This window comes from Melanostigma gelatinosum (genome assembly GCF_949748355.1).
Source record: "Melanostigma gelatinosum genome assembly, chromosome: 8".
NCBI classification, from domain to species: domain Eukaryota; kingdom Metazoa; phylum Chordata; class Actinopteri; order Perciformes; family Zoarcidae; genus Melanostigma; species Melanostigma gelatinosum.
In genome coordinates, this window is record NC_136641.1 from 19,157,131 (window position 1) to 19,294,630 (window position 137,500).

Here is a 137,500-nt window from a genome sequence, read left to right on the forward strand (position 1 = left end):
TCAACTGTGAATATCAACAATAATCAGGATTACTCTCGGGATTCCTTTGCTAGGGTAATGATTCATGTCTTGATATTTGTATACATTCCATTCCATGTTTTATTCTCAATACATTCTCTGAGCTCAGATTCCCATTTATTACAGATTATCAGTTTGCTACTAATTTACGATGAATCATTCCAATCGGCCTCAAAAATATATATTGTTCAATGGTTGGTGTGGAGTAATTTTTTGAAGAAGAAAGAGAGAGAGAATTAAGACAGCAGCGAAACTAAAGAAGATTGTGTACAGGCTTTATTTATGAGCATCCCATCATAACACATGGACTCGATCGATATCAAAGCCACTTACAGCTGGAGGGACAAAAACAGACTCTGAAGCGTGAACCACTCACAGTAAGTGGAGAAACATCTACAACAGCGTACATGAATGACATTTTACATTCCAGCATTTGATGGCAGTGATAGATGAGTTCAGTAAGTTCTGGATATACTTGTGGTATTTACACCGTTAATGATTTGTCAGTTTGAACATGTATGCTTTTTTTTTTGTCTGTATAGCACTATTTCATCATTATCATTTTTATAAAAAAGGAAAGAAAACACATTAGAAATAAAAATAAATAAATCAGAACAAACAAATAACACAAAGAAGGTAATAAAGATAACAAACAACTTTAACCGGATATATTATACCAGTATGGCTTATTTGAAGCAGCAAGCATGCATTTTTTTTTCATACATTCTATTGCACTTACAAATTTAGGTTTGCTAAAGTATACTATTTTACACATGAAGTGTAATAATATTGCATTGTGTGTATTCTCTGACACAACCTGTAACCACAGTCCTAATAAGACTGGACACTGTGCGTTGATGAATTAAACTCCCTGATCAAAAAGCAGTAAGTGTGATATAAACCCTTCATGAGATCAGAGGTTCGGGGCTGCTTCACTATGAATGAGTTAGACATTCAGCAGGTGAGTGAACCCATCCCTTGAATACTTGAATTCTGACCTGTCCTGTTTAACTGAAATCTACCCTGTGCATCTGAGTCTTGTGCATCTGAGTGTTCGTGTGTGTGTGTGTGTGTACGTGTGTGTGCACCCCCCCCCTAACCAAATGGCATATGAATGACAACAATTTGTAGGTCATTTAGCATGCAATAAGAACACATTTCTTACTTTTTGCATGTCATTTGTACGGCATGTAGTCTGTACTGACTGCAATGAAAGCGTATCCGCGTAACTATGATATGCTGTCAAAAAGGGATGTAGTATACAATGCGAGAGCCGAGGGACTGCTTATGGTGGGCAGATTGGTCAAACAAACACAGGACTTCACGGTAGCGACGTGGTGTTAAGTGACACGCAAAAACTAGCATATAAATGACACGGCAAAAATGCATACTAATGACACGTGGATATGTCTTTCTGTTTATACGCCTTCCCATGTGATTGGGTTGGTGTGTGTGGTTGTCGGGAAGCTTCATAGGCACTCTTTCCAGAAAAAACAAAAAGTCCCTCTGCCTGTGTGGACCTCTTGGACCGTTTGGGTCCGTCAGAGGATCAACCACGTCTCAGTCACAGTACCGGGGGACCTGCTGACACAAAACAGCTGCATGCTGAGTCAGCACAGCAATACTGACCTGCAGAGGGCAGAAACACACTCATGGTGAGACACATAGACACACACACATACACAGCACATTAACAGTCAAACAGTATATTGTCACACAGCATGTAATCAAGGGCCCTGTACCCACACAGGGAGTTATTGTGGCTGAAGTTGGGAATTATGTGAAGTCACCAAACTCCATGTACTTAAAGAAAGAATAAGCATATTGACATTTCACAGTAGGAAAAGCACAGGTTTAAATAATACAATCGATATTGGCCGAATCCCATTAAGCTGCTTCAGGTTCAGGGTCCGGGTATCGCTCATGCTAGTTCACTGTCACACTGCCATGGAGCCCTCCTTAATGTCACCTGTGCTTCTCCTACTATGACACAGTCAAAATGCCTGCCTATCATAAAGATGTAATATAATGATTGCTATGTACAATGTATTTGCAAAATATTGCATGTTATAATGCATTTGTACAATGTATGGAAATCGGTTTAATTGATGCATCCTATGATATAATTCCATAGTTCCACGATACTTTGCAACAATTTTGTTAAATGTATGTGTAGCAACACTTTATATTAATGTATGTGGTCATTTATATGTAAATGTGTTACTTGAACCTACCAAGTAAAATGCTTGTTTCCATGTAAACTTCATGCAGCATTCACATGACCGAGCAAACTCCCGTCCGTAGAGTCTTGCCGTTACGATTTTTACCATACCTGAAAAAAGAAGAGAGATTTTCATCATGTGGCAGTCCTGCTGTGATATCAGAAATAAAAAAATGCATGACATAGGATGAAACTGCTACACACCCGTTGAGGGTGGCGGGCTCTGAGTGGTAGACGTTCTTGCCCTGGTCAGCCATGGTGGGAGTGTGGTGTGAGCCGGCGTGACTCTGAGTGGCCTTCAGTGTGTGATAATGGCTCTTTATTTCAACGGGGCTTGTGGGCAGCGACATGTGAACTGTCTCTTTTACGTTCCCATGGATCTCTGTTTTTGGGTCAAATTTGTCTGGATCGAGGCGTCTGTGGTTTTTCTTTGGGGCGGACACGTCGATCACCTTGATGTCTGGGATACTGGCCTTCCTCAGGGCCACGTCTGAGTGGGCCAGCTGCAGCTTCTTCATGTGGTTGATGGCTACTGCTGCGTTATAAGCTTGCTGCAAAGTGAACATGTTCAAAAAGAGATCTGAGAGCCATATAGACATAGCTTCACTTTAGAACACTTTTAGAACAACACAGATTGTTTATAGATTTATGTTTTAAAGTAATTTTACTGCTGAACAATCAAGTGCACTTTGGTTCCTCTGACAGTGAAAGCCCCACATCGGCCTTGATTACTGAACAACATTGTATCAAACTGTCCTTAATCAGGAAGGATTTAGGTAGGCACCTGATTAAGCTACTATAAACTACAGCTCCTAAATGAGCTTACCACATCGAAGCCAAGAAATCGGCAAGGACTAACCTTCCACTTGGACTTGGCAAAGTTCTTCTGGATCTGAACGCTGACGGAATAGTAAATATCCTGACTCCGGGCCGTCTTTCCGATAATCCTGGAGAACAGATGACGCAACGGAACGCTTGAATATATTTCAAGGTAGGCGTTAATCCTAAACACATCTGTGGGGATACACTCCTGTATGTCACACATACTTCATTAACTTGTTGTGTCACTAAAATGTTATAAATCTAAGGATTATAATACATTTTCGTTTGCTGTCCCTAGATATAACTGCTATTTGGGATTAGTGCTGCATAGTAAAACAGCAAAAACTCACAATGAAATTTGTTAGATTTATACAACTTTCAAGAAAAAAAAGAAGCTTTTTCAACAGTGTTCAGTTACAAAGTGCTGGAAAAGGGCTAAAGTCTTTTGCATTCATTGATTTGCTCCTTGTTTTGTAATTCTTTATGTATTGTTCATATAATGGAAACATGTTTAGATTAAGTTTAAGAATCTAAGTGATTACATTTTTTTTAAATGTATGAACAAAGAAATTAAGAAGCCATATTTAAATTTACATTAAACTTATTGTTGGAGTCATGGCTATTTGATTTTTGACATAGAATTTGTCCCGTAGACCGAACCAGCAGAAGCCGTTGTGTTGCATGTGGATGATGTTGCAGTTTGTAACATGACCCCCAGGTGTCAGACAAATACCAGCGAGAAACCACAGGGGCCCAGCACAACATACTGTACTGTACTGTAAATTCATTGTAGCCTTCAGTTCATTGATTCATTTGTAAATTCAAAAACAAAAAATCAATCAGATTTTATTTTGATGGTAAACCATCGACATGTTCACGTTATTTATACAACACATTATACAATGTTATGCACATTTTTATAAAATGATTTTATGATGACGATCCATCCAGCCATTATCTTTAACCGCTATCTGGAACCGGTCGCAGGGGGGCTGGAGCTGATCCCAGCTGACATTGGGTGAAGGCAGGGTTCCCCCTGGACAGGTCGCCAGACCATCGCAGGGCTAGCACACAGAGACAGAATCAGGAATCTTGTATTGGCGAAATGTTGGTGTTATTAATGGGGTTTTTTGGACAGGTTTTGGCGACTGACTATCATGCCGGGTATCCGGAGTTCACATTCAGTTAATGTTGGCCTCGCCTTGCCTTAATTGTGTCCACCATCCTTCCCTAACTGCAGCTGGTACAGGTGGAGGAAGTGGCATGAAGAGATTTCTATTGTTGATGTCACTGAAGGGAAGACGCATTGTGGTAGTAAACTGTGTGTAGTTTATGTAGCATAAAAAGGAAAATAATAGTTGAACATTACAAAATGTCATAGAAAATACTCAAGTCTTAGGCAGAGCAATGGCATTGAGTGTGATGGAGGAAAAGTTAAAAAGACAACTACCAATCATTGCATGACTCCACTGTTGGAGACAGTTTCCAATAATCTAATGTCATATTTCATACAATGAGGTGCAAGAGAAAAATGTGAGAGACAAACATCAACTGTTGTAGTTCCCTGTTCCATGAAGGCGTGTTTTATGATACTTCCACCATTTGGCAACTTGCTTCCTGAAAGCAAACCTAGCAGACCTCTCTGTTAAGTATATTTTTGTTATATTTCTCGGAAATGCACTATATCACAATTATTTGAAAGTGTGTGACCCCTCAGAGTGATCTCTGGAGCTGTAGGGGGATGCAGACCGTCAGGCTGAATTGAGTTGGGAACCAATGCAACAGACTACCAGCTCTTTAGCATGTTGGACACACCAGCATGACACTGTCTCGTAAAATTAAGTTCCCATCCAATAACACTGGTCTGCAGAAGACTGCTGTGGGAGGAGGCCTGTTGAAAACTGCGACCGTAATATGAGAGAAAAACATGTCCCTCGCAATGTAATTGAAATTGCAGTTTAATGATATTGGAGTGTCATTTTGTAGGAAAAAGGAATGTTTCAAAACTGGTTATTTCGAGTGAAATACAATATTAGTTTCCTCTTTCGTTGTAAATTGGATTAATTTGCTCTATCATCACGAAAGTCAAAGGTCACATTGTGCCTGAGTACACTGTGTTGGCCTTCATAGTGGTTTAAATGATCAGATCCCCTTCCAGGTAGCAGGTGCTTGTGATTCTATACAGGCAGTATGACATGCTCCAGTTTCAATGATATCAAAACACTTTGTGCTTTTAAAGCACCTATAATTCTGTAACGCTAGTTATTAGCTTCAATAGATATTAGAGATAGATAGATATTTAATATTCCATTTAACAAAACGCTGAAGATGTCTTCATAAGTGACAGATGTCTCCAATTATACTTTGATTTTTACAAATTATTCATTTTTCAGCTGTATGCTGCAGTTTTTGGGCGAATTTCTACCACAAACATTTAAGTAACAACCTATACTTCCTTCTATTGGTTGCTCCTCTCCTCTCATGGCTTTTGAATGTTGTATAACAGTGTTACGGAAAGATTCAATGTTTTTTTCCCCCTTTGAGTCAAACATCTGCGCACACACTCAAATATCTCTCCTCACAAATGATCACTCACATAAACACGCTGTAAATATCAGTAACCAGCTCTTATACACACGTTTGCATGAACATATAAGGTTCAGATTGTTTGGAAACAAACAGAAGGGCTGTCATAGGTGCAATGACTTTTTCGGTGGCTTATTGATCAACATTTGAACTCTTGCTCAGCAGTGACGAAATGCGGAAAAAGTCAAGAACGACCTCTCCCTCAGTAGTCAGCTTTGGAGTGAAGACTTTCCACAAATGTTGATGATGAAATCACAATAACTACACCGTCAACAATGTTCCTCTTTGAGCAACTCAGTTTGGATTTTGGGCATTTATGCTTGCAACAGCTACCGACCAGCCAACCCTGTCTCATAAAAATTACGTTCTCCCGAAAATAAAATGCATTCTCAATTACGTTTGACCATAAACGTATTTTCTCCCTGATTATGTTTGTGTTTGACGTGTTACAAAATACGTTTCAAATCAACATTTTGACACGAACCTTTTTTCCCCTCTCCACCACCGCCTCTCCTCCCTATTATGCGGTCAGAATACTACCGCAACACGCCGCCTGTCTCCGGCAGAAATGCGCTGATCCACGCACGGGGGGACGTGGTTATGGTTCGGGTAAGAGTAAGGACAGGGTTAGGGTTAGTAAATAAAGGCAGGGCAGATCACAGAAAAATAATAAAGAGTAGAGTATGGCACAGATATGTTGATTAGAAAGGTGTTTGTAATACGTCAAACACAAACGTAATCAGGGATAAAATATGTTTCAGGGAGAAAATACGTTTACGGTTAAACGTAATTGAGAATGCATTTTAGTTTCGGGGGAACGTAATTTTTAGGAGATAGGGCTCGACCAGCACACCGACGGTACTGCTGTCGGACCACAGGGTCATCATCATTGGCAGATTAACGTGGGGAGCATTCAGTGAATCAATTTGTAATTTGATTTGGACCCATCCAATCACGTGCATAGCGTTGTTAATGTCCCGTCATGTTGTGATGAAGTCGGCGATGTGCGCTGCATTCGTAGAACGGTTACGTCACAGTGCTGCTACAAATTCTGGAACACATGAAAGAATTCCGTGACGTCACGAACCGTGACGTCACTAAGCAATGTGCTTGAACGTTCCATGAACCAGGAGTAATCCTAATATAACAGTCAGTCAGTCAGTAAATCAGTCAGTCAGTTCTCAGAGCTCAAGATCATCGACCACAATACATTAAGAAATCAACAAGAAATCAACAATTATGAATATAAGGAAGAAATTATTCATCGAGATCATCTTGAATAAGCTGGTTTCGCGGGCATTCAGGAAATCCAAAGTGAACTTGAGCACCATAGAACCCGAGCTCACCAACATCATTCAGCGTCTATTTGAAAAGACGTGGGCCGAAGTCGAGGGCATCAACTTTGATGTCGCACCAAAAACCTTGAATGACCTCGACAAGACCATCTTCAACAAACTCTGCAAGGAGATGGGCAATGCAACAATGGTGCTGCTCTCTTTGAGATGTGGGGACACGGCACTTGACAACTCCATCGCCTCCGCCATCAAAAAACACTTGATGCCACCAACAAATAAGCGCTGCAGCATCGGCACGTTCTTCTCGTCCGTGCGCCGAGCCATCGTTACCTTCTGGAGACGAGAAAGAGCTACGTGTGTCTGGTTCGGTCTCAATGTAGCTCTCGCACTAGCCCTGTTTCTCATAGCGTTAGCGTTACCTTAATCATTCAAGTATTGTTCTTCAAATCTTTATTGTTGGAGGAGGATCGGGTGATCCGTTCCCCCCCAAACATGTAAATATAAAAAATATAAAAATATAAAATTCCATGTCGGATGAACGGCTTAGCTAATGGTGGCTGAGTATGACTATGATGTCATGTTGGCCCAAATTAATGACCTTCAACAGCAGCTAATGGTGGCTGAGCATGACTATGATGTCATGTTGGCCCAAATTAATGACCTTCAACAGCAGCTAATGGTGGCTGAGCATGACTATGATGTCATGTTGGCCCAAATGAAAGACCTTCAACAGCAGCTAATGGTGACTGAGCATGACTATGATGTCATGTTGGCCCAAATGAATGACCTTCAACAGCAGCAAATGGTGACTGAGCATGACTATGATGTCATGTTGGCCCAAATGAATGACCTTCAACAGCAGCTAATGGTGACTGAGCATGACTATGATGTCATGTTGGCCCAAATGAATGACCTTGAACAGCAGCAAATGGTGACTGAGCATGACTATGATGTCATGTTGGCCCAAATGAATGACCTTCAACAGCAGCTAATGGTGGCTGAGCATGACTATGATGTCATGTTGGCCCAAATGAATGACCTTCAACAGCAGCTAATGGTGACTGAGCATGACTATGATGTCATGTTGGCCCAAATGAATGACCTTGAACAGCAACTAATGGTGGCTGAGCATGACTATGATGTCATGTTGGCCCAAATGAATGACCTTGAACAGCAGCTAATGGTGATTCTGGGGCCCCAATGTCATGTATTGATCACCAATGGGTTCTAACACATATGCCTCACGACATTCGACCTCTGCATGAATTGTGGCCAGGAATGAGATTTGCGGGACTTGACGGCAAGGATATGAACATGATTGGATGGGTCCAAATCAAATTAGAAATTGATTCATTGAATGTTCCCCACGTTAATCTGCCAATGATTGTACAAGTTAATCGTGGAATGGCTCTCCTTGCAACTGACGTGTTGCAATGCATTCGTGAGCTGAAGCACAGAGAGTCTGAGAAAGACGGCTGCATCGACAGGTTCTTCGCGGCTGTGGGTCAAACCATCACCAACTTCCGCAGGCGAGGAGCGAAAGTCTGTGTCATGTAGCTGTCTGTCTGTCTCTCTCTCTCCCTCTCTCTCTCCCTGTCTCTCTCTCTCCCTCTCGGGTTTTCTCCGGGTACTCCGGTTTCTCCCACATTAATCATTCAAGTATTGTTCTTCAAATCTTTGTTGTTGGAGGAGGATCGGGTGATCCGTTCCCCCCAAACACATTTTAACATCAACAAATAAAAAGATTTAATTGAATGTGCTCATCTCACTTATCATTTTTCTTTGAGAGCTGGAATTACTATAAGTTCAGATGATTCATTTGTATAAAGTGCAATAAAGACTTTTGTTGTTCTATTGTAAAAGTTAAATTATTCACATAAGCTATAAAGCATCACTGTTTCTCTTCTGTATCTTCTTCTATATTCTATATCTATGTGAAAAGCTATTTTTTGCCCTTGTTTTTGGCTGAATCGAATATATTTACCACATATATACGTTTTTTGTATGTGTTGTCCACAATAAATCCATCAATAAAGTATCAATGGAGGTTTTCCCATTCACTCCTCTCCAATTGGTGTCCTTGGTGAGGGTGTTTGTGATGAGGTGCTTCATGAGACGCCAAACTATCTTTCACATCACTTCCACCAATCAGGCTGAGGTGGTTTAACTAAAGTATGAAAAAATAATGTATACATGTGCCTCTTGTCAGAAAGAATACACTCTCACTCAAACCTAATAAAAAAAACGATTGGAAATCAGTCTTGGGGAGCTTTCCGGTCGAAAGCTCTGAAGACAACACTCTTGGTAATGGCTGAGTTTGAAGAGCCGATGTGTCATCTAATCTACTGAAGAAGTAAGGCCTGGTAATAGGTTTAGGGGTTAGTTTAGTTAGTGATACCAGGTCAGGTGACATAATCAGCTAAAAGGAGCTATTTTTCCAATGTATTTTTGTTTTCATTTCTCTTAAATTAGCACAAAATAACCAAACCCAGAGTTGCCGGATAGAACAGAAAAAAAAGAAATAATAAACATTTCATTTTCACCTTGTTTCATATGCCCAAGAGGACATTATTTATGATAACTGGGTGCCAACTTTTTTTTTTTTTAATTCTTCATCATTTCAGTCTGTATTGTTATTTTTTTCATGTCACACATTTCTTTTAATTTCAAGCCAATGTGCAGTTTACTGTACATTTACTTGTAAGCAAAAAATGAATGTCAACTGTGAATATCAACAATAATCAGGATTACTCTCGGGATTCCTTTGCTAGGGTAATGATTCATGTCTTGATATTTGTATACATTCCATTCCATGTTTTATTCTCAATACATTCTCTGAGCTCAGATTCCCATTTATTACAGATTATCAGTTTGCTACTAATTTACGATGAATCATTCCAATCGGCCTCAAAAATATATATTGTTCAATGGTTGGTGTGGAGTAATTTTTTGAAGAAGAAAGAGAGAGAGAATTAAGACAGCAGCGAAACTAAAGAAGATTGTGTACAGGCTTTATTTATGAGCATCCCATCATAACACATGGACTCGATCGATATCAAAGCCACTTACAGCTGGAGGGACAAAAACAGACTCTGAAGCGTGAACCACTCACAGTAAGTGAAGAAACATCTACAACAGCGTACATGAATGACATTTTACATTCCAGCATTTGATGGCAGTGATGGATGAGTTCAGTAAGTTCTGGATATACTTGTGGTATTTACACCGTTAATGATTTGTCAGTTTGAACATGTATGCTTTTTTTTTTGTCTGTATAGCACTATTTCATCATTATCATTTTTATAAAAAAGGAAAGAAAACACATTAGAAATAAAAATAAATAAATCAGAACAAACAAATAACACAAAGAAGGTAATAAAGATAACAAACAACTTTAACCGGATATATTATACCAGTATGGCTTATTTGAAGCAGCAAGCATGCATTTTTTTTTCATACATTCTATTGCACTTACAAATTTAGGTTTGCTAAAGTATACTATTTTACACATGAAGTGTAATAATATTGCATTGTGTGTATTCTCTGACACAACCTGTAACCACAGTCCTAATAAGACTGGACACTGTGCGTTGATGAATTAAACTCCCTGATCAAAAAGCAGTAAGTGTGATATAAAGCCTTCATGAGATCAGAGGTTCGGGGCTGCTTCACTATGAATGAGTTAGACATTCAGCAGGTGAGTGAACCCATCCCTTGAATACTTGAATTCTGACCTGTCCTGTTTAACTGAAATCTACCCTGTGCATCTGAGTCTTGTGCATCTGAGTGTTCGTGTGTGTGTGTGTGTGTGTGTACGTGTGTGTGCACCCCCCCTAACCAAATGGCATATGAATGACAACAATTTGTAGGTCATTTAGCATGCAATAAGAACACATTTCTTACTTTTTGCATGTCATTTGTACGGCATGTAGTCTGTACTGACTGCAATGAAAGCGTATCCGCGTAACTATGATATGCTGTCAAAAAGGGATGTAGTATACAATGCGAGAGCCGAGGGACTGCTTATGGTGGGCAGATTGGTCAAACAAACACAGGACTTCACGGTAGCGACGTGGTGTTAAGTGACACGCAAAAACTAGCATATAAATGACACGCCAAAAATGCATACTAATGACACGTGGATATGTCTTTCTGTTTATACGCCTTCCCATGTGATTGGGTTGGTGTGTGTGGTTGTCGGGAAGCTTCATAGGCACTCTTTCCAGAAAAAACAAAAAGTCCCTCTGCCTGTGTGGACCTCTTGGACCGTTTGGGTCCGTGAGAGGATCAACCACGTCTCAGTCACAGTACCGGGGGACCTGCTGACACAAAACAGCTGCATGCTGAGTCAGCACAGCAATACTGACCTGCAGAGGGCAGAAACACACTCATGGTGAGACACATAGACACACACACATACACAGCACATTAACAGTCAAACAGTATATTGTCACACAGCATGTAATCAAGGGCCCTGTACACCCACACAGGGAGTTATTGTGGCTGAAGTTGGGAATTATGTGAAGTCACCAAACTCCATGTACTTAAAGAAGGAATAAGCATATTGACATTTCACAGTAGGAAAAGCACAGGTTTAAATAATACAATCGATATTGGCCGAATTCCATTAAGCTGCTTCAGGGTCCGGGTATCGCTCATGCTAGTTCACTGTCACACTGCCATGGAGCCCTCCTTAATGTCACCTGTGCTTCTCCTACTATGACACAGTCAAAATGCCTGCCTGTCATAAAGATGTAATATAATGATTGCTATGTACAATGTATTTGCAAAATATTGCATGTTATAATGCATTTGTACAATGTATGGAAATCGGTTTAATTGATGCATCCTATGATATAATTCCATAGTTCCACGATACTTTGCAACAATTTTGTTAAATGTATGTGTAGCAACACTTTATATTAATGTATGTGGTCATTTATATGTAAATGTGTTACTTGAACCTACCAAGTAAAATGCTTGTTTCCATGTAAACTTCATGCAGCATTCACATGACCGAGCAAACTCCCGTCCGTAGAGTCTTGCCGTTACGATTTTTACCATACCTGAAAAAAGAAGAGAGATTTTCATCATGTGGCAGTCCTGCTGTGATATCAGAAATAAAAAAATGCATGACATAGGATGAAACTGCTACACACCCGTTGAGGGTGGCGGGCTCTGAGTGGTAGACGTTCTTGCCCTGGTCAGCCATGGTGGGAGTGTGGTGTGAGCCGGCGTGACTCTGAGTGGCCTTCAGTGTGTGATAATGGCTCTTTATTTCAACGGGGCTTGTGGGCAGCGACATGTGAACTGTCTCTTTTACGTTCCCATGGATCTCTGTTTTTGGGTCAAATTTGTCTGGATCGAGGCGTCTGTGGTTTTTCTTTGGGGCGGACACGTCGATCACCTTGATGTCTGGGATACTGGCCTTCCTCAGGGCCACGTCTGAGTGGGCCAGCTGCAGCTTCTTCATGTGGTTGATGGCTACTGCTGCGTTATAAGCTTGCTGCAAAGTGAACATGTTCAAAAAGAGATCTGAGAGCCATATAGACATAGCTTCACTTTAGAACACTTTTAGAACAACACAGATTGTTTATAGATTTATGTTTTAAATTAATTTTACTGCTGAACAATCAAGTGCACTTTGGTTCCTCTGACAGTGAAAGCCCCACATCGGCCATCATCGGCCTTGATTACTGAACAACATTGTATCAAACTGTCCTTAATCAGGAAGGATTTAGGTAGGCACCTGATTAAGCTACTATAAACTACAGCTCCTAAATGAGCTTACCACATCGAAGCCAAGAAATCGGCAAGGACTAACCTTCCACTTGGACTTGGCAAAGTTCTTCTGGATCTGAACGCTGACGGAATAGTAAATATCCTGACTCCGGGCCGTCTTTCCGATAATCCTGGAGAACAGATGACGCAACGGAACGCTTGAATATATTTCAAGGTAGGCGTTAATCCTAAACCCATCTGTGGGGATACACTCCTGTATGTCACACATACTTCATTAACTTGTTGTGTCACTAAAATGTTATAAATCTAAGGATTATAATACATTTTCGTTTGCTGTCCCTAGATATAACTGCTATTTGGGATTAGTGCTGCACAGTAAAACAGCAAAAACTCACAATGAAATTTGTTAGATTTATACAACTTTCAAGAAAAAAAAGAAAAATGTTACTTGTTATTCTAACTATGGTGCAGTAGCCAATAGACATTTTACAGTGAAGAGAAAAACACAACTCTGCTCAAGAAATTCAACTATTTTGCAGTTTACATTGTTTAAAAGCATACAATTTAACACTGTATGCTTTTAATTGAATGCATCATAACCAATATTTGTATCAAAATCCTTCCAGGCTTTACACTCACCAGGGATGTCGGAGCGCGAGGTCAGTGGAGTAGCGCATGCTTGGATTCTTCTGCATCATGTTACGGATGAAATCTTTAGCTGCAGATCAAAAGGTGACACACACACACACACACATTAGGGCTGGGGCTGTACGGTGGAATAAAGCTGCTACAGCAGGCCGTGTACATTATGTCTCCATGAAATTACCAGATTCAGATATGTCATCCCAGAAAGGCGAGTCAAACTCATACTGCGCCTTCATGATCTTGGAGAACAGCCTTGTCTCACTTTCTTCATAGAAAGGCGGATATCCACAGAGTCTGAAACATAAGCATTTATTATTGCTGGAAAAAGGGGAGCACTGAAGAAATGTTCCACACGTGTATATTTGCCAATGTGTGCAGTGAAACAGTATGCATAGTAGATGCTCACTAGGTGGTGCTATGGCTCAATCACTGCATCATTATAATGTGTTTAGGTATCTGTGTCATGCTTAACACACACATAACCAGCAGTGGCTTTTAATCTGAAAATCCACTTGAGACCAGGAGCTGATTTACAATCTTGGGAGGCAATTTTTTTTTGCTTTCCTCTCTCGGTGTACTCATGTGTGCACACATTCAGCATGACTTTTATACTTACAAGATGTAGGTGATAACGCCAATAGACCAACAGTCCACTGCCTTGCTGTAGGGCTTCTGTGCCAAAACTTCAGGAGCTGAAAGAGTGGAACAAACGTCAAAGCGAGGCCTTTAATAATTAGGCCTGTATGCAGAGAAACACAGCTGTAAATATTACATATCGTAATGCTGTCGTGCTGTCTTAATGTGACACCCCTGTGTGTTATACATTTCTCCGACCTATTTACCCCCCCACACTCAGTTAGTGTCCATACAGTACATCATACATTAACAAGACATGCCTTCTTACCTACGTATCCTGGGGTGCCACAGGCTGTCGACATGATGTCATTGTTTACCATCTTGGAAAGTCCAAAATCACTGATCATGATTTTGGAGTTCTCCTCCTGGCTGTAGTACAGGAGGTTCTCTGGCTGCAGAGGGACAAAACAAACAGGAGAGCTGTTCACGCATTGATGTCCTCAGTGAAGAACTTCTTAATGTGTTACTTCGCCTGTGGTCGGACAAATTCTCGAGTATCATTTTCTATAAAAGGACCACTGCTGCAACTGGAGCTGTACCACTTGCAGTCTTGCATTTTGGGAAAAACGCTTATTGGCTTTCTTGCCGAAAGTCAGATGAGCTGAACAATACCACTCTCGTCGTCTGTACGGTAAACATAAAGCAACAGAGAAATAAATAATCCAGCACATAACCCTGTAAAATGATTAATTTAAAGGTGATAGCTAATAGTTGTTTGCTGCTATATCAAAGCTCTGCTGCAGGGATAACATATTTTTGTAGGCCAACCCTGGAAGTTAGCAAGGGGTTCCCTCGCCGAGAAGCAAATGTGTTTATTACATTGGATTATTGCAAACAAACGTTTTTGATACTTACATGTTTTGTTCAACAAGATAATCTCCACAAATGAACACCACTTTTATGATTTTTGAAGGGTGAATAAATAGGCAGAAGTAAAAAAAAAAATTTAAAAAGGCTCACGTTAGGCTATTAACAAACTACACTACAGTCGCATGAGCGCCATTATAATGCTAACTTGCTAATGCTAACTTATAGGACTCTTTCCTGCAGCACTCTATAGACTTATTGTTGAGAGAAACTTCAAGCATGAAAGTAGTTATCATTCTGAAGAATTAAAAGTGTTTTAATAGTAGCGGTGTAAAGGATGTAAATGTAAAAGCATTCAACCATTTAATATAAGGTCCTATAACGTGGCTTTATCCCAAAAAGTGCACTTGCGTAAAAACGCTTGTACTCATGCTTCAGCCAAAGCAAACGTATGACTTTTTATATTATCGGAATCACACCTTGAGGTCACGGTGCACTATGCCGTTTTCGTGCAGATAGCTAACGGCCTGCAGCACCTGCTGGATCACGCTGCTGGCATCCTTCTCCGAGTACACCCCCCGGTCCAGTATACGGTCAAAGAGCTCCCCGCCTGAAACGCTGGCAAGTAGACAACACAAACGTCAACATGCGATCTTAAGTCACAGTTTATTTAGGTTACCTGCTCATTTGAATAATCATGTCAAATTGTACAAACTCACAGCTGCATGACGAGATAGTAATGGGTCTGACTTTCATATAAATCCTCCATCCCCACAACATTGTCGTGTTTGATTCTGTTTCGGAAAACAACATTATGGCATTGCTGTCATAATCCCACAACAGAGCAGACATATTTGCAACAGAAACAACCATCCACTGACTACTTAGAGAATATGAAATGAAAGTCAAAGGCTCATAAACACGCTGATTACCTCCTCAGCACAGTGATCTCATTCTCCAGATTGGGGTCTGTTTTTTGTTTCTTTTTCACGCATTTCATGGCAAACAACTTTCCCGTCGTCTTCTCCTTCACCATGTACACCTCTGAGAACGCCCCCCTGTTCAAACAAACACATTGAAAATGAGTTATCAATGGTGCAGTTGTTGATTGCTTTGAAACATCACAGAAAGAAACAGCAAGTATCCCCCAGTTGGAGGAAAGGAGTCTTCCCTCTTATTAGAATGGGGACCTGAACACCACAGAGTATTGGCCTCTTGGTGGGTCTACTTTCTATTTTCCCCAGCGAATCAGGGATATTTAGCTTGCTTCCGTTTTTCTATTTTGTCGATGGGTCAAATGTGACTTCATTTATAGAGATACTCTATTTGCAGGGCTGGTAATAATAACCTACATGAAAGGCGTAGGTCCCATTTGTCTGTATGTGTAAATGCTAATAGTTTGACATATTGTGAAACACGAATTGCTCACAGTGAGAGGAACATTTTCATTTCATTCTCACATATCTGTTCAATATGAAGCTGGAGCGAGGAGACGTTAGCTTAGCATTAAAAACTGGGGAAACAGCTAGCATCTGTACAAAAACCCAAAGTGTAAAAAATGAAAATAGAGCGGGACTATTTCCACCGTAACAAAGTTAGGAGCTACTGAGGTGCGAGTGATTTTGTTACCTTCGAACAGAACAGAAGATGTAATCCCCTCTTAAAGTGTTAAAAATGTCTCCTGTTTTGTTTCCAGCATTTCATCGTGTTTTTTCCCCTTTGCATAGTTGCATCACACAGAGATGACTCAGAATTTCTTGGAGTGCATCAGAATTAAAATAAACACAAGGCAGAAATAGCAATATCAAGGGGTTCAATTAAGGTCTACTGAAGATCTCTGTGGCTTAACTATTCACATGGCAGAGGCTTATTATGGTGCTCTGTGCTGCGTTGTCTGGGAATAGTTGTTCTACCAGGTGGATTAGGTGCTTTATCCCCTGACGTAACAGAAACAGTTGCTGGCAGAGAGCTCTGGACTCGAAGGTCCGAAACTGAGCATGTGCGGCAGGGATCCTTGGGAACAACCAGCTGCCACAGTACAGTACAGAATGGATCACAGACAGACGTCAAGGGCTGTGGACAGACAGGTCTCAAGACAGCCCTGCCCTCTGCCTGTAAGGTGATGATGCTGACCCTGAGGCCATATCCACACTAGGCCGTGTCTCGTTGGATGCAGAGTTCTCAAATAGAACCGATCTCCGTCCACGCGGGTGTTTTCAGCATTATTGGAGCATCCACACGGCAGCCTTCAAGGCGGAGAGCACGTGACCATTAACGTACACTGGGCATGCGCGTGATGGTGTAAACAGGAAGTGGATTGCTTGCTTAGTTAAAAAAAATATGACAGAGTAATAAAGTAGTCTTTAATAATGAAAGGTTGTATTTGATACTTAAGATCTTCCTTATAAACTCAAACAGACAGTTCGTGGAAAGTTTTAGAAGTTTTATTTTTCAGACGTAGTTACAGCGCTGCGGCTCTGGCTCTCTCTATATCTCTCTCTCTCACATCAACTTTACTTTAAAATCAACACTTACACGGAAACGTTTACTCGATTATGGTCCATAAATGTGGTCAACACACGTCAATCACTCGCTTCTTCTGTGTTGTTGTCTGTTGTTGCCGTGGGGGCTGATGAATGTAGCGTTCATGAGATACGGCATCAGGGGATAAGCTGGGTCACCCAGCAGAGAAACAGGGACATCATCTTCGCCCTCCATCAATTCTTTAGGGCATTTGCGCAATCTTTTAGGACACATCATGCAACAGGTCCAACTCGCTAGCTTCTAAGCTAATTTTAACATTACCGCCAATGGGGAAATGCTAACCGCGATTAGCATTAGCGAATATAATATATCTTCGTACATATTTTCATGAAGAAATACTTGCAGACTAAGGTCTCTCAAGGCTACCAAACGGAAAAAGTAAAACCAATCAGCGTCGATCACTCGTCCCTCACTCGTTTCCTCTGTGTTGTCTGTTTGTAGCTGTAGCTCTGAATAGCATTTATTGCTAACTGTAGCTTCAGACAGCCGCTCCGTGGGGGCTGATCGCCGATGGTCAAGCAGCTCGCTCATCGCTCGAAGAACAGCTCGCCTTCTCCGCATGTAGGCATTAGCAGCATTGTAAAATTACGAATTTAACTCCACAATAGCTGCTACTACAGACAACAAAGCAAGCAAGGCTTATGTTATCCATGTCCCGGCTGTTTTGTTTTCTTCCGGGTACGGGTCACGTGATAGTGAGTGTGACGAATCAGGGACAGAGACGTCATGGCTGGTCATAACCAATCCAGTAGCGAGCACGGGTGTGGGCTAATTTTTTTCTAACAGACATCCGTATCCGACGTCTACACTGAACCAAAACCCCGGGGTTCTCAAATACCTCCAACCTCGGCGGAGTTTTCAGGTTCCTCCGTTAAGGCTGCTCCAAAACTCCGGCGTGGTGTGGCTGCGCAGTGTAAACGTAGGAAAAGTGGACAAGTGTGGATATAGCATGAAGGATGAAGGAATGTACTATAATGAGGACCGACACATGCGCCTGCTGGAGGAGCTGAGTATTAATTGAACAGCACAATGTGAAATTATAACAGTTTCCAGTTTCATTTCCCATTGTTCCAAGAAGTGTATCTCACATTTAGAAGGCCAGTGTTGCCCCCCCCCCCCCCCCCACACACACACACACACACACTTATACAAACTGCAGAATGGTGGAGACTCAGGGAGACAGACAACAAGCTGCCCCCACAGCATCATCACAGCACTTCACATCCCCGTTGCTCATTCTGTTCCTCAGATCTCCGTGAAGATTATTGCTACTCTCAAGAGAAATCGTGAATCAAGGCCTGCACACGAAAGCCAGACAGCATCCTTTTTTATAAAAAGACAAAAGGGGCAATCAGAAATCACTGGCGAGCTAACTCGAGTGTGTATATTTGGGAGCTTAAAAGTCAAAAATTGTAGATGAGAATGAAATTGCTCTGTGCTTTTTGAGAGTTGCATTTACCCCTGAAGAGACTGTGTGCTGATTGCCTGGAAACCATTAGGATGTTGTTTACACTATGTATGACGACAGAGGCCCAATGGGAAAAGGTTGTATTTGGTGATATCCTGTCCCTTCTGGATTCTCTTCCTTTTTTTTTTTTGTGATGGAAAAAAAACAAATGAGAATGGGCATAACAGCTCAGAGGGTTCAGTCTGTTGACACCTTCAACAGGAATGAAAGCAGTCCAGCAAAATCATTCAGTGGCTCAGGCAGGAGCGGTAATCCTTCACCGTGCTTTGGAGTCTCTCTTTTGGTTCCTTGTCTTTAATCTAATTGCAAACTGAAGCATCATGTTTGCCTTGAAATTGATTTTGAATACTTAAGATGAGGTGAAATAAACGTATTACAAACAGATCTAAACTTCGTTGCCCACTTTTCCATAACACTCCCAGAGTTGTTTTTCAAAGTGTTTGGGGAAATAAAAGTAATTGCCGCAGACCAATCGGGCCACGTATTATATCATGCGCTGTACTCAGGAGGGCCTCGCCTCCTACACTGTCCAATCACCGCTGAAAGCCTTCCAGCGGCCTCCTCGGCCCTCAGCACAGATATCTGCTCTGTTTTTCCAAAACACGCCGGCAGCATTCACATCTGCACCTTTATTTGCTGTGGGCCTCTGATCTACTGTTTTACAGCCACTTGCTGAATACCTCAGAGAACCTGCAGATCATCAGCGTTGACTTCACAGGAATTAGGTCAGCACAAGAAACTGTTCGCTGAGTGTGTGCAGAGTATACAGTAACATGCAGCAAAACGTCATCTTCATTGTTGTTATTAAAAATAGCTACATGTGAACTGATAAACATCTTTTAGGGCTGCAACTAATGCTTGATTTCAGTATTGATTAATCAGTTCATTATTTTCTTGATTAATCGATTGTTTTGCCGATAACATGTAAGAAAAGAATGAAAAACCCACTTTCAGTTTAGCAGACGCAGAGAACCAGCAAAGCCTTTAAAAATGACCTAAATGGTTCTCAAGTTATCAAAAATGATTATTTTTCTGAAATCTTCTAATCACCTAAGTGTTGTAACTCTACTTGTTTTCTAACCTTTGTGAGAAAGTGAAAATTCAACGTGATTCTCGAGAAAACGATATAAAGTAAAACAAATATTTGTTATTTTTGTGAATTAACTGCGAGGCCGACTCAAAGCCAGACTGATTAACCCTTTGCAACAGATAAAGCGTGATGTTGTCTAAGACCTCAGTGAAGTAGGCCTCCCCATGTCAATCCAATCAAACCAGTAATCTGTCCTCCAACTGAAACAGCATGTGCAGAGTGTACTATCACGCCATGTGCAAGTCAAGACACAAGTTGTACTGTAGTGCCTTAATATCACTAAACTAAACACCCAGCACTCATAAATATTCCCAGAGGTTCTAAGAAATACAGGAAGACATTCTACATACAACTGAACAGGAAATTAAAGCTCAGTAAATATTAAGATTTCTTGAATAAACCAATACTTAAATAAACAGTGGTATCTTACATTGAGCAGAATGTACTTACGATCCCAACTCCTCCATGAAGTCAAAAACCTCCTGGATGTTTTCGGTGACTTTCTTCCAGATGTGTTGCGCCTCTTGACGACCCATTTCTGCAGAAGCTTCAACAGGGATTTCTTTCAGAATTAAGGAGGAAGAGAAGCATAAGATGTCAACACTGAAGTTCCACAATGCTCCCGTTTTTTTCTTTCCGTGAGTAAATTCAATAACCCTGGTTTATTTTCCAGAGCCCCTCCTGATCGTAATCATGAACAGAAAGTCCTTTGGGATTATTGAAGAGTCATGATATAGCGCTGCTCAGACTGTCTGCAGGAGGACGAGCAGAGGAGACAGACATGTGCCGGTGTCTGACTGACAAAAGGTTATAGAGCAACTAATCCGTGCGGTATCTAGCACACAGGAAGGTATGAACGGAGCAGTGCCTGGCCCACACTGTACCAGGGTCAGATGATACTGTATGATGCTGAAGTGTATGAATAAATAATCTATCAGAGATATCAAACAAGGAAGAAAATTGAGGATTTGAGGACAAAAATGTGTACTTCAGATTCAAATAATTATCAAAAGCTATTGGTAAAGTTTAAAAAACAAAAGGCAATAACACAACTCTGATCATCACAGTATTCATACAATATTCACCTCTTATGTTGAGCAAAATACTTGTGTTTGTGTAGATAATGAACATTTCTTAGGATTAGAAAGAGTGACTTATCAAATGAAACTGAAGGGACCGAGAAGGATTAGGAACACTATAAATGAGCAGGTTACCCAGATTGGTTTCCTGCCCTCTTTTCTTATATAAGGGATGAGCAACTCTTGATCTGGAGACCTGACCTTGTTACAGGTATAAATACCGGCGGGTAGCTTCAAACAACTTAACTTACGTGCAGAATAAATGTCTTTAACTACAGCCAGTGGAGGAAGTATTCCAATCCTTTACTGAAGTAAAAGTACTAATATCACACTGTCAAAATACTGCAGACTAGAGGGCGTTCCTTCATAAGCAGCTGTTTCCTGTTCTTTGTAACTGTCCTTTAGTCCTGCTCAAACTCTCTAATTGCAGCCTGTAATCGGTAAAAGTCCTGCAGTGAACATGTGGACGATGTATAATTAAATTATATGTAATTGAGATCATGTGCTTAAAGTAAAAGTACCCGTTTGTGCCCTAAGACAATTGAAATAACCATAAGAATCTATGCGCAACAGATGAGGGGAAACAAATCTGATATCTAAATCTTTGAATCAATCCATCTTTCATTTTTCTTTTGTCCTGGTGCATATGTGCATGGACTCCAATATTGCAGTACAATTAATTCAAGACATACCATTTGCATACTAAGAATTTCAGTGTTGTTTATTGACACACACACTGCTGAGCTCTGGGGGTCTACTGTTTTCACGCACACAACAAAAGCGTGCAGGGCCGAGATCCTTCTTGTGGCACTGGCACCTCTGCGTTACTCGGCGTCAGTCTGTGTCACTCGGCGTCAGTCTGTGTCACTCGGCGTCACTCGGCGTCAGTCTGTGTCACTCGGCGTCAGTCTGTGTCACTCGGCGTCAGTCTGTGTCACTCCGCGTCAGTCTGTGTCACTTGGCGTCAGTCTGTGTCACTCCGCGTCAGTCTGTGTCACTCCGCGTCAGTCTGTGTCACTCCGCGTCAGTCTGTGTCACTCGGCGTCAGTCTGCGTCACTCCGCGTCAGTCTGCGTCACTCCGCGTCAGTCTGTGGCACTCGGCGTCAGTCTGTGTCACTCGGCGTCAGTCTGCGTCACTCAGCGTCAGTCTGTGGCACTCGGCGTCAGTCTGTGTCACTCGGCGTCACTCAGTGGCAGTCTGTGGCAGTTCAGCGGAAAGATTCAGCTGTGGCAGGCGAGCATAGTTCGGCAATCGTCAAGAAGCTGCGGAGCTGAGGGGGCGGAGCCACATTTCCTGAGACATTTCCTGAGAACACCCGTTGTTGTTACGACAGATCAGCTTCCATAAATCAGTTTTATGATTTTAGTTGAGTCACCGGAGCCCCCTGTTCTCTGTATGCATCCTTAGAGTAAGTACGTTGTACTTTTTTGTTTCTCATTCATTTTATTGAAGTATGATTTTGCTGGTTTTGCAACAAAATGGAACATAATACACTCTTTCCAAATTATTACTTTTATAGTCATTTACAACAATCGGCTAAAATAATGAAAATAAATCATCCGTTTTATTATCATTTAAAAGTATATATATATATAAAAAATTTAAATTTAAATTAAAACCCATAAAATGTCCAATCCAAAAATACATGTTTGAAAATATCTTCACTCTTCCTCTGCTTATATGTATATGTATGTCAGTAGGTGACACAAGCTGCCAGAGAGTGACGCAGGGTGACACAAGCTGCCAGAGAGTGACGCAGGGTGACACAAGCTGCCAGAGAGTGACGCAGGGTGACACAAGCTGCCAGAGAGTGACGCAGGGTGACGCAGAGTGCCAGATACGGATGTATTTAATGCAGGTTATTTCATCTGATATTTGATGTTGATGGTTAATTTGCAACCAAGTTGTATACATCATGTATTTACTTGTTATTTGTATGTAATAGAAAAGTGAGCATGTGTAGTTCATGAAGCAATAAATAATGACAATTGAAAAATATAGAGCGATGTTTGGTTCATTCTTTTCAAACACTAAGCCTAATTTACCTAAGTCATTGATTTAATTGTGCTTTTACCCTACACTAAAGCACCCTTCAATGACTGGACAATAACAAAGCAAATAGATGTAGTGACCGACAGCGGATGGTGCTATGCAGCCCTTCTTTTCTACTCTCATGCTACCAAGTTGGCTGCAGCATCGCGCGGAACGATCACTCTGCGGCAAAAACAGAGAGCGATCAGATATTCAGAGCAAGCTTGCAGCACGCAGTTCTGAGCAACAGTATCATACAAGCACGTTTGGACTCATGATGCTGAATGTGAATGCAAAAAAAAAGCCAAACTACCCAAAATTACGCACAGAATACAAATTAGGCAGCACTGGCCCTTCTTCTGGGCTGAAAAACAAGAGTAGTTTCAGTCACCAGATCCAAGTGACTCCTTTCATAAAGAAGAGACTTACCTAGAGACTGCGCGCTTTTGGAGCTCTGCTGGGACTCTCCTGTCAAATGCTCGCAGTGGTCTGGACCGCTTACTTTGTCTGGGACTGTACAAGTACCTGTTGTCAAGTCAGAGATTACATCCATGGAGAGAGCCGAGGGGAGGGGCTGCTGGCAGTGTTACAGGTGCACATTGAGATTGCAGGTCAGGCTGTTGCTGCTGCTGCTGCTGCAGTCATCTTTCCACGCAGCAACAAGTTTACACAGATTCATTCGAAACAGCAACATGTGCACGCGCATGCGCGGCTACGCACACACATCAGTTTGGCGGGGCCTCTCCACACTGATGGTGGACTCACATTTTGAAATGCGTGGCCAGTAGTGCTGATTGTTTTAACACCAGGTTCCACGGTCTTATAAGGTGTATAAATGTGTTTGAAGTTACTTAAATTTGAATGCAGGACTTTTACTTGTATTTTTTTTTTTGTACATAGTTGTAGCGATACTTTTACTGAAGAAGCTGAGTACTTCTTCAGTGTCGTGTCTATACAGATTGATGAAACACTAAACACCAGGCCTGAGTTGTGTAACTCAACTTCAACCAGTTTACAAGGGAAAGGATCAGTTTGAACTTTTTAACCCCCTGCTGGTGGGATTAACCAGTGCCTCAGTTCGTGGGGACCAGAGGTTGGCCGGTTCAGGTCCCACACCTCTGGTCCCACACGGACCAAGTATGGAGTGTGGACTGGTATCTTGACAGGAGCCAGTTCAGATTCTGGTCATTTCAGGCCTATGTCTGTGAAATAACAAGGAGTGACAAAACGTAATTTCCAGAGGAAATAAAGTAATTATGTCATTAAAGTGACGTAAAACAAAGCTGTCCGAAAAACAAAACAATTAACATTGCCGCAGGCTCTTAAAGATCCATTGCGACTAACTGAATGGTCAATGGGATTACACTAACGGGATCAGGAAAGTGCTCAATGCTTTAAATAACTTGATCGGTTACTTAAGTGTTCTCACGTGAGGGAGAGTCATAGAAGACATTTAAACTCATCACATCTATAGACCTTCAGAAGTCATTCAACAAAATGAGTTGTTTTTAGTTAGTTATTGAGTGTAACATTAAATAATTGAATTAGTGCAACAAAAAAAAACGTTCACTGCTCACATAACCTGAGATTAAAGTGAAGTTGATTCCTTTGTACAACAATCAATGTTGTATAAAGGAATCAATTACTGTACATACACCATCTCTGATAAGCTCCTGTTGCTGTCTTATTAAGTTTACCGGTCATGTAGAGGGAGAAGAGTACACCCCAGAGGTTAGAAGTCAGAATATAAACTTATACTTATATAAACTGTACTTATATAAAGGGCCAAGGTTATGGCAATACGTACTAACAGAAACCAAACACCCGAGAGAACTGGACATCAGTTAAACCACTGAAGACCTCAGTGTTTCATCAAAACACGAAAACGAAAATATAAAAGTGCATGATCTTTATTGGATATACTGTGAAGAGCCGTCCAGGGCGGCACAAAATGGCAGCAGAACAATGAATGTATAAGGCTCCTTTTCACTAACAATGAAACTGGTCTTTGACTCGATTTTTGGCTTTTCTGCCAGAACATAAAGAGGAACACCTGCAAAAGATAAAACATAGCATTTGTAAATAGATGAACCAGTCCGTTACGTCTTTTTCCCCCATTCACAACCAAATCCCCCGTGTTCATATCATACACCACCACTGTCGAAGGCCATCGGTGAAAAGCCCAACCTCGACCCCTGAGATGAACTATCCCACGTGCCATCGGTAAAAGAACACGGTGAACAGCAGGGAGTGCTAAAAAAACATGAATGAAAAGTAAAGTGGATAACAAAAATGTTATAAATACCAATGGAATGGAATTTATTAATTGTAATATTTACGCTTATTTTTCTGCACCATCATATTTCTAGAGTTTATTCAGTGTACAAATATTAAACATAGAATTATGTGTATATTGTGTACAGTAGCATGTATTCATGAAAATATTTCTGAAAAACACCATCCACCCTGTGCTTCCCACTTAAATCCATCTCTACGGCTGTAATTCTATGCTGCCTAGTCTTGGTTTTGCACTTGAGTCCCATGTTTCCGACACCAAAAACAAGGCCAAGGCTGCGTACTGATCATCTGCTGTGTTGCTCAATAGTGCAGCAGACATTACGGGTCCCTTTTCATATGTGGTCTGTTGCTGTGCCCACACTATCAGGCAGGGCTTTGCTGCGGAGTTATTGGACGCAAAGCCTTAGATTCCCAGGTTTATGTCTCCCTCTAGGGGGCGGATTGAAACAGATTCACTCAGCTTCTGGCCCAGACGCCTCAGCTCTTTCTCCTAGTTGTATAAAGAGGGACCACTTACCCTCAACAATTCGGCATCATCTTTGGCTTTGCAGTTTTTGAAGTTATATCTGAAAGCAGTAAGTCTCACATACAGTAGATGTGAGGGCATCTACTGCACAGCACACACGGGTTCATGCCGAGTATGTGTGCGTGCGTGAAAGCCTTACGCCCAGTGAACCTGAGCTCCTGCCGTCGAGTGCCGCTTGGCCTCCTTGATGGAGAAGGCCTCTTGCTCCTCGCTTATCTCCTTCATCCTCTTCTCATCCAGAAACAACACCAAGGAGTCCCTCATGTCCACCACGTCGATCATCTGTTGAAGGACCCGGTCTTCTTCTGCCTGCTGCTCTGCTGTCTTGTCTGCCAGACAACACATGTGCACACTTTAAGGAGGCAACAATCAATATCTTTATAACAACAATGACCCGATGGCAATGTGAAAATAATGCGACAGGGGTTGCTCGTTCAGATAATTATGGCTTAAATCTGCAGCTCCCTTCAGCGTTAGAGTTTTATAGTGAGTTCAGTTCAGTGTTCAGCGCTCCGAACTTCAGCTTAACTGATTCACTTCACCCTCACCCTACAAAGCTCTAAAACAACGCCGTACACTACCACGCAGTTAGAGAGCTGTTGAACAAGGAGGAGCATCCAGCAGCTGAAGAGACAGATACTAGTCTCAGGAGTTGGTAGAGACCAAAAACAGAGCTAGAGGGAAGTGAATATGAGACTTTCATTCATCAGGTGGACAGAAACACTACTCCAAATGAACGATATTGTTGTGTAAACAAGCAGCTGTTTGCTCATAAGTATGGATGAAATGATTGCTGTTTTTTCGGACTGGCATTTCAAAGTTCAGCCAAAGCTAATAAGTACGATTTACTACAAAATACACGGATTGGGTGAACAGGGCCACGTTGTCATTAGAAAAGGAAAAACATGCAATGATTGTCTCAATAGCCTTGGCTTAACACACCTGCTACTTGGCTTGCTCTCTTCTAACTGCTTTAAAATCAATAGGACTATTCAAGAAGCACACCAAAGTGCACACCAAAGTACACACCATCCAGTTCCATGTATTTCCTGAGCTCCGAATCCAACATGCTCTGCTTGTCTTCGAGTTCCAGCTGTCGAGACCTGAGAGAAACACAAACATCCTGCTGTAGCTGCAGGTCATCACACGGCCACGTGACAAACGGAGTCTGACTGTAAACCAGACGGGTGACCACCAAGAGGAGAACAAACAGTAACCACCGTGTTTTGATGTGGACACGCCCTGCTCTTATGTGGTTAATGTGTCACTTCTACTTTGCACAAAAGCAGTGTTGTATTCTCAGCGTGACGACTCGGGCTTATTAAGAGTTTTTAAAATTTATTTGCAAGGTGTACACTCACGCCACCATGAGGTCAGACTCCTCAGACACCAACGCGTTCTTCTCGTGGACGAGTTGGATCCAATGCTCAATCATCTGCGGAGAGCCGCTGCTGCCTAGAGGTGGAGAAATACAGTGTCTGGGTATCTGCGTTTGATGTTCGTTTGGAAAGTTGGAAAGAAAAAGAGGAAGACGGGTTTTTATGGAAATTCTAAATATAGTGATGTGCTGCGTGTGACACAACAGCCACATGAGTGAGCGCATCTACAGGGTTCTTGAGGCTGGTCCAATGCGAATTCAGCGGACTTGTAAAAATTAAAAGGTAAACATTTTAACCCCATCAATATACATGTATTTAGTATTTTAGTACTGTATTTATAGTGCTCATAATATTATTTTTTTAAATGGAAACACCTGGTGTTTATTTATAATTAACTAAAAGCATAGTTACCATTTGCAGAGCAGACACTCTCTAGTTTACTTATTTATTTATTCATGCATTTATGTATTTATAAAATCAACAGCAGCTCACTTGTGCTTTCGCTCCACTTCCTATTACCAGAAGAAGAGATAGGACTTAATATAATTTACAAGTCAGCATCTTATTCCAGCATAAAACAACCACTTTTGGTTGCATGGAAATCATTTTAAACTGTAAATCGGGGTCATTTTTTCATAACAAAATATGAAAAATGGGAGCCTGCTGTTGACGCGTGGGTCTTACCAGCCTCTCCACGCAGGGTTCTCTCCAGCACTACACCTTTATCTTCCAAGTCCTTGAAGGTCACCTCGATCTCCTCCAGTCTCCTCTGGATGGACTGCGAAGCAGAGACAAGAAACCGTAAGAAAGGTGCTTGAGCAAATATTGACACATTATTCCTTCATGATGGTATTTATTGATGCCACTTTTCTGCAATAGCCATTCAATATACATACATTCTATAGTAATTTATCTGAAAAGTAATTTCCATTGTTAGCGGCGGAGTCCGCCATTCCCACGCTGGGTTCAAATTGCCGACCGAAGCGCGAGAGATTCACAATGTATGTAATGTATGTTCACAATGTATTGTGAAGAAGCCACTGGAAACATATCAGTCACACCAAAAGTGAATCAAAAAGATGTATTCAAAACAATCATGGGCATTGTCAGGTTGTTTAGGTTTCCCTCTTCTTCTTCCTTTTTTAAAATCTTTTACAGTGGATCCGTTTTAAATAATGACGGGAGTTTTGGGACGAGAGTGAGCAGGAACACTAAGCTTTTAGATGAAGAGTTGCGCAGTGTGCAGCATGAAATCAGACCGTAGTTGCTCATGGCGTGATGTAAAAATAGACTATTGACTGACTTCTTTATTACATCAACTTGTATATCTGACAAAGTAGCTACTGCACAGGGAGTGTTTGCTGCCCCCAGGACAGTGAGGCCTATAGCATTAAACCACACTTGCTGTTACCACAAGTAACCACGGGTGTCACCAAATCAGCCAGGAATGAAATCTCAAGGATAACAACTCTAACATACAAAACAATATCCAAAAACAAAATTGATACACTTAACCTCACAGCACAAATGTATGAATTGTATATTCATATACAAGTGAATTGCTTCAGTGAGTGAAGTTGGAGAATAAAACATGGATGAGCTGTGAGTATTGGAACGCTGTGAGAGACACTGACCTGGGCATTGCGCAATCGCTGTAATTCGCTCATCTTGGCCCGCCGCTCTAGTGTCCTCGTCTTCATCAACTCCATTTTCTCAGCCTCAACCGGGTCTGACGGCACAGTCTGAAACTAAATTCAAAGTGTCAGTACTGTAGGTCTACTGCTGTTTAAATGTAGCAGGCTCACTACCATATGAATATGAAAATATCAGCTCCATCCCTCCCCTTACTTTCTCATCAAATAAGTCAACATCATCGTGCTCAAACATCTCATCGTCGTCATCATCATCATCATCTCCATCATCATCTCCATCGGCGCCCTCTTCTGAGGTGCTGTGAGCGTGTCTGAATGTTGTTTCTGTGGTACAAATGGAAGAAAGATGTTGTGAGAAGTGTTACACAGCAAAAGTATTTCCTCCTGCAACCAGCAATCTTTTTCTTCACCAAGGATCAAAGAGAACGAGTCCTTACTTACCCACTCTCCCTGGACGATTAATGTGGACACTGAGCCGGGTGTCTCTGCTGATTCTCGGAGAAGAGAGATTCCAGGGGGAGAACTTGGATCGTACCCTGGTCTGCATCTCTTTCCTCCTGAAGCAGCGCCGATTCCTCTTCTCCCGGATGTGATTTGCGGCGCTCCCACTCCAGTAGCCCTCCTCCTCTTGCCCATCGAGGCCCTGTGGTTTAGGGGGGCTTGGAACTCCTGCAGTTGCAGAGGAAGAGGAGCAGGAGGAGGATCCACCGGGGGTCTCTGAGTCAGAGTCCACGCTGAGGCTCTGGAGGTTCACTAGTTGGCCTTTCTCCTCATCGGTCAGCTTGAGCTTTCGGAGTGACTGCTTCGGACGGGAGTCTGGGGCTGCCTTAGAGATCTCTTTTGTCGGGGTTGGAGATGAACGGTTTTCTGGTGTCGAGGGGTTAACAATGTGGACTGTGCGAGGTTTTGCTATTGGAGGAGAGGGCTGATGGCTGGGTGTGGTCTGATGAGAGAGGCGGGGCTTTGGCACAGGATAGGACACGGCCTCCTCCTTAGATGGAGGATGTATGGGAGTTTCTGATGTATGTGGTTGTTGGGAGTCCTCTTTGGATTCAAGTACCCGGTGGTCCTGTCCTTCAGGTTTATGTGACTGTGAGTGAGCAGAGGGACCGCAGTCCAGAGTATGCCCATACTCCTCATCTGATGGAGACGGTGTATAATCATCACTGGAAAGCCTGTTCTCCTCATTTGTTCCTTCGTGTACCTGAATACAAAAATGTTATTGTAAAAAAAAGACAAAGAAAGAGCACAAATTCCTGTTTAATATGTTTTGTTCCTCAGACTACAGTTGCTTAGACACAAACATCCTCATTAGTTGGGCGTAACTGTGAAGGAGTAGGCACCATGAGGATGATATATCGTGCAACAGAAGATTGTGGATCACGAGCATTACGAACAGAGGGATCCGGCATGGAGTCCCGAGCAGCAAGCTACACAACGGTTTACATCTGCTCTGTTCAGTGACCCACCTTAGACGATGTTTCCGGCCCGTCTTCCAGCTCTTCAGAGTGCAGCTCACAGTAAAATCTCCCTGAGGGGTCATCACAGACAAAAGCAATAAAAAGGAGTTGAAAAGTCGGAGACAAGTGAATGTTGACGTGCTAACGAGAAAATGCCTGCTGTTTTTCGTAATGATTAATGTCCTTTCAGTCTAAATGGAAACCCCTTTTTAAAAAAAAGGGTCTTGGTACAAATTATTAATTTCATGAATGAATAAGTGATACTCCACTTATCAATTAACATAGCTGTTTAAAGCACAAATACAAGTGCGTTACACTGAGCAACAAAACATTAACTGCTTAAACCGAGGATGGAGAAAACTAAAGAGGCTGCTAAATAACATAACACAGATATTACACCAAACATGTACAGCTACTTGGGGAAACCTTGAGAATCACAACAATATTTTGAATGGATGCTTGTGTCCAAAGAGCTCCTGTGAACATATGACACTTTATCTTTTTATTCATTTGACAAACCTGTAGGCTGGTCAAAGGTGTATCCTCCCAGTCTGAGAGTGATGCCGCACCGATGGCAGGTGAAGCAGCTCCGATGGAAGAACTGGCCCTCAGCGCTGATGCGCTCCAGCACGTAGACCCTCCGAGCACAGAAGTAACACTCCTCACTGTTCGTCATGGACAGAACAGCACCAGGTTCAGGATCGGGAGCGGGATCGGGTGTGGGACTGAGCGCAGGGCACACGGGAGGCGACACCGTCTGAGGGGAAAAGGCAGAGTTAAATTCAGTGACGCCACACTGGCAAAAAAAATAAAAGAATTGTTACAGAAAGCTACACAACGCACACTGTCCTCATCGCCCATCCTCGTCTCTCTACTCCTTTTCTGAGATGCCAGCTTTTCCTGTAGAGGAAATAAGAAAAACTATTTTACTGATTATGTGGAGAACATTCAAACCATTACAATGACTTGACTAGCAAACCACTTTCCTTGTTATAGCATCTAACAATTCGTCCCTAAATAACGGATGCGAGTCACGGACAGCAACAGAACACAGACTGAAGGCCCAGACGTGAACTCCAGCCAACCAGCCAGCGTGTTTGAAAAATATCTTTATCAAACATTTCTCGGCGCTGTGTAAACAGTGAGCACAGTGTCACAGCGGGCGTACCTTGCGTCTTTGCAGAGAGTTGTGCTTCAGCTTGTTCAGGAAAAAGACAGCAGACTGTGTCTTGGCGAGAGACTGAGGCTTGGACGACGGCAGGAAGGCTGCAGGGTCTGCAGCCGAGAGATATTGAAAGAAAGAAAAAGAGGGGGACACACACCAAATTCAGTTACTATAGCACTAGGCTGCACACCAAAAGACACCTGAGCCTTAGTGTTGGCCTACTTGCAGCGCTGCATACAGCAGCTCAAAATATTCTGAGAGTGCCTTCTTTAATATCTCCACGGTACATCTTTTTATGCTGATACTGTCAGAAATATAAATAACCCATCCAACTTGTCTTGTCTGTAGCGCCACAGCAGCCGAATTTAACTTGTCAATCCACATAAAAACTCCTCAGCTCCTGTCCTGACCACCACTCCCATCCTTTCAGCATTCAGATAAGGTTACCGGAGAGTGACAGCTCCCTCCTGCCTGCACATCAGGCGGCGGATCCCAAGCAGAGCAGCATCACACAGACACAGAGAGCGTTTATCACACCCACTTCAGCTCATTTCAGTGCCTCCAAACGCTGGGCTCAAAAATGTACGCTTGCACAAAACTCCCCATGCTGCAAAGACTGTAAAAACAATAATACCTCTGCTACAAAGAGCCAGGAGAAAATCCTCCTTCAGTGCAGGAATAGTAGATCCTGTTCAAGAGAAGCTAGTCCCATCAGACCTGATAAACCAGGTCCACACGGTGCCTGTTTGCTCTGTCTGCTGCTGCTGTTGCTCGGCTGGCTTAGTGCAGGAGAACAGCGCTGCCACTAAGCACAGCACTGGCCATTTAAGCCAAATGAATTCTGGGTAGCAGGCTCTTAAAGAGACAGCAGTGATTTGATCACTTCTCAACCCATCTTAGTGGGAAGGCACATGACCCTTTTAAGATGCTAATGCTTTGCAGTGTCTGTGCAACCAATATTAATGCAGCGGTCACCAAAAGCTAGCTTCAGAAATACATCATGATCTATATATAGCATTTAAAACATATATATACATACATACATACATATTAAAAGGTGGTAAATTGCTAAAGTGTTTTTTTACCCTTAAACTTTACCTTTTGCTGGAACAGTGAAGGCATTTTGGACCTGTGTGAGGTAGAGGACCATGGACAACTTGTCTATCTGATCACTTTTGGCTAAGTCACTGGCAGACATGACAGGCGGGATGCCCAGCTCCTTCTCTAAGATACCGAAGGCCAGTTGGTGGTTGTGAACAGCACTGGACTCACCCAGGGAGGACATGTCACTGTGTAGGAATTAGAAAAACTGGGATTACTCTACATTATTAATGATAGACAGTCTTTTCCCAGCAAAGATGACAATCACATGTCATGTGTTAAATGCAAATACTTCATGCAAACATCGGTCAATGAGCTTTGTCAAAGTAACTCAATCAAAACCAATACATACAGCATCCTGCTGTTCAATGAATACCAAGCTAATGCCAGGGGAGCAACTCACATGAGCTTAGGTCTGAAGTGGTGGATCAGCGCACACAGAGCCAGCCCGGACCTCCAGGATTGGGTAAAATCATTTATATTCACATGCTCATAACCCGCAGTGTGCTTCTGACACCATCTCAACAACTCTTCAAAGCCATTGACGGAATCTGCAGTGACAAACAAAGACAAATCATCAAGACAATGCTCTACAACCACAGTCAGGTGGGTTCAGAGTCATAAAAACATCCCTCTCTGGTGTGTAAAGATGGTGTGAGTGAATTGTTTGTTTTACGAGGCATCATTGTTGACCTCAAAGTGCTTCCTGCTTTACTTAACACAGCTGAATATAGCCGTCGTACAGGCCTCGAGTGCCGGCATGATGAAGAGCAGCTGACCTTGACGCACTGGAGACAACCGGCTCTTCTGATTCTTGATCGATGGATTGAATTTATCAACATCATATAGGTGCTGCACCTAAATACAGTGACAGGTTGATCAATCAACATTCAGCAATTAACTCTTAAGCAGTTCATCAAACTGAATTTGTAAAGCACATCAAATATACTCTTTAATCCAACCAATACTTGTTATTTACTGTGACCAATTCAAGACCTAACAATTATACTTTGTGAGAATCAAAACCACTGTGTAGCCACAGAAATGATGACTATTAGCAGTTTTACTTCAATGACAACACGTATATAAAACTCTTAATACAGAGGAAAAACAGCTATGGAGCAGTTACTCAAGCAAATACTTATTTCCATAGTATTAGGACAGAAAGCAAAGTCTATTTGTTAACATTGCTCTGCTTTTACTCAACAGAGATTTGAATCAAGGCAGCAGATTACTGCTGCCTTACATTCATTTTTTCCTCTAATTTATTTTCAAAAATGACATGTCGGGGAGCTTTATTCATTTATTTTTCATGACACAACTGTCATTGCATCCTGTCACTGCTTTGTAAAAAGTAAAGAGTTTGAGTGGACACCCATGAAGACACTAATAATAATTTCCCTGAAACGGTTTGGCTATTAGCGCCGATCTTTGTGAATTGGACTGTTTTTGCAATGAGGCATATTTGCATAGAAAAGGGGCAGATTTTGTGCTAAATGTGTGAGTATCACCCGAGTTAAACACATGCAAGTAGCACAGGAGCACAGAGACACTACTTGCTTGGCAGCACAGTTAGTTCATTTCACTCTTTGCAGGTGCTTTGAGAATTATGTTTCTTTTTGTCATAATTGTGCCGGTTTAGCGGCCGCAAAAGCCAGGCCAACCTTTTGTGAATTTGCTCCCGAGTGTAGTCTGTAATCTGTTGCCTTGATTCAAATCTCTGTTGAGTAAATAAAGGATAACAGTCCTGACCTGGTTGGTCTGGATGGATGAGAGGTTGGCTCTTGTGTACCGCGTTTTGGGGTCAATGCTGTAACCAGCGTAGTTTTTGCTGGTGTTTTCTGGTGTGGTCTGGGACAGCACCTGGTAGATACTTTCACTGTGAAGAAACAAAAACAGAGTCATTTAAAGCCAAGCACATATACATATATACATACACATATATATATACATATATACACACACATATATACACACACACACATTATATACATATATATACATATATATATATACACACACACACACACACACATTATATATATATATATACACACACACACACACACATTATATACATATATACACACACACACACACACACACACATACATACACACGGGTGAGTTTAGAGATCACCGTGCACATTTTTGACTTCACACTAGATGAACAGAAACAGAAGTCTTCAAAAATAACTTCAACATGTAAAAAATGTTAGGAATGGTCTGGGATTAGCATGTACACCCTTATATTCTGAACTAGATGAAAAATGAACCATCGTTTATGTGGTTGAATACAACCAGTGAGTTTCTGAACACTTTATTGTGTATTCTCGTCAGGTTTACCACGGCAGATTCTTAGTTAGGAGTTAACATGACTTCTGTCAAACACCATTTTCAAAATGTTTAAATCCTCTTTAGTTTCCCTAAAACTAAATATCGTACTAACCGTAAAACCTCTGGTTTATACTGTGTGTGTCTGAGAAACAGAAAGTAACACTTTGTTAAATTTGCAAACACAAATATAGCGAGTAAGAAACAGGAAGTAGCTGCATCATGCGATTGTCTGTATAGCTTGCTGCTTTGTAGTTTTAAGAAACCGGCTCACCGCTCAGCCAGGACCTTGAAATGTGGGACCCCCATGCCCCAGCTCCTCACCATCCACGCTGTGTCAAAAGAAGCTAGAAACCCACGGGCAATACCTGTGCCCAGAGGCCAGAAAGGCTGCAGAGAACAGAGCAGAACTTATTGGAACATAATCTTACAGTCGACAGCATGTCATGTATTAAAACTTATGGGACAAAAAAACAAACAGCTGCCCGGCTTTTCATGCAAACTCTACAGAATAGCTTAACTTCCGAATAATCATTGTCTTCATGTAAACAACAATAAGAGTTCATGGCTACGCTAGCTGCTTTGTCAGGATGTAGTCGGACACACTGGTTTTTTAAGCTAAACATCAGAAAGCAAACATGTTCACAATGAAAATGCTAACATGCTGATGTTTCACAAATATAAGGTTTCCCATGTTTACCATCTTAGTTTAGCATGCTAACATATGCTAATTAGGACAGCAAGTACTGCTGAAGCTGATGGGAATGTCAACAGTTTTGCAGATATCAATCTGTAAGATGAATCAGAATGTAGGATAGGCATGTATAAGCATTATGCTTCTGCCGATGCCTTTTCTGTCATATTGTATACTAAAATGTATGTAAGCTATATTTATTGTATTGTTTGTGATGGCTGAATAAAAAATAAAAACAATCCTTGACCTTTGAGCGCCAGTCAAAGTTTGTCCCAAATTTCATGGCAATCTTTTCACCCAGAACCACGAATGTGAATCTCACGGTGGCGCAAGAAAAGTCGGTGGATCACCAAACTCATTTCATCATCCGACAACCATGGATGTTTTTGTACGATATTTTCTGCCGAGCTGTCTAGTAAATGTCGAGATATTTCAGGGATTCATCTTCTGGGGACCATGAATGCATGCATGATTGCCAGCCCATTCATGGTTACTGAAATATTTCAGTCTAGATCAAAGTGCCTGACTGATCAACTGACATCACCCTCCCTTGAGGCACGCCGCTAGCGTGGCTAAAAATGTGAAGTCGGGTCAATTTTGCACCACATCTCTAAACATGTTGCCCCCCTACCTCCACCAGGCAATCTCCAACAAGACCCATCAACAATTTCTTCCCCCTCCTCTCCCGGACCAGCGAGGCATTCTCAGCACGCTGCATGCAGGTGAAGTCGAACATGGCCACGTCTGGCTGGCCGGCATGGTTCTTAGCAAACTGGAGGTCAGGCAGTTTGCCACCGGTGGAGAAGTAAGCGGCATCATGGGCGTAGCGGCACAGAGCCTCATGATCCATGTTCGCAGGAGCCAGCAGCTCCTCTGCTTCGCTGTAGTCCTGTAGAGACAGAGTGAGTGGTGCAATCTGATGAGTCACGGCATCTTGTTATGATTCTGAGTGACACTTCTTATATTTGGTTTACAGCTATGGGCCAGGATGCAGAGAGAGCGAGAGAGAGGAGATGATTGGCAGTTGATCTCTTCACACTGGAGCAGCTGCATGGCTGGTCCATCCATCTGGTTTGTTTAATTTTCCTCACTGGCCAGAGACGCAGCTCGTGCCAATAAGAATCACACTTTTTCTTGGTAATGGTAATGGCAATGTTGTTCTCACCTGTTTAATGACCCCCTTCTTCAGCAAGCTCTTCTTCTTGGCAGTCATGACAAAGTAGTGGGTGTCGTCTTTGTAGTAGACGATATTCTCCAAATCAATACCTGGAATGGAAAATGGCGAGGGAGCATGGTGGTCATAAAAAAAGAGAGCGAGACCAGCGCGGGAGAGTGGGAGAATCAGGAGGGCTGACTTCAAGAACATTTGGTATTTGAGAGGGATATGTTTCTACATGATTAGCTTGCTTATGGTGTTCTACTCGTTTCCCTGGTCAGAGTGAATTTATCATACAACTGGGTGCTATTAAGGCTATGAAGCCTCACATAATTCCTGTAAGGTTTGTTCAAAATCAAGGTGCAGAGTTAGTCAGTAAGCAAGGGCGGATTTCATCAGGGATAACGCTGTCACAGGAAATTAACCGAAGATTGGAACACAGATTAAAAGCCTCGCTGCCCTTTTCACACTCCACGTTGAACCCGACCAGACAGTGTGAACATTCATTTCATGCCTTGAGGGTTTCGTTCAGCGAGCCACAACAGCAGAGCAGTGTAATGAAAATAGGAGCGCTGATATTCTTATTAGAAATGTTATGGCTCAGTGATTCCTCTCATAATTCCTGTTCTCACTCAAGTGCAAGCCCGTGGTATAAAATAAGTTCATCTGAAGCAACTGATTTCCTCTTTTCGTGCTTCAATTGTACAGTTCACTGAAACGGAGCATGCGGTTGCCTCACTGCAAATAAAAGACGTCCGCTTCTCTTCCACGCAGCTGAACGTGACTGTAGATGTCATATGGATTCCTACCAGTCTCAGTGAGCAGCTCTTGGAAGAACTTCTGGTTGTAGATGCGCGCCACACCGCTGATCTCTGCTACATGGGCCTCTGCAGCCGTGTGTCTGTTGATGAAGTTGGTTGTGATGCCGATAGCCAGCTTGCCTCTCAGCTCCTTATGCTTAAAACCTGAGAGAGAAGAAAAGAGGAAACTGGGCTGATGAAAGCTCACTTATTGAACATAGCTGCCGGAGGAAGTTCTGTGACTGTGTGTAACCACCGGGCCTCGCAGAATTTCTAACTGCGGCTGTGTGTGCCCCCCAATTGCAACTGTGGGAACGAAAGTGATTCAAGGGTACGTGTATGTTTGTCTCACCATCAGGAACAAACCTGCCTCCTCCAGCAGAGATGAAGACGTCAAACTGGAAGGTAGCAGCAGGATGAGACCCCGGCTGCAGCTTGGCCATCCAGCCTGTAAGAAACACATCAAACTTTGATAATAACTTTGCTGCTTTGCATACTGATGGTTCAACTGTGTACTGAGAAAAAAAAACTAGCAGGCAGAGTGACTGCTGGTTGGCAAATGTAAGTACCGTACCGTTTTCTCCCGAGGGCTCAATCAAGCCCTGAAACTCCACTCCGGTGTGCACCTCCACCCCGAGGAGAAGACACACTTTCAATAGAATCAACTGCAGCTGACGGATGCCTGAAAACACACATGTGTATGTCATCGGAAAGGTTTGTGTGAGATATTCAAGACACAGAATACACAGTCAGTCGTGCAAACAGAAAGATATTGGGAGATAGGGCTGTGATAAATAATTGTTTCTAATAAAAACAGAGAAAAATGGCCGTCATGATTTCCCGGAGTCAAATGTGATGTCTTCAATTTGCTTTGTTTTGTCAGAGAACAGAGAAAAGCTGCACACCTCCCATTTGAGAAGCCTACATTTTGGTTGATAGTTGACCTAAATTATTGAAAATTTAAATTAAAACAAAATCTTATGATGATCCCTGGGAGCATTGCAAAACAACACCAGACCCACAGTGCAGGCCAGCCCATTAATTTGTCACTCACTGATGTGATCCAGCGACCCGGTGCAGAATTTGCCGTAGAACTTCTTGGCTCCGAGGCAGCGGAGGTCATAAATGGTGTAGGGCCACAGGTGGAGAACATTGTTCCTGGAGAAGCACTCTCTCTTCTCCAACACCACCACCTGAGCCCCCAGCAGGGACAGTTCGATGGCCGTTCTCAGCCCACATGGCCCAGCACCCAACACAAGACACTGAGAGAGCGAGAGAGAGCGAGAGAGAGCGAGAGAGAGAGAGAAAAGGCCAGCATGGGTGATATGATGCCAAACAAAGGATAAGGAAATGAGGTCATAAAAAGTCCTGCAGGGCAATCTGGGTGCAAAGTTACAAATGAAACCACATCATGGTTCAGATTTCCTTATTGTCCTGTTGCTGTTTTTTTAAACCTCAAGCCCTCGACATTGTGTGTTTCACAGTAAAACAAATGATGTAGTACCCTCCATGAGCCAATGAGTAGAATTTTTGAAATAGCTTGAAAGGACCATTGATAAGGTTGGTTTAAATCCGATCAGCAGCAAGTCCCCAAATAATCAGCATGATAAACAGATGAATGGAAAGGCTTGATGCGTTGTCCCTTCCCAATAGATTATTATAATGATATAGTAACAGATTACGGTTTGAATCATTTCAGTTCAGATAAAACTACAACACATACTATCTATAGTTGTGAATGCTGGCATGTTGTACCGATATTTTTATGAAACATTTTTGATCTGATAATTATCTGATATTACAGGTTTTCAGTGTTTTCCCCAGAATTCAGAAAAATCTCAAAAGCAGCATTTAGATTATGGAATGACAAAAAGTCCACATCTGGTGAGTGGTGGGTTTTACATTGTCATAATAAGAAATGAATAATGCATTCATACAACTGAACAATAAAACAAAACTAAAAAGTAACGAAACTGAACCAGAGTACATAAAAAGAATTATCAATATAAAATATTCTTCGACTAAAAAAGCCAGCCACATCCTTTTAAAATACAGGAAGACGAAGAGTGTCTAGTTGCCACTACCTTGTTTTTGGTGCAGGCTTTTCCTTGCTTGTAATCCGGGTGAGATGCCCTTTTGTCCAGCTTCTTCCACAGTTCTTTGGCCTTCCAGTAGTTCAGTCTCTCCTTTAATTTGATGTAGAAGCTCCTGAAATCCTTGGGATCGATGTCCAGTTGCCGGCAGAGTGCAGCAAAGTGTTGCTTCACATCCTTACAACTCTGGGCTTGGACGAAGAGGTCAAATGTAGCATGCGAAGGGTCGGCAGGGTCCTGGCTCGCCATAGTGGAGGATGACGGCCTCTGGGTTTGTTGGTTACCGGTAACTGTGAAAGAGGAGGTTAAATTAGAAACATTTAGAACTTCCTGCCTGCAGATAACTGGGTCGAGGGGATAGGATTACTGTAAATTATCAAAAGGGTTACAAAGTCCTTGATGCCTTTGTTGTTAACATTTATAGTCTTCTACCTCTTCTGTGCGGTGGGAAGTCTCCTCCTCATGGCCTGCTAAAATAATCCAGATGTTTAAATGCGTTTGGACTTCCTCGTCACCTAAGACACTGAGTCATGACTAACTTCCTCAATGTGTTTTCTGCGGCTCGCTGCATCTTTCCTTTTTTTACGACTGCTCTGCACTGAACAGCCCGCCCACAGCTGATGTGTTACTCTCACACACTGCCTCAGGAGGTGTGCCTGTCTTTAGTTTCAGGACGCAGGAGTCAAATGGAAACACACGGCTAAAACACATAGCGAGCAGCTGGAACTTTGGGATGGAATAACTGTTGAGTATCACCTCAACCAAAGAAGAAAAACTAGATGTGACACAAGTTAAAATGAGATATTAATAAGAATGTCTTGCTGTTGATAAGCATCGCACTATGGCAAGTACACGCAGTTCAGCGTAATGAAACACCATGTATTATTTTACACAAAACTAACAATAGATTCATCTGCCGACCATCTTCTCCATCAACTGGATTGATGGTTTGGTCTATAAAAACATCAGAAAACAGTGACCACATTTATTTGCAGCCCCAGCTGACTTCCTCAAATGTCTTGCTTTGTCCGACTAACAGTCCAAAGCCCAAAATAAATTAAATTGACTACAATGCAAGACAAGGAAAGGCAGCGAATTCTCTCATTTGAGAACCTGGAACAAACAGTGGATTACTAGAATAACTGCAGATTAATTTCCTGTCGAATTGACTCATCGTTGCAGCTCTAAACACAGGTGTAGAATAAAAAGCAGTTGTTTCTTCATTACAATTATTAAGTCAGAGCATGATCATTTTGAAAACTGCTAATGTTGATGTCAACATTAGCAACATTTGTAATTACTTTGGACATTTCTTATTATCAGAAACATTTGGTATAAAATAGAAGCTCACAATCTATCAATCAATATTTACTTAAGGGGGGTTATTTATAGAAACGACTGGCTCCACGACAGTCTTTTACATAAATATCATACTGCAACAATAAAAGCACTGTTTAAAAAGCACCGCTCCCACAGGACACATCTACCACATCGCAATGCTTTTTCTGGCAGCGACATGACATGCAGACACATGCCCACAGTGCAGTATGTGTGTACTTCACACATACTGCAGACGTTTCCTGGAAGTAAAACTCACGCATCACTTCCTGACGATAAACTGGCAGAAACTCCCCTCTGCTACTTACTCTGCAGCAGCCGGGCCTTCTCCACCTGAGACGCCGAGTCTATAATTACAGGCACGGACCACTGCAACATGTGTGTGCACAACTGTGCTTGAGTGTGAACCTGATGGAGACTGCATTAAGACAGCCATTCTTCCCTCACATTTCTTAACTGCTGTAGCTACTCACTTGGAACGGACATCTTGGTGACACAGCTTTTGAACAAACATGACGAGCTTAAACTCTTCTCGGTCTTCCTGTTTATTTGCATTACTGCCTTTCACTCTGTTGTATATGGTTCAAATTACTCAAACAAGTTACCACCTACAATAAAGCCCTCCATGGAGACCCAAATTATACTGACCTAACACAAAGGCGTCAACATGAACGTACAGCTGAGGTGAACATTATCCAGCTTTGATGCAAATCAGAATGTCTCATGATAAGCATCCAAAGGCATTCAAATATTTGATTTTTGAAGGATAATCATATTCTAAAATCAATAAACTTCCCATCTTCCGTTTCCATATATACTAAGTGCAATGTGGACACAACAAGAGCAAGTAAATAAGCTCCCAGGCAAGCACAGTGTTCAGTTACCTTCGGTCTGAAATGATTAATCTAGGTTGCATCGGTTAAAGTCTAACGGGCTACAAATGGAGGCAACGTTCTGCCGGAGCAAAAAAAAAAAAACATTTACCAAGAATGAAACGGCCTGTGAAGACAAGACAACCTGTCAAAACTAAAAATAACTCAGATGATCATCTTTTATGTAATTCTCAAGGAGGCTGCTGTATTTATACTCTGTTCTGATGCTTAGAACAGGAAATACAGCACACGCATAAAAGCATAAACTACTTCTCCTGTGGTTAGAATGACCTTTTGTGAGGCTCCTAAATATAGTTTGCAGAGAGTCATGCTGAATGAAGTGTCTTCTGTGGCAAAGATAAACACGTACACACACACACACACACACACACACAGTCATCATCATCTGACTTGAGTTAAGCAATTCTAGGCAAGAGACGAGTTTTAGCAGGAATTCTGTGGACAACATGAGGCAGAAGCAAACAGGATTTAAAAGGTGAATTTTCCTCGGCGCCATTGGATTGGATTGACCCACCTTGTTACATGTGTAAACTCTGCTCAGTGTGTCTGGCAGCGCAGCGTGAATCAGGATGTTGGATCAAACACTGGTCTCCAGCCTGGCAGGTTTTTTTGGAGAGGGGACACAGAGCGAGAGAGAGAGAGAAAAAAAACTAAAAAAACAGAAGGGGGAATGAGAGGGATGGAGAAAGGAGATGAAAAAAAAAATACACATATTTAATTTACTGCATTAATCTGGCTCCAACAGACATCCACGAGCTGTAGTGAGACATTCAAACATAGCCTTTGTAACCTCACACAATGATAGGAAGCTAATAAATGAACAGGAAGGTGTGGCACTGAATGAACAGGTTGTATTAGCAGCCAAATGTAAAATAATGCCACGAGAGCTGACGTCGAGGCAGCAAATATGATTTAAACATCCTGTATTTGACAGTGGAAGTGAACTATATACACACTGATACATTCTATGAATGCCACCAGAAAGTACCAGCACATCATCGGACTACAAAAACACACCGATACACGTTCAACCAAATAACTTATGAAATAACACGCAAAAATATCTCCGTGAACAACGACAACAAAGGAACGCCACACAGAATATTTTCTTACAAGTCAAATATGAGCAGTGTCGGATCACACAACGCGTCCAGAAGTTACATTAGCAGAGTTAGAAGCCGTGCTGGCACCGGGTGCCGGTTAAACTGTACCCGCTCTGTCGTTTCCATGTTTGTTTTTTTTAGCTTTTTTCTATTTTGGTTACAGGTATATATGAGTGCGCGCTGGCTCACCTGCGCCTCGCGCTCATACTGCACGAGTGCAGCCTCTTCCGGGACTTTCGGCGTAAACGCTACAGACACAGCAGCACGTGACGACCGGGAGGGTAGGCTTTTAAGGTGATATGGTTATCCCGAGGGCATCATAAATGACTCAGTGATACAATGGAATAATACAGCGTCTTCAAATCTGATAACAATAATGACAATGATAATGTGCTTTTGTATTTTTTGTACACCAGTGGTGGAGAGTAACTTACCTTACATTTACTGTACAAGTTGTACGAGACAACACCCTAATGTTGTATTGACATTGGCTTTACTTTCAGACCCACTGCCTTATGTGTAAAAGATTACATGCGTGTTTAATAAAACAAACAATATGCAAGGAAACTCTGACAAAACACGAGTCGTTACTGGTATTCTGTGTGATTTTCTCTCATCTGTTGAATAAATATAAATAGAAGTAAAGATTTTAAATAAGTGTAAAAGAAGAAGCTGTTGTTTTAAGTTGTTAAAGAGGACACACAGTTTCCAGGATTAGGAATAAACAGTTTTGAGCTACATACCGCATTAAAATGCTGTTTATATGTTATTGCACCAGTAATAATAATCAAATGTAATATATGACAGGGGCCTGCATAGTGAGTACTTCTACTTTTGATATATTAAATAATTATTCTCCCGGCACTGCATTACATACAATGCCTCATGATTTACAAGTACATACAATACAATACAGTTGATAAACAAAAACATAATTTAAAAATTCATATTTACTCGTGGATTTAATCTGGTTGTCCGACTGTGTTTGTTTATAAACATCCACTATAACATATAGTATTCCTACTTGGATCTATGCTCTGCTAATTGCAAGGTCTCCTTTCACAAATTATCATAAAATGATTGTGGATTTAGTTCATGTTCATTCATATTCATGCCGCTGCATGCGGGCAATATCTGTTAGAAATGCACACCCACACTGAGGCAACTGACAAATAAAAGTAAAAAGCCAAAAAGCAGGTCTATTACTGGTATATGACTTTTGATCACAGACTTATTGACTCACTTCACTTGATACTAGAGACCGAATTCATTCAGTTCATAAACACGATAGGATACAGTTGGCAATTTACAAATTTTATTCAAACATACTTCCAAATTTGAACAATATTCAGTAGGATTTAACAAAGAGCTATTTATCAGAAAATTCCCATTGGATACAGTAGAAAAGAGTATATGTAGAAATATCACAGATTTAAAAAATATCTGCATAGCCAGAGAGAAGACCCACAGAACCCAACAGGAAATAACCTTGGCTTGTAAGCAAGGCTGCATACAAATAACATGATCACTTTCGTGCACTTTTGCTCATAAGCATTGAGTGAGGCAGGCCAGGAATATAAGGGAACGATGCCAGAGCACCCGACTACACCCATGCAGGTCAATGCATTCATTGTGACATATGTCCACGGGACATAGTACGCTTCCCAGATATCACACTGCTTCAATTCATGACAGCCAAATCATTTTCTGTGTGGAGTTATTTAATCACAATGAGTAGCGCTTTATGAACAAGCTGGAGCTGTCGATCAAACCATTGAGCGATTGTGGGCGCACAGAGAATGGCAGCACACGCACACACACACACACACACACACACACACACACACACACACACACACACACACACACACACACACACACACACACACACACACACACACACACACACACACACACACACACTCAATGTTGGTCAGGTGTACCCAGAAAAAAACCAAAAATGTTTAACAAGAATGACATTTGATTACCTGCTCATTTACCAGCCTCTGAAGCAGCACCAAAATGATTTAAAGATTATCACGGTGGGAACATTTGTGGTTTTGATTGCATTATGGGAAGGAGTGATGCTGGTAGATGATCAGTATCTGGCAAGACAGAACTGTTGCGAGTCAGGGGATACGGAGCAGTTCTCCTCACCAATTCTGTCAGTCATATTGAAAATGTACAACCAAGATACGTTTCACAGAAATACGAGCACAAAGAAAAAAAACATTTGTGTTTCTATAATATATATTTATATCGTTATTGTTCTGTCATTCAACCCATGAAAGTACCATAAACATTAAAGTTTAAATGATGACGCCAAAAGTCAATTAAACAATTGGGTTATTTTTAAAAGGAATAAATTATAAAGATGATATATACAAAAAAAATATTAGCATTAAGGATATTTACAATTAAGTCTCAACATGCCAATTGATTTGCTGTACATGCTGTGTTGATGGGAAGGTCTGCTCCATACAGGCTGGAAGGAGGCATAACCATCCTCAGCACAGGATCGCTCTGTTGCTCATTCATCACAGAAACATCATATCTCCAGTGTACGATTGTGCACAAAGATGCGCTGAATAGGAAAATACTGAGGCTGATTAAAGATAGAAATCTTCATATTCATGAAGGTCAGAACGGAATAGAGACAAGAGGAGTCACCTGATTTTAATTTGAATGCTTGAACACAAATCAGCACCTTGAACCCATGCTGTGGAGCCGGTTGGTGCAGGATCTCAAAACAGTGGATTGTCCTTTTAAGGAAGAACAACTGCTTACACAACTCAAACTTCATTGTAAGAAAAGTAGAGTCGTAAAATACACTTTTACACAGTAGAAGAGAGTACAAAAGAGCACAAAAATCCTCGCAGCAGAATTCTAGTCTTCGCCATCCTGAGACGACCATTAGTGATCAGTAGCAATTTGTTTGTAAGAAAAGTCACAATTAGAAAATAGATCGACTCTGCTTGTTCTCTTCTTTGAGTTTAGCTGTATGTTGGTCACAGCGATACACCAATTTGTCCGATTGGGGAGTGAGACTACACACTCTTATGGGAATCAAAAGGTGTTAGTCTGGTACTTAATCTCACAGCGGGGTCGGCATACTAGCTGAAATGTCGCACAGCGGAAGCACGATTATAAATCGTCAAATCGTTCACCTGAATATATTCCAGGCGATCCAGGTCTAACGCAACGTCCACAACGTCCTGGCAAATTATTGTATGTTACAAATAGTTGCTTGTGGAAGACAGACTCTGAGCATGTGTGTCTCAAATGGTACCCCAAAGAAAATGTAGTGAAAATAGAGATCCTGAAGACGGGCTTACAGCAGGGCAACGCTCGAATCCAACATTCATCTCCCATGTTTGACCCATATGCAGTCTTTCACGTCATAGTCTGGTGTCACTTGCAGTGTTGAAGCTGGCAAACTACAAGATCAGTCAGGTGCGTTAACACAGGAGGTGTTGGGGGAATGTGTATTATTATGGCGCCTTGAAAACACAAGGAAGGTAGAACAACCTGCTTGGATGTGCAGGGTGTTGATTTGACTGACAAATAGAATAACACAGTACTGTATAATAAACTCAAAATAATACCACAGTTTCGTCTTTTACTCCATCAGAGCGGACATGTTGAAGAGCATGACAATGACTTTGGAAAGAGGCAGGAACTGAAAGTTGCTGATTGGTTTCATGATACTCACTGATACTACTTGATGTCAGAGAGTAACTGACAGTACCCAGAATGCAGTTGGCTCTCTGCCCCGTTATACAGTACATACATACCCTGACACATACTTGTCCATGCACTCTGGGAGTGGATGCACAGGCTCAGTTTTGCGCATGCAGGACAGCATGCACATTTCCATGTTCAGCCCAGTTACAGGTTCTCTCCTGGCTGGTACTGAGGCTCTGTGGAGGTGAAGTAATCCTCCAGGAAGCCCTGCAGGTACTCAAAGGTGGGCCTCTCCTCGGCCTCTTTTCTCCAGCAGGTCAGCATCAGCTCATGCATGGATTCAGGACACTCTGCTGGGCACGGCATCCTGTAGCCACGCTCCACCTGGTCCAACACCTCCCGGTTCACCATACCTGGGAGAGCAAAGGCATGATGTAAGAAAGGCATGAAACAAGAAATATACCCCCAGTCATCTGTATGCTGTTGTACTGGTTGAGCGCGATGTCAGTAACTGAGTCTGACTGCCTAAAATATGCAGGTTAATCTCTCGAGCTGAAAAGTGGGTTAAAGAAAACGATCCTTGCCTGGATAGGGCACTCGGCCTTTGGTGGCCAATTCAGTCAGCAGGACCCCGAAGGACCAGACGTCAGATTTAATGGTGAAGCGGCCGTACAGAGCAGCCTCGGGAGCCGTCCACTTGATGGGGAACTTGGCCCCTGCAAGAAGACAGGTTTATCAACAAGTTAGAATGAGATCATTTTAGCAGAGACTAAGACTAGAATTACCGGCTCGTGGTTTTATGCCTCCGCCAAGCAGTCATGTTGCGGTTGACATCCATGTCTGTCTAAAATGTCATCACTTCATAATTTTATCCTATTAAATATTGGTGTGAAATTGTGATAAATAGCATAAGCATTCTTGAGCTATGGCCAAACATGTGTTTTGTGAGGACACAGTGACCTTTGATCATCAAACTCTAATCAGTTCTTGAGTCCAGGAGGACGTTTCAAATTTGAAGGCGTTCCTGAGATATCGCGCTCTCGAGAATGGACAAGCCAAAAAAGATAAGGCACGTAACACCTGCTGCATAAATTAATTTTTTTAATATACTGGATACTTTCACCTCTTCAGATCTAAAGAAAATATTCAAACTAGACATGCTGAAGGGAAAAATCACTCTTTAGTTGAACTGCTCATAACTCCCCATAGCCTGTGATGTGGGGTCACAAACAGATAGAACTTCATTTTGGTCACAAGCTAAGCAGGTGGGGAACCACTGCGCTATATTGAGAAACAGTAAAAAACAACACCCTCCTGCGGTCTCACCTTGCCTCGCAGTGTATTCATTGTCCTCAATGAGGCGAGCCAGACCAAAATCAGCCACTTTGCAAACCAGATTATCTCCCACCAGGATGTTAGCGGCTCTCAGGTCCCTGTGCACATAGTTCATCCTCTCCACATAAGCCATCCCTGACGCAATCTGAGAACGAGACACAGCTTTGTGATTGTCTGCACTGAAAGAAAACACCAGAAATGTTATTCTTAACCGATTTAAGTGATGTGGCAGCAAATGATTTGTGCTGACCTGTGAAGCCATGTCCACCAGTTGGGGCAGGCGGAGCATTTTACCCATGTCACCTTTCAGGAAATCCAGTAAGCTACCTGTTGACAGAAACACATGCAGGTTTGTGCAAAATTGTTGTACTATGAGTACTGATACTACGTCTTCTACTACTTCTTCTAATTACTAATACTTCTACTTCTAATAATACTTCTACTACAACTACAACTTCTACTACGACTACAAATATCACTACTACTAGTACTTATTCTAATGCTACTAATACTTCTACGAATAATACTTATACTAAAACTTATACTACTACAAATATCACCACTGATGAATTTTTTTAAGCCACAGAAACTGTTCAAATATCAAAATGTTCAGCTCTTTCAGGAGAGGTGTGATATGACTTTTCATATTTGTAATCTTTAAACTCTTTGAATTATTAAGCTTTTTGCAATTTGTTTTTGAATTGGATATCTATTTTCAGCAATGTTTTTGCGATTCATTTCAGTTTTCAGCATTCCAACGCATTTTCAGCAGGAAATGCTTTTTCTAGTTTTAATATTTTCTTCATTTTGAGAAAATGAAAAAGTTAAAGAGCGACGAATCCCAGCTCACCTTGTCCCATGTACTCTGTGACGATGTAGATCGGCTCCTCGGACACCACAGCATAGAGCTGAACCAGCTTTTCATGTCTCAGTTTCTTCATGACCGAAGCTTCCTGGAGGAAGGCCTCAGGAGACATCGTGCCGGTTTTCAGAGTCTTTATTGCCACCCGTGTTGTCCCGTTCCAGGTTCCTGGATATTTTAAAAAGAAGAAGAAAAAAGAGCGATGAGAGTCGGAGATAATGTCTTCAGACAGTTTGTTCATATATTTACTGGAAGTGTGCCTTGCAACTTCCTTGTTCAACAAGAGCAAATGTCTCCACAGAATGACAGAAAGCCAGCAGAAGCACTTTCTGAGATACTGGCTTTTTAAAATCAAGAAATAGATCAAAGCACGGCTTACCCATCCAGACCTCTCCAAAGCAGCCCTGTCCCAGCTTGAGGTCAAGACGGAGGGAGTCTCTTGGGATCTCCCAGGCATCCTTGGACAAGCCCTGAGTCTGAGGCTTCAGCACCGGACAGATGTCTGTCAGACTGTGACACAGCCCATCAGAGTGCTCTGGGGAGGAAACAAGACAAGACATGTGGTGAAAAAAGGAAATCCAGCTTCCTTCCGAATCGCAAAATGATCTTCAAATGCCAATATGAACTCACTGCGATAGTGGTTAACGAGCTGCTGCAGGTTGCTGAACTGTGTGCGTGATGTGATGTAGAAGCCTCCGCTGTCCAGCTTCCTGATCTTGTAGTGCTTCACGTTCAGCCCTTTGGTGTTGTCATAGTCCAATACAGACAGACAGTAGGCACCTGGGAAGAAGAAGAGCAAATGTGTTTATACATGGCGAGTAGAAACGTAATGTGTTCAATCTGTCAAGAAACATCACAAAAACATAAAAGTAAGTGAAATGGCGTGATCAAATTGTTTAAATGGATATTAAAAGGAGAAATTAGGCTTTAAAGTTTTGGGTGATAATGTGCCTAATGCGCCACTAGAGGGCAGCGTCACACAGACGAATAAAACAGCATGGATCCCAGAGCTCTCTGAATGTTTGAACTGGGTGATGTGGCCTGTGGTTGCACAGTCCTCAGCCTCAGCTCCACACTGACCTAATTCTGTCGGGCTCACCCACCCAGTACCTCTCCACTCACTCTCCCTCATCCCTCCCCACCGTGTCCCTTTTCCCATTCTATGCAGGGCTTAAATAGATATCCAACACTAGGACACTACGGGAATCCTGAAATGTATACGTGTACACACACACACACACACACACACGCCTGCTTCGTCTCTCTTCTGTACCCCCGCCGGCACAGCGCGGCACACAGAGGACAGCATGGCGACATGTCTTAATGCTTGACAGAATTTGCTTTCTTCTCCTCGGTGCATTTTGGTAAGACATGTCATCAGCTTCATGTTGAGATGTGGAGCTTTCTTTAATTTATTATTATTTTGAAAAATAAATTAAAATGACAGATTGGAGCTCACAAAAACTGCAATTGAAAAAAACACCAGTAACAAATGGTATAAGTTGCAGCAAGTAGGTTTTTCACAAATTCCCAGGACACACTTTACAAACTTACTTCCCCAATACTAATGTTGGTCATAACGCTCATTTTACCATTAATAGGGCTGGTAATCGTTTTGTTCCATTCAAATATCAAAATAACAATTTGAAAAATCTGAATTTGTATCTGAATAACAATTTGCCTCCGTTGAGGAATTTCTTTGACAAAAGCCCTTTTTTATTTTTGAAGAATTCTGGAGCAAAGAAAGATTTTGATACTTGATGCAAAGAGCACATTTCGGTCAAGACTCGAGGCGAATTGATGTTAGACACCCAGCCCGACAGTCTTCTTAGTGTGAGGCACTCTTACCTTTGGTGGTCTCACTCTCTCGCACCAGGAAAGTCCCTCTCCTGTTCTCTAAACTTAGCAGCAGCCTCTCTGAGTCGCGGCGAGTGATTTTACCAAAGTACCACCTGGTGAGGTTGAGATAAAAAAGAAAAAAAAAAAAACATGGGACACACAGGGAGGAGCAGGTTGGTGAGGGGAAGAAGATGTGTGTGGGTGGAAGAGAAGGAATGCCGAAGCGAGGGTGAGTTTGTTGCTCATGGTTTCAGAAAATGTAGTAAAGCTTCGTCTTTGCATTCCAGATGCAATGCATACTAATGCCTACAGTGCAACAAGCTGCTTACCTGGACTCTAGAGTCAGTCTGAGATGACTGGAGGGGCAGGAGGAAAAGTAAGAAATTGAGTTGTTATAAAAGTATATAAAGTAGTTTGTGTGGCTTGATTGTATAAGCAAGCAGGTTAGCGTGTAGAGTTAAGTCGTGCGTGTCCCCCAGGAGAAGAAAACAGTAAAAGTACCTCAGTCATTTAATACGTGCACATTTTGGGGAAATACACTTATTTGCTTTTTTTGAAGGGACCTAGATACACAGATTGATACCACTTTCATGTTTTTTGGGTAATTAGAGCCAGAAGTCGTTTAGCTTAGCTTAGCATAATGGAGAACTTGCCTTCTGCGCGAGGGTGCCAGACAACCAGCTGAGACTCCAGGAAGTTTCTGTGCCAGACCAAGAAATAGTCCCACACATAACCCCCCGGTATGACCACAAATTGAGGTTTTCACACTTGTTTGTACAGATTATACACACAAAATATAGCGTGTTAATAAGTGAGCTTCACAGGTTTAGGAAGGTGGATTTCGTTACCTTTAGACGGATGCCAGGTTAGCTGTTTTCCCCCCATGTTTCCAGTCTCTATGCTAAGCTAAGCTAACCAGCCGCTGACTGTAGCTTAATCTAACGGACCGACATGAGCGTGATTTCAATCGTCTCATCTAACTCTCGACAATAAAGCAAATAAGTGTCGTGCTTTCCCCACGAGACCTAATTTTTAATTCACATTGACATAAAAAAACAAGAAAATTCTTCAGAATGAAACATTTGAGTTTGCTTCATTAAAGACAGATACAAGAGACAGCAAGAAAAAATAAATAAATAAAAAGGTTTACTCTTCTGCCTGGATGGAGTCAGATGGAGCCACATAATTGCTGGGGATATAACCGCTCTCTCCAGTGGTAAGGGAGCGCGCCAGCCACCAGTCGCCTTCTCTGCACAGATGAAACGATAACACACAGCTTCACCGAGGCTCATCACACACCCAAAACACAACTGAGTCAGTCTGACTTTAAGGGCCGGTGTTTATCAAGTGTCTCAGAATATAAATAAATGCTGCTGCTGATAATTTGGCTTTCTCGGTGGCCACTCTAAAGTTTTTAGTTCCCACAGTAATTGAGCTCTTGGCTCCTGGAGAAGCTTGATAAACGCAAGCCCATCAGGTATCTCTACTATTTGGGTGTTACGTAATTATAAACAAACATGCATTCATGTAGGTGTGACAACAGGGAAGGATGGAGCTTGTGTGCTACACTTAATCAGGGAGAGAGTAGCTTTGCAGCACTAGATTCACTTCCAAAGTAAAATGACCATTTGATTACATTAATTGCCTCTCGTTGACCTGGATTGATTGTAGTGCTGCAAGGCTTCACACCAGACTTCCCCAGGCTACTTCACTGAAGGATCAGGGGCTGCATGGGCAGAGTTATGCGGTTTGTGCCTTTCTAGTGAAGTGGTATTACAGTTGCAAAAGTGCTTTGTATGCTTCAGGTGATACAAGCACAGACAGACAAACGGCACATTCAAATACAATGCCAGGAAAGCTTCACAAACCTGCAGTTCACTTTCCTCCTGTAAAATAAAATTGTGATGGTTTGTGTGATGAAATGGAGAAGAGAGATGAAAGGGAAATGGTGGAAAAGAAAGGGGTTAAAGAAAGGAAGAGAGCACGTTATGAGCTGTCGAAGAATAGCAGAGTACAGACTCGTAACATGACAAATATGGTGCATAAAGCTTACAACCCGAAAATATTTAAATCATTACATAACTTGCAGACAAGGGGGCATAATGATGAGGTCGAAAAACATACAGGGGGCACAAAATTACAATAATAAAAGCCTATCAGGTCAGTGTACATGGCTACAGAATGTAACTGGACCAATCAGAAAGCCATGAGAAGCCTGCCTGACACCTTATTTGACTGTGATTACCCGTAAACTAATCTGAGAGATAGTTAATGTATTCTGGTTGAACTTGACCCAATACTGATCCAGGTCTTGGCTTAAGGGGCCAGATGCAGTGATAATCCACTATTGTCCTCAGCTCCTGCCTTCTAGGTCAGCGGTTTGTTATAGTGGGAAAGCAGCACTGGGGGGTGCAGCACTACAGTATATGGTTCACTGCACCGCTATTGATTCACAGTGCAAGCTCTTAAAAACAAGCACGGCTCTCCGCAAACAGGTTTGATTTGTCTTTGGTAACTGGGTCTCGGGACAAACCCAATAAAAATAGCCACGTCCTTACTGAGGAGGGCCGAGCAGCGAGACGTATTGTCGGTCTTTTGTGAATGAAGCAAAGATTGTGCAGCAAGCTCTACTGAGGAACCCCGTTTCTATGGTTACAGTGGGTTTCAGAGAGGCGACAGGCATCTCGGGGTGTAAAACAGACAACTGAGCAATAACTCAGACAGACATTGTGTGATTCTGTGTTTCCCTTACGTGTTGTTGACTATCTGGAGGCGTTCACCCTTCCTGAAAGAAAGGTCCGAGGCCGTTCTAGACTCGTAGTCATACAACGCCACGAAGGTCGTCACGCCTCCTATTAGGACAGAAAGTTCGGCCATTACCAGAGATCATGTTGTACATGCGGGTAAAACAACAGTCACGACACATAAAGCTGAGGTTCTCACCTGCTAGTGTGATTCTGTTGGGAGAGGTGACCGCATTGTTGTCCACACCTCCAAACAGGGCCAGCTCTGCAGTATTGGTCTGATTGCCACCCAGACCTCCATCTATAGCGGGACTACGATTGGGTGTTAAAGACTGCTGATTGGTGCTGAGGTGGTGGCCGCCAACCACTCCACCAGAGCTGAGGTTGCCCTCGAGGCTGCGGGTTCGCTGGCCAACATCCTTGGGCTTACTCTTGGATCCCCCCATGGCCAAGGCCTGTAGTGCATTGAAGGACAGAGATAACAAGTCTATGAGATCGCAGGTGAAAAAAGATTGAAATTGCATTTCACGGCACTGTCAAACATAAATTACATGTTCATTTTGCATCAGATAGACTTGCTTTCTTATGTCATTTTCTCAGAACACATTCTCTGGAAAAATTCCTCCGACTGCCACAAGGCCAGATGCAGAAACCAGAGACGGAATGGAGACCACGACTCTAAACCCACTGAGACACAGTGTCATGTAGACCACATGAACCGCAACTTCCCAACGGACGGAGGAGCAGCTGCCGCTCCACGGTTTCCAAACGCACGCGAGATACATTTCACCCATACTGCCACCAGCTGAGCACATACACAGCAGACACGTTGCGCATTCCTGCATGAGCATGTGTCAGACACAGATGCACATACAGAGACATCGGCATTTCGTGGTGTCATAGACCCCAGCTTTATGGAAATTTATCATTTAAAGACGAGTCAGTTTATTTATCAAGCCAACCTTGGTATCTCCTGACAAATCCTATTCACATCCACGCCCCTTCAGTCATTTAAGGCTGGGGCAGCAACAAAACATATTTTAGCCACCCGGTACTTCAAAAGAAAAAACTCTACATCAGTTTAAGTGTACACTGTATTGACAGTTTATCATTTCTCACAGGGAGATTTTTAATCTGTGCTCTCTCCATAGCCAACAGACTCCATTGAAAAAAGAGAAGAAGTAGTTTTACCTGGCAGAACACAGGGGTTGCTGATCTGTGTAATTGCCAGACTTTGGTTAATCCGAACTAACCCTTTAAAAACACCAAAGTCACACAAGAACACAAACTAGTCGATCAAGGCAGGGGTAGAGCAGCAACTCAAGTGTTCTGCAAAGAAAATGATATGATTTTTTTTCAATGGAGTCTGGTGGCTTTGACGAGAGCATAGACAACGGCTTCAGTTTCCAGTTGGAAACATAGACTGTAGCCTATCACTGCAAGGTAAACCAGCGCACACTTGAAGCGATAGAGATTGTTTTGCAGTTCTTTCTTTGAGGTGGCTCAAATACGTTTTTCTGCTGCCCTGTGTACAGCAGCACATTACTACGCTTCTGTGCAGTAACTCTGTTTCTCCAAACTAGGGGTGAGCTGACAACAAATCTACTGTAGGTAATACACTGACTATGGATAAGAACCTCATACAACATGATGATGGAACAACCGACCAACTAACATTTCCATCACTAGAGCCAACAACCCTGCCAAACATTCAATGGTTGGAGCCTCTCAAATGTGAGGATTTATTTGTATCATTGTAAATTGAATATTTTTGGACTGTTGGTTGGACAATACAGGCAAATTGGAGACATCATCTTGGGCTGAAACCAACATTTGCCTATTTACTCATGCAGCAAACAAAGAACACCATCATAATTCCTTGGAGGAATGTCTCTGACACCCTGACAAACATAAGTCCGATACTCATTTCTATTGAGCTCTGTTTTGGTCTCAACCAAATCCTGCGAAGATATCCGTCTCTTAAGCAGCTAAGTGCTTCCCTTTGTTGTTTGGTGCTGGAGAGGAACACCGGGTTAATCAGAGTTTATTTGCTGATTGTTGCTGCAATTGGAGACTTGAGAATAAACAAAACTGTTAAAAAATAAAAGAATAGCCTGAAAGACGCTAAAATGCTCTGTAACTTGGGTGAAATGTGAGGCGATAACTCTCGGTGGTTCCATCGCTACAAGGGAGTGACCCTGTTTACATCATAGCTCATTTGATCCCTTCTTAATTTGAAACAATTGATTGGTGCAGCTTTAACGGTAAAAATAATCTACACATGAACTGATAATGAATCCTCAGTTGCATCTCTACTGTGCAGCCACTGATCCATGTGTGTGCTCTACGAGTACCACAGCATATGACAGCACACTACTTAAACATAGCTTTTATTTTATCATGTTGCTGACTGTTAAAACAGTGAAGGAGTTCCAGAAAGATGTAACCAGTGCGAGCATAAGTGAGTCATTAGATGACAGTGTTGAACATCAGTAAGTTTTAAGCAATGGGAAACAAATGTAGACTCTCCCAAAGCCTAATGAGAACAGACCAAAGGTCAATAGGGCAGTTTTGGATTGGTTTTGGACTCTACACATCTTCATTACTGAAGCTTCCCCGCCTACCAGGGCTGATGAAGTGGCTCTAATAACAGCTTAGAGCCAGGAAATCATTACACTAAGCCAAAGATAATTTAGAGAGTGAAGCCTGTGCTATCGTGGATAGATATAGCCACGGGGGTCCACTAGGAAATGCTAATGTACAGAAAACACGAAGGTGGGGTGGCTAGGGAGCCCTTCTGATAAGCAGAGGCGGGTCAGAGTGCATCTGGGAAGTGTCAGGCTGCTCAGCCCTCAGCTGACATTGCCCTGCCTGACTGTTGCTGTTTAAGAGGCCATACATCTGTTGGATCTGACGTTGGAGTCAGCCAATGCATGAGCCCACTCCCAACAGTCTAATCTTGTACAAGAGACAGGCTTCGATACACAGGCTAGCAGGCATGCTCGCGGTCACAGCGATGCAGTGACATATGGTGGAAACCGCGTGGCACAAAGAAGAGCACAGTTATCTAACCACGCAAGGGATATTAGCAAAGCTGTCACTGGTTCTTGTCGGTCATTTTGCCTGCTCCCCCCCCTCTCGTTTTTCAAACTGGCAATCTGCTGGGAGAGGGGGACAAGGGCTTTCAGTCAGTTTTGGAGATTCCTATGGATGTACAGTATGTGTAACAAGGTCATCAAAAGACGAGTGCAGCTCAGAAGCAGAAAGAAAGTGGAAGCAGGAGAAATGAAAGGAAGGGAGGGGGTCATTTTAGGGTGGCATCATGAATCGGGAGGGGAGGGCGAGGAAGCGAAGAGGGGTCAATGGAGCCGGACAGTCGATACTCCCCCCAACTCCCCCTCCCCCTCCCCCCAGGGCATGTCTGCATAAATGGGGGTCGCAACCCAGCAAGTGTAACATGGCGTGCAGGTTGGCAGACACGAGAGCGCAGACACAAAGATGTCGGGTGACTCGGGGAGCTGCTCTTTGTGTGATCTGTGTTCTCCTCGGGCAAGCAGACTGGTTGCATAGTTAATAAGCTATCGGAGGCAGAACACAGCAGAGACGCTGCTTCTCTCATCTACAGTTGGTGGCCGAGTAAAAGCTTTCCCCGTTCCACACAGACGCTTCTTTCACTTAAGGGTTGTCGCCTTATTGAGGGATAACTCGGAGAGTGCTTGAATAAGACATGATGTGGACAGGCCATTGCTCAATAATGGTGACTGATGCTGACTCGCTGAAAATGCTTGTAGCGCAGCAGCTGTGCATGTAACATGGCATCTGATGTGATTTAGCCACTGACACACTTCAAGGTTGAAAAGAATTAGGTTTGTTTCGCCAGCAGCGTCCTAATACTCTGACCCAAACTGCATTCCCAGACAAATAGACTGAAAACTCCCGGAAAGGGAAGACCGAACCGAGTAAATACCCAACAGAGCATGAAGAGAGTCTCTGGCTTTTGTTCACACTCAGTTTGCAACAAAACCATCTTTTGTCAGCTCACAGCAGGCGCTGTAAACAAGACACAGAAGCGGCCTGTAGCTTGCAGGCTGCCAGCTCTTAGCGTGTTTTAGCACCAACAGCCGGCAGGAAATATGGAAATGAAGGAAGTCATGAAGACAAACAATGTCATGTTTTGCAGGAATCATGTTTGTGTGTATATCATCAGTAGCTAATAGTAACGAGAGCCTGTTTCTGGCCTAATAGGGCTGAGATACTGTAACAAGCACACACTGTCTGGGGGGGGGGGGGGTGGGGCTGCATTAAAAATCCCTCTGGTAAGGTGGGTGTGTGTGGCTGAGTGTGTGGGGGATTTGTTTAATTATGCATAAGATCTGACAATGAATTCCAAATCCTTCAAGTCTCCTGGGCTTTTGGTAAATGGGAATAGTCCTTTAATATTGCTGCCGGGGTTGTTTTCCCCGACAGGATGTTGAATATCCCTGCTGCTCTGTTTGCTTTTTCATTTGATGTGAAAAGAAAACAATTACGATCTCCGTCATTGGAATAAAAGAGGTGAATAAAAGAGGTGAATGAAAGAGGTGAATGAAAGAGGTGAATGAAAGAGGTGGTGTCTTTCAACCATTAATAGGCTTCACTGATGGAGTCTTTGTCAGGGCCGGATCATGACACTGGTCCATTTCCCCAAACAACACAGGCTTTGTAATTAAGTCTCCGCTGCTCTCGCTCGTTTAAAAGAATAAATAAAATCTTTTCATCATTCGTGAAGGATCAAATAGTCATGAACATCAGAATTGAACAATCCTGCCTCAGATGTTCTGTCTGCAGGCTTCATGAGAGATTCCCCACTACGAGGCTGAAGCAAACCCGAAGTAACACTGAGGGAGACGGTGAAACTCTGCGATGTGACGCGGCATGTCAGGGCTTGTATGTTGCGATGACAGCTACAGTAAAAGACCACTGACTTCTACCTCACAGTGCTAGTAGCCGGTATTGGCCTGTGGTTGGCCATGTTCTGACGATCTACCGTCACTAATAGAGGCCGGTCTTCAATGCCTCAGGCAAGCAGGTTAAAGGTCACAATTAAGCTTTAGCTGAAACAACACAATTGCAATAATGACACTTTTGTCTGAACACTTTGTCACATTGTAGGAATAAGAAGTGTTGCTGCATGATGGTATGATGAATCACTGAGGACAGGCAACATGGGATTGGTCTGAAGCCCTCTGCCTTTTGAGATGACAGATGAAAGACATACAGAGGAACCTGCAGCAATGAGCTCCTGCGTCACCAGCCACCAATTGTTGCATTATCCAGCCCCCGCTTGTTCTGTCCAGATTATCAACATTTATTTCCTAATCGTATTCGCCAAACACCGTGATGACATTCCATCTGGGGGCCTGCAAACAACTCGGGTGCTGCAACGACAAGACAGGATAGACCGGTCAAACCACTACAACTGTAGCTGCTGCTGCTGCTCGACCTCAAAGCCCTTCGGCTGGTCTTGTCTCAACAAATCCATCTGCTGTGGGAAAACAGCAAAAAACCTACGATCATTTACAAGCCACTAATACAGTTTGATAAAGTAAGCCGACACTCATTCTGTACCACACCAGGTGAGCTGCTTCCTGGTTCGTTAAATGTCATCTTGTTTCTCTTCTCCTTCAGCAAACATTAAATAGAGGAAATGGCTGCTTGGATGTGTTTGCACACCACTGCATCCCCAGCAACGGTTTCAGCAAACTGACTCGTATCCATATCCATCCACACTTTCCATTTACTTCCCCATTAGGTCGATCGTCACAAAGAGCTAAGATGAAGTAGCACAGCAGCAGAGAGTATGCTTTAAAGCTTGTGGGGTTGCAGCTCTTTTGTTTTGTGAGTACACTCTGAATCAAACTATGAGCAGTGAGCTGCTTCTCTGTGTTTGGAGGTCTGAAGGTAAACAGACGCCCCCGATGGCAGGACTTTGCTGAGTCCTGGATAAAGTGTGTGCACCACCCCCCCGCCCCCTACACCCCCACCCTGTGCTCCTGTCACGGACAGACACAGGGATGGGGAGGTGGTGAAGTCAATATTTACCATTAAACACACACACACACACACACACACATACATACAGCTCGTTGCCATGGAGGCGATTCCAAGCATTCCACAAATGACACAGATGTAGTGTAGTTGCACACAGACTTTCTGGGCCAGAACACTGCTGCATGCCTGCTGATGAAGGAAAAGGCGAGATTAGCAGATGCTCCATCTCTCTAAATTATGTGGGATATCTGTCACTCCCTGAGAGCTCTTGGGAGAGAAAAAAGAGGAGGAGCGAGAGAGGAGAGAGAGAGAGAGCAAAGGAAGATTCCCATTCAAAACATTGATGTTTACTCATTTTTCCAGTCTTTCAGGAAGCTGCAGGGTTTTGGCTTCTATAATAGGATCAGAGGCTGTGAGCCCTTATCCCTTTCTGTGAGTGCCTATGTGTGTGTGTGTATGCATTTCTCACCACTGGTATTTGGGCTAAAAAAGCGACCTACAGTGTGCTCGGATCACCTTTTTGTTTGCCAAACGCCACACACACAGCTAACCCGACCTTTAAAATGATATGGCATCTCTGGGCTGGTGAATTTTTTTCGTCCACTTCCAAACAACAAACACTGCTGGCACCAACTGTATGTTCATGGATTTTCTGTTATCCCCTGTTCCTAATCTGAGTATGACACACCAAATTATTTTGGGATTGAGGCTCAGTGAGAAAATATCTGAGCCATTTTAGATGAGGCGATGTCTTGGCCTCTGCAGTGAAAAAGGGAGAGACCTACTGAAAGAGTTTGTTCAACGAATAGTTCAGCATTTCGGGAAATGTGGTAACGTGCTCTCTTGGGATGGGAAAATTGGGAAAATTGATCCTACTTTCATGTCTGTATGCTTAATATGACAACTGCTTAGCTTAGCACAGAGTGTCACGAATTCCCCTTCATATTTGTTTGTTTTCGTCCTGTCTGCTTGTTTAATTAACTCTCCTGTCATTTCAGATCCCACCATTCACACCCAATCACCTCTCATTCCCCTCACCTGGTCCTCCACGCCCATCTCACCTGCAGCCCATCCCCTCATTAGCCCTCACTATGTAGGTCCCCTCACTTGCACTTGTTCCCTGCCCCTTATTGGATTTGTTCGCCTGTTTGACTGACCTCCCGGTTTTGACCCTGCTTGAACTCAAGTAAAAGAACTAAACTTGTATTTTGTCTCAGAGTTGTGCTTTTGGGTTCAAGTATCTGTCATCCTTCCACAGAGACTAGAAATAGGGGGAACAACTAGCCTGGCCAGGGAACAAAATATGCCAGCCAAGCATGTCATATCTCCTTTTTGTTTCGCTTAAAAACGTGAATTTGTGGTTTAACGGGAGGTTATGCGCTGGACTATTTCTTGGCCGGGAGCAGGGACTTCGACAAACTGGCTTGAACAAATAGGAAAATACAAATGTTCATGAATGAGAGGTGCTGATAGGCAGATTTTTATTATCTTCAGACAAAGCCAGGCTAGCTGTTTCCCCCTGTTTTCAGTCTTTATGCTAAGCTAACAGGAAGAGACGTGGACTCTACAGAGACCTCCCCCCCCCCCCCCCCCGATTATAATTCATCTCGAGTAATCTCTTCCTTCTTTCCATCTTCCGTCCTCTCCTTCAGCTCATCTGGAACCAGCTCCGCCCACTGCTTCCCCAACGTTGTGTCAAACAACACTTCCCAGTTCCACCGCGATTAAATATGGAGAAGACTCCACCCCACAGTGGGACGCATGTCATACAACAGTTTCCCTGCCAGACTGACGACCAGTTCGGTCCAGTCACACAGTACAGTCTAGTTTCACCAGGTAGGGACTTTACACAGTGTGGTTGTGTCTTCATCCCACAATCATTTCACACCTTTACCTGCCAATTGTGTCCTGCTTTTAAACACTCGCCTCTGAAGTTCTTCAAACCCTTGTTACCTTCAAATGTTTCCCTAATGGAGTAAACCTAACAAAAAAAAAAAAAAAACTTGCACAAAAAGTGGTCCCGTGTTCGACGAACCTTCCTAGACTGGGTGTGACAGGCACAGCTAAGACGAGACAGACGGAGGACATTACTGTAATTTCCTCTGCTTAGCTCATCAGGTTTGTTGCAAAACAGCCAATAAATTGCAGCACATTAACCAATAGTTATACCATTGCACAATTAAACAGTTCATAGTTTCATGTGTATAAGGACGGGGAAAGCATGATGTCAAATGGGAAGACTGAACAAGCTCATGTTAAAACACATGCCCTGTTTTATAGCCCAAGGTCTCTCAGCTGTTCCCTTATGGCTTGTGATGAATACAGACACGCATCCAACAGCAGCGGCTATCATTCCTCCTGAGAACCTATGAGATCTGAGGCATCTGTGGCATGCACAGTACCGTGACTGCCGTGCAGGAACCCGGCGGTTTTCACCGTATTGTGTTGATGGGGTGAAAAGCTGCGAATTGTTCCTCGTGTGGCGCAGTAAATACCAAGAATAGACGGAATACTTGAAATCTGCACGACTGTTTCCGGCAAACATCCATGGTTGCGTTGCTTCACTTTGCTTTACATCCCTCTCTCTGCTTTCATATAAACATGGTCATTAAGCGAACTGAGACTGATGAGCTGTGGTCATGTGTTCAAACAAGAAGCGGGGGGGGGGAAGAGCGAGAGAGAGGACAAATATAATCCTCAAGGGCTTTGGCAACCCCCCCCCCCCCTCCCAGTTTTACTCGCTCACTCTCGGTCCACCCCCACCCCCTCCCTTCGAGCACTCTTTGCCCATAATTTACCCAATCCTTTCAGGGGAAGGAAAAAGGTGAAAAATAAAGGCTCTCAATTCCTCTGATGTGTCAGCCCTGTGTGTTTTATTTGCTTACCAAATATTAGTGAACTGCTCGGAAGGGAGTGGAGAAACAGCCAGAAACAAGAGAAACTGGTAATGAACGCCACATGACAAATATACAAGAACAAGAGACGCAGCATGCAATTTAGAACTTCTGCATTGTCATATGGGCCTTGCTTTTAATGCTTCAGAGTAACTAAATGCACTGTAACTACAGCGACCCTTTAAATCCGCCCCCTCTCATCACATTTCAAAGACGCAGCATTTGATCAGCTCAAGTCCGCATTGACTCCCAAGTGCCTCATGCTTCAGTAACCTAAAGGCTTTCACCATTTAACTTCTCATCTGCACAGCCAGTAAGAGAAATCCCAAACATCTAAGGTCCAACTAAACCCAAGAGGACTATAATATATACTGTGTATATATATATATATCAGTATATAAAGCAAACTAATAGCATGATAACATGTTCAAATATGTGAAAGTTCGCTAGGTGGGCATGTGCGTTTGTGCGCGTTGTGACATTCCCAGGTTTGTTGCAGCAGTGCGACTGAGCAAAGTCACGGTTGAAGAATGCAGAGTGGAAGAAAAGGCGAGTCGCAACGTCTCCCCTGCTTGCGCAGCCCAAAGCAGGAATGCACGGGGAGCAGGTAGAGACACCGTCAAGATGCCCGGGCTGCCCCCGAGCCTCACATGCCACCCACCCGAGCACATTCCCTTCACCGTCTGTCAGGGAAAGCAGCATCAAGCAAGCCACGTTGTGAGAACAAGAATGTGAGTCAAGGTCGCAACACACACACACACACACAGTGGTTGTTTATCCCGCCAACACAAAGTTAAAAGAATGCCGAGGGTGTCGTACTGCTGTGGCTGATCATCAGGTGAGCATTTCGGTGTCTCCAAGAACATCTCTATTATTATTATTATTGCTCCAAAAATACAAGGCTTCACTGACAGCATGGGGAAGAAAGAACCCTACAAAACATGTTAGGAGTGAGGGAACAGCAGACTTTCTGTGCAGATGCAGAACTATTATATATATATATAACATCCTGTATCAACATTGCTATCGCTGCTATGGCTGAATTCAAACTGAAAGACGCAAAGATCTTAGCCCTGCTTCCTTAGAGACAAACAAATAAGAGCGGCAGAAAAATAAATCTGAAACACCCACCAGGGTTTGGGATTCAAATTTTGAAATGTGCCCATGTCACGCTTCATCATCAAAACATCACTGCACCCAGCCATGACATTTCCATAACAGATTGGAGGGCAAGATCCCCCAACACTGGAGTGATTTCCTCCATCTCTTTTAATACACCCCTTTGTTCAGAAGGCGCTGATTTCAATATTCAAATTGAACTCCGTGGGGCGGTGAAGCCGGGAACTGGACGCTGACTGCTAGGCAATCAAAAGCAGAGCTTTGGTGGTGCGGTTGGAGCTTTTTCCACACGACACCGAGGGGTGGGTTCAATGAACTACCTCTGCTGAGAAAGAGGAAGATGGCCCTGTTCTGTATCTGATCCTGACTCACATCAGAGGTAAGAGCAGAGGTCAAAGCCGAGAGGAAACACATCCTGTACCGGTCAAAATTGAATAGAGCTGAATTGCGATACAAAAAAAGTTGCGCAAAGAGGTGACGATGAAAAGTACTGGAACAAAAATACAGCTTTTTGTTTGAATGTTTGTGTCAAGAACGGAAATGTTGGTGTGCGCTTGTAGTCCAACAGCGAAAAATGCAAAGCAGCTCCGTGCTAAATTCAAAGCACATCTATTGCCTCTCAACTGCTTTCAAGATGGCAACAGCTGAGCTAGCAGCTAAAGGTGCTAACAGCGCTATAAGCGCAGACAACTGCAGCTGAGCTGACAGAGCCAACAGTGTTCATCTGAGGGGGGGAACCGGAGGATGGGCGCTATGCAACGATGCCATCGGTGGAGACGGGGTTACCAGCTGCAGCAGCCGCATGGGAGCACTGCAGAGCGCTGGCCATGAGCTAGCCTAGTGGGACACAACAACGCATTAAAAAGGCACGCAAGGCCGGCCCGGCTATGTAAACAAAGCACAGAGCTCTGATTACAACACACACAGAGCGAGAGTGACTTAATTCTCTGCTCAGGTAGACATTACTCCACTATATCTTTACGTGTTATATATCTTTACTGTATTAACGCCCTGAACATCTTAAATAGAACCTGTGAAGTAGGTGGAAAGTCCACATGTAATGAACCACCAATGAGTGCAGAAGATTTGTTCTGACATAGTTTTGGTCAATCATCAAGTCAATTAGACAAATAATCGTTTCAGCTCTAATCAAGTTTTTATTTTGTTAGGAAGTCACTCCAGAACAAGTGAAGACAAGTACAGGGAAACATAAACGTGTTGTGTTGTGATCGTGAGCATGGTAGATACAGTGATGAATACATTCAGGCTCCGCTCCTCAGGGAAATCATAATGTGTACCCACATCCCTTAACGTATATTTTGAACTGGACATTTCCCACAAATACGTTCCTGTTATATGGTTTTGTTCAGACGCTGGGTGCGACCTGATCGATCGTCTCTGCAAGTAAACGATCTGCATAAAAACTCCCATCTCAACATATCCCACGGGTGAATCTCAGCGGATGGAGCGCCTCACGCTTTAGGAAGGGCGGGAGCAGCATGCGTGTGCTCTTCTTAAGCAGCTCATCATCCTGACCAGGCTCGCACAGCTGCGCCTACACAAAGCCACACATAGAGGCTTCTTTCGAAATGCCAAAGACGCTTTTCCTGTCACAAGAATCGTGCGCGGAGCGATGGGAATGAGGGTGTGAGAGTGATCGCTTTTTTCCACAGAGGCAACAGTGGGTGGATTGAGTGGAGATGTGTGGCCTGTGTCACCCTGGCCCGTTCCCAGAGCAGAGGGACAGGAAGTGCCAATGGGATCCTGGGAGGATATAAGCCCTCCTCTGTTTGCCCGTATCAAACTACGATCAGACACTTCATTCAAATGGCCCAGCAAGCACAGGCCCCTCTGACAGAGAACTCAGAGGGATATGTCAGGAGCGCTCCAGTTCTGCATCCTTATCATTCAACTGCCTTTACTGGGTGAAATGAACCGGCTCTGTGGCCACATGTTTGAGCTGTGTATACATCAACGTCTCTCCTGCGGTCACTTATTCAGGAAGTAATAAAATACAACGTAGAATCAGCACGGAAGCGATCCTTTAGGTTCGTGGCCGACAAAGCGCACACTGTAACGGAGGCAACAATGACCGACACAAAAGTAGGCCAGGGACACATAAAGCTCAACGAGAGAGAGAGAGACAGACGGATAAAGACAGGATGGGAGAGATGGGAGACAGGGAGAACGAGTGAGAGAACAGGTGGCACTGGCATTCCCATGCTCAACCAGTGTGGCTTTGAAAGTGGCTGGGCACTAATTAGCACCAAATCTGGGCCAGAGCGACAGAAGTTTAGTATCTGCTGCATGAAAAATTCAAAGGCTTTTGTCAGCAGGAAGCAATCACAAAATCTCATGGCCCTTCTTTCGTGTATCTCTTTCTCTCCCTTTGGAGTTTGCATTAGACAAGTGTTCTGTTTGTTAAGTACTCCGAAACCAAAGGGGAATAATGTGTTGTTTCAACAAAGAGGAGGCACACTACTACTACCACTCCTACTAGAGCGTCGACTCATTCACATCCTGAGTCCTGCAGTTTGTGAGCTCTTGTTTTTTGTTTTTGTAGATCTCTGGCCAATAAGCTAGATCCTCTCTCTGTATCACAAACAGTTACAATATGTCCTCAGCGCTCAATGCCAATTCATCCTCGTCTGACCTAAAGGAAAGTGGGCCACTCACTAGATCAAATGATGAACTCGGCAAACCGCCCGCTAGAGGGGAGTCTGTTTCGATGCAACTGCTCAGTTCACTTCAGGGCAGAGGCAAACACACACATCACTATCAATATGCATGGCTGGGATGCTTGGGAAAAAGTCTCTCAATGGACCACCCCTAAATGGTTCTGTTCCATCTTCCTGAATAGGTGCACAAAGGCAATTTTGAAAGTGGAAGCGACTTGTCTTAAAGCCGCCGATTCCTCCAGGGCCGGATAGCTGCGGAAACAAGCGGTTCATTGATGCCAGGCCCAGTGTATCACCCTGACAGACAGACCACTCCAGTATAAGGGGGGACAAAGGGGCCAGTCCACAGCCACGTTGCCAATTAGCAGGAATTTCGGCCACGGGAGCCACTTTCCACCAATCGCATTGGAGCCGACATAAACATCGACAGCTTTCACTGGGGAGCATTCATGGGATTCCAAGGAGCATTAGGTCCCCTCGGTGGAGCCCGAAACCAGGCTGTTAGAAAGTACAATGGGCCGTCTCGTAACACTTCTCACTCACTGGGCGGCTGCGTTGCCCAGAGCAGAATGCGTGTCATTAGCCTGGTAAAACCTGCCACACGGCTTCATGCCGGTCAGCATCAGTTTGCACGTCATTGGCTTCATACACAGTTCAAGGATATTGAATCCACGGGATAGAATGTGTTTTTTTTGGCTGCACGTTGCCAAACATCCTAATTCCTTCAGGGAAATAAAAGACAGCAAAATCTGTGGAGGATTAGTGTAATGCTCTCCTGATCATCAAATATAAGAGAAATATTATTTTTTTTATAATAAAAAAAAATATATTGATGTCTCGCTGGAGAAATGTTTCAGATATCAGAAAGGATTACAGAGACAGTTCAAACAAGCTGGAATCCACTGCGGGGTTATACACAATATTTAGGTTTTAGGCTACTGCAGGTTCCACAACAGGTTCAAGTGTGTGTGTGTGTGTGTGTGTGTGTGTGTGTGTGTGTGTGTGTGTGTGTGTGTGTGTGTGTGTGTGTGTGTGTGTGTGTGTGTGTGTGCCGAGACACAAGCTGAATGAAGTGTTGTATCTCAACTGTCGTGATAGTAAATGTCTCACATAGTGACGTCTCGCACAAATATCTGAGAGTAAATCTGGTCTAGACCGCGAAACCAGGTTTCATTTTCTAGACAGCAGATCTGTGCGCTGATCCCGGACCAGCAGTCAGGACGTGTACAGCAGCCTATAAACAGTAGAGACCAATGTCACAATGTAAAGACACAAACAATTTGGCAGATATGGACTGTATCTATATGCTCAGGAACATCAATTACAGACTATACAATTACTGAGTCTTCTCTATTATTAGCCGCCACCACATTAGAGTCAATATTTGGGCCTTTGAGTCATGTTGAGTGGGAGAGACTCATCCTAAGCATTTGAGAGCCGTGTCTTTCATGTGCGTGGGATCCTAAGGAAGGAAAATCTGTGGCATCCTGAGTGAAAGAGCAAAATATTGAGAGCAAGTCCTGTTTAAACATATACACAGTCTCTCTGATCCGCTCTGATCGTCTCACTCACACATTAAGTACAGCAGGTAGCCCATGAAAACCTCTCACTGCAGAGCGCCTACAGCTGCCAGCTTTCAGATTGTCTTGTAAGGGCTTCCACCCAGGGAGCCATTCCTCTTAACATTGAGGACATGCACAGTAGAGTGCCGTGTGATTATGCTCTGTATGTTCCCAAAAATGCTGCAGAACAGGGACTGTATAGTACAGTATGTGGCCTAAGCTTGTATCTTTAAAACATTTTTTTTTTAAAGCTCTGATGAGTCACTGTGACTCTCAGACTGGAACAGTTGCTGGCAAAACAATGATTTTGATGAATCACAAAAGTGAGAAATGACAGTGACCTCCATCTACTGATCATTAATAGCTCAGCAAAAGTAAAATACCATACAGAACATTTAGGTCATGAAGATGTAAGGCCTGAATCTAAAGAGGGTTTATTCCCAAACAACATAGTGGGATAATTCTGCGGCATTGTTGAGATCAAACCTCTCACTCATCTTTGACCCCGTCTGCCCTGCCTGTCATTACTTGAAGTCACCCCTCACCAAAACAAGAAGTGTAGGGCTACTTACCCTGACGCGCAGGCTACCGGGGTTTTTGGCGTCGTCGCTGTTCTGACGATCAGACAGGCGGATCTCGCATCAAACCATTCATCAACTGATAAGAGGAACCAACAGCTCACAGATCCTAAAATCGGCGGCTTGGAGCGGCGGCGGTGGAAGAAGAGACAGTCGGTGCCAAACGGAGCGACAGAGAGGCGCTGAGGAATCCCATTCAACTGGAGGGGCGGTCCGGTGGTGAGGTCATGACGGGGAATGACTCCGAGGACAATAAAACATCTTCCATTCACAGATAAATGAATTGCATTGAAGTATAAAGACCAGAACGCCCAAAAGCATGTGTAAATCTAGCTTCTCCCGACAGTCGGCTTCTGTGCAGGAACACCGAAGCATGACCAAAACACACTGGGAGGTGATCTTAGAGGCAGGCAGGGGCGGAGACGCCAGCGTATTGTCGAGCCCTGATTGGTGGGATCGTTTTGTGCGCACTCGAGCTCTGATTTCGGTGAACGGCGTTTCATGGAAGTCCCTGTTCACCCGAGGGTGCCGGTTCAAACGTGGCTGCTCGGTTATTACAGTTTTTCTCAATTGCTAAAACACTAAAACCCATTGGCTGAACAAAGTTCTCAGTTGCCTGAACTCATTTAGCTGATTGTGCAGTCTGTTGTCAATACCTTAAACTGTGTCACATGGTAAAACACAATTTGCAGATCTCACGTCGACTTTTCAGCAAAACTCTCAACACATTCTCAGTCTCAAAACACATTCTGCACTCCAATGCACATGTCATCCACACTGGTAAACACAAGTGGCAACAATCAAACACAAATAGAGAACACATATCATTGATTGAACACAATCACTCAAAATAGATTTCACTTGTATCAAATGATGTGACACAACCAATGTAAGCCAGTTGAGAGAGCAAACAGGTGGTTGAAGGTGGGAAGGAGAAAGTCTGAGACTGGATAGAAGAAACAATGTGAGAGGACGAGGACAAGTGCGTATGCTAGGTGAGCGACGAAGAGGAGGAGGGCAAGAAAGAGGAAGAGGAAGACAAAGAGTGGAAATATCTGATGAAATTCGAGCAACAGTCATAGACCATGTTATAGTCCACGGACTGACAATGAGGGAAGCAGGACTTAGACTGCACCCCAATTTGAGCCGGTTTTCTGTGTCCACCATAGTAAGGACATTCAGAGAAGAGAACAGGTACAGTATGCTACTGTATTTTTGTAATTGAAAATTGACTGTACTACACTACAAATGTCTATTGAAACAGCTGCATATAAAGCTCATCACTGTATGTATTGTACTGCATGAATATTTTTTGTAACTGCACATCTACTTTTTGTAGAACTGCAAGACTGCCACATGCAGGTGGAAGGAGAGCTATATTCACTCAGGAGCAAGAGACCGTTACAGTGGGCATGGTCCTTCAAGATCATTTAATACGACTCAGAGAAATCCAGGAACGAGTGATACAAGACAACACACACTTCCAGGGAATCGACAGTGTGAGCATTTCCACAATTGACCGTGTTCTCCATCGTAACAGGATATGAATGAAACAAGTATACAGAGTACCTTTTGAGCGCAACTCACCAAGGGTGAAAGAAGTGCGAGCTCAGCATGTGCAAGTAAGTGTACATTCAGACACATTTACTGTAATCCAGATTGTCTACAGTACTGCCACATACTATGTGAATGACATTACTCTTCAGTACATACAATGTATGTGAATCAGAAGTGCATACAGTAGGCCTAATTGAACTCTGCAATATAGCACTGTCTCTGTACAACTTACTAAATTCTACATACATTATATTGTATTCCTACACAGACAATATTTGACTTGGAATCCTTGGACAGACCCCATGAGTTAATCTTTGTCGATGAAGCAGGCTTCAATCTGACAAAGAGGAGAAGGAGAGGCCGAAACGTGATTGGACAGCGGGCCATTGTTGAAGTCCCTGGTCAACGAGGTGGCAATGTCACAATCTGTGCTGCTATCAGCAACCATAGTGTTCTACATCACCATGTTACACTCGGGCCATATAACACCCAGCATCTTCTAAGATTTCTGGCCAATCTAAGAGATATTTTATTTGAGCAGCAGGGTCAGGAGCTAAATGAGAATCCCATTCCCACCTATGTGATAGTGCTGGACAATGTCAGTTTCCACCGAGCTGCTCAGGTAAGGGAATGGTTTAACATCAATGGTCAGTTTATGACCTTGTACCTCCCTCCATACTCTCCTTTCCTGAATGCGATTTGAGGAGTTTTTCTCCTCATGGAGATGGAAAGTGTATGATAGACAACCCTACACCAGAGTCAATCTGCTGCAAGCCATGGAATTATCCTGTGGTGATATAGGTGAGGAATCATGTCAGGGCTGGATATAATGTCAGGAGAGAAAATATTGCTTGTGATGTCAACAAAGTGCTCTGGCCTGACCCAGCCCAAAGACAAGAAGAAGCACATTGATGACATGTTGACTCCTTAGATTTTTGTCCCTTTTACTGTAGTATTGTATACTGTAGTAGGCCTACAGTGCATTGTAGGCTGTATAATGTACAATAAACAAATTGTATGGCCTTGAACACCGTGCTTTCTATTTGTTACAGTAACAGTACTGACTGCTCAATAGATTTTGACTGGTTGCAGGTTCATATCAAGAAAGAACAAGAATTACAGTATCACAGAGACAAAGGACACGTTTGTGAGCTGCAGGGTACAGTACTTTACAAATAGGGGTACAAGGAGGAGGAAGAACAAAAGAAATTGCAAAGAGCAAACATGGTAGTAATTTCTGATCAATTTTGAGCTACTGTAATAGAACATGTTTTCGTTCATATGAAATTTGTTTTGAGATTAAAAATCTACTTCTCCCTGAGAACTATATGTTTTGAACAATGTGTTTTCTATTCATTGGTGTATTGTTTACTGACTGCTTGACGGTGTATATTATTTTGATCACTTTGTTTGTGATTTGAGAGCAGTGTTTGATTTTGAGCACAGGTAAAACTGTTTTGAGGCGAAAGTTTCATTTTGCAAGAGGATTCAGAGGTTTTGTAAATAGTGCTTGAAGATGAGGTTTTGTGTTTACAGTTTTGAGAGAATGGGTGACCGTTTCAAGAAATGTGTCTTAGCAATCGAGAAAAACTGCAACGTTGTAGACCGCGATTGTGTCTGTGCCGAACATTTAAGTCAGCTTGCATCCGTTTTCATTTGAAAGTCTTTTTTTTTTTTTTTCAAAACTGCTGACTTCAAACGTGAGCCCTGTCCTGCGACTGCAGCCTTAATGTAGGCGATTTAAAATAAAATGAACGAGAGCAAAAATACAGAACCTGTTTTGTGCATCATTTTTGTGGGTAAAAATCACACTTTGTACTCTTGTGACACAATGCCGCCATCTGCTGTTCAAAGGAGGTATCATGTCTCACGTACCAGCACGAGCTGCAGGAATACGGGTTTACACTCACTTTTGGCCTCTTTTTTGCTGCAATATTGGGTTGTTCTTTTCTGGGAAAGTGGGAAAAACAGTAAATACCATTGTACTTATCGTCAGATCTATCATGCTCTTAATGAAGCAGTGATGTCATAAATCTGTTAATTTACTAATTCACACAGTCTGAGATTTATTGCCAGCTGTCTTTTTTTTGCATTTGTCAGTTTAAACTGTGATTATAATATTCATTAAAGGTCCACGTACCGAGCTCTGATTGGTCGGTGTGTATTTGAAGAAAATTAATTAAATCACACGTTGCTGAGGGAGCAGAGGGGCAGAAAACGGTCTGAAGGCAATTCATTGGTGATATTTTGTCTTCAATAAATAAATGTTGGAAAACAATCACTTGAGTCGTCTCGTTCCATGACCCACAACTGTTACATATGTACAGATGGAAGGTCACTGAAGATAGGAGTAATGACATACTATTTTATTAGTTTAAGGGGCTTTTGTTACCCACCAAGTTGCAGCGGAACCGGATGTTCCTCGTAGAACCTGTCTGAATGGATTTGTATCTGTTGAACATGTGCTGATAGAGTGGAAGAAGTTCAGGGTGGAAAGAGAGAGACTGAAGAACAGAGTGGTAGATACAGGAAGGGAGTGGAGCATCAAAGGCTTAGAGACAGGGGACAAACAAGTTCAGCTTAAAAGGGCTTTATTTAATATTTTGAATGGAACGGGTTAAAAGGCCAGAATATGACTGCAATATGAAGTTTATTTTCTAATTGTTTCATTATATTTATAAATGACATTGTTATTGTGTTTAAATGATAATTGTCATAAAGTCATGATGTTACACACTCCGGTCCAGTAGGTGGCGCCTTAAACATTGGTTTGTAGTCCGCCATTAAAGTGAAAGAAGAAGAAGAAGAAGACTAATCTCCTGGTAGCCTGTAAAGCTATTGAAGTTAGCTTAGCATGCTACCTGGAAACAGACGGACGGGGACGGAAGTGACCAACACAGCGCTAGTCAGAGTTTAATGAGAGTAAACGGTGTTTTTAACGGAGTTCGTCTGGAGGAAAACTTTCTGTGGTTTAGTGAAAATGTCTAAAGTAGAAATGTTGAGATATTTACTCAACCAGCGACTAACTGCGGGTGATGAAGAGATAATTGGTATGTTTGAAAGAACGATAGCAGAGTACGAGGAGGAACTCTCTCGTTCAAAAGAGGCGAATAAGCGACAACGGGAACTTCTGGACGCTGTTCTCAACCCGGAAATTCGGATACAAAGAGCACGTGGGTTCACTTTATTTCTTCTCTCAAACACTGTTCATGCTCCGGCTGATAACTTTTAATGTAGTTTGGAGTGAGACTCTGTTGCAGTTCGTCGTTTTCTTCTTCTCCTGATTTAATACCTGCAAACGTGTCCATGAGGTGGACACACCAGTCTGTCGTGTGGTGCGGATGGGGCCTCTATTTCATGAAGTATTACTACTGATAGTGTAATTCAGTTTGTAACTGCATTTTCTTTTGTTCGTATATTAAATTCCTTTTGATTTAAACTTCAACCAGCTGATTCGGCCCTGCTTAATGATGGAAGAAAGAGAGCAGGGGGGGGGGGGGGTCCTCTTCTCCTCTGCATGCTTCTTCTCCTCTGGAACAAGGAGGGGGGCTTTTTCCTTTACCTTTTGTTTGAGAAATTTTGAACATAACAGTATTATGTGCGTGTGTGTGTGTGCTCATTTGCAATAGTGTTGCGTGTGTCATAGAGCAAAGGTTTGAATCTCCGGGTGAGGCACTCACGCGCTCCCCGTACAAAGAGGGAGCTCTGACACGCAGGCGGTAGCTTAAAACTGATAACTAGTTGTGTTGTGAATCGGGTTAGTCGGTGGGATATTGTGTAGCAACCTGCTGGAACAGCAGGTGCTTGGCACCTCTTTCACCTCTTATGAGTTTGCAGGTATGCTGATTTGTTCTCTCAGCTTCTAGATGACAGGAAATGTTTCAACTTAAAGTACAAGTTTGTTCTCTTTGATAACACCACATGGATTTGGCAGCTTAAAATGGTTCATATGTTCATGGTCACATAAGTTGATTACATTATTGTATTATCTGGTTCTAGTGATACTCTGGAAGTGTATGTCCAGGAGACTATTTGCTCAATTCTAAAATGTCTTTGTAACCCCTCTGTGTGTGTTTACTGTTTTCCTGCAGACGTCCAGCAGCTGTTGTTGGTTAAAGAAGAGGTTCCCTCTGAGCAGCAGGAGTGGAGCTCCAGTCTGGACCAGGAGGACCCAGAGCCCTCACACATTAAAGAAGAACAGGAGGAACTCTGCACCAGTCAGGAAGGAGAGCAGCTTCAAGGTCTGGAGGAGGCTGATGTCAAGTTCTCATTCACTCCTGTGAAGAGTGAAGATGAAGAAGAGGAAGCTCAGTCCTCACAGCTTCATCAAATGCAAACTGAACAGATGGGAACTCTGAAGATACACATGAGAACCCACACAGGAGAAAAACCTTTCAGCTGCTCAGTCTGTAAGAAATATTTTAACCGGCATTCAACTTTACAGGACCACATGAGAACCCACACAGGAGAAAAACCTTTCAGCTGCTCAGTCTGTAAGAAATCTTTTAACCAGCGTTCACATTTACAGACACACATGAGAACCCACACAGGAGAAAAGCCTTTAACCTGCTCAGTCCGTAAGAAATCTTTTAATGAGCGTTCAACTTTACAGAGCCACATGAGAACCCACGCAGGAGAAAAGCCTTTAAGCTGCTCAGTCTGTAAGAAATCTTTTAACATGCGTTCACATTTACAGAGCCACATGAGAACCCACACAGGAGAAAAACCTTTCAGCTGCTCAGTCTGTAAGAAATCTTTTAACCAGCGTTCAACTTTACAGAACCACATGAGAACCCACACAGGAGAAAAACCTTTCAGCTGCTCAGTCTGTAAGAAATCTTTTAACCAGCGTTCACATTTACAGAGCCACATGAGAACCCACACAGGAAAGAAACCTTTCAGCTGATCAGTTTGCTGTGATAGATTTGTGCGCAACAGAGATCTAAAGGTACACATGAATACCCACACAGGAAACAATCCCCTTTAGCTGTTCTGGTTGCAGTAAAGTTTCCGTTTGTGATAAAAGCTTTCAGCACGAGTCACCTCTGAAGTTACACATGATTAACCGCGGTTCGACTACACTGATTTCAATACAAAAAGTTATTCACTGAATGAGCGCCAACTGTACAGTTTGAAATAGTTTTGATGATTATATTGATGATTGATTTGATAATGTAAGTTTAAGACGATGGTTTTACCTGCATCTGTGCACAGTATATTGTATTCAAATGATTTCATCAATAAAAATAAAAGGTTTGTGTATTTCACTGGTTCATACATAGTTTTACGTAGCACACTTTGTTCGTCAGGATTAAATCCATCAGTGACTGGAGTGTGACTCAATAGTTCTTTATCTTACTTGGCAGTTTGCACTCTTTGCTGCTGCCATTACTGGTATAAAATTGTCATCTTGTCTGACACAAACTCATAAAAAGAATAAAAAAGGTCCTTAGATAACGCAATCTACACATTCTTCGGAGTCACAAACCAACAACATCCTTCTCTCGATCTATAGTTCCTTCCAGTTGATCAACAGGCCGACACATTCCTGAATGTGTTTCAAAAATGTCTTTTTTAGATTGCCGGTGGCTTTTGATCGTACAACATCCTTCAAATGAATAGATCTCTGAACTCTCTCTTCAACAAAATCAGTCACATTTAGGTTATTCAATGAGAGTCTTTTGATCACTAATGTAACAATATGTTCTCACTTTCATTCAATGAGTCTCTCCCGATGTGAAGAGGAGTACACAGTATTCCTCATAATAGCACACTCGTATTGTGTAAATGTAATGTTTTTGAATTCCTGTACCTCTTTTATAATATGATTTGTGTCTTTTAAGTCTACATGACACTCAAATAAGCAAATCAATCTCTTAACTCTGTCATAGAATGTGTGGAATTTTAATCCAAAAAGTAAAAATTGTGACTTTGCACCACTGATTGCTGTATTGTTGTCCTTCTGCATGTGTGTTATGACACCATGCATGCTGTCAATGGGATTGGATGTCTACCAAGTGTGGACTTTTTTTTTTTATTATTTAACCTTTGGGACTGAACGAAAGCAGAGAGCATCTTTACTGACGTGACACTGGTTAGCACGACATCAACAAATCCATTAAAACGTCAACGATCAACGATGAGAAACATCACTATGTTGTTGGATCATGAGGACACCGTGCTCTTCAGCTGTATTTTTTTGTCAAATGCACATTTCACATATTGGAATTACGTCATTGTTATGCTCGAATGCTTTATTGTGGGTTTCTTTCGTAACTTAAGACTTCCATTTGATATTCTGTGACCATGTAATGTTTCATTCATCTTTTAAATCATGAATCAATCATAAATCTTTTGAAGGAAACATTTATTTAATACTTAAATAATATATATATGTGTTCCTAATATTCTTCTAATCCTCTTCTCTGTGTGTTCGTCATGTTTATCCAAAAGTACACTGCTACACAGCACGGCTGCATTTCTGGGAAGAAAAAAAAAAATCAGTTTTCTCTGTATCTTGTTTTTAAGACTTCTCTCTCCACCCTTCCATCTCTAATTCTTCTTCCTCACTCCTGTACTTTATTTTCAGAGTCTCTCTCTCCTCTCCATACCCCCAGTCTTTCTTTGAAGCCTCCCTCTTCTTCTCCTCTTTCTCTCCCACTCCCACTTTGTACGTCCTTCCCTGTCCGACAGTGTCACTCGTTCATGTCTCTGGTGTTCGTCGACGCTATGGGGAAGAGCATGTCACTCTCCAAGGAGAGGTTGCTGCCCAGGCCGGCCATGCGGCTCCGCAGCAGGAAGTGCGTCCTCCTCTGCAGCACCCTCTGCTGCTCCTGCTTCAGCTCCACGTAGGACCGCGAGAAGGTGTGGAAGATGGAGGTGACGGGGAAGGCCATGAGGAGGATCCCGCTCAGGATGCTGCTCAGAGCCACCACCTGGCCTGGGATGCTCCTCGGCACCATGTCCCCGTAGCCCACGGTCGTCATCGTGATGACGGCCCACCAGTAGGTAGCAGGGATGCTGGTGAACTCCTGCGTGGGGGCCATTTCATTCTCAATCAAGTACAGCAAGGGCGAATACAGCGCTATGGCCACGCACAGGAAGAGGAGGAGCAGTCCAAACTCCCGCGTGCAGCGGCGTGCGGTCAGGCCCAGAGTCTGCAGGCCCAACGAATGGCGAGCCAGCCGCATGACATAGAGGATCCGCAGGGCTCTCAGGACGCGCAGCACCAGTCCCACCTTGTCCAAGTAGCTGTTGCCGGAGCCCTTCTTTTCTTTGGAGGTGCTGTCCACCACCAGGGTGATGTAGTACGGCAGGATGGCCACCACGTCTATCAGGTTCAGCGGCTGCCTGAGGAAGGCCAGCTTGCTGCGGTCTTGAATGAAGCGCAGGGTGAACTCCAGGGAGAACCAGGCCACGCACACCGTCTCCACTATGAAGATGTTGTAGCACATCTGGGAACATTTGCCCTGGTAAAGACACTTGAGTTAGCATGGTCATCATCAGCATGTGCGAGTGGTAGCTGTAGTCACTAGAGGGAACCACTTCTATGTGAAATGAAGGTAAAACCTGCCACACGGCTTCATGCCGGTCAGCATCAGTTTGCACGTCATTGGCTTCATACACAGTTCAAGGACATTGAATCCACGGGATAGAATGTGGTTTTTTTGGCTGCACGTTGCCAAACATCCTAATTCCTTCAGGGAAATAAAAGACAGCAAAATCTGTGGAGGATGAGTGTAATGCTCTCCTGATCATCAAATATAAGAGCAATATTATTTTTTTATAATAAAAAAATATATTGATGTCTCTCTGGAGAAGTGTTTCAGATATCAGAAAGGATTACAGAGACAGTTCAAACAAGCTGGAATCCACTGCGGGGTTATACACAATATTTAGGTTTTAGGCTACTGCATCAGTGCCACAACAGGTTCAAGTGTGTGTGTGTGTGTGTGTGTGTGTGTGTGTGTGCCGAGACACAAGCTGAATGAAGTGTTGTATCTCAACTGTCGTGATAGTAAATGTCTCACATAGTGACGTCTCGCACAAATATCTGAGAGTAAATCTGGTCTAGACCGCGAAACCAGGTTTCATTTTCTAGACAGCAGATCTGTGCGCTGATCCCGGACCAGCAGTCAGGACTGACGTGTACAGCAGCCTATAAACAGTAGAGACCAATGTCACAATGTAAAGACACAAACAATTAGGCAGATATGGACTGTATCTATATGCTCAGGAACATCAATTACAGACTGTACAATTACTGAGTCTTCTCTATTATTAGCCGCCACCACATTAGAGTCAATATTTGGGCCTTTGAGTCATGTTGAGTGGGAGAGACTCATCCTAAGCATTTGAGAGCTGTGTCTTTCATGTGCGTGGGATCCTAAGGAAGGAAAATCTGTGGCATCCTGAGTGAAAGAGCAAAATATTGAGAGCAAGTCCTGTTTAAACATATACACAGTCTCTCTGATCCGCTCTGATCGTCTCACTCACACATTAAGTACAGCAGGTAGCCCATGAAAAACTCTCACTGCAGAGCGCCTACAGCTGCCAGCTTTCAGATTGTCTTGTAAGGGCTTCCACCCAGGGAGCCATTCCTCTTAACATTGAGGACATGCACAGTAGAGTGCCGTGTGATTATGCTCTGTATGTTCCCAAAAATGCTGCAGAACAGGGACTGTATAGTACAGTATGTGGCCTAAGCTTGTATCTTTAAAAAAAAAAAATTTTAAAAGCTCTGATGAGTCACTGTGACTCTCAGACTGGAACAGTTGCTGGCAAAACAATGATTTTGATGAATCACAAAAGTGAGAAATGACAGTGACCTCCATCTACTGATCATTAATAGCTCAGCAAAAGTAAAATACCATACAGAACATTTAGGTCATGAAGATGTAAGGCCTGAATCTAAAGAGGGTTTATTCCCAAACAACATAGTAGGATAATTCTGCGGCATTGTTGAGATCAAACCTCTCACTCATCTTTGACCCCGTCTGCCCTGCCTGTCATTACTTGAAGTCACCCCTCACCAAAACAAGAAGTGTAGGGCTACTTACCCTGACGCGCAGGCTACCGGGGGTTTTGGCGTCGTCGCTGTTCTGACGATCAGACAGGCGGATCTCGCATCAAACCATTCATCAACTGATAAGAGGAACCAACAGCTCACAGATCCTAAAATCGGCGGCTTGGAGCGGCGGCGGTGGAAGAAGAGACAGTCGGTGCCAAACGGAGCGACAGAGAGGCGCTGAGGAATCCCATTCAACTGGAGGGGCGGTCCGGTGGTGAGGTCATGACGGGGAATGACTCCGAGGACAATAAAACATCTTCCATTCACAGATAAATTAATTGCATTGAAGTATAAAGACCAGAACGCCCAAAAGCATGTGTAAATCTAGCTTCTCCCGACAGTCGGCTTCTGTGCAGGAACACCGAAGCATGACCAAAACACACTGGGAGGTGATCTTAGAGGCAGGCAGGGGCGGAGACGCCAGCGTATTGTCGAGCCCTGATTGGTGGGATCGTTTTGTGCGCACTCGAGCTCTGATTTCGGTGAACGGCGTTTCATGGAAGTCCCTGTTCACCCGAGGGTGCCGGTTCAAACGTGGCTGCTCGGTTATTACAGTTTTTCTCAATTGCTAAAACACTGAAACCCATTGGCTGAACAAAGTTCTCAGTTGCCTGAACTCATTTAGCTAATTGTGCAGTCTGTTGTCAATACCTTAAACTCTGTCACATGGTAAAACACAATTTGCAGATCTCACTTAGACTTTTCAGCAAAACTCTAAACACATTCTCAGTCTCAAAACACATTCTGCACTCCAATGCACATGTCATCCATACTGGTAAACACAAGTGGCAACAATCAAACACAAATAGAGAACACATGTCATTGATTGAACACAATCACTCAAGATAGATTTCACTTGTATCAAATGATGTGACACAACCAATGTAAGCCAGTTGAGAGAGCAAACAGGTGGTTGAAGGTGGGAAGGAGAAAGTCTGAGAATGGATAGAAGAAACAATGTGAGAGGACGAGGACGAGGACAAGTGCGTATGCGAGGTGGGCGATGAAGAGGAGGAGGGCAAGAAAGAGGAAGAGGAAGACAAAGAGTGGAAATATCTGATGAAATTCGAGCAACAGTCATAGACCATGTTATAGTCCACGGACTGACAATGAGGGAAGCAGGACTTAGACTGCACCCCAATTTGAGCCAGTTTTCTGTGTCCACCATAGTAAGGACATTCAGAGAAGAGAACAGGTACAGTATGCTACTGTATTTTTGTAATTGAAAATTGACTGTACTACACTACAAATGTCTATTGAAACAGCTGCATATAAAGCTCGTCACTGTATGTATTGTACTGCATGAATATTTTTTGTAACTGCACATCTACTTTTTGTAGAACTGCAAGGCTGCCACATGCAGGTGGAAGGAGAGCTATATTCACTCAGGAGCAAGAGACCGTTATAGTGGGCATGGTCCTTCAAGATCATTTAATACGACTCAGAGAAATCCAGGAACGAGTGATACAAGACAACACACACTTCCAGGGAATCGACAGTGTGAGCATTTCCACAATTGACCGTGTTCTCCATCGTAACAGGATACGAATGAAACAAGTATACAGAGTACCTTTTGAGCGCAACTCACCAAGGGTGAAAGAAGTGCGAGCTCAGCATGTGCAAGTAAGTGTACATTCAGACACATTTACTGGAATCCAGATTGTCTACAGTACTGCCACATACTATGTGAATGACATTACTCTTCAGTACATACAATGTATGTGAATCAGAAGTGCATACAGTAGGCCTAATTGAACTCTACAATATAGCACTGTCTCTGTACAACTTACTAAATTCTACATACATTATATTGTATTCCTACACAGACAATATTTGACTTGGAATCCTTGGACAGACCCCATGAGTTAATCTTTGTCGATGAAGCAGGCTTCAATCTGACAAAGAGGAGAAGGAGAGGCCGAAACGTGATTGGACAGCGGGCCATTGTTGAAGTCCCTGGTCAACGAGGTGGCAATGTCACAATCTGTGCTGCTATCAGCAACCATAGTGTTCTACATCACCATGTTACACTCAGGCCATATAACACCCAGCATCTTCTAAGATTTATGGCCAATCTAAGAGATATTTTATTTGAGCAGCAGGGTCAGGAGCTAAATGAGAATCCCATTCCCACCTATGTGATACTGCTGGACAATGTCAGTTTCCACCGAGCTGCTCAGGTGAGGGAATGGTTTAACATCAATGGTCAGTTTATGACCTTGTACCTCCCTCCATACTCTCCTTTCCTGAATGCGATTTGAGGAGTTTTTCTCCTCATGGAGATGGAAAGTGTATGATAGACAACCCTACACCAGAGTCAATCTGCTGCAAGCCATGGAATTATCCTGTGGTGATATAGGTGAGGAATCATGTCAGGGCTGGATATAATGTCAGGAGAGAAAATATTGCTTGTGATGTCAACAAAGTGCTCTGGCCTGACCCAGCCCAAAGACAAGAAGAAGCACATTGATGACATGTTGACTCCTTTGATTTTTGTCCCTTTTACTGTAGTATTGTATACTGTAGTAGGCCTACAGTGCATTGTAGGCTGTATAATGTACAATAAACAAATTGTATGGCCTTGAACACCGTGCTTTCTATTTGTTACAGTAACAGCACTGACTGCTCAATAGATTTTGACTGGTTGCAGGTTCATATCAAGAAAGAACAAGAATTACAGTGTCACAGAGACAAAGGACACGTTTGTGAGATGCAGGGTACAGTACTTTACAAATAGGGGTACAAGGAGAAGGAAGAACAAAAGAAATTGCAAAGAGCAAACATGGTAGTAATTTCTGATCAATTTTGAGCTACTGTAATAGAACATGTTTTCGTTCATATGAAATTTGTTTTGAGATTAAAAATCTACTTCTCCCTGAGAACTATATGTTTTGAACAATGTGTTTTCTATTCATTGGTGTATTGTTTACTGACTGCTTGACGGTGTATATTATTTTGATCACTTTGTTTGTGATTTGAGAGCAGTGTTTGATTTTGAGCACAGGTAAAACTGTTTTGAGGCGAAAGTTTCATTTTGCAAGAGGATTCAGAGGTTTTGTAAATAGTGCTTGAAGATGAGGTTTTGTGTTTACAGTTTTGAGAGAATGGGTGACCGTTTCAAGAAATGTGTCTTAGCAATCGAGAAAAACTGCAACGTTGTAGACCGCGATTGTGTCTGTGCCGAACATTTAAGTCAGCTTGCATCCGTTTTCATTTGAAAGTCTTTTTTTTTTTTTTTTCAAAACTGCTGACTTCAAACGTGAGCCCTGTCCTGCGACTGCAGCCTTAATGTAGGCGATTTAAAATAAAATGAACGAGAGCAAAAATACATAACCTGTTTTGTGCATCATTTTTGTGGGTAAAAATCACACTTTGTACTCTTGTGACACAATGCCGCCATCTGCTGTTCAAAGGAGGTATCATGTCTCACGTACCAGCACGAGCTGCAGGAATACGGGTTTACACTCACTTTTGGCCTCTTTTTTTGCTGCTATATTGGGTTGTTCTTTTCTGGGAAAGTGGGAAAAACAGTAAATACCATTGTACTTATCGTCAGATCTATCGTGCTCTTAATGAAGCAGTGATGTCATAAATCTGTTAATTTACTAATTCACACAGTCTGAGATTTATTGCCAGCTGTCTTTTTTTTGCATTTGTCAGTTTAAACTGTGATTATAATATTCATTAAAGGTCCACGTACCGAGCTCTGATTGGTCGGTGTGTATTTGAAGAAAATTAATTAAATCACACGTTGCTGAGGGAGCAGAGGGGCAGAAAACGGTCTGAAGGCAATTCATTGGTGATATTTTGTCTTCAATAAATAAATGTTGGAAAACAATCACTTGAGTCGTCTCGTTCCATGACCCACAACTGTTACATATGTACCAGATGGAAGGTCACTGAAGATAGGAGTAATGACATACTATTTTATTAGTTTAAGGGGCTTTTGTTACCCACCAAGTTGCAGCGGAACCGGATGTTCCTCGTAGAACCTGTCTGAATGGATTTGTATCTGTTGAACATGTGCTGATAGAGTGGAAGAAGTTCAGGGTGGAAAGAGAAAGACTGAAGAACAGAGTGGTAGATACAGGAAGGGAGTGGAGCATCAAAGGCTTAGAGACAGGTGACAAACAAGTTCAGCTTAAAAGGGCTTTATTTAATATTTTGAATGGAACGGGTTAAAAGGCCAGAATATGACTGCAATATGAAGTTTATTTTCTAATTGTTTCATTATATTTATAAATGACATTGTTATTGTGTTTAAATGACAACTGTCATAAAGTCATGATGTTACACACTCCGGTCCAGTAGGTGGCGCCTTAAACATTGGTTTGTAGTCCGCCATTAAAGTGAAAGAAGAAGAAGAAGAAGAAGAAGAAGAAGACGAAGAAGAAGAAGACGACGACTAATCTCCTGGTAGCCTATAAAGCTATTGAAGTTAGCTTAGCATGCTACCTGGAAACAGACGGACGGGGACGGAAGTGACCAACACAGCGCTAGTCAGAGTTTAATGAGAGTAAACGGTGTTTTTAACGGAGTTCGTCTGGAGGAAAACTTTCTGTGGTTTAGTGAAAATGTCTAAAGTAGACATGTTGAGATATTTACTCAACCAGCGACTAACTGCGGGTGATGAAGAGATAATTGGTATGTTTGAAAGAACGATAGCAGAGTACGAGGAGGAACTCTCTCGTTCAAAAGAGGCGAATAAGCGACAACGGGAACTTCTGGACGCTGTTCTCAACCCGGAAATTCGGATACAAAGAGCACGTGGGTTCACTTTATTTCTTCTCTCAAACACTGTTCATGCTCCGGCTGATAACTTTTAATGTAGTTTGGAGTGAGACTCTGTTGCAGTTCGTCGTTTTCTTCTTCTCCTGATTTAATACCTGCAAACGTGTCCATGAGGTGGACACACCAGTCTGTCGTGTGGTGCGGATGGGGCCTCTATTTCATGAAGTATTACTACTGATAGTGTAATTGTTGAGAAATTTAGCTTATATGCAGCTTTAAGTAGCAACTAGCTTATATACAGTTTAATTAAACACTAGCTTACATTTGTAGTTTTAATAACCATTAGCTTATACAGCACTGTTAACCACTTATACAGTGCTCACAACACAGCAGGGCCAGAGAGAAGTAGGAGAAAGGTTACTGATTTTAACTGCGTCACAAGTAACAGGACGCCATCTTTAGAGAAGATAAGGAAGACACAATAGACAGAGAGATTCAGGGACAACGCCCTAAGTAGTATCCACTCTTCACAACTTGTTTCACAGGACCTCTCTCATGCAATATCTCACACACACTGACACAAGAAGACGCCTTCTGGGAGGGGCCAAGGTGGATGGACATCCACAGGCTTCCACCCAGGTGCCATAACGTACAAACGTGCCACGCCTGCATCTTTGACTTTGACCAATGTGTATTAAGGGGTGGACCCCCTATATTAAGGTTCATGCTGATGTGTTCAAGCGTGTCTAATGGTGGAACTCTGCGAGCGAAGCTATTAGTGACCCGTGCACGTATTACTGCAGGGCTGAATAACTCTGTTGATAAATAAATCTATTGCTTTGATATTACTATACGCCTCTGAGAGCTTCTGTTTCATTCTTAAACCTGCTCTAAGTGTGAAAGATAGCTTTATTTTCACAACAAATTGGTGGAGAATGTGGGCAAGACTTGATACAGAGCATATCGGGTTGGAATGTTAACAGACCTCTCTATCTGTGATTTCAGAAATAATTGGCGAATCCTCCCCGAGGCTGGGAGCCCCAGTATCTGCCACTGGGTCCGTGCCAGCAGTTTCGGGAGGTCTGATATTGCCGGCATAACAAACAGGTGAGCAGGTCCCTATTTAACTGAATCCTGCGTATTGTATTCATAGCTTGAATTCTAAATTTGATATCAGACTGACCGAACTGTGGGTAAGGAATAGTTATAAAGTATTGTAAAGAATAAACACACAGCAACAGAGTTGTTATACAGCCATTTGGGGGGTCTGTACACAGGTGTGACTGAGTCCATCAGAAAGCGTAGAATAAAGACGACAGATCGCGCAACTGTGGCTGGATGTGAAGTAGGGTGAAACGCACACACGCGTGAATCACGAAGCACTCCATGCCACAAATAGCGTGATCTGTAACGAAATTTATAAGACGCTTTGGACTACGAAGAAACTGTATAACATGACGGGGATATATGTGTGTTAAAGGTCATTGATAAACTGTAAGCTGACAGTGAATTGACCGTGAAGTATTACCGTATCAAGACATTTAGTGTCCGTCTCCGGACGTGTGTTGCGTGTGGTGTAAAACCAAGTTAACTCTGCGTAGAGTAACCTTTAAATAGTTTCTGCACGGGAGCACAGGTTTTAAGATAACCGATGAGTTGTTGATAGCGGATGAAGAGAAAATTACCTTATCGAGGCATCGAGTCTCAGGACACTGAATTTGTGTGTGGCGCTTAGTGGAAAACCATGATATCTTAGAGTATCCTCGACGGAGTTTCTGGGTGAGAGCACAAAATTCAAGATAACCGATGTATTGTTGATAACGGACGAAGTGTAAAAGAAAAGTCGCCAGGAGACAGGCCGGAGCAGAGGCCGTCGCTATTTAAGTGTGCTAAATTGTGTTGTGGATATACAGGGCTGGTAGCATAGTGGTTAGCATTGCGGCCTTCCACGCGGTAGGGCCGTGTTCGAACCCCAGCCAAAGCAGATATTATACTTGTGCTTTATGATACGCAGCGGCCGCTGTGATGCATTAAAATAACGTTGTTTGTTTTGTGTGTTGGTGAGGGAAAGAATTGTTTATGATTTGACTGTATTTTGGTTGCTGAAAAAGCAGTTCTCATTTGTATCGTGATCAAGAGGTCATCGATGCGGCAGTCGGTTTGCTGAGGGTGAGGAAGTGGATGGACTGTTGAGTGGTTAAAAGAACAGATCGAGTGGATGGTTTTAATTTCGTGTTTTTATTTGACTGAATTTGTAAAAGGTATACATTTCCTTCGGGACCGTATTTGTGATTTCTGCGTATTTCTGAGACGGCAGTGTGCTTGGTTTCAATTTTGTTTGAATGAGTGTGATTATTTTGGTGCAGAGGAGAGAAAAAGAGCTGAGGGCTGCAGCTACCGGCTGCAATTGTTCGTGTGTGACTTTCAAAGTTTGAGGGCCAGTGGGGCAGCAGAAAACACACATGAGACCAAACAAAAAGCTATCAAACACAAACATAAAACATTAGAATAGATCGATACGTGATTTGTGCGTATTTTAGAGGCGACAGTTTCAATTTGGTATGTGTGAGGGACAGCTGAGGGTTAATACTTTAGTTTACTGGGAGACTAAACAAAGTTGGGAGCGAAAACAGAGCAAGGCCGCAAAGGCTCAAAGTTGGAGATAAGCCACCAGCTGGACACAGAGAGTTGCTAGTGGCAACGAGAACATTTTGACAGGAGCTTGGCTCCATCTGGTGGACATTTGAGAATACTACTTCCAAACATTTTATATTTCAAATCACAGTGCACAGTGAACAGTGCAGAGAAGTTTGACATGGCAGGGAAAGTGAGCAATTATCTGTGGAGTTTGGAGAATGAGGTCCAGAATCAGAGCAGAATGAATGGGAGAAAGACGCATTGGCCCGTGGAGAAAGAGGCATTTAAGAGGATGATAAAGAGATGGAAAGATAAAGACATTTGGAATGGAGAACGTGGGAGTCCTCCAACGGGAGAAGAGCTGCAACAAATAAACAAAGAAGTACTGAAACACTACGAAGAGAAGAAGAAGGAATGGGAGAACAGAAATCCTAAAAGTTTTAACATGGGGAAGAGGAGGGCGTCGACTCAAGTAGATGAAGAGAGAGGAGTTTGGCCCTACATCAAGAGGTGCTTTAACTATGACGCAAAGAGGATGGACGGGAAGCCGATGCCCATGGGAGAACAGAAGGACGAGATGAAGCTGGCAGCTGGAGCAGTAGGCTTACCACTAGGGGCCGCCAGAGATATCAGCGGCATATTTCCGTCCTTAAACCCCTCAGCCCCTCCCCCACACGACAACGATGCTCCTAACAGCCAAAATAAGCAGGAGCATGAACAAAGCAATCTGTATCCTGACCTGCCACCTCCACCTCCCGAGAGGGTGTCCTCCAACCCCTTCATACAGGCCCCACAGAGGGAGGTGAAAAAAGGAGAACTGAAAGGATTCTTCACAGTGGAGGGAGGAAGTCTGGAAATACTGACTTCCCCCCAAGAGAAGGATAGAAGAAGAAAAGCAAAGGAAGTTGAAAGAACAGTGAAGGTGCTGGAAGAACGCCTCCGTGAGCTTCAAACACCAGGCACACCTAGACGAAGGAGCGGAGCATGTTATGACGCTACTGGTGAGGAATTGACAGAACCAGCAGATATAGAGCGCCTCCTCAATGAAATGCAGCTCACGCAGGGAATACAAGAAAGAAGAGAGTCACGTCTGTTGAGTGACTTTGTCGATCGAATGGCGCCGCGCCCTGATCTACAATCAAAGTTGGCAGATCTCACCCTAGAGGGGGAGGGTGGAGGGCTGTTAACGTCGCCTCCGCCAGCTGCAGGTAACTCGGTTTTTCACGACCCAAGTGAAGATGAAGCGAGAGATAAGAGAGAAGAAGAGGAGGAGGAAGGAGCGTACCAGCTACGGACACCAGTGAAGACAATAAAGAGACTGAAAATCAACGGAGACTTCACAGGCACGGCCGAGGAAGCGGGACAAACACGAAGTGGGAAACTATTCCGCGGTAGTCGCCACATGATGCCCCTCAGGCCGGCTCCAACAGCCGACGCGCCTCGTCGAATGGCATTCACCCCCTTCTCCTTCATGGATATGACGACACTGCTGGCCGCACTGCCGTCGCTAACTTCAGGAGCAGAGCCATGGATCAGTGAGTTGGGAACATTCACGTCAGCACGCAGCCTAGCACTGGGTGACTACAGAGGCCTGTTAGCCAGAGCTACTGACCAGCACACGCTGGACAAAATTGAAATTGCAGCTGGAACGGACCAGCTGCCAGACTCCACACCAATAGGCAGTATCAGGGAGGAACTACATCGGTCCCTAAGGAGAGAGTACCCTACTCCAACAGACCACAGCCAAATGTCCACCTTCGCGGCCAAGCCTGGGGAGGCTGCTGCCGATCTCCTAGCTCGTGCGGAGCAAGTGTGGAGAACAATCTTCAGAGAGTCCCCAGATACATCGCCAACATCATTAGCACTCTGGAGGAACATGGTGACCAAAGGCTTGCCCGAAAAAGTAAGAGACGCGATTGGAAACACCGTGGGTATTGCCTCCTTCACTCAACCTGCATGGAGAGAACATGTACTGCATCACTATGATAAACACAGGGCAGCGGTGGAAGGAACGGAGGTGGAGCTCAAAGCACTGCAAGTGGCACTAATGAAGAGACAGCTAGCAGAGCTTGAAACGGCTCAAAAGAGTGTTAAAATTAAAAAGAAACAGATGACCCAACAGGAAGCACAAGCAGAACAAGTGCTCCCGGTGATGATGATGCAACAACCATTGCAGCAGAACCAACAAGGAGGAGGCGCCCAATGGGATGGCCAAGGAGCTTTCTACTGCTACAACTGTGGAAAGCCAGGTCACTACTCACGTGACTGCCGCTCGCGTGGCCCACCACGAGGAAGAAGAGGAGGTTACCAGAGAGGGAGAGGCAATCAGGATCCGAGAAATCAAGATCAAGCTGGACAGCCATACCAGCCACCACTAGGAGGCACTGAGCAATGGGCGCCAACTGACCCTCCCTCTGGAGAACATGTCAACCAAGCACCACACGCACAGTGGGGGTATTACAATCAGGGCCCCTACTAGGACACCCCACAACCACCTGGCACCGACACTATGAAATTTGGACTAGCAAGTGAGCCAACTCTCACTTGCACAATAAATGGACAGGAACACACATTGTTGGTGGATACAGGGGCAACATATTCCAGCCTCAGGTCTACAAAGCACCTATGGGCTCTTATCCTGTACCATCAGCCTGCTTCCAAGACATCAGCATGGACTTTACTCATCTTGGTAATGGTGGACAGATTCTCAAAGTGGGTGGAGGCAATCCCAACTAAAAGAGAAGACGCACAGACAGTAATAAAGTGGCTGCAGACAGAGCTGATACTCCGATAATGGTTCACATTTCAGTAATAAGCATTTGCAGGAAGTAGTTATGGATCAGTGTATCATTCACAGTCGCAAGGACTGGTAGAGAGGGCAAATCAGACGCTAAAATCAAAAATAGCAAAGATATGTGTAGTGTTATGGAAGAATTTTACCTCACAACAAGAGAGAAGGCCAGAGCACATGTGACTGCCATGTGGCCGGCTTTGTGCCGTCGACACACACGCTGCGATAATAACGCTACCCAAACTGGTTTACAATTATAAGGAATTTAATTCCACTGATGTAAGCACGATTACAGTTATACATTGGAGTGTACACTCCTATGACATATTAAAACAATAAAACCCCATTTGCAAAAACCTCACCCGGCTCCTCCGGTGTAACACGTCTGTCGTCCGGGAGCCATCACAGAACAAGGGCGAGGAAAAAAGTCTTAAATTAAACCTCCCACATCTGTTCGAAACACCTCCTCCTCCGTTTATCCCGATTCCTATTGGCTATCCTCCAGGAGCGTATTCACTTGTCTGGCCCTGTGTTTACTATCACATTCAATGACTGTCAGTTACGTTTTAATCTCATCTATAATAATCCTTCAAAATAAAAGTTTATACTTCTGCAACTTGGCAGATGTTTCATGCTTATGTTTATCTTAATTATGCATTCTCAAAACCCTTATGATTATGACTAACTATGAATTATTAATTATGAATTATTAAACACTTTTATTATATCTACTAACTACAGTTTTTTTACTCAAATTTCTTACAATTCCCCCCTAACTCACAGTTCACTGTGAGTTAGCTACTCAAATGTAGTTAGTTATTCAAATGTCCCTGGAGACCTCCCCCCTACTCAATCCAGGGAAAGGCTCCCTATCTATCTAAACAGAGGCAAAGAATTCATGCACACAGATATCATTTCAAGTATTTCTGTTCAGTTCGTTTCAAGATAGAGTGCGTTGAGAGTCACTGCCTTCCACGTCTTGGGGCTGGCAGGATCAGGATACAGTCTGTAGGCTAGAGAACACATACTGAGAAGCCTTGACTGTTCTTTTACACGTGACAAAATTACATTTCTTAATCTTTTACACCCTAAAATCCCTTTATAACCCAATTAAACAAAAAATTTAATCTCCAAATACTCATCCAAAACAATCCGTCTATTTTCCAAACTTCCAACATCTCACTGGATGTTTTAGAAGTCCATCTGGATGGTCAGGAACCGCTCGTGAAGTCCCTCTGGTGGCCTCATCTAGACTGTGGCCATCAGAAGCTCCAATTCGTCCTCATCCTCGTCACATAACTGGTTGCCTGGACTGGTGTCTGGCTCATCGGTGAAACAATAAACCCCTGTAGAGGTCCACGGATGCACGGGAACCCCCATCCACAGACAACTAGGCGGTCTATGATGACAGCACACAGAATAATTACGATTGCCAAAAATGTATGTTTTCACTGGCTAAGCATACTTCCCAACCAGTCGGTGAATGGATTCGTGACACCAGAGTTGTCTGCTAGCTCTTGGCTGAGTGCTGTCAGTCCCTCCAGAGCCCTGGTCACCGATCCATCAGGAGCTGTGTTATTTGGAATGAAAGTGCAGCACGCAGACCCAAACATCTGGCACACGCCACTTTTCTCTGCTAAATCATATCTAATGCCATTCTGTTCTGCAAGGTCATTAAACTAGTCTTCGCCAGCTGTGCATGCAGTCCTGATATGGCGTCACTGGTGAAGTTTACTAAACGCTGTTGGTTATAGTAAATGTAGTTGATCCAATCGACATTTTTATTAATCATCACCCTCTGAGAGAAAACAGATTCTAAATCTGCTGCTATTTGATTTCTGGCTTGAAAATCATTAGACACCCCCCTTGGCAGTCTTATGACATCTTATGTACACTTGGTCATCAAAGGCCCCCTTCGGGCCACCGGCATCTCTTTTGGATCTTCTGTTAGCATGTGGGCGTGGAGAGATGAGTTCTCCATAAGTTGCATCAGTGACAGGCAAGATATAGGTGACTGTTGCTACAATTTGCTTCAATAATACTGCCTACATTGGGCCCCATAGCTGTATCTGAGGCTATACAATCAAATGGACCCTCTGAAACCTTGAACAGAGGTGGGGTATTATATTCTACAGGTGGGTAATGCCAGTGCAGCCTCTGACAAGTGTGTTGGAGGGGCAAAGTGTCATCAGTAAACAGAGTTAAAATACAACTAATTCAGGACTTAGGAGTCTGAATCTTGAAGGAACTGGTGTTGCTAGGGGTCTAGATCCTAAACACACAATACAATCTGTACTACTGGCTTGAAGCCGTATATTGTACCCACCATAAATTCCCATCTGCCATTCCAGTTTCCACCCCTTACCTCATTCTCTGCGTCAGTCGTATGTCGAACCTGGTCTTTTTACAGGCTTAACAATAATCCTAATGAGCCCTTGTGGGGCAGGACTATCAGTAGCCTTTCCCTGTATTACGTAAAGTCCTCAGTCAGTCAATTTAGGTAAGTCTTAAGGATTACATCTACCCACCCCCTTTGTACACATCACAGGCATAATATGATAACAGCTTCCCATACTTATGTGTGGCAGGCCCACACTCGTCAGTTATGATGCACACGGTTTTGGTCATCCACCCGCAGGCGTGTTCATACTTGGGACTGGAAACTTCTTCACAGAAGTCGAACTGGACCGTTGATGTTGTACCTTCTTTGAACATAAGAGTGAGAGTTACATTTTCATAGGTGAGTGTCGTCAGAGAAGCCTCTCTACGTGGTCTAAGATCGGTTTGATTAGCTACTGAGGCTAAATGTCGAATCCTGATGTAGTCATGCATGTGATCTGGTTCCTGTCTGTGGTTAATTCCACATACTAAGAGGGAAGCTACTGAAATCAGGACGAAAGTAATTACAGACTTCCATAACCTACTGAAGCTAGAGTCTCCCAATGGAAGGCCTCGCTTAAACTGTGGGGGAAACGTCATTGTCAGTACTGTCTAAACCCTCTTTTGAGGTGTCTTTAACTTCAAATTTTCCTGTCTGATGTTCACTCCTGTCTCTGCGAGTGTCACACTTGTTACCTTCGCTGCTGCACAGTGAGTGAGGTGGTGTCAAGTTGCCAATACTACCTCCCATGGACCGGTCCACCTTGGTTCACTCCACTTGCGTTTGTGGACTTTTATCCACACCAGACTGCCTGGTGACACATCAGCCTGCTTCCTTTCGTCAGCTGCTGCTTCTGCGTTTGTCACCTGAGAAAACAACACTCGGCTCATGTTAGTTAGAGCTCCCGTATATTTCTCAATTTCTAGAGTTAGCAAGTCTAGTTGTGGTTTATCATGACGTTATTAAATCTCAAAAATTGTGAGTCGCACCTTTACTGAAAACTATTCTAAATGTGGATCTGCAAAAAAGGTTTGACACCTTACCATATCTCCCCTTCACCTCGATATCTCTGCTGTAAGGGATCACATGGCAACCATCTATGTATCTTGGCTATACCCTGAACCTCCCCATGGTCCTGGTGACAGCATGGGCATCTGTTGATGTCTCATGGGAGGAGGTCCAGCTGGACCTGGTCGTAGGTGCTGCTGATGTTGTGGTGGGAACGGAGCATGTTGTGGTGCTGCACTGATCTGTCTTCCTCTCCTTTTATGTGGGCAATCTCTTACCCAATGACCCTCTCTCCCACATACGTAGCACTTCCCTCTACCTACAGGTCTTTCATAACCTCCTCTGTAGTTACCTCTCCCTCTGTTAGATGCTCGTGCACGTCCTCTGCCTCTATAATGTGGTGGAGGTTGGTAGTACACCACTGTGTGGGCTGGTACTGCTGGATTTTGTTGCTGCTGGGCTTCTGCTGCTATCATCTGTTTCTTGGCCTGAACTTTTCTATTTAATTCTCTGTCGACCTCTGCTACTTGCAGTTTCAGCAGTCGCCGCTGCATTCTCTTTATATCCTCGTCTTCTTTACTTTCTGCTCGTCTTTCCTCTATCTGCTGTTGCAAATCTTTTCTAATGCGTTCTACTTCTGTTACTTCACATTTTAGTCTTCTTACCAGTGCTCCTACTTCCTTACTCTGCTTCTTTAATGTAAACATTATGCAGCCTAGGAGTATTCAAATGTGTGTATTAAATGTGCATGCTTGTCATCACATGAATCAAAGTCAACTCACCCTCTGTGCTGTATGGCGTGTGGCCGCTGACTCCAAAACTGGGATCCGCTGCTCCACTTCCCAGATCTGGACCCACTCAGCCACGCACCTTGACTAAAACAATCACAGAACTGCCAAAAGTTCAGCAGTAAATGTTAGCATACGTCTGTAGTGTAAGAGAGGTCAACGATCTCTCAAATATGTTGCGCCGTCCGTGTCAAAATTGATTCTTAGGAACTGTGTAAATTAGTAAATGTACCAAAATTAGTCAATACTGGATATGTGAAGGAATCTCGAATCCAAAATTGAAGCTAGAATTCCGAAATCAAACTCAACATCTAAATCAGAATCACGATCACAATCCAGTTCCAAATCAGAATTCGAAAGGTTTAAAATTGGAAGTAAAATGAAATTAAAAAACAATGAATAATTAATCAATTAAATATTAAATTCAACTTTAAAAATCAATAACTGTGTTCAAAGATATTCAATCAGAAATACCAATGTAAGTCAAACTGTTGAACTGCACTTACACTCTGGTCTGCACAAGAATGAATCACAATTAAGTTCAAGAATTGAAGAAACACAACTGAAACCATTAATCTTTGTTAAAATGCTGAACTAAAACCAAAGTCAACGACTAAAGTTATAATGCTTAATTAAAACTAAGGTCAGGATATGAGCTCACAGCTCTTAGACAATGAATCTCTGAAAATTCAGATTCTAAACACTTCTTTACGGTTACCTGCAGTTAGTCCTTCTTCTGTTTAATTGTTTTTAAATCTCCTTTTCTTTTGCCTTATGTTCTGATGCTTTTAATGGTTTTATGTGAAGCACTTTGAAATGTGCTATATAAATAAACTTGCCTTGCCGTCTGCGCCGAACCGGAAGTTGTTCTGCGCCAAACCGGAAGTTGTCATGAAACCGGCTTTTTTACAGATATGCTATCCGCAATGCTAACGAAAAAACGGAGCTTCTGATAAAGCGTACGCACACACAAGTATCACCAAAATCCCACACTTTAATTCCACTCATACGCCTTCTGTCTCCTCTCTCAATCCAGCCGTTATTTTATTTTATAAGCACTTATTTTACATACATAGTACCGCAACGCCGGAGCTACACGTAGCTAGCGTTAGCTCCCCACAGCGCGGTCATGCAATATCAATCATTTTAAACGTATTTCCACGCTGCTAAAACACAGACTAGTCACACGTATTATTGGACTTATTTAGTCATCATTTTAAACGTATTTCCACGCTGCTAAAACACAGACTAGTCACACGTATTATTGTTATTATTAACCCTTAAACCTCCGGTTAACGGGCTTTAGCTCCGCCGGACCTGAGCTCACTGTTACGTATATGAAACGCGAGTTATTCACTTCCAACGCCACAAACCACTCACCCAGTCTGTCTAGTTTCACCAAAGCCCTTATTCTACGCCCTCTGAATCACCACATGATCCACTAATTATATTCACAGCCAAAGCTAGCGAGTGTGTCTTTCCTGAAGCCTGCGGCCTCAGAAGCTAACTCCCGCTAGCCTAGCTCTCTAAGCAACTTATGCGACGTGACCCGACATTCGTGGACTAAGCCCACAAAGGTTTGCACACCTAAGCCCCTCAAAGCCACAACATCTCAGTTCGCCTCGCTACATAACTGCTTTAAACTAGCTATCTGCAGGCCTAACAATACTTATGTTGGGCCGAAGGAGGCTCCCAGCATGAGCAAAGCAGTTTCGCCCGTACCACAGCTTGTTTGATTCCAATGTGGTGATTTACTTACTTACACAGCGCTGTCCGTCTTTAATTAATTCTTAGGATCCTTATACTCTTGACTAATCCCTTAAGTTCATCATACTTCAGACAGCAAATCGTACTTACCTCAGTGGAACATGGCCTCCCTCGTGGAACATGGCCACCGGCAACGGAGCGTTAGCCGTTAGCAGCGCTTAGCCAAGCAGAGATTCCCCTAAGGTTCCTAATAGCTAACTCACAGATTTCATGAAACGGCTCTGCCGACCGATATTGTGGGCCCAGGATTGTCTGCTTGACTACCGCCGCCGTCAGCACACACAGCGAGGCCGGCAAGACTGTCCCATCTGGGGTTCGCCAAATTTGTTATGGAAGAATTTTACCTCACAACAAGAGAGAAGGCCAGAGCACATGTGACTGCCATGTGGCCGGCTTTGTGCCGTCGACACACACGCTGCGATAATAACGCTACCCAAACTGGTTTACAATTATAAGGAATTTAATTCCACTGATGTAAGCACGATTACAGTTATACATTGGAGTGTACACTCCTATGACATATTAAAACAATAAAACCCCATTTGCAAAAACCTCACCCGGCTCCTCCGGTGTAACACGTCTGTCGTCCGGGAGCCATCACAGAACAAGGGCGAGGAAAAAAGTCTTAAATTAAACCTCCCACATCTGTTCGAAACACCTCCTCCTCCGTTTATCCCGATTCCTATTGGCTATCCTCCAGGAGCGTATTCACTTGTCTGGCCCTGTGTTTACTATCACATTCAATGACTGTCAGTTACGTTTTAATCTCATCTATAATAATCCTTCAAAATAAAAGTTTATACTTCTGCAACTTGGCAGATGTTTCATGCTTATGTTTATCTTAATTATGCATTCTCAAAACCCTTATGATTATGACTAACTATGAATTATTAATTATGAATTATTAAACACTTTTATTATATCTACTAACTACAGTTTTTTTACTCAAATTTCTTACAGTAGCATCAAAGCTGACATGGGTTAAAATTTTACCACTAGCTCTAATGGCAATGGGGAGCGCACGAGGAAATAAGACGCTTCTTTCACCACATGAGTTAATGACAAGGAGGCAAATGCCTGGTCCTCCAAGAGACGGTAGTCATATACATAGATATACATAGATACATAGATGTACATATACCTAGATGTGCAGCAAGTTGAAATGAAGGCATATGTGACTGCATTAATCATTCTCACGGAGGCTCTCTCCAAACAGGTCCAGCGAACCAGTGCAGCTGACCAGGAAAAGGTAAAAAATCTCATCCGAGAGGGTGACTGGGTCAGGGTCAAAGTTCATAAGAAAAGTGGACTGACCCCAGATGGACAGGGCCGTACGAAGTGAAGGAGGTTACTTCACACTCGGTCCAAGTCATAGGTAAAGCAGGAGCACCTTGGCACCACCTGTCACACTGTGCCCCAGCACCTGAGCAGTCCAGACCTCTATCAGAGGTCCGAGGTAATCTGACGCAAAATGCATAATTTGTTTTGTAATTTGTAATTTGACTTTTCAGCAACCACCAACAGGTGATCCAATTAGCTACAGGACATGGAAACGACAATGTTTGGTTAAATTGAATTATTGATAATGCTATAAAAAACAAAATGGGTGGCTGTATAGCTTGTGCTGCAGCTAGACCAGCTATGTTCACCGAACCAGCACCACTATATCCTGAATCTGACCCAACAGGATACGCATGCATGACAAATATGACTAAAATGGCTACTCCACCAAATTGCACAACTCTGGCATCCATATTTAAAGTACAAAACCTGACCCAACGCAGACGCAGACATATCTTAGCTAAAAAAAGAGCAGCTGAGTTCAGTCTGGACAAAGGTCCAACATACATAGATGCAATCGGAGTGCCCAGAGGAGTGCCTAATGAATACAAATTGATAGACTAAATTGCAGTAGGTTTTGAGAGTATCGCAAGTATTATTCCATGGATAACTGTGAATAAAAATGTTGATCGTATCAATTATGTGCATTACAATGTTCTTCGTTTGGCTAATCATACTAGGGATGCAATAGAGGGTCTGGCTGAGCAGCTGGCCCCCACTTCTTTGATTTCTATGCAAAACAAAATGGCTTTGGACATGTTGTTTGCTCAATGTTTGGAGACCTGTGTTGCACTATCGTCCCCAACAACACTGCGCCGGACGGTTCAGTCACAAAAGCACTGAATAGTCTGAGGGCACTGTCAAAAGAAATGCAGGAAGCATCAGGTGTGAACAATCCATTTGGAAATTGGATGGAAAACATGTTTGGAAAATGGAAGCACCTGATCTTGTCAATAGCAGTGTCAATGGGTGTGTTCATTGCAATACTGGTCTCATGTGGATGTTGTATAATACCCTGTATTCGTTCTTTGGTTGGCCGTCCTATCACCACTGCCCTCTCCAAGGAACCATCACCACCCCCTCCTTATGGAGCTTACCCAGTAGGGGAAGAGCAGAACAGCCTGGTAGGGTCAGGAGAGGCAGAGGAAGACACCAGCGTGTGAACAGGGTAGGAAGGTAAAGAAAGTGACGTCCTTCAGACGTCAAGAGAGGGATTTGTTGAGAAAATTAGCTTATATGCAGCTTTAAGTAGCAACTAGCTTATATACAGTTTAATTAAACACTAGCTTACATTTGTAGTTTTAATAACCATTAGCTTATACAGCACTGTTAACCACTTATACAGTGCTCACAACACAGCAGGGCCAGAGAGAAGTAGGAGAAAGGTTACTGATTTTAACTGCGTCACAAGTAACAGGACGCCATCTTTAGAGAAGATAAGGAAGACACAATAGACAGAGAGATTCAGGGACAACGCCCTAAGTAGTATCCACTCTTCACAACTTGTTTCACAGGACCTCTCTCATGCAATATCTCACACACACTGACACAAGAAGACGCCTTCTGGGAGGGGCCAAGGTGGATGGACATCCACAGGCTTCCACCCAGGTGCCATAACGTACAAACGTGCCACGCCTGCATCTTTGACTTTGACCAATGTGTATCAAGGGGTGGACCCCCTATATTAAGGTTCATGCTGATGTGTTCAAGCGTGTCTAATGGTGGAACTCTGCGAGCGAAGCTATTAGTGACCCGTGCACGTATTACTGCAGGGCTGAATAACTCTGTTGATAAATAAATCTATTGCTTTGATATTACTATACGCCTCTGAGAGCTTCTGTTTCATTCTTAAACCTGCTCTAAGTGTGAAAGATAGCTTTATTTTCACAACATAATTCAGTTTGTAACTGCATTTTCTTTTGTTCGTATATTAAATTCCTTTTGATTTAAACTTCAACCAGCTGATTCGGCCCTGCTTAATGATGGAAGAAAGAGAGCAGGGGGGGGGGGCTGCCTCTCCTCCTCTGCATGCTTCTTCTCCTCTGGAACAAGGAGGGGGGCTTTTTCCTTTACCTTTTGTTTGAGAAATTTTGAACATAACAGTATTATGTGCGTGTGTGTGTGTGCTCATTTGCAATAGTGTTGCGTGTGTCATAGAGCAAAGGTTTGAATCTCCGGGTGAGGCACTCACGCGCTCCCCGTACAAAGAGGGAGCTCTGACACGCAGGCGGTAGCTTAAAACTGATAACTAGCTGTGTTGTGAATCGGGTTAGTCGGTGGGATATTGTGTAGCAACCTGCAGGAACAGCAGGTGCTTGACACCTCTTTCACCTCTTATGAGTTTGCAGGTATGCTGATTTCTTCTCTCAGCTTCTAGATGACAGGAAATGTTTCAACTTAAAGTACAAGTTTGTTCTCTTTGATAACACCACATGGATTTGGCAGCTTAAAATGGTTCATATGTTCATGGTCACATAAGTTGATTACATTATTGTATTATCTGGTTCTAGTGATACTCTGGAAGTGTATGTCCAGGAGACTATTTGCTCAATTCTAAAATGTCTTTGTAACCCCTCTGTGTGTGTTTACTGTTTTCCTGCAGACGTCCAGCAGCTGTTGTTGGTTAAAGAAGAGGTTCCCTCTGAGCAGCAGGAGTGGAGCTCCAGTCTGGACCAGGAGGACCCAGAGCCCTCACACATTAAAGAAGAACAGGAGGAACTCTGCACCAGTCAGGAAGGAGAGCAGCTTCAAGGTCTGGAGGAGGCTGATGTCAAGTTCTCATTCACTCCTGTGAAGAGTGAAGATGAAGAAGAGGAAGCTCAGTCCTCACAGCTTCATCAAATGCAAACTGAACAGATGGGAACTCTGAAGATACACATGAGAACCCACACAGGAGAAAAACCTTTCAGCTGCTCAGTCTGTAAGAAATCTTTTAACCGGCATTCAACTTTACAGGACCACATGAGAACCCACACAGGAGAAAAACCTTTCAGCTGCTCAGTCTGTAAGAAATCTTTTAACCAGCGTTCACATTTACAGACACACATGAGAACCCACACAGGAGAACAACCTTTCAGCTGCTCAGTCTGTAAGAAATCTTTTAACCAGCGTTCACATTTACAGACACACATGAGAACCCACACAGGAGAAAAGCCTTTAACCTGCTCAGTCTGTAAGAAATCTTTTAATGAGCGTTCACATTTACAGAGCCACATGAGAACCCACACAGGAGAAAAGCCTTTAACCTGCTCAGTCTGTAAGAAATCTTTTAACCAGCGTTCACATTTACAGAGCCACATGAGAACCCACACAGGAGAAAAACCTTTCAGCTGCTCAGTCTGTAAGAAATCTTTTAACCAGCGTTCACATTTACAGAGACACATGAGAACCCACACAGGAGAAAAGCCTTTAAGCTGCTCAGTCTGTAAGAAATCTTTTAACCAGCGTTCACATTTACAGAGCCACATGAGAACCCACACAGGAAAGAAACCTTTCAGCTGATCAGTTTGCTGTGATAGATTTGTGCGCAACAGAGATCTAAAGGTACACATGAATACCCACACAGGAAACGATCCCCTTTAGCTGTTCTGGTTGCAGTAAAGTTTCCGTTTGTGATAAAAGCTTTCAGCACGAGTCACCTCTGAAGTTACACATGATTAACCGCGGTTCAACTACACTGATTTCAATACAAAAAGTTATTCACTGAATGAGCGCCAACTGTACAGTTTGAAATAGTTTTGATGATTATATTGATGATTGATTTGATAATGTAAGTTTAAGACGATGGTTTTACCTGCATCTGTGCACAGTATATTGTATTCAAATGATTTCATCAATAAAAATAAAAGGTTTGTGTATTTCACTGGTTCATACATAGTTTTACGTAGCACACTTTGTTCGTCAGGATTAAATCCATCAGTGACTGGAGTGTGACTCAATAGTTCTTTATCTTACTTGGCAGTTTGCACTCTTTGCTGCTGCCATTACTGGTATAAAATTGTCATCTTGTCTGACACAAACTCATAAAAAGAATAAAAAAGGTCCTTAGATAACGCAATCTACACATTCTTCGGAGTCACAAACCAACAACATCCTTCTCTCGATCTATAGTTCCTTCCAGTTGATCAACAGGCCGACACATTCCTGAATGTGTTTTAAAAATGTCTTTTTTTAGATTGCCGGTGGCTTTTGATCGTACAACATCCTTCAAATGAATAGATCTCTGAACTCTCTCTTCAACAAAATCAGTCACATTTAGGTTATTCAATGAGTCTTTTGATCACTAATGTAACAATATGTTCTCACTTTCATTCAATGAGTCTCTCCCGATGTGAAGAGGAGTACACAGTATTCCTCATAATAGCACACTCGTATTGTGTAAATGTAATGTTTTTGAATTCCTGTACCTCTTTTATAATATGATTTGTGTCTTTTAAGTCTACATGACACTCAAATAAGCAAATCAATCTCTTAACTCTGTCATAGAATGTGTGGAATTTTAATCCAAAAAGTAAAAATTGTGACTTTGCACCACTGATTGCTGTATTGTTGTCCTTCTGCATGTGTGTTATGACACCATGCATGCTGTCAATGGGATTGGATGTCTACCAAGTGTGGACTTTTTTTTTTTATTATTTAACCTTTGGGACTGAACGAAAGCAGAGAGCATCTTTACTGACGTGACACTGGTTAGCACGACATCAACAAATCCATTAAAACGTCAACGATCAACGATGAGAAACATCACTATGTTGTTGGATCATGAGGACACCGTGCTCTTCAGCTGTATTTTTTTGTCAAATGCACATTTCACATATTGGAATTACGTCATTGTTATGCTCGAATGCTTTATTGTGGGTTTCTTTCGTAACTTAAGACTTCCATTTGATATTCTGTGACCATGTAATGTTTCATTCATCTTTTAAATCATGAATCAATCATAAATCTTTTGAAGGAAACATTTATTTAATACTTAAATAATATATATATGTGTTCCTAATATTCTTCTAATCCTCTTCTCTGTGTGTTCGTCATGTTTATCCAAAAGTACACTGCTACACAGCACGGCTGCATTTCTGGGAAGAAAAAAAAAATCAGTTTTCTCTGTATCTTGTTTTTAAGACTTCTCTCTCCACCCTTCCATCTCGAATTCTTCTTCCTCACTCCTGTACTTTATTTTCAGAGTCTCTCTCTCCTCTCCATACCCCCAGTCTTTCTTTGAAGCCTCCCTCTTCTTCTCCTCTTTCTCTCCCACTCCCACTTTGTACGTCCTTCCCTGTCCGACAGTGTCACTCGTTCATGTCTCTGGTGTTCGTCGACGCTATGGGGAAGAGCATGTCACTCTCCAAGGAGAGGTTGCTGCCCAGGCCGGCCATGCGGCTCCGCAGCAGGCAGTGCGTCCTCCTCTGCAGCACCCTCTGCTGCTCCTGCTTCAGCTCCACGTAGGACCGCGAGAAGGTGTGGAAGATGGAGGTGACGGGGAAGGCCATGAGGAGGATCCCGCTCAGGATGCTGCTCAGAGCCACCACCTGGCCTGGGATGCTCCTCGGCACCATGTCCCCGTAGCCCACGGTCGTCATCGTGATGACGGCCCACCAGTAGGTAGCAGGGATGCTGGTGAACTCCTGCGTGGGGGCCATTTCATTCTCAATCAAGTACAGCAAGGGCGAATACAGCGCTATGGCCACGCACAGGAAGAGGAGGAGCAGTCCAAACTCCCGCGTGCAGCGGCGTGCGGTCAGGCCCAGAGTCTGCAGGCCCAACGAATGGCGAGCCAGCCGCATGACATAGAGGATCCGCAGGGCTCTCAGGACGCGCAGCACCAGTCCCACCTTGTCCAAGTAGCTGTTGCCGGAGCCCTTCTTTTCTTTGGAGGTGCTGTCCACCACCAGGGTGATGTAGTACGGCAGGATGGCCACCACGTCTATCAGGTTCAGCGGCTGCCTGAGGAAGGCCAGCTTGCTGCGGTCTTGAATGAAGCGCAGGGTGAACTCCAGGGAGAACCAGGCCACGCACACCGTCTCCACTATGAAGATGTTGTAGCACATCTGGGAACATTTGCCCTGGTAAAGACACTTGAGTTAGCATGGTCATCATCAGCATGTGCGAGTGGTAGCTGTAGTCACTAGAGGGAACCACTTCTATGTGAAATGAAGGAGCGAAGGACTCTGGGAGGCTGCAGCATTGCACACAACGTGCACAATGTTTCTCCAACAAACAAAACAAAGAAAGGAAAGAGATTTGCTCATCATAGACGAAGCTATGCCAGTTATGATTTAATGTATGAGTCGAGCCATGAAAACAGAGCAACTGTAACCTCAAAAATGGTCCTTCTTTATCATCTATGTTTTAAGCTTTTTTTTGGAAAGCTTTGTGTTTTGTGTGACACGGTGATGATGCTGAATCAGTGCGTGGCTGAGAAGGCTCAAAGCATTTCAAAGCACATGGCACGGAGCCTTTGAACGCAGTCCATATCAGGGAGAAATATCATTGTGAAACACACTCCCACAGAGGAGGAGATGGTTTGAGTATGAATGAATGAATGAATGAATTTTATTTATATAGCGCTTTTCACAGACAGTACTATCACAAAGTGCTTAACAGAGCAGACATTTAAAAGCATAAAAAACACAATGTGACCCTACGGTCAATAAATTACATACACAGAGTGAATAAAAAATGTTAAAGAATAAAATAAAAATAAAATAAAAAGGTCTAGGACATGGGTTTACTTTTACACAAACGCCAGCCTAAACAGGTGGGTTTTTAGCTGGCTTTTAAAAGTATCCACAGTATCTGCGAGGCGTAGAGTTGCAGGCAGAGCATTCCAGAGCCTCGGGGCCACTGCCTCAAAGGCTCGGTCACCACGGGTCTTAAATCGTGTGCGTGGGACTGACAGAAGACCTAGAGCATTTGACCTGAGAGTGCGGGCGGGTGAATAGGGGCGAAGTAGATCAGCTACATAAGTCGGAGCCTGACCGTGAAGTGCTCTGTAAGTGATGGTGAGAATTTTGAAGTGTATCCGAGATGCTACAGGAAGCCAGTGGAGAGATCGGAGTACGGGGGTGATGTGAGACCGTCGGTTTGTCCTGGTGAGTAATCTGGCGGCAGCATTTTGGATGACCTGCAGACGGTTAAGAGCAGATACACTGAGTGATGTAAAAAGTGAGTTGCAGTAGTCAATGCGAGAGGAGATAAATGTGTGTATGATCATTTCTAATTCAGGCGTTGATAATACAGATCTCAGTTTACTGATATTTCTTAGATGGAAGAAACATGACCTGGACAGCTGCTTAACATGAGGGTCAAATGACATGGAGCGATCAAAGAAAATCCCAAGATTGCGCAGGTTGCAATGGGAAGCAGAGGAGAGAGGACTAATAATCTGCCTGATCATGGGGACAAACTCCTCTGGAGCAATAACTAGGACCTCCGTCTTAGAGTCGTTGAGTTGCAGGCAGTTTTCTGCCGTCCAGTCTCTGATGGCATTGACACAGTCCAGGAGCCTAGTTAATGTGAATGCCTCGCTGGGTTTGAATGACAGATGAAGTTGGATGTCGTCTGCATATAAGTGATAGGACACATTATAGCTTTTTATGATCGGTCCCAAAGGTAACAGATAAAGTGAAAATAACAGAGGCCCCAGAACCGAGCCCTGCGGTACACCACAAGACAGTGGAGAGGTAACAGACACAAAAGCACCCACAGAGACATTGAAACTTCTGTCACTGAGGTAAGATGTAAACCAGTCTAACGCTATGCCAGTTATGCCCACCCAATCACGTAGCCTCTTAATCAGGATGTCATGGTCTACAGTGTCAAATGCAGAACTGAGATCCAGAAGAACTAACACAGAGCAGTCACCTGCATCAGCACACATGAGAATGTCATTTGAAACCCTCAGGAGAGCGGTTTCAGTAGAGTGTTGCTAGAGTGTAGACCCATACAAGCACCTGACAACTCCAGTAAACCTGTCTCTCACTCCGAGAGAGGAACACTTACACACTTTTAATCAGAGGCGTCGGAGTTGTTAGAATGCAATTACTGGCACTTTCAATTAAAAAGCGTGATTGAAACATACACCGAGCATAGCAGGTTCAAATACAAGTGTGTCAGGTCGAATAGAACACTGGAACTTCATCAGTGCAGTCGTTGTATTTCTTTCATTTTGTTTTCATTATCCCGGTTACATTTTCCCAGAACATTGCCTGATGATTGACTTAATGACTGTACAAGAGATGATGTTAAAACTCGTCCCACGTTTAAAGCGCTTAATGCACTGGAGCACCCACACGATAAATGAAACGTAAAGAGTGACAGTCCAAGATTAAAGTAACTACTGGATCTGAAAGGTGAGTCAGCAGCATGACATATACGTTTAACAGTATCTCAAATAAAAACCGTTGAGCTTTTGGTTTCGCTCTCCGCCCATTGACAGTACCCCACATGCAGTATCTGTACTTGATTTCCTGAGTGCGTACAAGAAGTAAAAGTAGAACATTTAAAAACGACTAAAACATTTCTTTTAAATGGAAAGCAAAGTGGTGGAAGCTGCTCTCCACTTCCATCCAAAGTAGGTATTTCTACAAAAGATAGATTGATTAATTTTAATTAAAAAACTGATGTTCACGCACTCTGCAAGAAAATATTGTGTGTGACTCAAATATTGTCCTTTATATTTGACTGAAGAGGCCAGTGTGCTAATTATGGTTGTGATTGAAGTCAGACAAAAATATGAAAGCAGATTGAGACGTCTTCAAATCCAATTTTGTTTTCTTCTATGGCAAAACAACCTGCTTTCTAAGCAGCAGGCTGTTTTAAACGACATGACAGATGAGACATGCCGTCATTAGAATGTTCTAATGACTGCTTTTCAGAATAACATGTCAATTTTCAAAGCCAATCTCAGCAGTGTGGGGTTCAAATGTTCACTGTCTATACTTTGGTGTGACTTTATGACAGACTCACAACAGACAATGAAGTTGTGTTGGGCCATGTCTTCACTTTTACTTCTCCTCTCTGACATGACAACACTTGACTCTGACAACAACATGTTTTGTACTTAGTAACTTTTTTTGTGTTATGTGAAAGTCATGAGCCTACTCACCGCCTCCTCCTCTTCCCTCATGGCGGGCATGGTGCTGATGGATAGGTTGACGGCAGTGATGGTGACAAACATCACTGACAGACAAGCAAAGATCTTCCCCGGCAGGCCTGAGTGAGGCCTCTCCACCATGTCTCTTAGCTTGCCCATGTACCGATTGAGTCTGGACTCTGCTGCGTGTCCACTGTCTGAATCCAGCAGATCCTCCAGGAGTTCCTCCTCCTCCTCCGCTCTCTCCATCGCTTCAAACTCCTCCACGCGCTGCAGCAGACGCCGGCGACAGCACCACTCCATGCTCTCCTCGGGGACCCCCCAGTAGAGCAGCTCCTCCCTGAAGGAGAGGGCGCACATCTCCCTGAGGGACCGCAGCTTACCCGCCCGCAGGAAGGTCAGGATGGTACGGAAGGCACAGGGGCTGCGGTCGAAGAAGAACTTGTTGTGCGCGACGTCATAGTCATCACAAACACGCATGATCTCGTCAAAGCTGCTGCAGAGGTGCAGCTGGCCCAGACGAGACAAGGGGAAGTCCTCTAAGGTGGTCCAGGGCAGCTGGTAACGCAGGCCACCCACATTGATGATGGCGTGGAGTTTACGGGCGCTGGACAGCAGGGTGTCGCCATGGATGGAGCTGAGCTCAGGGGCACGCTGCGCCCTCTTGTAGAAGGCCCCCTTTTGAGCCTCCTCTTCATGTAGGGGAGGCGGCTCAAAGGAGGAATCAGAGGCACAGCTCAGGGCACTGTAGTCATAGTCGGAGCCATCACCCGCCAACAGGGTCATCTTTACTGGTCCACTCACATCCCTGTGCTCAGCCTGCCACCATCACACCGTCACCTTCAGAGGGGAAACAGAGAATGAACAGATTAGTCTTATACAGAAGGGCATTTGTATTTTAAAAATGTATTAAACGGACGTTTATGGCTTTGATGTACTTAAAACCTACTTAAACTCATAGGGACTGTGTGAAGAGTCGGAGCAATACTGACACTGTTATGCCACTATAAACATTGACATCCCTTTTACTTAAGGATGAGTAATACCACGGACCGTTATAGTGGGCATGGTCCTTCAAGATCATTTAATACGACTCAGAGAAATCCAGGAACGAGTGATACAAGACAACACACACTTCCAGGGAATCGACAGTGTGAGCATTTCCACAATTGACCGTGTTCTCCATCGTAACAGGATACGAATGAAACAAGTATACAGAGTACCTTTTGAGCGCAACTCACCAAGGGTGAAAGAAGTGCGAGCTCAGCATGTGCAAGTAAGTGTACATTCAGACACATTTACTGGAATCCAGATTGTCTACAGTACTGCCACATACTATGTGAATGACATTACTCTTCAGTACATACAATGTATGTGAATCAGAAGTGCATACAGTAGGCCTAATTGAACTCTGCAATATAGCACTGTCTCTGTACAACTTACTAAATTCTACATACATTATATTGTATTCCTACACAGACAATATTTGACTTGGAATCCTTGGACAGACCCCATGAGTTAATCTTTGTCGATGAAGCAGGCTTCAATCTGACAAAGAGGAGAAGGAGAGGCCGAAACGTGATTGGACAGCGGGCCATTGTTGAAGTCCCTGGTCAACGAGGTGGCAATGTCACAATCTGTGCTGCTATCAGCAACCATAGTGTTCTACATCACCATGTTACACTCGGGCCATATAACACCCAGCATCTTCTAAGATTTCTGGCCAATCTAAGAGATATTTTATTTGAGCAGCAGGGTCAGGAGCTAAATGAGAATCCCATTCCCACCTATGTGATAGTGCTGGACAATGTCAGTTTCCACCGATCTGCTCAGGTAAGGGAATGGTTTAACATCAATGGTCAGTTTATGACCTTGTACCTCCCTCCATACTCTCCTTTCCTGAATGCGATTTGAGGAGTTTTTCTCCTCATGGAGATGGAAAGTGTATGATAGACAACCCTACACCAGAGTCAATCTGCTGCAAGCCATGGAATTATCCTGTGGTGATATAGGTGAGGAATCATGTCAGGAGAGAAAATATTGCTTGTGATGTCAACAAAGTGCTCTGGCCTGACCCAGCCCAAAGACAAGAAGAAGCACATTGATGACATGTTGACTCCTTTGATTTTTGTCCCTTTTACTGTAGTATTGTATACTGTAGTAGGCCTACAGTGCATTGTAGGCTGTATAATGTACAATAAACAAATTGTATGGCCTTGAACACCGTGCTTTCTATTTGTTACAGTAACAGTACTGACTGCTCAATAGATTTTGACTGGTTGCAGGTTCATATCAAGAAAGAACAAGAATTACAGTGTCACAGAGACAAAGGACACGTTTGTGAGATGCAGGGTACAGTACTTTACAAATAGGGGTACATGGAGGAGGAAGAACAAAAGAAATTGCAAAGAGCAAACATGGTAGTAATTTCTGATCAATTTTGAGCTACTGTAATAGAACATGTTTTCGTTCATATGAAATTTGTTTTGAGATTAAAAATCTACTTCTCCCTGAGAACTATATGTTTTGAACAATGTGTTTTCTATTCATTGGTGTATTGTTTACTGACTGCTTGACGGTGTATATTATTTTGATCACTTTGTTTGTGATTTGAGAGCAGTGTTTGATTTTGAGCACAGGTAAAACTGTTTTGAGGCGAAAGTTTCATTTTGCAAGAGGATTCAGAGGTTTTGTAAATAGTGCTTGAAGATGAGGTTTTGTGTTTACAGTTTTGAGAGAATGGGTGACCGTTTCAAGAAATGTGTCTTAGCAATCGAGAAAAACTGCAACGTTGTAGACCGCGATTGTGTCTGTGCCGAACATTTAAGTCAGCTTGCATCCGTTTTCATTTGAAAGTCTTTTTTTTTTTTTTTTCAAAACTGCTGACTTCAAACGTGAGCCCTGTCCTGCGACTGCAGTCTTAATGTAGGCGATTTAAAATAAAATGAACGAGAGCAAAAATACATAACCTGTTTTGTGCATCATTTTTGTGGGTAAAAATCACACTTTGTACTCTTGTGACACAATGCCGCCATCTGCTGTTCAAAGGAGGTATCATGTCTCACGTACCAGCACGAGCTGCAGGAATACGGGTTTACACTCACTTTTGGCCTCTTTTTTGTTGCAATATTGGGTTGTTCTTTTCTGGGGAAGTGGGAAAAACAGTAAATACCATTGTACTTATCGTCAGCTCTATCGTGCTCTTAATGAAGCAGTGATGTCATAAATCTGTTAATTTACTAATTCACACAGTCTGAGATTTATTGCCAGCTGTCTTTTTTTTGCATTTGTCAGTTTAAACTGTGATTATAATATTCATTAAAGGTCCACGTCCCGAGCTCTGATTGGTCGGTGTGTATTTGAAGAAAATGAATTAAATCACACGTTGCTGAGGGAGCAGAGGGGCAGAAAACGGTCTGAAGGCAATTCATTGGTGATATTTTGTCTTCAATAAATAAATGTTGGAAAACAATCACTTGAGTCGTCTCGTTCCATGACCCACAACTGTTACATATGTACCAGATGGAAGGTAACTGAAGATAGGAGTAATGACATACTATTTTATTAGTTTAAGGGGCTTTTGTTACCCACCAAGTTGCAGCGGAACCGGATGTTCCTCGTAGAACCTGTCTGAATGGATTTGTATCTGTTGAACATGTGCTGATAGAGTGGAAGAAGTTCAGGGTGGAAAGAGAAAGACTGAAGAACAGAGTGGTAGATACAGGAAGGGAGTGGAGCATCAAAGGCTTAGAGACAGGGGACAAACAAGTTCAGCTTAAAAGGGCTTTATTTAATATTTTGAATGGAACGGGTTAAAAGGCCAGAATATGACTGCAATATGAAGTTTATTTTCTAATTGTTTCATTATATTAATAAATGACATTGTTATTGTGTTTAAATGATAACTGTCATAAAGTCATGATGTTACACACTCCGGTCCAGTAGGTGGCGCCTTAAACATTGGTTTGTAGTCCGCCATTATAGTGAAAGAAGAAGAAGAAGAAGAAGAAGAAGACGACGACGACGACGACAACGACGACTAATCTCCTGGTAGCCTATAAAGCTATTGAAGTTAGCTTAGCATGCTACCTGGAAACAGACGGACGGGGACGGAAGTGACCAACACAGCGCTAGTCAGAGCTTAATGAGAGTAAACGGTGTTTTTAACGGAGTTCGTCTGGAGGAAAACTTTCTGTGGTTTAGTGAAAATGTCTAAAGTAGACATGTTGAGATATTTACTCAACCAGCGACTAACTGCGGGTGATGAAGAGATAATTGGTATGTTTGAAAGAACGATAGCAGAGTACGAGGAGGAACTCTCTCGTTCAAAAGAGGCGAATAAGCGACAACGGGAACTTCTGGACGCTGTTCTCAACCCGGAAATTCGGATACAAAGAGCACGTGGGTTCACTTTATTTCTTCTCTCAAACACTGTTCATGCTCCGGCTGATAACTTTTAATGTAGTTTGGAGTGAGACTCTGTTGCAGTTCGTCGTTTTCTTCTTCTCCTGATTTAATACCTGCAAACGTGTCCATGAGGTGGACACACCAGTCTGTCGTGTGGTGCGGATGGGGCCTCTATTTCATGAAGTATTACTACTGATAGTGTAATTCAGTTTGTAACTGCATTTTCTTTTGTTCGTATATTAAATTCCTTTTGATTTAAACTTCAACCAGCTGATTCGGCCCTGCTTAATGATGGAAGAAAGAGAGCAGGGGGGGGGCTGCCTCTTCTCCTCTGCATGCTTCTTCTCCTCTGGAACAATTTTGAACATAACAGTATTATGTGCGTGTGTGTGTGTGCTCATTTGCAATAGTGTTGCGTGTGTCATAGAGCAAAGGTTTGAATCTCCGGGTGAGGCACTCACGCGCTCCCCGTACAAAGAGGGAGCTCTGACACGCAGGCGGTAGCTTAAAACTGATAACTAGTTGTGTTGTGAATCGGGTTAGTCGGTGGGATATTGTGTAGCAACCTGCAGGAACAGCAGGTGCTTGGCACCTCTTTCACCTCTTATGAGTTTGCAGGTATGCTGATTTGTTCTCTCAGCTTCTAGATGACAGGAAATGTTTCAACTTAAAGTACAAGTTTGTTCTCTTTGATAACACCACATGGATTTGGCAGCTTAAAATGGTTCATATGTTCATGGTCACATAAGTTGATTACATTATTGTATTATCTGGTTCTAGTGATACTCTGGAAGTGTATGTCCAGGAGACTATTTGCTCAATTCTAAAATGTCTTTGTAACCCCTCTGTGTGTGTTTACTGTTTTCCTGCAGACGTCCAGCAGCTGTTGTTGGTTAAAGAAGAGGTTCCCTCTGAGCAGCAGGAGTGGAGCTCCAGTCTGGACCAGGAGGACCCAGAGCCCCCACACATTAAAGAAGAACAGGAGGAACTCTGCACCAGTCAGGAAGGAGAGCAGCTTCAAGGTCTGGAGGAGGCTGATGTGAAGTTCTCATTCACTCCTGTGAAGAGTGAAGATGAAGAAGAGGAAGCTCAGTCCTCACAGCTTCATCAAAGGCAAACTGAACAGATGGGAACAGAAGCTGATGGAGAAGACTGTGGAGGACCAGAACCAGACAGGAACTTGGATCCAGATAGATATCCAGAACCAGATACTGATGAGAAGACTGGAGACTCTTCTGACACTGATGAGGGTGGTGATGGGAAGAAGACCAGAGAACCTCAGTCAGGTTTAAACTATGTGAAACCTGATGAAGTCCGTGTCACTGATTCAAGATGTAGCGCTGGTGAAAAACATTTTAGATGCTCTGAGTGTGAGAAAACATTTAGAACAAAGGGAACTCTGAAGATACACATGAGAACCCACACAGGAGAAAAACCTTTCAGCTGCTCAGTCTGTAAGAAATCTTTTAACCAGCGTTCACATTTACAGATACACATGAGAACCCACACAGGAGAAAAACCTTTCAGCTGCTCAGTCTGTAAGAAATCTTTAAACCGGCGTTCACATTTACAGACACACATGAGAACCCACACAGGAGAAAAGCCTTTCAGCTGCTCAGTCTGTAAGAAATCTTTTAATGAGCGTTCACATTTACAGAGACACATGAGAACCCACACAGGAGAAAAACCTTTCAGCTGCTCAGTCTGTAAGAAATCTTTTAACCAGCATTCAACTTTACAGAGACACATGAGAACCCACACAGGAGAAAAACCTTTCAGCTGCTCAGTCTGTAAGAAATCTTTTAACATGCGTTCACATTTACAGAGACACATGAGAACCCACACAGGAGAAAAGCCTTTCAGCTGCTCAGTCTGTAAGAAATCTTTTAACCATCGTTCAACTTTACAGAGCCACATGAGAACACACACAGGAGAAAAGCCTTTCAGCTGCTCAGTCTGTAAGAAATCTTTTAACCGGCGTTCAACTTTACAGAGACACATGAGAACCCACACAGGAGAAAAGCCTTTCAGCTGCTCAGTCTGTAAGAAATCTTTTAATGAGCGTTCAACTTTACAGAACCACATGAGAACCCACACAGGAGAAAAGCCTTTCAGCTGCTCAGTCTGTAAGAAATCTTTTAACCGGCGTTCACATTTACAGAGACACATGAGAACCCACACAGGAAAGAAACCTTTCAGCTGATCAGTTTGCTGTGATAGATTTGTGCGCAACAGAGATCTAAAGGTACACATGAATACCCACACAGGAAACAATCCCCTTTAGCTGTTCTGGTTGCAGTAAAGTTTCAGTTTGTGATAAAAGCTTTCAGCACGAGTCACCTCTGAAGTTACACATGATTAACCGCGGTTCAACTACACTGATTTCAATACAAAAAGTTATTCACTGAATGAGCGCCAACTGTACAGTTTGAAATAGTTTTGATGATTATATTGATGATTGATTTGATAATGTAAGTTTAAGACGATGGTTTTACCTGCATCTGTGCACAGTATATTGTATTCAAATGATTTCATCAATAAAAGTAAAAGGTTTGTGTATTTCACTGGTTCATACATAGTTTTACGTAGCACACTTTGTTCGTCAGGATTAAATCCATCAGTGACTGGAGTGTGACTCAATAGTTCTTTATCTTACTTGGCAGTTTGCACTCTTTGCTGCTGCCATTACTGGTATAAAATTGTCATCTTGTCTGACACAAACTCATAAAAAGAATAAAAAAGGTCCTTAGATAACGCAATCAACACATTCTTCGGAGTCACAAACCAACAACATCCTTCTCTCGATCTATAGTTCCTTCCAGTTGATCAACAGGCCGACACATTCCTGAATGTTTTAAAAATGTCTTTTTTAGATTGCCGGTGGCTTTTGATCGTACAACATCCTTCAAATGAATAGATCTCTGAACTCTCTCTTCAACAAAATCAGTCACATTTAGGTTATTCAATGAGAGTCTTTTGATCACTAATGTAACAATATGTTCTCACTTTCATTCAATGAGTCTCTCCCGATGTGAAGAGGAGTACACAGTATTCCTCATAATAGCACACTCGTATTGTGTAAATGTAATGTTTTTGAATTCCTGTACCTCTTTTATAATATGATTTGTGTCTTTTAAGTCTACATGACACTCAAATAAGCAAATCAATCTCTTAACTCTGTCATAGAATGTGTGGAATTTTAATCCAAAAAGTAAAAATTGTGACTTTGCACCACTGATTGCTGTATTGTTGTCCTTCTGCATGTGTGTTATGACACCATGCATGCTGTCAATGGGATTGGATGTCTACCAAGTGTGGACTTTTTTTTTTTATTATTTAACCTTTGGGACTGAACGAAAGCAGAGAGCATCTTTACTGACGTGACACTGGTTAGCACGACATCAACAAATCCATTAAAACGTCAACGATCAACGATGAGAAACATCACTATGTTGTTGGATCATGAGGACACCGTGCTCTTCAGCTGTATTTTTTTGTCAAATGCACATTTCACATATTGGAATTACGTCATTGTTATGCTCGAATGCTTTATTGTGGGTTTCTTTCGTAACTTAAGACTTCCATTTGATATTCTGTGACCATGTAATGTTTCATTCATCTTTTAAATCATGAATCAATCATAAATCTTTTGAAGGAAACATTTATTTAATACTTAAATAATATATATATGTGTTCCTAATATTCTTCTAATCCTCTTCTCTGTGTGTTCGTCATGTTTATCCAAAAGTACACTGCTACACAGCACGGCTGCATTTCTGGGAAGAAAAAAAAAAATCAGTTTTCTCTGTATCTTGTTTTTAAGACTTCTCTCTCCACCCTTCCATCTCTAATTCTTCTTCCTCACTCCTGTACTTTATTTTCAGAGTCTCTCTCTCCTCTCCATACCCCCAGTCTTTCTTTGAAGCCTCCCTCTTCTTCTCCTCTTTCTCTCCCACTCCCACTTTGTACGTCCTTCCCTGTCCGACAGTGTCACTCGTTCATGTCTCTGGTGTTCGTCGACGCTATGGGGAAGAGCATGTCACTCTCCAAGGAGAGGTTGCTGCCCAGGCCGGCCATGCGGCTCCGCAGCAGGAAGTGCGTCCTCCTCTGCAGCACCCTCTGCTGCTCCTGCTTCAGCTCCACGTAGGACCGCGAGAAGGTGTGGAAGATGGAGGTGACGGGGAAGGCCATGAGGAGGATCCCGCTCAGGATGCTGCTCAGAGCCACCACCTGGCCTGGGATGCTCCTCGGCACCATGTCCCCGTAGCCCACGGTCGTCATCGTGATGACGGCCCACCAGTAGGTAGCAGGGATGCTGGTGAACTCCTGCGTGGGGGCCATTTCATTCTCAATCAAGTACAGCAAGGGCGAATACAGCGCTATGGCCACGCACAGGAAGAGGAGGAGCAGTCCAAACTCCCGCGTGCAGCGGCGTGCGGTCAGGCCCAGAGTCTGCAGGCCCAACGAATGGCGAGCCAGCCGCATGACATAGAGGATCCGCAGGGCTCTCAGGACGCGCAGCACCAGTCCCACCTTGTCCAAGTAGCTGTTGCCGGAGCCCTTCTTTTCTTTGGAGGTGCTGTCCACCACCAGGGTGATGTAGTACGGCAGGATGGCCACCACGTCTATCAGGTTCAGCGGCTGCCTGAGGAAGGCCAGCTTGCTGCGGTCTTGAATGAAGCGCAGGGTGAACTCCAGGGAGAACCAGGCCACGCACACCGTCTCCACTATGAAGATGTTGTAGCACATCTGGGAACATTTGCCCTGGTAAAGACACTTGAGTTAGCATGGTCATCATCAGCATGTGCGAGTGGTAGCTGTAGTCACTAGAGGGAACCACTTCTATGTGAAATGAAGGAGCGAAGGACTCTGGGAGGCTGCAGCATTGCACACAACGTGCACAATGTTTCTCCAACAAACAAAACAAAGAAAGGAAAGAGATTTGCTCATCATAGACGAAGCTATGCCAGTTATGATTTAATGTATGAGTCGAGCCATGAAAACAGAGCAACTGTAACCTCAAAAATGGTCCTTCTTTATCATCTATGTTTTAAGCTTTTTTTTGGAAAGCTTTGTGTTTTGTGTGACACGGTGATGATGCTGAATCAGTGCGTGGCTGAGAAGGCTCAAAGCATTTCAAAGCACATGGCACGGAGCCTTTGAACGCAGTCCATATCAGGGAGAAATATCATTGTGAAACACACTCCCACAGAGGAGGAGATGGTTTGAGTAGACCCATACAAGCACCTGACAACTCAACAAGTAAACCCGTCTCTCACTCCGAGAGAGGAACACTTACACACTTTTAATCAGAGGCGTCGGAGTTGTTAGAATGCAATTACTGGCACTTTCAATTAAAAAGCGTGATTGAAACATACACCGAGCATAGCAGGTTCAAATACAAGTGTGTCAGGTCGAATAGAACACTGGAACTTCATCAGTGCAGTCGTTGTATTTCTTTCATTTCGTTTTCATTATCCCGGTTACATTTTCCCAGAACATTGCCTGATGATTGACTTAATGACTGTACAAGAGATGATGTTAAAACTCGTCCCACGTTTAAAGCGCTTAATGCACTGGAGCACCCACACGATAAATGAAAGGTAAAGAGTGACAGTCCAAGATTAAAGTAACTACTGGATCTGAAAGGTGAGTCAGCAGCATGACATATACGTTTAGCAGTATCTCAAATAAAAACCGTTGAGCTTTTGGTTTCGCTCTCCGCCCACTGACAGTACCCCACATGCAGTATCTGTACTTGATTTCCTGAGTGCGTACAAGAAGTAAAAGTAGAACATTTAAAAACGACTAAAACATTTCTTTTAAATGGAAAGCAAAGTGGTGGAAGCTGCTCTCCACTTCCATCCAAAGTAGGTATTTCTACAAAAGATAGATTGATTCATTTTAATTAAAAAACTGATGTTCACGCACTCTACAAGAAAATATTGTGTGTGACTCAAATATTGTCCTTTATATTTGACTGAAGAGGCCAGTGTGCTAATTATGGTTGTGATTGAAGTCAGACAAAAATATGAAAGCAGATTGAGACGTCTTCAAATCCTTTTGTTTTCTTAAATGGCAAAACAACCTGCTTTCTAAGCAGCAGGCTGTTTTAAACGACATGACAGATGAGACATGCCGTCATTAGAATGTTCTAATGACTGCTTTTCAGAATAACATGTCAATTTTCAAAGTCAATCTCACCAGTGTGGGGTTCAAATGTTCACTGTCTATACTTTGGTGTGACTTTATGACAGACTCACAACAGACAATGAAGTTGTGTTGGGCCATGTCTTCACTTTTACTTCTCCTCTCTGACATGACAACACTTGACTCTGACAACAACATGTTTTGTACTTAGTAACTTTTTTTGTGTTATGTCAAAGTCATGAGCCTACTCACCGCCTCCTCCTCTTCCCTCATGGCGGGCATGGTGCTGATGGATAGGTTGACGGCAGTGATGGTGACAAACATCACTGACAGACAAGCAAAGATCTTCCCCGGCAGGCCTGAGTGAGGCCTCTCCACCATGTCTCTTAGCTTGCCCATGTACCGATTGAGTCTGGACTCTGCTGCGTGTCCACTGTCCGAATCCAGCAGATCCTCCAGGAGTTCCTCCTCCTCCTCCGCTCTCTCCATCGCTTCAAACTCCTCCACGCGCTGCAGCAGACGCCGGCGACAGCACCACTCCATGCTCTCCTCGGGGACCCCCCAGTAGAGCAGCTCCTCCCTGAAGGAGAGGGCGCACATCTCCCTGAGGGACCGCAGCTTACCCGCCCGCAGGAAGGTCAGGATGGTACGGAAGGCACAGGGGCTGCGGTCGAAGAAGAACTCGTTGTGCGCGACGTCATAGTCATCACAAACACGCATGATCTCGTCAAAGCTGCTGCAGAGGTGCAGCTGGCCCAGACGAGACAAGGGGAAGTCCTCTAAGGTGGTCCAGGGCAGCTGGTAACGCAGGCCACCCACATTGATGATGGCGTGGAGTTTACGGGCGCTGGACAGCAGGGTGTCGCCATGGATGGAGCTGAGCTCAGGGGCACGCTGCGCCCTCTTGTAGAAGGCCCCCTTTTGAGCCTCCTCTTCATGTAGGGGAGGCGGCTCAAAGGAGGAATCAGAGGCACAGCTCAGGGCACTGTAGTCATAGTCGGAGCCATCACCCGCCAACAGGGTCATCTTTACTGGTCCACTCACATCCCTGTGCTCAGCCTGCCACCATCACACCGTCACCTTCAGAGGGGAAACAGAGAATGAACAGATTAGTCTTATACAGAAGGGCATTTGTATTTTAAAAATGTATTAAACGGACGTTTATGGCTTTGATGTACTTAAAACCTACTTAAACTCATAGGGACTGTGTGAAGAGTCGGAGCAATACTGACACTGTTATGCCACTATAAACATTGACATCCCTTTTACTTAAGGATGAGTAATACCACGGACCGTTATAGTGGGCATGGTCCTTCAAGATCATTTAATACGACTCAGAGAAATCCAGGAACGAGTGATACAAGACAACACACACTTCCAGGGAATCGACAGTGTGAGCATTTCCACAATTGACCGTGTTCTCCATCGTAACAGGATACGAATGAAACAAGTATACAGAGTACCTTTTGAGCGCAACTCACCAAGGGTGAAAGAAGTGCGAGCTCAGCATGTGCAAGTAAGTGTACATTCAGACACATTTACTGGAATCCAGATTGTCTACAGTACTGCCACATACTATGTGAATGACATTACTCTTCAGTACATACAATGTATGTGAATCAGAAGTGCATACAGTAGGCCTAATTGAACTCTGCAATATAGCACTGTCTCTGTACAACTTACTAAATTCTACATACATTATATTGTATTCCTACACAGACAATATTTGACTTGGAATCCTTGGACAGACCCCATGAGTTAATCTTTGTCGATGAAGCAGGCTTCAATCTAACAAAGAGGAGAAGGAGAGGCCGAAACGTGATTGGACAGCGGGCCATTGTTGAAGTCCCTGGTCAACGAGGTGGCAATGTCACAATCTGTGCTGCTATCAGCAACCATAGTGTTCTACATCACCATGTTACACTCGGGCCATATAACACCCAGCATCTTCTAAGATTTCTGGCCAATCTAAGAGATATTTTATTTGAGCAGCAGGGTCAGGAGCTAAATGAGAATCCCATTCCCACCTATGTGATAGTGCTGGACAATGTCAGTTTCCACCGATCTGCTCAGGTAAGGGAATGGTTTAACATCAATGGTCAGTTTATGACCTTGTACCTCCCTCCATACTCTCCTTTCCTGAATGCGATTTGAGGAGTTTTTCTCCTCATGGAGATGGAAAGTGTATGATAGACAACCCTACACCAGAGTCAATCTGCTGCAAGCCATGGAATTATCCTGTGGTGATATAGGTGAGGAATCATGTCAGGGCTGGATATAATGTCAGGAGAGAAGATATTGCTTGTGATGTCAACAAAGTGCTCTGGCCTGACCCAGCCCAAAGACAAGAAGAAGCACATTGATGACATGTTGACTCCTTTGATTTTTGTCCCTTTTACTGTAGTATTGTATACTGTAGTAGGCCTACAGTGCATTGTAGGCTGTATAATGTACAATAAACAAATTGTATGGCCTTGAACACCGTGCTTTCTATTTGTTACAGTAACAGTACTGACTGCTCAATAGATTTTGACTGGTTGCAGGTTCATATCAAGAAAGAACAAGAATTCCAGTATCACAGAGACAAAGGACACGTTTGTGAGATGCAGGGTACAGTACTTTACAAATAGGGGTACAAGGAGGAGGAAGAACAAAAGAAATTGCAAAGAGCAAACATGGTAGTAATTTCTGATCAATTTTGAGTTCCTGTAATAGAACATGTTTTCGTTCATATGAAATTTGTTTTGAGATTAAAAATCTACTTCTCCCTGAGAACTATATGTTTTGAACAATGTGTTTTCTATTCATTGGTGTATTGTTTACTGACTGCTTGACGGTGTATATTATTTTGATCACTTTGTTTGTGATTTGAGAGCAGTGTTTGATTTTGAGCACAGGTAAAACTGTTTTGAGGCGAAAGTTTCATTTTGCAAGAGGATTCAGAGGTTTTGTAAATAGTGCTTGAAGATGAGGTTTTGTGTTTACAGTTTTGAGAGAATGGGTGACCGTTTCAAGAAATGTGTCTTAGCAATCGAGAAAAACTGCAACGTTGTAGACCGCGATTGTGTCTGTGCCGAACATTTAAGTCAGCTTGCATCCGTTTTCATTTGAAAGTCTTTTTTTTTTTTTTTCAAAACTGCTGACTTCAAACATGAGCCCTGTCCTGCGACTGCAGCCTTAATGTAGGCGATTTAAAATAAAATGAACGAGAGCAAAAATACATAACCTGTTTTGTGCATCATTTTTGTGGGTAAAAATCACACTTTGTACTCTTGTGACACAATGCCGCCATCTGCTGTTCAAAGGAGGTATCATGTCTCACGTACCAGCACGAGCTGCAGGAATACGGGTTTACACTCACTTTTGGCCTCTTTTTTTGCTGCTATATTGGGTTGTTCTTTTCTGGGAAAGTGGGAAAAACAGTAAATACCATTGTACTTATCGTCAGATCTATCGTGCTCTTAATGAAGCAGTGATGTCATAAATCTGTTAATTTACTAATTCACACAGTCTGAGATTTATTGCCAGCTGTCTTTTTTTTGCATTTGTCAGTTTAAACTGTGATTATAATATTCATTAAAGGTCCACGTCCCGAGCTCTGATTGGTCGGTGTGTATTTGAAGAAAATTAATTAAATCACACGTTGCTGAGGGAGCAGAGGGGCAGAAAACGGTCTGAAGGCAATTCATTGGTGATATTTTGTCTTCAATAAATAAATGTTGGAAAACAATCACTTGAGTCGTCTCGTTCCATGACCCACAACTGTTACATATGTACCAGATGGAAGGTCACTGAAGATAGGAGTAATGACATACTATTTTATTAGTTTAAGGGGCTTTTGTTACCCACCAAGTTGCAGCGGAACCGGATGTTCCTCGTAGAACCTGTCTGAATGGATTTGTATCTGTTGAACATGTGCTGATAGAGTGGAAGAAGTTCAGGGTGGAAAGAGAAAGACTGAAGAACAGAGTGGTAGATACAGGAAGGGAGTGGAGCATCAAAGGCTTAGAGACAGGGGACAAACAAGTTCAGCTTAAAAGGGCTTTATTTAATATTTTGAATGGAACGGGTTAAAAGGCCAGAATATGACTGCAATATGAAGTTTATTTTCTAATTGTTTCATTATATTTATAAATGACATTGTTATTGTGTTTAAATGATAACTGTCATAAAGTCATGATGTTACACACTCCGGTCCAGTAGGTGGCGCCTTAAACATTGGTTTGTAGTCCGCCATTAAAGTGAAAGAAGAAGAAGAAGAAGAAGAAGAAGAAGAAGACGACGACTAATCTCCTGGTAGCCTATAAAGCTATTGAAGTTAGCTTAGCATGCTACCTGGAAACAGACGGACGGGGACGGAAGTGACCAACACAGCGCTAGTCAGAGTTTAATGAGAGTAAACGGTGTTTTTAACGGAGTTCGTCTGGAGGAAAACTTTCTGTGGTTTAGTGAAAATGTCTAAAGTAGACATGTTGAGATATTTACTCAACCAGCGACTAACTGCGGGTGATGAAGAGATAATTGGTATGTTTGAAAGAACGATAGCAGAGTACGAGGAGGAACTCTCTCGTTCAAAAGAGGCGAATAAGCGACAACGGGAACTTCTGGACGCTGTTCTCAACCCGGAAATTCGGATACAAAGAGCACGTGGGTTCACTTTATTTCTTCTCTCAAACACTGTTCATGCTCCGGCTGATAACTTTTAATGTAGTTTGGAGTGAGACTCTGTTGCAGTTCGTCGTTTTCTTCTCCTGATTTAATACCTGCAAACGTGTCCATGAGGTGGACACACCAGTCTGTCGTGTGGTGCGGATGGGGCCTCTATTTCATGAAGTATTACTACTGATAGTGTAATTCAGTTTGTAACTGCATTTTCTTTTGTTCGTATATTAAATTCCTTTTGATTTAAACTTCAACCAGCTGATTCGGCCCTGCTTAATGATGGAAGAAAGAGAGCAGGGGGGGGGGCTGCCTCTTCTCCTCTTCTCCTCTGCAGGCTTCTTCTCCTCTGGAACAAGGAGGGGGGCTTTTTCCTTTACCTTTTGTTTGAGAAATTTTGAACATAACAGTATTATGTGCGTGTGTGTGTGTGCTCATTTGCAATAGTGTTGCGTGTGTCATAGAGCAAACGTTTGAATCTCCGGGTGAGGCACTCACGCGCTCCCCGTACAAAGAGAGAGCTCTGACACGCAGGCGGTAGCTTAAAACTGATAACTAGTTGTGTTGTGAATCGGGTTAGTCGGTGGGATATTGTGTAGCAACCTGCAGGAACAGCAGGTGCTTGGCACCTCTTTCACCTCTTATGAGTTTGCAGGTATGCTGATTTGTTCTCTCAGCTTCTAGATGACAGGAAATGTTTCAACTTAAAGTACAAGTTTGTTCTCTTTGATAACACCACATGGATTTGGCAGCTTAAAATGGTTCATATGTTCATGGTCACATAAGTTGATTACATTATTGTATTATCTGGTTCTAGTGATACTCTGGAAGTGTATGTCCAGGAGACTATTTGCTCAATTCTAAAATGTCTTTGTAACCCCTCTGTGTGTGTTTACTGTTTTCCTGCAGACGTCCAGCAGCTGTTGTTGGTTAAAGAAGAGGTTCCCTCTGAGCAGCAGGAGTGGAGCTCCAGTCTGGACCAGGAGGACCCAGAGCCCTCACACATTAAAGAAGAACAGGAGGAACTCTGCACCAGTCAGGAAGGAGAGCAGCTTCAAGGTCTGGAGGAGGCTGATGTCAAGTTCTCATTCACTCCTGTGAAGAGTGAAGATGAAGAAGAGGAAGCTCAGTCCTCACAGCTTCATCAAAGGCAAACTGAACAGATGGGAACAGAAGCTGATGGAGAAGACTGTGGAGGACCAGAACCAGACAGGAACTTGGATCCAGATAGATATCCAGAACCAGATACTGATGAGAAGACTGGAGAGTCTTCTGACACTGATGAGGGTGGTGATGGGAAGAAGACCAGAGAACCTCAGTCAGGTTTAAACTATGTGAAACCTGATGAAGTCCGTGTCACTGATTCAAGATGTAGCGCTGGTGAAAAACATTTTAGATGCTCTGAGTGTGAGAAAACATTTGGCCAGAGGGGAACTCTGAAGATACACATGAGAACACACACAGGAGAAAAACCTTTCAGCTGCTCAGTCTGTAAGAAATCTTTTAACCAGCGTTCACATTTACAGAGACACATGAGAACCCACACAGGAGAAAAACCTTTCAGCTGCTCAGTCTGTAAGAAATCTTTAAACCGGCGTTCACATTTACAGAGCCACATGAGAACCCACACAGGAGAAAAGCCTTTCAGCTGCTCAGTCTGTAAGAAATCTTTTAATGAGCGTTCAACTTTACAGAGCCACATGAGAACCCACACAGGAGAAAAACCTTTCAGCTGCTCAGTCTGTAAGAAATCTTTTAATGAGCGTTCAACTTTACAGAGACACATGAGAACCCACACAGGAGAAAAACCTTTCAGCTGCTCAGTCTGTAAGAAATCTTTTAACATGCGTTCACATTTACAGAGCCACATGAGAACCCACACAGGAGAAAAGCCTTTCAGCTGCTCAGTCTGTAAGAAATCTTTTAATGAGCGTTCACATTTACAGAGCCACATGAGAACCCACACAGGAGAAAAACCTTTCAGCTGCTCAGTCTGTAAGAAATCTTTTAACCAGCGTTCACATTTACAGAGCCACATGAGAACCCACACAGGAGAAAAGCCTTTCAGCTGCTCAGTCTGTAAGAAATCTTTTAACATGCGTTCACATTTACAGTACCACATGACAACCCACACAGGAGAAAAGCCTTTAAGCTGCTCAGTCTGTAAGAAATCTTTTAACCAGCGTTCACATTTACAGAGACACATGAGAACCCACACAGGAAAGAAACCTTTCAGCTGATCAGTTTGCTGTGATAGATTTGTGCGCAACAGAGATCTAAAGGTACACATGAATACCCACACAGGAAACAATCCCCTTTAGCTGTTCTGGTTGCAGTAAAGTTTCCGTTTGTGATAAAAGCTTTCAGCACGAGTCACCTCTGAAGTTACACATGATTAACTGCGGTTCAACTACACTGATTTCAATACAAAAAGTTATTCACTGAATGAGCGCCAACTGTACAGTTTGAAATAGTTTTGATGATTATATTGATTGATTTGATAATGTAAGTTTAAGACGATGGTTTTACCTGCATCTGTGCACAGTATATTGTATTCAAATGATTTCATCAATAAAAATAAAAGGTTTGTGTATTTCACTGGTTCATACATAGTTTTACGTAGCACACTTTGTTTGTCAGGATTAAATCCATCAGTGACTGGAGTGTGACTCAATAGTTCTTTATCTTACTTGGCAGTTTGCACTCTTTGCTGCTGCCATTACTGGTATAAAATTGTCATTTTGTCTGACACAAACTCATAAAAAGAATAAAAAAGGTCCTTAGATAACGCAATCTACACATTCTTCGGAGTCACAAACCAACAACATCCTTCTCTCGATCTATAGTTCCTTCCAGTTGATCAACAGGCCGACACATTCCTGAATGTGTTTTAAAAATGTCTTTTTTAGATTGCCGGTGGCTTTTGATCGTACAACATCCTTCAAATGAATAGATCTCTGAATTCTCTTCAACAAAATCAGTCACATTTAGGTTATTCAATGAGAGTCTTTTGATCACTAATGTAACAATATGTTCTCACTTTCATTCAATGAGTCTCTCCCGATGTGAAGAGGAGTACACAGTATTCCTCATAATAGCACACTCGTATTGTGTAAATGTAATGTTTTTGAATTCCTGTACCTCTTTTATAATATGATTTGTGTCTTTTAAGTCTACATGACACTCAAATAAGCAAATCAATCTCTTAACTGTCATAGAATGTGTGGAATTTTAATCCAAAAAGTAAAAATTGTGACTTTGCACCACTGATTGCTGTATTGTTGTCCTTCTGCATGTGTGTTATGACACCATGCATGCTGTCAATGGGATTGGATGTCTACCAAGTGTGGACTTTTTTTTTTTTATTATTTAACCTTTGGGACTGAACGAAAGCAGAGAGCATCTTTACTGACGTGACACTGGTTAGCACGACATCAACAAATCCATTAAAACGTCAACGATCAACGATGAGAAACATCACTATGTTGTTGGATCATGAGGACACCATGCTCTTCAGCTGTATTTTTTTGTCAAATGCACATTTCACATATTGGAATTACGTCATTGTTATGCTCGAATGCTTTATTGTGGGTTTCTTTCGTAACTTAAGACTTCCATTTGATATTCTGTGACCATGTTTCATTCATCTTTTAAATCATGAATCAATCATAAATCTTTTGAAGGAAACATTTATTTAATACTTAAATAATATATATATGTGTTCCTAATATTCTTCTAATCCTCTTCTCTGTGTGTTCGTCATGTTTATCCAAAAGTACACTGCTACACAGCACGGCTGCATTTCTGGGAAGAAAAAAACGAAATCAGTTTTCTCTGTATCTTGTTTTTAAGACTTCTCTCTCCACCCTTCCATCTCTAATTCTTCTTCCTCACTCCTGTACTTTATTTTCAGAGTCTCTCTCTCCTCTCCATACCCCCAGTCTTTCTTTGAAGCCTCCCTCTTCTTCTCCTCTTTCTCTCCCACTCCCACTTTGTACGTCCTTCCCTGTCCGACAGTGTCACTCGTTCATGTCTCTGGTGTTCGTCGACGCTATGGGGAAGAGCATGTCACTCTCCAAGGAGAGGTTGCTGCCCAGGCCGGCCATGCGGCTCCGCAGCAGGAAGTGCGTCCTCCTCTGCAGCACCCTCTGCTGCTCCTGCTTCAGCTCCACGTAGGACCGCGAGAAGGTGTGGAAGATGGAGGTGACGGGGAAGGCCATGAGGAGGATCCCGCTCAGGATGCTGCTCAGAGCCACCACCTGGCCTGGGATGCTCCTCGGCACCATGTCCCCGTAGCCCACGGTCGTCATCGTGATGACGACCCACCAGTAGGTAGCAGGGATGCTGGTGAACTCCTGCGTGGGGGCCATTTCATTCTCAATCAAGTACAGCAAGGGCGAATACAGCGCTATGGCCACGCACAGGAAGAGGAGGAGCAGTCCAAACTCCCGCGTGCAGCGGCGTGCGGTCAGGCCCAGAGTCTGCAGGCCCAACGAATGGCGAGCCAGCCGCATGACATAGAGGATCCGCAGGGCTCTCAGGACGCGCAGCACCAGTCCCACCTTGTCCAAGTAGCTGTTGCCGGAGCCCTTCTTTTCTTTGGAGGTGCTGTCCACCACCAGGGTGATGTAGTACGGCAGGATGGCCACCACGTCTATCAGGTTCAGCGGCTGCCTGAGGAAGGCCAGCTTGCTGCGGTCTTGAATGAAGCGCAGGGTGAACTCCAGGGAGAACCAGGCCACGCACACCGTCTCCACTATGAAGATGTTGTAGCACATCTGGGAACATTTGCCCTGGTAAAGACACTTGAGTTAGCATGGTCATCATCAGCATGTGCGAGTGGTAGCTGTAGTCACTAGAGGGAACCACTTCTATGTGAAATGAAGGTAAAACCTGCCACACGGCTTCATGCCGGTCAGCATCAGTTTGCACGTCATTGGCTTCATACACAGTTCAAGGATATTGAATCCACGGGATAGAATGTGGTTTTTTTGGCTGCACGTTGCCAAACATCCTAATTCCTTCAGGGAAATAAAAGACAGCAAAATCTGTGGAGGATGAGTGTAATGCTCTCCTGATCATCAAATATAAGAGCAATATTATTTTTTTATAATAAAAAAATATATTGATGTCTCTCTGGAGAAATGTTTCAGATATCAGAAAGGATTACAGAGACAGTTCAAACAAGCTGGAATCCACTGCGGGGTTATACACAATATTTAGGTTTTAGGCTACTGCATCAGTGCCACAACAGGTTCAAGTGTGTGTGTGTGTGTGTGTGTGTGTGTGTGTGTGTGTGTGTGTGCCGAGACACAAGCTGAATGAAGTGTTGTATCTCAACTGTCGTGATAGTAAATGTCTCACATAGTGACGTCTCGCACAAATATCTGAGAGTAAATCTGGTCTAGACTGCGAAACCAGGTTTCATTTTCTAGACAGCAGATCTGTGCGCTGATCCCGGACCAGCAGTCAGGACTGACGTGTACAGCAGCCTATAAACAGTAGAGACCAATGTCACAATGTAAAGACACAAACAATTTGGCAGATATGGACTGTATCTATATGCTCAGGAACATCAATTACAGACTGTACAATTACTGAGTCTTCTCTATTATTAGCCGCCACCACATTAGAGTCAATATTTGGGCCTTTGAGTCATGTTGAGTGGGAGAGACTCATCCTAAGCATTTGAGAGCCGTGTCTTTCATGTGCGTGGGATCCTAAGGAAGGAAAATCTGTGGCATCCTGAGTGAAAGAGCAAAATATTGAGAGCAAGTCCTGTTTAAACATATACACAGGCTCTCTGATCCGCTCTGATCGTCTCACTCACACATTAAGTACAGCAGGTAGCCCATGAAAAACTCTCACTGCAGAGCGCCTACAGCTGCCAGCTTTCAGATTGTCTTGTAAGGGCTTCCACCCAGGGAGCCATTCCTCTTAACATTGAGGACATGCACAGTAGAGTGCCGTGTGATTATGCTCTGTATGTTCCCAAAAATGCTGCAGAACAGGGACTGTATAGTACAGTATGTGGCCTAAGCTTGTATCTTTAAAAAAAAAATTGAAAAAAGCTCTGATGAGTCACTGTGACTCTCAGACTGGTACAGTTGCTGGCAAAACAATGATTTTGATGAATCACAAAAGTGAGAAATGACAGTGACCTCCATCTACTGATCATTAATAGCTCAGCAAAAGTAAAATACCATACAGAACATTTAGGTCATGAAGATGTAAGGCCTGAATCTAAAGAGGGTTTATTCCCAAACAACATAGTAGGATAATTCTGCGGCATTGTTGAGATCAAACCTCTCACTCATCTTTGACCCCGTCTGCCCTGCCTGTCATTACTTGAAGTCACCCCTCACCAAAACAAGAAGTGTAGGGCTACTTACCCTGACGCGCAGGCTACCGGGGTTTTTGGCGTCGTCGCTGTTCTGACGATCAGACAGGCGGATCTCGCATCAAACCATTCATCAACTGATAAGAGGAACCAACAGCTCACAGATCCTAAAATCGGCGGCTTGGAGCGGCGGCGGTGGAAGAAGAGACAGTCGGTGCCAAACGGAGCGACAGAGAGGCGCTGAGGAATCCCATTCAACTGGAGGGGCGGTCCGGTGGTGAGGTCATGACGGGGAATGACTCCGAGGACAATAAAACATCTTCCATTCACAGATAAATTAATTGCATTGAAGTATAAAGACCAGAACGCCCAAAAGCATGTGTAAATCTAGCTTCTCCCGACAGTCGGCTTCTGTGCAGGAACACCGAAGCATGACCAAAACACACTGGGAGGTGATCTTAGAGGCAGGCAGGGGCGGAGACGCCAGCGTATTGTCGAGCCCTGATTGGTGGGATCGTTTTGTGCGCACTCGAGCCCTGATTTCGGTGAACGGCGTTTCATGGAAGTCCCTGTTCACCCGAGGGTGCCGGTTCAAACGTGGCTGCTCGGTTATTACAGTTTTTCTCAATTGCTAAAACACTGAAACCCATTGGCTGAACAAAGTTCTCAGTTGCCTGAACTCATTTAGCTGATTGTGCAGTCTGTTGTCAATACCTTAAACTGTGTCACATGGTAAAACACAATTTGCAGATCTCACGTCGACTTTTCAGCAAAACTCTCAACACATTCTCAGTCTCAAAACACATTCTGCACTCCAATGCACATGTCATCCATACTGGTAAACACAAGTGGCAACAATCAAACACAAATAGAGAACACATGTCATTGATTGAACACAATCGCTCAAAATAGATTTCACTTGTATCAAATGATGTGACACAACCAATGTAAGCCAGTTGAGAGAGCAAACAGGTGGTTGAAGGTGGGAAGGAGAAAGTCTGAGACTGGATAGAAGAAACAATGTGAGAGGACGAGGACGAGGACAAGTGCGTATGGGAGATGGGCTACGAGGAGGAAGAGGAAGACAAAGAGTGGAAATATCTGATGAAATTCGAGCAACAGTCATAGACCATGTTATAGTCCACGGACTGACAATGAGGGAAGCAGGACTTAGACTGCACCCCAATTTGAGCCGGTTTTCTGTGTCCACCATAGTAAGGACATTCAGAGAAGAGAACAGGTACAGTATGCTACTGTATTTTTGTAATTGAAAATTGACTGTACTACACTACAAATGTCTATTGAAACAGCTGCATATAAAGCTCATCACTGTATGTATTGTACTGCATGAATATTTTTTGTAACTGCACATCTACTTTTTGTAGAACTGCAAGACTGCCACATGCAGGTGGAAGGAGAGCTATATTCACTCAGGAGCAAGAGACCGTTACAGTGGGCATGGTCCTTCAAGATCATTTAATACGACTCAGAGAAATCCAGGAACGAGTGATACAAGACAACACACACTTCCAGGGAATCGACAGTGTGAGCATTTCCACAATTGACCGTGTTCTCCATCGTAACAGGATACGAATGAAACAAGTATACAGAGTACCTTTTGAGCGCAACTCACCAAGGGTGAAAGAAGTGCGAGCTCAGCATGTGCAAGTAAGTGTACATTCAGACACATTTACTGGAATCCAGATTGTCTACAGTACTGCCACATACTATGTGAATGACATTACTCTTCAGTACATACAATGTATGTGAATCAGAAGTGCATACAGTAGGCCTAATTGAACTCTGCAATATAGCACTGTCTCTGTACAACTTACTAAATTCTACATACATTAGATTGTATTCCTACACAGACAATATTTGACTTGGAATCCTTGGACAGACCCCATGAGTTCATCTTTGTCGATGAAGCAGGCTTCAATCTGACAAAGAGGAGAAGGAGAGGCCGAAACGTGATTGGACAGCGGGTCATTGTTGAAGTCCCTGGTCAACGAGGTGGCAATGTCACAATCTGTGCTGCTATCAGCAACCATAGTGTTCTACATCACCATGTTACACTCAGGCCATATAACACCCAGCATCTTCTAAGATTTCTGGCCAATCTAAGAGATATTTTATTTGAGCAGCAGGGTCAGGAGCTAAATGAGAATCCCATTCCCACCTATGTGATAGTGCTGGACAATGTCAGTTTCCACCGAGCTGCTCAGGTAAGGGAATGGTTTAACATCAATGGTCAGTTTATGACCTTGTACCTCCCTCCATACTCTCCTTTCCTGAATGCGATTTGAGGAGTTTTTCTCCTCATGGAGATGGAAAGTGTATGATAGACAACCCTACACCAGAGTCAATCTGCTGCAAGCCATGGAATTATCCTGTGGTGATATAGGTGAGGAATCATGTCAGGGCTGGATATAATGTCAGGAGAGAAAATATTGCTTGTGATGTCAACAAAGTGCTCTGGCCTGACCCAGCCCAAAGACAAGAAGAAGCACATTGATGACATGTTGACTCCTTAGATTTTTGTCCCTTTTACTGTAGTATTGTATACTGTAGTAGGCCTACAGTGCATTGTAGGCTGTATAATGTACAATAAACAAATTGTATGGCCTTGAACACCGTGCTTTCTATTTGTTACAGTAACAGTACTGACTGCTCAATAGATTTTGACTGGTTGCAGGTTCATATCAAGAAAGAACAAGAATTACAGTATCACAGAGACAAAGGACACGTTTGTGAGCTGCAGGGTACAGTACTTTACAAATAGGGGTACAAGGAGGAGGAAGAACAAAAGAAATTGCAAAGAGCAAACATGGTAGTAATTTCTGATCAATTTTGAGCTACTGTAATAGAACATGTTTTCGTTCATATGAAATTTGTTTTGAGATTAAAAATCTACTTCTCCCTGAGAACTATATGTTTTGAACAATGTGTTTTCTATTCATTGGTGTATTGTTTACTGACTGCTTGACGGTGTATATTATTTTGATCACTTTGTTTGTGATTTGAGAGCAGTGTTTGATTTTGAGCACAGGTAAAACTGTTTTGAGGCGAAAGTTTCATTTTGCAAGAGGATTCAGAGGTTTTGTAAATAGTGCTTGAAGATGAGGTTTTGTGTTTACAGTTTTGAGAGAATGGGTGACCGTTTCAAGAAATGTGTCTTAGCAATCGAGAAAAACTGCAACGTTGTAGACCGCGATTGTGTTTGTGCCGAACATTTAAGTCAGCTTGCATCCGTTTTCATTTGAAAGTCTTTTTTTTTTTTTTTCAAAACTGCTGACTTCAAACGTGAGCCCTGTCCTGCGACTGCAGCCTTAATGTAGGCGATTTAAAATAAAATGAACGAGAGCAAAAATACATAACCTGTTTTGTGCATCATTTTTGTGGGTAAAAATCACACTTTGTACTCTTGTGACACAATGCCGCCATCTGCTGTTCAAAGGAGGTATCATGTCTCACGTACCAGCACGAGCTGCAGGAATACGGGTTTACACTCACTTTTGGCCTCTTTTTTGCTGCTATATTGGGTTGTTCTTTTCTGGGAAAGTGGGAAAAACAGTAAATACCATTGTACTTATCGTCAGATCTATCGTGCTCTTAATGAAGCAGTGATGTCATAAATCTGTTAATTTACTAATTCACACAGTCTGAGATTTATTGCCAGCTGTCTTTTTTTTGCATTTGTCAGTTTAAACTGTGATTATAATATTCATTAAAAAGGACCACGTACCGAGCTCTGATTGGTCGGTGTGTATTTGAAAAAATTAATTAAATCACACGTTGCTGAGGGAGCAGAGGGGCAGAAAACGGTCTGAAGGCAATTCATTGGTGATATTTTATCTTCAATAAATAAATGTTGGAAAACAATCACTTGAGTCGTCTCGTTCCATGACCCACAACTGTTACATATGTACAGATGGAAGGTCACTGAAGATAGGAGTAATGACATACTATTTTATTATTTTTAAGGGACTTTTGTTACCCACCAAGTTGCAGCGGAACCGGATGTTCCTCGTAGAACCTGTCTGAATGGATTTGTATCTGTTGAACATGTGCTGATAGAGTGGAAGAAGTTCAGGGTGGAAAGAGAAAGACTGAAGAACAGAGTGGTAGATACAGGAAGGGAGTGGAGCATCAAAGGCTTAGAGACAGGGGACAAACAAGTTCAGCTTAAAAGGGCTTTATTTAATATTTTGAATGGAACGGGTTAAAAGGCCAGAATATGACTGCAATATGAAGTTTATTTTCTAATTGTTTCATTATATTTATAAATGACATTGTTATTGTGTTTAAATGATAACTGTCATGAAGTCATGATGTTACACACTCCGGTCCAGTAGGTGGCGCCTTAAACATTGGTTTGTAGTCCGCCATTAAAGTGAAAGAAGAAGAAGAAGAAGACTAATCTCCTGGTAGCCTATAAAGCTATTGAAGTTAGCTTAGCATGCTACCTGGAAACAGACGGACGGGGACGGAAGTGACCAACACAGCGCTAGTCAGAGTTTAATGAGAGTAAACGGTGTTTTTAACGGAGTTCGTCTGGAGGAAAACTTTCTGTGGTTTAGTGAAAATGTCTAAAGTAGACATGTTGAGATATTTACTCAACCAGCGGAGAGACAGCGAGATCCTTCTTGTGGCACTGGCACCTCTGCGTCACTCAGCGTCAGTCTGTGGCACGCAGCGTCACACAGCGTCCCTCTCTGTCTCTCAGCGTCCCTCTCTGTCACTCAGCGTCCCTCTCTGTCACTCAGCGTCCCTCTCTGTCAGTTCAGCGGAAAGATTCAGCTGTGGCACGCGAGCATAGTTCGGCAATTGTCAAGAAGCTGCGGAGCTGAGGGGGCGGAGCCACATTTCCTGAGACATTTCCTGAGAACACCCGTTGTTGTTACGACAGATCAGCTTCCATAAATCAGTTTTATGATTTTAGTTGAGTCACAGGAGCCCCCTGTTCTCTGTATGCATCCTTAGAGTAAGTACGTTGTACTTTTTTGTTTCTCATTCATTTTATTTCAGTATGATTTAGCTGGTTTTGCAACAAAATGGAACATAATACACTTTCCAAATTATTACTTTTATAGTCACTTACAACAATCGGCTACAATAATGAAAATAAATCATCCGTTTTAGAATCATTTAAAAGTATATATTAAAATTAAGACATAAAATGTCCAATCCAAAAATACATGTTTGAAAATATCTTCACTCTTCCTCTGCTTATATGTATATGTATGTCAGTAGGACATATGTTAACTGTTAACAGTTTACAGCATACTTAAATAAATATAAATAAATACAAAACACACGCACACTTTGTACACACACTGCAGCAATTCTTTTGCAGGAATATGAGCATATTTTCCCCCTCTGGCGAAATACAACACGTCTCATGCCTTATTTTATTTTACCAGTTGGTGGCGGTAATGCGCCAATTCGTTTGCCAACCGCCAGTACACCAAAAGGGAGGAGAAGAAGAAGCTTTCCCGTGCCTGTGTTGTTGTGCTCATGAGCGACAGCGCTACGTACCCCGTTGTAATAATACTATGAGTGAGGAGCGGAGGACCCAGTCCTGCTGCCAGGACGGAGTCATCAGGGTAGTGTAAAAAAAAGTATTTCAATCTGCACAGGAAGACAGAGGGTTACGCAGAGTAACAGAGCGTGAAGCAGTGTGACGGAGCTTGAAGCAAGGTGACGGAGCGGGACGCTGGGTGACCGAGCGGGACGCAGGGTGACCGAGCGGGACGCAGGGTGACCGAGCGGGACGCAGGGTGACCGAGCGGGACGCAGGGTGACCGAGCGGGACGCAGGGTGACCGAGCGTGACTCAGGGTGACAGATATTTGATGTTGATGGTTAATTTGCAACCAAGTTGTATACATCATGTATTTACTTGTTATTTGTATGTAATAGAAAAGTGAGCATGTGTACTTCATGAAGCAATAAATAATGACAATTGAAAAATATAGAGAGATGTTTGGTTCATTCTTTTCAAACACTAAGCCTAATTTACCTGAGTCATTGATTTAATTGTCACACTTAAATCCTGAATTGACTGGTGAAACAGAAGAAGTTAAAGGCCAAGATGAGAAGATATAATGTTGGTCAAATACTGTGGTCCAAATTCAATTTATTCAGTTGTATTGGCATTGAGATATAGAAAGTTTGACTCTAGAATATTCAAACAATTCCGAATCTCACAAGACAAGAGCAAAAACAAGATGAATGTGTTCTCCTTTCTTCGTTGCTGTCATGTTAACTGTCTTGTGACTGCTAAGATTGATCTCTGGAGCTGTAGGTGGAGGCAGACTGTCAGAAGTCTTACTATTTTGAAAATGTATCACTGATTGTGTTACTATGGTAACTGAAGCAAGGTCTACTGGAGGCTGTTTAATAATAGAGTGCAGTGATGAGATTAACGTGTTATACATTCATAATATCAGCAATTTCCTGCCACGTTTTTAATATTTTGTGATCCTATATTGAACGTAATTTTCTTTTCTTTCTCGGAACTGAATCACGCCGCTCGTAGATGAAAAGCAATACGTGTTTGGGATCGTGTTATAAAACGTGTTAAAGGGAACGATCTACGTGGATAACCTGTGGATACGTATAGTAGGTCGAAGTAATCAGCATACTTTTAGGAGAAAGGAAGTTGATTGACTGACTTGTACGAAGGAAATGGATCAATAAAACACGTATTGCTTCTTCTTCTCCTCCCTTTTGGTGTACTGGCGGTTGGCAAACGAATTGGCGCATTACCGCCACCAACTGGTAAAATAAAATAAGGCATGAGACGTGTTGTATTTCGCCAGAGGGGGAAAATATGCTCATATTCCTGCAAAAGAATTGCTGCAGTGTGTGTACAAAGTGTGCGTGTGTTTTGTATTTATTTATATTTATTTAAGTATGCTGTAAACTGTTAACAGTTAACATATGTCCTACTGACATACATATACATATAAGCAGAGGAAGAGTGAAGATATTTTCAAACATGTATTTTTGGATTGGACATTTTATGTCTTAATTTTAATATATACTTTTAAATGATTCTAAAACGGATGATTTATTTTCATTATTGTAGCCGATTGTTGTAAGTGACTATAAAAGTAATAATTTGGAAAGTGTATTATGTTCCATTTTGTTGCAAAACCAGCTAAATCATACTGAAATAAAATGAATGAGAAACAAAAAAGTACAACGTACTTACTCTAAGGATGCATACAGAGAACAGGGGGCTCCTGTGACTCAACTAAAATCATAAAACTGATTTATGGAAGCTGATCTGTCGTAACAACAACGGGTGTTCTCAGGAAATGTCTCAGGAAATGTGGCTCCGCCCCCTCAGCTCCGCAGCTTCTTGACAATTGCCGAACTATGCTCGCGTGCCACAGCTGAATCTTTCCGCTGAACTGACAGAGAGGGACGCTGAGTGACAGAGAGGGACGCTGAGAGACAGAGAGGGACGCTGTGTGACGCTGCGTGCCACAGACTGACGCGTGCCACAAGAAGGATCTCGGCCCTGCTGAACCAGCGACTAACTGCGGGTGATGAAGAGATAATTGGTATGTTTGAAAGAACGATAGCAGAGTACGAGGAGGAACTCTCTCGTTCAAAAGAGGCGAATAAGCGACAACGGGAACTTCTGGACGCTGTTCTCAACCCGGAAATTCGGATACAAAGAGCACGTGGGTTCACTTTATTTCTTCTCTCAAACACTGTTCATGCTCCGGCTGATAACTTTTAATGTAGTTTGGAGTGAGACTCTGTTGCAGTTCGTAGTTTTCTTCTTCTCCTGATTTAATACCTGCAAACGTGTCCATGAGGTGGACACACCAGTCTGTCGTGTGGTGCGGATGGGGCCTCTATTTCATGAAGTATTACTACTGATAGTGTAATTCAGTTTGTAACTGCATTTTCTTTTGTTCGTATATTAAATTCCTTTTGATTTAAACTTCAACCAGCTGATTCGGCCCTGCTTAATGATGGAAGAAAGAGAGCAGGGGGGGGGGGGGGGCTGCCTCTTCTCCTCTGCATGCTTCTTCTCCTCTGGAACAAGGAGGGGGGCTTTTTCCTTTACCTTTTGTTTGAGAAATTTTGAACATAACAGTATTATGTGCGTGTGTGTGTGTGCTCATTTGCAATAGTGTTGCGTGTGTCATAGAGCAAAGGTTTGAATCTCCGGGTGAGGCACTCACGCGCTCCCCGTACAAAGAGGGAGCTCTGACACGCAGGCGGTAGCTTAAAACTGATAACTAGTTGTGTTGTGAATCGGGTTAGTCGGTGGGATATTGTGTAGCAACCTGCAGGAACAGCAGGTGCTTGGCACCTCTTTCACCTCTTATGAGTTTGCAGGTATGCTGATTTGTTCTCTCAGCTTCTAGATGACAGGAAATGTTTCAACTTAAAGTACAAGTTTGTTCTCTTTGATAACACCACATGGATTTGGCAGCTTAAAATGGTTCATATGTTCATGGTCACATAAGTTGATTACATTATTGTATTATCTGGTTCTAGTGATACTCTGGAAGTGTATGTCCAGGAGACTATTTGCTCAATTCTAAAATGTCTTTGTAACCCCTCTGTGTGTGTTTACTGTTTTCCTGCAGACGTCCAGCAGCTGTTGTTGGTTAAAGAAGAGGTTCCCTCTGAGCAGCAGGAGTGGAGCTCCAGTCTGGACCAGGAGGACCCAGAGCCCTCACACATTAAAGAAGAACAGGAGGAACTCTGCACCAGTCAGGAAGGAGAGCAGCTTCAAGGTCTGGAGGAGGCTGATGTCAAGTTCTCATTCACTCCTGTGAAGAGTGAAGATGAAGAAGAGGAAGCTCAGTCCTCACAGCTTCATCAAATGCAAACTGAACAGATGGGAACTCTGAAGATACACATGAGAACCCACACAGGAGAAAAACCTTTCAGCTGCTCAGTCTGTAAGAAATCTTTTAACCAGCGTTCACATTTACAGACACACATGAGAACCCACACAGGAGAAAAACCTTTCAGCTGCTCAGTCTGTAAGAAATCTTTTAACCAGCGTTCAACTTTACAGAGACACATGAGAACCCACACAGGAGAAAAGCCTTTAAGCTGCTCAGTCTGTAAGAAATCTTTTAACCAGCGTTCACATTTACAGAGCCACATGAGAACCCACACAGGAGAAAAGCCTTTAAGCTGCTCAGTCTGTAAGAAATCTTTTAACATCCGTTCACATTTACAGAGCCACATGAGAACCCACACAGGAGAAAAGCCTTTAAGCTGCTCAGTCTGTAAGAAATCTTTTAACCAGCATTCAACTTTACAGAGCCACATGAGAACCCACACAGGAGAAAAACCTTTCAGCTGCTCAGTCTGTAAGAAATCTTTTAACCAGCGTTCAACTTTACAGAACCACATGAGAACCCACACAGGAGAAAAACCTTTCAGCTGCTCAGTCTGTAAGAAATCTTTTAACCAGCGTTCAACTTTACAGAACCACATGAGAACCCACACAGGAGAAAAACCTTTCAGCTGCTCAGTCTGTAAGAAATCTTTTAACCAGCGTTCACATTTACAGAGACACATGAGAACCCACACAGGAGAAAAGCCTTTCAGCTGCTCAGTCTGTAAGAAATCTTTTAATGAGCGTTCACATTTACAGAGACACATGAGAACCCACACAGGAGAAAAACCTTTCAGCTGATCAGTTTGCTGTGATAGATTTGTGCGCAACAGAGATCTAAAGGTACACATGAATACCCACACAGGAAACGATCCCCTTTAGCTGTTCTGGTTGCAGTAAAGTTTCCGTTTGTGATAAAAGCTTTCAGCACGAGTCACCTCTGAAGTTACACATGATTAACCGCGGTTCAACTACACTGATTTCAATACAAAAAGTTATTCACTGAATGAGTGCCAACTGTACAGTTTGAAATAGTTTTGATGATTATATTGATGATTGATTTGATAATGTAAGTTTAAGACGATGGTTTTACCTGCATCTGTGCACAGTATATTGTATTCAAATGATTTCATCAATAAAAGTAAAAGGTTTGTGTATTTCACTGGTTCATACATAGTTTTACGTAGCACACTTTGTTCGTCAGGATTAAATCCATCAGTGACTGGAGTGTGACTCAATAGTTCTTTATCTTACTTGGCAGTTTGCACTCTTTGCTGCTGCCATTACTGGTATAAAATTGTCATCTTGTCTGACACAAACTCATAAAAAGAATAAAAAAGGTCCTTAGATAACGCAATCTACACATTCTTCGGAGTCACAAACCAACAACATCCTTCTCTCGATCTATAGTTCCTTCCAGTTGATCAACAGGCCGACACATTCCTGAATGTGTTTTAAAAATGTCTTTTTTAGATTGCCGGTGGCTTTTGATCGTACAACATCCTTCAAATGAATAGATCTCTGAACTCTCTCTTCAACAAAATCAGTCACATTTAGGCTATTCAATGAGTCTTTTGATCACTAATGTAACAATA

The 137,500-nt window shown here is 43.0% G+C and overlaps 5 protein-coding genes across 13 annotated transcripts; all 5 read right to left on the reverse strand.

Moving 5' to 3' along the window:
• Positions 1-10,186: 10,186 nt before the first annotated feature.
• camk1gb (calcium/calmodulin-dependent protein kinase IGb) lies at positions 10,187-23,539 on the reverse strand (the record flags this gene model as incomplete). 2 transcript variants are annotated; one of them, XM_079274131.1, is made up of 13 exons in its annotated part: positions 10,187-11,309; positions 11,911-12,008; positions 12,102-12,448; positions 12,767-12,854; positions 13,324-13,402; positions 13,511-13,623; positions 13,946-14,021; positions 14,234-14,357; positions 15,252-15,390; positions 15,492-15,566; positions 15,705-15,830; positions 20,325-20,436; positions 23,416-23,539. In XM_079274131.1, 12 exons carry the CDS (start codon positions 23,537-23,539, stop codon positions 11,951-11,953), a joined length of 1,461 nt encoding a protein of 486 aa, XP_079130257.1. In that variant the 3' UTR covers positions 10,187-11,309; positions 11,911-11,950. The 2 variants fall into 2 exon arrangements, with proteins under 2 accessions (XP_079130257.1, XP_079130258.1); XM_079274132.1 differs by lacking the exons at positions 20,325-20,436; positions 23,416-23,539 and adding an exon at positions 17,308-17,963.
• A 1,360-nt stretch (positions 23,540-24,899) lies between these two features.
• mical1 (microtubule associated monooxygenase, calponin and LIM domain containing 1) lies at positions 24,900-43,208 on the reverse strand. Of its 4 annotated transcripts, XR_013772153.1 has the most exons (26): positions 42,988-43,101; positions 42,389-42,524; positions 39,635-39,933; positions 38,605-38,812; positions 38,125-38,232; positions 37,903-37,998; positions 37,560-37,715; positions 36,760-36,860; positions 36,226-36,483; positions 35,175-35,290; positions 34,320-34,446; positions 33,347-33,425; positions 32,971-33,118; positions 32,565-32,755; positions 31,470-31,576; positions 31,145-31,201; positions 30,821-31,058; positions 30,311-30,372; positions 29,283-30,045; positions 29,038-29,165; positions 28,824-28,937; positions 27,874-27,967; positions 27,172-27,265; positions 26,840-26,913; positions 25,802-26,139; positions 24,900-25,039 (listed from the first exon to the last, which is right to left on the reverse strand). XR_013772153.1 is itself a non-coding variant. In XM_079272738.1 (25 exons), the coding sequence occupies exons 3-25, from the start codon at positions 39,890-39,892 to the stop codon at positions 25,946-25,948; spliced, it is 3,771 nt and encodes a 1,256-aa protein (XP_079128864.1). In that variant the 5' UTR covers positions 39,893-39,933; positions 42,389-42,524; positions 43,167-43,208; the 3' UTR covers positions 25,305-25,945. The 4 variants fall into 4 exon arrangements, 2 of the variants coding, with proteins under 2 accessions (XP_079128864.1, XP_079128863.1); XM_079272738.1 differs by lacking the exons at positions 24,900-25,039; positions 42,988-43,101 and adding an exon at positions 43,167-43,208 and having other exon boundaries at positions 25,305-26,139; XM_079272737.1 differs by lacking the exon at positions 24,900-25,039 and having other exon boundaries at positions 25,305-26,139.
• Positions 43,209-44,283: 1,075 nt separating this feature from the next.
• On the reverse strand, positions 44,284-79,270 carry src (v-src avian sarcoma (Schmidt-Ruppin A-2) viral oncogene homolog). Of its 5 annotated transcripts, none has more exons than XM_079273583.1 (13): positions 78,919-78,961; positions 53,641-53,896; positions 53,450-53,549; positions 52,566-52,583; positions 51,848-51,946; positions 50,707-50,810; positions 49,489-49,638; positions 49,238-49,393; positions 48,847-49,026; positions 48,247-48,323; positions 47,988-48,141; positions 47,246-47,377; positions 44,284-47,074 (listed from the first exon to the last, which is right to left on the reverse strand). In XM_079273583.1, the coding sequence occupies exons 2-13, from the start codon at positions 53,885-53,887 to the stop codon at positions 46,866-46,868; spliced, it is 1,626 nt and encodes a 541-aa protein (XP_079129709.1). In that variant the 5' UTR covers positions 53,888-53,896; positions 78,919-78,961; the 3' UTR covers positions 44,284-46,865. The 5 variants fall into 5 exon arrangements, with proteins under 5 accessions (XP_079129709.1, XP_079129707.1, XP_079129708.1 ...); XM_079273581.1 differs by lacking the exon at positions 78,919-78,961 and adding an exon at positions 68,297-68,650; XM_079273582.1 differs by lacking the exons at positions 52,566-52,583; positions 78,919-78,961 and adding an exon at positions 68,297-68,650.
• On the reverse strand, positions 76,456-106,252 carry LOC306780995 (voltage-gated potassium channel regulatory subunit KCNG1-like; the record flags this gene model as incomplete). Its single annotated transcript, XM_079273584.1, has 2 exons — positions 76,456-77,328; positions 105,479-106,252. The coding sequence occupies 2 exons, from the start codon at positions 106,250-106,252 to the stop codon at positions 76,555-76,557; spliced, it is 1,548 nt and encodes a 515-aa protein (XP_079129710.1). The 3' UTR covers positions 76,456-76,554.
• A 7,512-nt stretch (positions 106,253-113,764) lies between these two features.
• On the reverse strand, positions 113,765-117,049 carry LOC306781517 (voltage-gated potassium channel regulatory subunit KCNG1-like; the record flags this gene model as incomplete). Its single annotated transcript, XM_079274407.1, has 2 exons — positions 113,765-114,637; positions 116,276-117,049. 2 exons carry the CDS (start codon positions 117,047-117,049, stop codon positions 113,864-113,866), a joined length of 1,548 nt encoding a protein of 515 aa, XP_079130533.1. The 3' UTR covers positions 113,765-113,863.
• Positions 117,050-137,500: the final 20,451 nt, after the last annotated feature.

What these genes read in the sequence shown, in the direction of transcription:
- mical1 (XM_079272738.1), bottom strand. Translation starts at nt 39,892, where the DNA reads ATGGCGAGCCAGGACCCTGCCGACCCTTCGCATGCTACATTTGACCTC. An exon ending in CGGGTCGCTGGATCACATCA is followed by an intron (nt 38,233 to 38,604) that starts GTGAGTGACAAA and finishes GTGTGTTTTCAG; the next exon opens with GCATCCGTCAGCTGCAGTTG. An exon ending in CTTCACTGTTCCAGCAAAAG is followed by an intron (nt 31,577 to 32,564) that starts GTAAAGTTTAAG and finishes TCTCGGCTGCAG; the next exon opens with ACCCTGCAGCCTTCCTGCCG.
- src (XM_079273580.1), bottom strand. Translation starts at nt 53,887, where the DNA reads ATGGGGGGATCCAAGAGTAAGCCCAAGGATGTTGGCCAGCGAACCCGC. An exon ending in CTCCAGATAGTCAACAACAC is followed by an intron (nt 51,947 to 53,449) that starts GTAAGGGAAACA and finishes TCATCTGTGCAG; the next exon opens with AGAAGGCGACTGGTGGCTGG. An exon ending in GCTCGTTAACCACTATCGCA is followed by an intron (nt 49,394 to 49,488) that starts GTGAGTTCATAT and finishes TTTCCTCCCCAG; the next exon opens with AGCACTCTGATGGGCTGTGT.